Consider the following 122,465-nt stretch of genomic DNA (forward strand, 5'->3'; position numbering starts at 1 on the left):
TCTTGCAGACTGAATAGTGCTTATTTGCATCTGTGTCAAGAAAATCTGTATCAGCAGTGGACAGCCAACCCCTTCATGAAGTCTTGCAACCAAGGAAAGAAGGCAAGAGTCCACTCTCTTTATTTGTCCTGCCAGTAACTGGCATTACACAGGCAATCACTCTGAACCTAGGTTTTCTTTAGTTACCAACAGCCAATAGCTGTTGCTAGACCTTTCCTCTTTCGAAATTCTCTGATCATTTAGCAGGCTTCTGCAACCTTTACAGTTGTCTACCCCTTTTGAGATTGGATAAACAAAACTACTATATTCAGATTTATTGATTTAGGACACGAGCCAAAGTAGCTCATAAAAAATGACACACAGAAAAAATGCTTAGGTGTGTGCTTCCTTAAGTACATTAAGAATCAAGCCAAAGGCCCATCTACTTCTGCATCCTGTTCTCACAGTGGGCAGATGCCTGTGAGAAGTTCACAACCAGGACATGAGCACAACACTCCCCACTCCCCACCCTGGGACTCCCCTTCTTCTTCTTCTTCTTCTTCTTCTTCTTCTTCTTCTTCTTCTTCAATCACTCGTAGCTGAGTAAGATTGTCTTCCATGAACACGGTTTTAACTGTGAATCCATAAGTGACTGTGGAGGCCAATTCTGGATCCACATGTCCTTCCACAGTGGGGACATAGTTTTCCAGGCGGGAGTTGATCATGGTGAGGGTTTCCCAAGCGTGCCTTCCTCTTAGCACATTCTTCCTTTTCGTGCCGAGTTCAAGTGTCTTCAAAGCCCATGACATCTTTGGTAAAGGCTGTTCTCCAATTGGAACGCTCGCAGGCCAGTGTTTCCCCAGTTGTCGGCATAATGCTGGTGGCCACACAAAAGAGGTTTAAAGACCCTCTCAAGGCAAACTAAAAAAATGTAGTATAAACACCGACAACTGGGAAACACTGGCCTGCCAGTGCTCCAATTGGCTCCCCAGCAACTGGTATTCAGACACATAAATACTCTGATACTGGAGCTAACATATAGCCATCAGTTAATAGAAAAATTGTACAATGAGTTACATATCAGAAGTGTTCTTGTTTTGCTGCCCACTGTAGCTTCCTTGTGGTACACATGATGTTCCTTTTTTTTTTTTTTTTGCAAATGTGTTTTTATTTTCCATCAACAAACAAAATACATATACGTTCATCAAATAAAGTTTCACAATAATTACACAAACTCCGCCGAGTTTTCCTGACTTCCCTCCTTCCCTTCTCTGGTTTTCTAATATTCCAACTATTCCCTCGCTTTCTCTTCATTCCCACATGTTTTGTTATCATATTGTTATCATTTTTACTATACATTTCTGTCCTGTTACAAGAAATCTGTCAAACCTGTAAGTGCTTACATATCTTTACAATCTCTTATATAATCCAAAAATTTACCCCATTCCAATTGAAACCTTTGGTCTCTTTGCTCTCTTATTTTCCCAGTCAATTTCGCCAATTCAGAATATTCCATTAATTTCCTTTTCCACTCATTTACCGTTGGTACCTCTTTTAATTTCCAATTTTGCGCTATTAATATCCTTGCTGCTGTGGTGGCATATAAGAAGAATCTTTGATCTTTCTTTTCAATTTCCTCTCCAACTAAACCAATCAGGAAGGCTTCTGATTTTTTCGGAAATGTATATTTAAGGATTTTCTTTAATTCGTTATAAATTGCTTCCCAATAAGGTTTAATTCTGTCACATGTCCACCACATATGGTAAAACTCACCATCTTTCACTTCACACCTCCAACACTTCTTATCATATTTCTTATATATTTTTGCTAATTTTACTGGGGTTAGGTACATAAATACTCTGATACTGGAGCTAACATATAGCCATCAGTTAATAGAAAAATTGTACAATGAGTTACATATCAGAAGTGTTCTTGTTTTGCTGCCCACTGTAGCTTCCTTGTGGTACACATGGTGTTCCTATATAGAAATTAAGAAATAAATTAATGTGTGAAGCAACCTTCAACTTATTGCAAGTTTTCCAACTGACCCAAAGTTAATCGATATAGCAACTCAGTCTAGAGAGTAAGATGAACTTTGTAATCAAGTAGGGTTGGCAACCTTTTATTTTAAAAGAGTGAGATCCTACCTAGTTGGTGGGCTGCCAAAGCTAGCAGGTCAACACAAAGTTTATGTCTGGAATTCAACGGCTTTTCATACCCAGATACTGATTATTTGGCAAACATAGTCTTACTGACCAGCCAAGTGAAATACTGGCTGCTTTACAACCCTATATTTAACTCCACACGAGTTAACACATCTCTCATGTTTCCCTCTTTAGTGGCCATAAATTATGCTGCTAATATACAGAAACTAGTATTGTAACAAAATTATGTCTACTCAGAAGTATGCCCTATTCAATTCAATGGGACTTGCTCCCTGATTAATGGGGTTAGGATTGCGGATAAAGAGATTTAAGTGTATAGAAAATTGAAAATGCCCATGGATTGGAGCTGAAGATTTAAGGGAGAGTATTGGTTAACTTTTTAAAAACAGAAACGAAAAGAATTGCCAGTTTAAAATCTGTCACATGTAAATCTTATCAGCTAAACCCAGATGTCACAGAAAATGTAGCATGTGTGTACGAAGATTTCTTTTTCCTTCCAAAAAGGTGTGGTGTAAGAACAAATGACTCCTCGGGGGGACTCTCCTCATCCCTTGAGGACAGTGTTCAAAATTAGCCATGCACCAGGTACATTTTACACCTGGCTACCAGCCACTTGCAAAAAAGCAGGTGCCTGGGTGCCAGGATGGTGCCTGACATTTCCACCATCTGAAGGTGCATGCCTGTGGATCATTGGATCTGGACTGTTTTCACACACTAATACCACATCCTGTAGAATTCTACCAGTTATATTTTATCTACAAAATCAGAATGAAGTTCAGGAACCAAAATGCTTTTTCTGCACAGCCTGCGCCGGAGTGGTGAACAACATTATAGTTAATTGTTGTAGCTTGTCTTCACTCAACCCATCCCACTGCTTTCTCACAATTGTGAGGAATATTTTTACATTATGAATGGTCCATGTCACCTTTAAGAAAAAGAGGTAGGAATAGGCCAATATATATGTACAGTACTGTCCCTGAATAAAGTGGCTTTTCTTTTTTAAGTTCTCAAAGCTAGTTCAAGGTTGCCATCTGAATTTAGCCAGATGTTTAACTGATAATCAATCAGTCAGTCCATCATTTGAAAAATAAGACTTCAGATCCGTCTTGCCCCCAAATTAGACATTCTGTTTTGGCAGCCGCAACCTTGATTTAAGGAGCCAGTTGGCGCCTAGCCTATATATCTGAGTTTCTAACACTGCTGGACAGAGCCGTCTTAAGGGGATCTGCCGCCCTGGCGCGGCTATCCCTCCGGCGCCCCCGCCATGCCGCCTCTCCGCCGCCTCCCTCCCGCGCTTGCCGCCCCTTGGGAGGGGGGTGGGCAAGCGGGGGATAAGGGGCGTGGCGCTGGAGCGGCGCGGGGCTCTGCACGCCCTTCCAGCGCTTCCGGGACGGGAGGCGAGGGCGGCCGGCTCGCGCTTCCGCGCGCATCCGGATGGCGCGGCGCAGCCGGGCGGCGCGGCTGGGCAGCTTGTGCTTCATTGGGTGGGCGGCCGGCGGAGCGCGAGCTGCCCGGCTGCGCCGCGCCACCCGGCTGCGCGCGGGAGCGCGAGCCGGCCGCCCTCGCCTCCCGTCCCGGAAGCGCTGGAAGGGCGCGCAGATATGTGCTCCTGTGCTCTGCTGGGCAGCCAGAGGGCGTGGCGTGGCCGGCCAGCTCCCTTGCCGGGAGTCAGAGGGTGCTGCCGGCAGGCGCTGCCAGCGGGGCTGGAGGACGGAGGCGCCCTCCTGGCCATTGCGCCCTGGTGCGCTGCGCCAGCAGCCCCAATGGATGAGACGGCTCTGCTGCTGGAGGAGAGGAAAAAGCACCCTGCTGGAACAGACTACAAACGCCACCATAGCTCCAGCATCCTCATAAGTGAGCCAGGGCCAGCCCACCCATGAGGCAAGCTGCAGCGACTGCCTCAGGCAGCCAATTCAACAGGGCAGCAGATCCCAATGCTGATATTTCTTCCCACCTTGTTCCCAGTGTCAAAATTTCTTCACCCCTTCTTCCCTGGTGGGGAGGAACAGTTTTGAGGTCCCAACAGCAACAGACCCTCCAACTGTCCCTATTTCCCAAGGACAGTCCCAGATTTACAGAAGCTCCCAGGTTTCCCTTAGGATGTCCTTATTTTCATTGGAGAAATGTTGGAGGATATGGAGTTATGCAATCCCTGAGTCAAGGAGATAAGACATCTGAAGGCAGCCCTGGATAGGCAAGTTTCTTTAATGCTTAATGTTTTACAGTGGTACCTTGGTTCACGAATGGCTTAATTGTTGAACAAATCGGTTCCCAAACACCGCAAACCCAGAAGTGTTCTGATTTGTGAAAGTTTTTCGGAAGCCAAACGTCCGACGCGGCGTTTGCTTGACTTCAGGAAGCTCCTGCTACCAATCAGAAGCCGTGCCTTGGTTTTTAAACGGTTTCAGGAGTCGAATGGAACGGATTAAGTTCGAGAACCAAGGTACCACTGTATTATGTTTCTATATATGTCGGGAGCTGCCCAGAGAATAATAATAATAATAATAGAAGAGGGCGTCCCTACTTTCATCTGAGAAATGTTGGAGGGTATGCAGCAGCCCCTTCCTGTTTGGGGTTCCCAACCACTGAGAAAGAAGCGCTGAAAGAGCAAAAAAATTAAAGGAGTAAGAAATGAAAAACCCTGAAACCGCAAAAGGCTGACAACTTAGGGGGTTGTGTAGGAGGGGGAGTGAGGAATAAAAGCTACAGAGCCAGGAGGCTGGAGCGTCAACGAAGCCCTTTTATACTGTCCAACATTTCTCCAATGAAAACAGAGAGGTGTCCAATTCATTCATTTATCATTATCGTTATCATTACTACCCGCCCACCTAACTGGGCTTCCCCAGCCACTGTGGGCAGCTTCCAACATAGATAAAAAACATCATTAAACGTGTTCTACGTATAGTTAACTTATCCCGTTGGCAGGGCAAGAGGGGGGGAGGAGTTCCGTTCTTTCTCCAGAGCAGCAGAAGCGACCGTACCCGTCCCGGCGATGCCGCTCTGCGCATGCCTGCCTCCCTCCCTCCCCGCCCGCGCCTCCCCCTCCTCCCCCCGCCTCTCTCGGGGACGCGCCCGGAGCCCCGCCCTTCCTGCTCGAGCGAGGGGCGGAGGCGGGTAGAGAGCTGGGCCTTGGCTGCTGTCGCCGCTCTTCCTCTTCCTCCTCCTCCTCCTCCTCTTGCCGCTACTGCTGCTGCTGCGGATTCGGGTGCCGCCGCCGCATCTCCCTCTCCTCCTCCTCCTTCTCGTGGCCGGACAGGGGAGAAAACGAAGATGGCGGACCTAGAAGACCAGCTCTCCGAGGACGAGAAGGTGAGGCGGGTGTCGTCGCCCTGTTGGAGGTTGTGGGGGGGGGGGGAAGCGGGGCTGCGTCGCGAGGGGCGGCGGTTGCTGCGCCTCAACCTGAGGGGGGGGGGAATTCCATCCTTCCTTCCTTCCCCTCGGCCCCGTGAAGAGGAAGGAAATAGGGCCCTTGTCAACCGATGGCCCGGCAGCGAGGGGAGGAAGGCGGCGCTGCTTCTGCTGCTGTCCGAGGGCCCTTCCCGCCGCTCCTTGTACGGTGCGAGCGCTGAAAATAGGCTCCAGGCGCCGGGCAGGGGCTGCGGCAGCAGAAGCGAGGCAGGCGGGGCAGATCCGGTGTCTGCTGGGCGACACTCCCCTCCACTCGGCTGCTTTCTTCTTCTTCCTCCTCCTCCTCCTCCCGGCTCCCCCCCCCTTCTCTGAAGGCCCGAGCTGATGGATGGGCGGAAGGGTTGGGAGGGCTTAGGGGGCTCGCCTCCTCCTCCTCCTCCTCGGCGGCCGGCATTTCCCCCGCCGCCCGGCTCTTCCGGGTGCGAGTTGGGCAGGGCAAATCCCGCCACCACGCCGAGAGCTTTTGGGGTGGGGAAGAAGAGAAATACCCGGTAATCATAGGGTGTTTCTTCTTCTTCTTCTTCTTCTTCTTCTTCTTCTTCTTCTTCTTCTTGGAATTGTAGTAGAGTTGGAAGGGATCCTGAGGATCATCTAGTCCAGTGATTCCCAACCATTTTTTTTTGCCATGCCCCACCTAAGCATCTCTAAAATCCTGATGCCCCTCCCCCCCGTGACTTATAATTCTTATTATTCAAAAGGTGAACTATTCACGTGGAGGAAGCCTAAAAGGCCATTAACTCGGTCTAGACAAGCTTCCAAATTGTGCTCTACATTGGGAACCACGGATCTAGTCGCAACACTTGGGTGGGGGTAGGGAGGGAGGGAGGAAGGTAGGAAGGAAGGAAGGAAGGAAGGAAGAAAAATAGTCATAGGGTGTCCCCCCCCTGCAATTGTAGATTTGGAAGGGATCCTGAGGATCATCTAGTCGCAGCACTTGGGGTGGGAGGAAGAGAAATAATAGCAGCATCAGAGCAGATTGCACATGCAGGTTGCATGCTGTATTCAGTTGGAGCGGTATTTTTTATTATTATAAAGTGGGTGGGTCTTCTGCCCCTTCTCTTCCATGTTTAGTTCATCGGTAAATTCTGATGCATTTTATCTATAGTCCCTAAGAAGGATGGGTTATTTCTGATTCATTAATGCGTGATCAATTAATTTCATTTTGAGCGTGTGGTGTAACAGCTCTGCTTGAAGAAAGGGCGCCGTCTGTCGCCCCTGCCGCACATTCCAGGGCCTAGTCCTGTTAAATCGGGTTTTGAGGAAGGGTTGGTTGGAGTGGTTTGTGCTTCTTTATCCCAAGCACTGAGTAGCTGAAGGATTTGAAGCATCTGATTCTTCGTTCATGGGTTTCATTCTTTCAGCCTTGCCATACTTAAAGATGCTCTTTAGACTCTTAGATATGACTGCTCATTGTGACTTCGGGGAGGTGAGGTTCACATGTTACATGATAGCAAACTAATATTTGCCACCAAGCATACTTGTGGATCCATCTTTCTGGCAAGTGTACTTGTAGCATGTGCACATGTTTACAACAGGTGTCTGTCACTTGCTTCTACTGTACTTTTAGATTTCCATTTGAAGTTGCACCTTAAAATGGAAGATCCTCCACAGTATCTGGAAAGGGTAATTGTGAGTGTACTTTGCAATTGACATCTGTAAGAGGGAACTCCTTCATTTCTTTTAAATTAATATAAATTTTATTGAATTCCACTGCCCTATAGCAGGGATGTCCAACCGGTCGATCATGGGGCGTCCCTTGTCAATCCTGGTCGATCGCGTGATCCTGATTGATCTTCAAAAACACACACAAAAATAACTTTGGTTCACACACACCCCCAGAAAAGCTCAACAACTTTGGTCAATCCAATGGATAGATCACTGCCAGTTTGTTTATAGTGGGAGTAGATTGCAGTCTCTTGGAAGTTGGATGTCCCTGCCCTATTGTTTAAAAACGCATACCTTTATTTTCAAGAAAAAGTGCCAGGCTGAGGAACAGCGACACATAACATAAGTGGCAGTCTCTTGGAAGTCGGATGTCCCTGCCCTTTAGTTTAAAAATGCATACTTTTATTTTCAAGAGAAAGTGCCAGGCTGAGGAACAGCAACACATAACATAAGTGGCTTGTTCACTTTCATCTCTCCATTTGAGCTCATATTAACTGCAGTTGAAAATGCAAGAGATTTTAGAGCTATTGGATAGTGGTCTGAATAACAAGACAATGATGCACTGTTTACATTGTCTTTAGGTATTGCACTATCACTTTCCTATCATCAAGTTTTCCAGACAGAGCTAGCTACAGAAAAATGTGTAGGTGTTCATGAAAAGCTTTTTACAGCTTTGCATCTTAATACAAGAAAATTCTGATGTGCAAGGAGAAATTTTTTAAAAAGAAACTAAAAGTGACTCATTCTAGTTCCTGTGGGTAATTGTGTGCATACAGTTCAAACGAAATTTGTTCAGTCTTAAGTTCTGTTTTCAAGTCTTGTCAAGACATGCAAGGAGGTCTTCTCCCTTCTCTAACATGGTCTTCAATGGCAATCCTATGGCACCATATACTTCAGAGTTAGCCTTATTGAACTCAGATGGACTCATTATAAAAGTTGGCTGCGTAAAGTATTCTTTCATGTTGCCTTAAATTTCTAATAGTACAGTTGTGCTGTGTAGTTCCGTTTACATGCACCCCTGCCCTGAGTAAGGAGGCAATGCAATGCCTGCTTACAGAAATCACTTTCTTTCAGTAATTATTAGCTAGACACAACCTTCTTATTAGGTTGAATAGAATAAAATAAAAGGAAGTTGCCTCATAATTTCTTGCTTAATGCAATAGATTTATGACACGTTACATCTGTTACATCTTTAAGTGCCACAAGGTTGTTCTCGTTACAATGGTAATGCTTCTTATTCTCTTCTCTTATGTTCATTTTCATGTTGGTAGCCAGTGTAGCACCTTTAAGTCTTATTTAATACGATCCCTCCTTAGTGATTCAGTCAGGATTTTAGTGGCCACATTTTGCACCAGCTGTCATGCCTGGACCACCTTAAAGGATAGACCCTTGTAGAGTGGATTACAATAATATAACCAAAAGTCTACCAGAGAGTGGTTCACTGCCGGCAGGTTATTGCAGTCCATGAATGGCTATAGCTAGTGAACTAATTTATTGAAGGAAGGCACTGAAGTGACCTGAGCCTGCAATGGAAATGCTGGAACCATGAATGCCCCCAAGCTATGTACCTGATCTTTCAAGGAGAGTGCACCATGTCAAGAATAGGTAGTCTTCCCTATTGCCAGGTACAATAACCATTGGCCCACAGCACCTCTAACCTGATTCAGCTTAATTTATTTAGCCCTCCAGCCCATCACTTACCCTAGACAACGGTCCAGCACTTGTACAGCCTCACCTGATTCTTGGAGCATGGATGTAGAGCTAGGTGTCATTGTCATACCAATGGCAAATTCCCTCCTACAGCAGATTCATATATATGTTCAAAAGCGTGAGGGACCCCACATCAGAATTGCCAAAGGGTTGAGCAGAAGTCTACCAGCTATCTCAAAATGGCCTGGAAGGTAGGAGTGAATCACCACTGCACCGTGCTTTCCACTCCCAAATCACTGAGCATCTTGAGGAGGATACCCCATTGATGGTATCAAAAGCCACCTGAGAGATGGAGAACCAACAGGGTCACACTCCCTTAGTCTCTCCCAACACAGGTCATCTATTGGTGCCAAAAGTGGGCCTGAAGCTAGATTGGAATAGGCTCAGATGATAATACAGTTCCTCAAAGCACATCTGAAGTTACATGGTCACCACCATCTCACGCATCTTGCCCGAAATGTACTTCACCAAGAAGAAAGTGCACCCCAGAACAACAGAATTATCTCTCGTCTCTCTTAGTTCAATCTTGCTCTAGAAGATTGGACATTTGCTCTGGCATCACACGGTCCCTAGTGCCAACTAGTTTGCTTTTTTGTGTTCAGGGAAGTAGTACAAAAATAAATAAATGAACATGACCAGTTAGCGATTGCTTATTAACCTAAGATTCCAGTATATACATAAGCATGATGAGGGAAGTACTTGTATGTATAAATAGAAACAAAGAAAACACACACACATTAAACCCTGTATATTTTCGTTTGGAAACTGAATTATAAATTTCTCTGCTTGGCTGAAATGGAAATAAGATACTGATTAAGCGAAGCAGTATTTGACTTCTCTCCAAATTAGTAGAGATATACATTGTACAGGATATTCTCTGAAAACTGGGCTATGATAGCACTCAAAAGCTATATTGCTTGCTCTGGAGAACCCAGCTCCCTGGTACAAGGCAGTTTTCATTTGAGATACTGCTTTATTATGATTTTTCCTTTTCCTGGTTCTAGGCTAGTTCGCTTGTTCTTTTGCCTGCTACAACAAAATACTGTATTAGTTCAGAATTTAAAGTTCTGTGGCTGAGACAGAAGAACACCATTGAGGTGGATTTGTCTATCGGTGTAAAAATGTTGACTTAGATTCTAGGATAAATGAACAAAAGAAAATAGAAGGTTTCCTATACCTTTCTTTGGCCTACCTGCATCCCACTGAAAAGTCTCTTGGGTGGGGGCGGTCTTGAACAATACGGAATGAATGGGGCTCGGGGACTGCTGAGGAGTTGACCGAAGCTGAACTGCCTTTCACTCTCGCCCAGTGGTGTCGCTTCTTTGGGAAGGGCAGTAGATCAGCAGTAGAGCATCTGCTTTGCATTCAGAAAATCCCAGGTTCAGCTTCCAGTATCTCAAGTGACTGGTGAGAGAGACCCCCAGTCAGAAACACTGGAGAGCCACTGCCAGTCACTCTAGAAAATATTGAGCTAGGTGAACCAGTGCTCTAACTTGGTGGTCTGTTTGTATGACACATGGTTCTGGAAAGCCACTCCCATCACTCTCTGGGAGAGGCTATTCGGGAGGATAAAGGCAGCTGCAGAGGCAAGGAGACTGGAGACTTCTCTTCTGTGAACTTTCTTCCATTCATTTACCTTAGAATACCATAAGCTGTCTTCGCTGTACACTTCTTTAAAAGGGGAAATGCAGATGCATTGAGCAATAGTTAAGGGTGTGCTTGATGGAAAGAATTTGAGGAACTTCCTGTTTTTCCAAATTCGGGGCACGACTTTGATTGTATACTAAATTTTCCTGCCTCATCAGATTTCACTGGCTTGGTTCAGGCATAACCAAGATTTGTTTGGGAGGATCAGGAGCAAATCCTATATACCTTCTCTCCATTTTCACATTTGGCTTAATGAATAACTTCCTGGTTTTCAGAAATGATAGCTGTGTGATTACATCTGAACTGGAAGACCACACCTTGCTTGCGCCCTGTAAACCAGGATTAAATTGTGGAGGGCTTGTTTGTTTATTTGAGGGAATCAAAATAGTGCCCCTATAAATACTTTTCACGTAAGGGTTATTCACACAGGCACTTTGATTACAATCTCAGAATTCCATGTATTGGGACTACCATGTAGAGGCTGTACAAAATCCTTCTTGGAAGTCCAGTGGTACCTTGGGTGTCAGGGATCTGCCCTCCGCGGCCAGGCAAGGTCGCAGTGAGTACAGGCAGCCCCAGCCACTCCTATCTAGTGATACGTCTCCCAGCGGTTCGTCCAGCACCTCCCTGGGGAGGAGGAGTTATCCTCAGGCAGCCAGGTGGAGTGCAGGCTCCAGGATGTTGCTCAGAGACCCAGCACCATCCGGCAGACCTCCTCTGAGGGGGAAACGCCACTTCTGTTGCCTGAGCTGCGCAGAGGGGGCGGCACTTAAGGGTGCCAAAATTCCTATGGGGTCGTAGCAGAAAGCAGGCACTTCCGGATTCTTTGAGCGACTAGGCAGTCATGTTTTTAGGTAGCTCCGCACTGTAAATAGTTTTACACAATAAAACTGTTGAAAGACAAGGCAGACTTTGTCGTTACTCGTGAGCAACCCCCTTGCGGACCTGACATTGGGTTACAAACGCTTCGGGTTACAAACACTTTGGGTTACAAACTGCGCTAACCCGGAAGTAGTACCTCATGTTGAGAACTTTGCCCCAGGATGAGAATGCAAATCACGCGCCGGTGGCAGTTGGAGGCCCCATTAGCAAAAGCGCACCTCAGGTTAAGAACGGTTTCGGGTTAAGAACGGATCTCCGGAATGAATTAAATTCGTAACCCAAGGTACCACTGTATTTCTGTTCTTGAACACTTTTACACCTTAAATTGTAGAGTGCTCCTGAGTGAATCCAGCACCAGCCACTTCAGAGCTTCCGAATGGATATGATAACTACCAAAAGCAGCACATTTGGTGCCAAATCTAAATAGCACTAAAGGGAAATCATGCTTATAAATCATCAGGAGTGCATTCTAAGGCTTCTGATTGTTTATTCATAGTCATCCCCCACTTGACGTCTTTATGTCAGGCAATCAACAAGTGGGTATTGTGGAAGGAAAATGATTCTGCAGGCCAGATTGGGAGGCCTGGTGAGCCTAATGAGGTATGTGGGCTGGATGTTCTCCACTTGGGACTTCTTTCCTTCATGAGTTGTGCACCCTGTTGTAGGAAACTTGACAGTGACCAAAATCAAGGTGAAACATGCATACCATGTTTTTACTTGGCATGTTGCCAGTGCTATAGACTTAAAGAATCCTACACTTTGCAGATACCATAGTTAGGAACCTTTGCATATCTTCCATCAGCATATCCACTCAAGGGATATGAAGGGAAGGATTGGTCAGGATGGGCAAATTGCCTTCCAGGAAATCTCATTTTCCATAAATGATCTTACTGAGGAATCGCAGGGTTTCTTGGAAATGGATATAGTTTGAAAAACACTGCTTATTCAAAGACTGCAGCAATTACATTTTCTCAAGGTCTGTTCCATGATTCCCAGGAATTTATAAGTGTCTGTCATAGAGCATTCTTCCTTTGGAAACACCATTACACATTTTCTTGCAAGCACTGCTATTTGATCCTTTTCAGAATCCATTTCCAGATTGTTGACTGGAGCAAACTATTTGGTTACTAGGACAGGTACTATTTCAAGTCTTCTGTGTTTCGGTTTAAAGTATTATCTGAATAAATGGAACATGGCAAGCATGGCAGGGGGAGGAGAAGTGCTATAAAAAGGGGGCTGATAGAGATACAGTGGTACCTCGGGTTACATACGCTTCAGGTTACATACGCTTCAGGTTAAGAACTCCACTAACCCAGAAATAATGCTTCAGGATAAGAACAGAAATCATGCTCTGGTGGTGCAGCGGCAGTGGGAGGTCCCATTAGCTAAAGTGGTACTTCAGATTAAGAACAGTTTCAGGTTAAGAACGGACCTTCGGAGCGAATTAAGTTCTCAACCCGAGGTACCACTGTAAATGGTTAACTATATTGCTGGTTCTAGATTCAGGTAGGTAGCCGTGTTGTCAAAATATATTTTAAAAAAATTAAAATATTGTCCAGTAGCACCTTAGAGACCAACCAAGTTTGTTCTTGGTATAAGCTTTCATGTGCATGCACACTTCTTCAGATACGAAGAAGATTTATATTGCTGGTGTATTTGCTATGTAAGGTTGTCATATTTAATGTGAGATGGTCCATGTGCTTTTAGGAAGGGAGAATTTCTACCACTGTAGCACTCCAGAGCTATACTTGCTGAAATTCTGTGGGTTGTAACCCACCTGTCCCATGTTGAATCTGACAATTGTATGAGCTTGGAAGATATATAGGGTACCTTAACATAACTGAACAAACTGCAAATGTAAAATTTTAGTATAGTTTATTGTATCACTGACCCTCCAGTTCTTGACCATTGCTTTTTATTTTGTTGACGTATTTAATAATTTCTTCCATCACACATCTCAGGTCATGGTTCGGTAAAATTAAATTTAAAACAACAATACAATAAGGAAACTGAGCAGCTAAAACAATGGCTATATTACACTGCATATTGGATTTTTATTTAAGTCTGAGCTGAAAATTAATGACCCACAAATACCCAAGAAAATAACCATGTTTTAACTTGATATCAAAACATAAAAAATAGTTGGCAGCACCAGTGATATCTCAGAGGGGAGGACAGTCAGGGTACCACCATGAGAAAGTCCTTTCCTGCATCCCCACAAAATGAGTGACTCCTAGAAGTGGGACACAAAGAAGAGCCTCCCCAGATGATCTTCAAACGGGAAGGGAACTTCCAGTCCACAGGCCAATCTTGACCTGTCAAACCATTTCCCCTCACATCGCACCCACCTGTCAATCTGTTGGTGTAATTTATAATGGTGGGAGGCTGACGTTTAATTCTGTGTTGGGTGTGCACACCTTTTCCCAGCAAAGGAACAGCAGGATTTAACCCCAAGCGGGGTTAAATCCTGCTCAGTTTGGTTGTATGCACCTGTTCCCATTTTCTGAAGGCATCTGCTGTGCGAGGGACTTCTCCTTTGCATAGCTAGTGCTTGCAACATGCAGCTCCCCGCCAGCTGATGAGAAGGAAAGAAAGAAGCAGTTCCTGGCCCTATACTTAGTCCTTCTTAAAGCGCCATGGATAGGGCTGGCAGTGCCACTTGCACTGTGGTTCCCAGGCTGGCTGACATTTGGGAACACTGCACAAGGGATTTTGCCAGGTATGTGGGACAACCCACATGCCAATCGTGATGTCATAATAGGGTGGTTGACCTCCAGAGCCAAAAAGTCTTAAAATCTGGGAAGGACAATATAGTGAGACGTGCATCTTCATATATCTTGGTCTCAAGTGTTTAAGAGGTTTACAAGTCATTACTAACAGCTTGATCTCAGACCGGAAGTGTTGTGGCAGCGGTTACAAAACAGGTGTCTCATAGCTCTGACAAAAATGATGTTTTCAAACAGTGCCTTTTGGCTTTATTGGAAAATAACTTTAGTTCTGACAGGCTACATTTTGAAAAGATTTCCAAACAAGGTGGCACAAACTATGAGGATTACATTTTACTTTGTGTGACTCTTTGGGTTTTATTGTTACATGCACTTCACGACTAAATCCAGGATTTCTTAGATACTGAAGGCTACAGTTCTTAGTACAACCATATATAATGTAAGACATGGGCAAAAGATGCAGCATTTCACACGTTTTGCAGCCAATCAGCTCAAGATTGAATTTATTTCGTTGATGTAATCTGGCTGTTCTCTGAGTAGTTTGAGGAGGCAGCACCAAAAGGACTAATCCACTTTTCTTTCTGATATGGTATGAGTTGCTTAAGACAACTCAGTGAGCTTCATGACTGACTGGAAATTGTAAACCACCCACAAGTCAAATATTGTGTTTACCGCACTGCGTTGACTCTGGTGGCCTAGCTAGGTGTCATGAACTATATGTTAGCATGCATTTCATGTTGTTCAGTTGTAAAGCAGGGAATGGTTAGAATGCAGAGTATAATGCAAAGAATCAGAAGGCAAGAAGAGGATGCAACTTTTCTCCTAGCAGAGCCTCTTCTTGCTATGATCCTGGACAGAAGAATAGCAGGCCAGGGGCAATGGGTTGGAAGTTCTGCAGTTCGCATTATCCCTCACCCCATGTCCCAGTTTATATCTGGCCAACCCCTGTGCTTGAAATTGTTCTATTTTGTTTATATCTTCCTGAGATCTTTTCTTGCTGTCTTTTGATAGTCATGTATTTTGTTGATTCATATCTAAACTACTGTAGCTTGACTTCAAGAACTCACAATGGTGCTGATGTGCACATTGTCATTGCCTTATATAGGCATGTACATGCCAGGTTTTGTTTTGTTTTTTTGCCTTAAACCAAATCAATTTCCGTTGTGGTCATAGTCAGGAAGGCTAGTGGTAAGAAGAGCATTTCAGTTTATGTCATCTCACATATGTCTTGAAAACACACACACACACACACACACCCTACATGCCTGCTTTTAATATTCAAGAGGAGGTGGAATAGTATGTTTGTGACAAAGTCCAGATATCATTCTTGAAGAAACAACACAGGACTGACTTTTGGGTTTTTAGAAATGCCACCCCATTATCTTAACTATTTCTTTTTAAATGCAAAGTAATTACTATATATGAAAGAGCTGTTTGAACATAATTGTTTTTAACGTTTTCTTAATTAGAGCCATTTTATCATACATGTTAAAATGTCTTCTCAAAAGTGTATTTCATTTAAATGAGTGGGACTTGTTCCCAAGTAATGTTGAGGATTGCAGCCTTGGTTGTATAAAGCTGAAGTCAGTTGGGATTTTGACCTGTATAAATCCAAATCCAAATGAGTAACACCTTGTAATATCAATATACTATTATGCACTTGATGCATTTTTGTCCTTGTCTTCTGAGGAGCTTTGAGCGTTTCATAAAGCTCAGTAGTTCAGACATTCAGTATGGAAGAGATGACGAGTGGTAGCAGTGCAGGAAACCATTGGTTGAAGCAGCAAAAAGTCAGTCGCAACTATAGACCTGCCCATGCTACCTCGTCCCTTAAGCCAGAGTTGGCCAAGATTGAGTCAGGAGACAGAGCTTCACTACATCCCAGCAGAAAGCCAGTCTGCTTTGGAAGATGCCGTAGAGAGATTTTTGAAATATTAAGCTGTGTACAAATACTTTTAAATAAATATGTTGATGATGCTTCTGGCAGTTATTTAGGACATGCCTTTTAAACACACATGTAACCTTGTTTTGGTGAGACTTCACAGAACTATGTTGTGTTTCCTATTCCAGAAGATAGTCCTCCAGCTATGCCTCAGGGATTTTCATGCTCAGTGAAGTTCAGATTGTTACATTTTCTATTACAATTCTGTCTTTAGAGAATGTCCTTTGAGAATGTTTTGTGCTGGTTATTTTGTGTTGGAAATTCATTGGTCTGGTTTGACCGTAACAGGCAGTAGAAGTATTTCTTCACCTCGCAGAGCCATCTTGCGCCACCTCTTTTATGCTTCCTCTTCTAAATTAACTTAGCCAAACATCTCTCTTTAACACAAGACTTTGCATTCTCAGGTGGTATTAGGATGTACTGTAATTTGGAGTTCAGTTATTTTCCAGTTAACCTTTTTAAGTTATTATAGAATTAAATAGATTTCTCCCATTTAAAACTATCCTATGATTACTGTATGATATACTTCTTGTTTCCATTTTAGGTGCGCATAGCAGCGAAATTTATCATCCATGCTCCCCCGGGGGAATTCAATGAAGTCTTTAACGGTGAGTGTTCATGCTACTTTCTAGCTCTCATGTTGATGGTTTCAGTTACCCTTTATGGAGGATTTTTAAAACAAACTTTTGAAAAAACAAATCAAGATTACACTTAGGAACTTCACATTGCTTGCTCCCATGTTTCCCTTTCTGTGTCTATTAATATAATTTCAAGACTGTTAGAAGACAAGAGAGTTCCACTTCCTATTTTAAAACTTATCAGCACTTTTTGCTTAACTTTTGCCAAGTGATACCCCTGTTACATTACATAAAGTAGCTCTAACATCACTTGCTACTGCTAGAAATCTTTGCCAATTTGTTTCTTCTGTGGTTGGCATTGCAGAGTTGTAGCCAGTTTGGGGGAAATTCCAGGAGCATTATATGCCTACCAATTTAATGCTAGGGCCCAGGAAGTTGCTATTTTCCATCTCTGAATATAGCCGGTACCCTAAAACTGACAGTATTTTTCCACGCTTTATCATGACTGGCATACGTGGTGTCTTACTTCCTCTCATGGAAAACATGTATTTTCCGATTAGCATTTTCACCATGTACTAATGCTCAGTATTTTTCAGATGTCCGATTGCTGCTTAATAATGATAATCTTCTCAGGGAAGGAGCAGCTCAGTAAGTATTGCCACCATTTATTGCAGGCATCCCCAAACTTCGGCCCTCCATATGTTTGGACTACAATTCCCATCATCCCTGACCACTGGTCCTGTTAGCTAGGGATCATGGGAGTTGTAGGCCAAAACATCTGGAGAGCCGCAGTTTGAGGATGCCTGATTTATTGCTTCTTTCAATGTGTTAGTGCTGAATGGATGCGTTTGTGGGCAGCTTTTAATAGGTTGTGTGAGGATGGGATAGAACAGCCACACACACCCACTTTTTCATTGTGTTCTTTGCTGATTGGTGCTCTGAAAGATTCAAAACAGGCCTTCTCCCAGAAATAAGACATATCTACTCAATATTACTTTTTTGGGGAGGGGCAGTGATCCCAGCCCCTAGGCCAGCAGCAGCTGGACTTAAAAGGGCAGTGTAATCAATGCTACATCCATAACCCTGCGGCTCACACTGACATGGGTAGATAAGGGTGGAGAGGCAGGAAAAGTATGTGATTAGATTTTATTCTGCATATAATGTGTGAATGGTGTTAAAAATCAATGGGAATCCAAAGGTTTGTACACATGATGAGATTTCTCCACCAATAATCAACCTAGATATATCTATTAACCAAATAAAATTAACTTTGTCAAATCTTAGCACAGACTGTATTTATTTTAATAAAATTCATAGTTTTATTATACAGGAACACAAGCTCTGAGCCCCTTAACACAATTTGAAAATTTATTAAGCACAACGGGTAGAGGCGGAAAGGATTAGTTTCTAAATTGTACTCTATATTGCTTGATGTTTCTTAATGTTGCAAAAAAAATTTTTTACTTGAAGCCTATCTTTGTCTTTTCCAGTGCATTTGCACAGTATAACTTGGACCAGTTTACTCCAGTAAAACTAGAAGGCTATGATGATCAGGTATGACTGTGGTTGAATTTAAGTTTGGTGTAATGGTGGGTGGGCATGCTCAGTACTCATTGGGCTGTGTTTGGATGGACTCATTAGGGGGTTATTTTGTAATATATACATATACATATACGTGTGTGTGTGTGTGTGTGTGTGTGCGTACACACACACACACACAGAGAGAGAGAGAGAGAGAGAGAGAGAGAGAGAATATGTATAGTTCACTTTATAGCCCCAAGAGGCTCTCAGAGTAGCTTATGAACGATTCTCAAAATAAAATCACACTCAAACCTAATGCAACAGAAGTTACATGGTGTCTATATGAAATCAGTTCTTTGCTGGTGTCATTCCATGCAATAGCTCCCACCCAAATCCTTTGAGGCAAGGTTGAGCAGCTCAATCTTTCTTTTTACTACTACTACTACAAATCTTGAGTTTCCCTCTAGCCAACTAATGCCTCCCTTTTAAAAATATATATTTTTATTAAAGATTTCTTAGTTTACAAAAAATATGTGCATTGTCTCTTTTTTCAAGTTGTGTTTTCTACAGATCAGTTTCATTTGTTGTGAGACATCAGTGTTACTAATACCTCCCTTTTGTGTGTGTGGTGCTGTATTGGCTCATGAGGAGACACTTACCTCTGAACTTCAGAGATAGAGAGAATGATTTAATATATTAGTTTACTCTTTCTCAGTGCACTTTTGTAATGACAATCCCACAACTTTATCTTTGTTTTTAAAAGAACAATGTGTCTTTCTTTTCTAAAAGTACCACTTTATAAAATGAAATGTAGAATTTTTGAGTAACAGTTTTGAACTATTCTGGTTTCTCATAGAAACTAGAATTCCCAAAGTAGAATTTGAAAACCAATGTAATGTATAGAGCTGCTGTGCCATGTATTTAATTAAAAGGTGCCGTGGTACAATATTTTGCTACAGTTCCATTCTTTTATTTGATGGTGTGACCTGTGTTCTGTATAGTCTTTTTACAATTACCTTTAAACTCTCTGTACAGGTTTTAATAACAGAACATGGTGACTTGGGCAACGGAAAATTTTTGGACCCGAAAAACAAGATCTCTTTTAAATTTGATCATTTAAGGAAGGAGGCTACTGATCCAAAGCCTCATGAAGTTGAAAATGCAATTGAGTCATGGAGAAACTCCATAGAAACAGCAATGAGAGCCTATGTGAAAGAACACTATCCAAGTGGTGTTTGCACAGTAAGTGTGGCAGGATCTAGAAATTGCTTGGGTGGGTTAAACCCATTATTTGGTCTGTTGGCTTGAATTCAGATATACGGGTGGTATATAAACATAATAAATAAATGAATTTAGACCGTGGCATAACTGTCTTACATTTGTGTTACAAGGTGTATGGAAAAACAATTGATGGGCATCAAACAATTATTGCATGCATAGAAAGCCATCAGTTTCAAGCAAAAAACTTTTGGTAAGTATCATATCGGTAATCTGTAAATTGGTTTCTTTTCTATTTTATTTTGCTCACCCCATTAAAAGTTATATTGGACTTCCGTTTTCAGCGTATTCAGTGTTTAGAACCTATATTCATGGCACTAAGGTTATAGCAAGGGTTTGCAAACTCTGGTCTGCGGACAACCAGTAGTCTACAAGCTTCATTCAGGTGATCCACAGTATGCCTGCAAATATACTATCAAAAGTCATACAGCATTGAGCAAAAGTCATACAGCATTGCAGTTGCTATGACAGATAGAGAAACTATTAAGTAGTTCACCAACAAGACCCCCAGCAATTTTCAAGTGATCTACGAGGGAAAAAATGTTTTGGGAATTATGGAGCTATAGCAGTGTTTTTCAACCACTGTTCCGCGGCACACTAGTGTGCCGCGAGATGTTGCCTGGTGTGCCGTGGGAAAAATTGTGTTTATTTGATTCCTATTCAAGAGAATTATTTTATATATAGTCAATACAGGCACAGAGTTAATTTTTTTAACATTTTCTAATGGTGGTGTGCCTCGTGATTTTTTTCATAAAACAAGTGTGCCCTTGCCCAAAAAAGGTTGAAAAACACTGAGCTATAGTATTCAGATTTCAGCTTTTGAGCACAATTACACTCTGTAAAAATAAAGATGGGAATGTATTTGGAAAAATATTTTAGACAAACAGTGGGTTTGTGAAAAGTGTCGTAAGATACGTTTCCAAAATACACAGGTATGAGAAAATACCGGTATAAGAATTGCAGATTTGCAGTACTTATTTACTTAGATAAGAATCCATTTCCAAAATGTATTTTCAACATGTTGGTTTGTTTTATTGATTTCATCTCATGTGCATGGAAATTGTGTTGCAACTTTCTGCATATTGTTTACAAACAATTTAAATTTTGCAGTTTACAGAATTTGCTTTCAATATCTCATCAAAGCATCCTTTTTCAAAATAGTTTTTAAATCTAAAGGACGTGAAACTCAGTATTTTGATTCCCCACCACATGTTTGCTTACCTAAAGTTTTATTTCATTTAAGGAATGGTCGTTGGCGGTCAGAATGGAAGTTTACAATCACTCCTTCAACCACTCAGGTGGCTGGTATCTTGAAAATTCAGGTAGGCTGCCTCTAATTTATGGTGTCTGATTGATAAATCCCATGTAACTCGCAGAACACTTTCTTTTTTAAGGTTTATATTCCTCATTTCTACCATTGATGGTATTCAACACAGCTTACAAATGTATAACATAAATCAAAGAAATGATTACACAATAGCAAATCAAAATTATTAGTGGCTTCCTGGGATGGATTAAGTAAGAGAAATTATCAAATACTAAAGCATATTGCGTCAGAGCTATACAGTAAAACACAGCAAAAGCAGCAATAGATGCATTAGGAAACCACTAATTGCTGTCCAGAACTAAAAATAAACAAACCCAGCTTACGCTCAGTCAACCAAATTTCCTTGGTGTCAGCCAAACTTTCTAGGGATGGATTTCTATAAATAGGGTACAACCAAGGAAAATGTCCTCTTTGGTAGTCGTCCAATCACTGCCAAAGGCAAGAGTGCCCATAGAGAACATATAAGAGTAGTGACTAAGCTGTGATGCTCCAGGTATTTGTGGGCTCTTGATCATTGGCCATACTGGCTGGGGCTGATGTTTTTTGAAATATGAACAGCACCTGGAAGACCTGAAGTTGGATACATCTGGCCCACCGTGATAATTTCAGTAACTAGGCAGATTTATTTGGAAGAAGTTGTATTCTAATCCCAGTCTATTCAGGACTTTATGGTTGAGAACCAGTACTTTGAGTTCTGCTGAAACAAATTGTTACATAACCATTATAGTGATGATTTATTAGCGAAACGGTAATTAAAAGTCTACACCTTGAAGTTCTAGGTATTTATTCCGCTATACAGTTGGCTAAATCAATTGTTACTTTTTTAAGTATCTAAAGAAATAAAGGCAAAATAAGTAATTGTGGATATCAGGTTTTTTTTTTTTTTTTTAAATATTCCCTTTACACTCCCTCTCCGTACACTCTGAAAATATGTATTCTTGAGTTTCAAAACTCTCTCCTTACTTCCCTCATTCCCCTCTCCTCTCAAAAAGAAACGGGAAAAAACTAGAAGTGAAACAAAAGGAGCAAACATCTAAATCTGCAGTCTATATTATTCAAATAAAACATGCACTCTGTTCTGTGCAGAAACTAATGGGAAAAGAGACAAATGCAAACACCTCAGACTACTAAAGGTTGTATCCAGTTGTGTTGCTTTGTTGTCAGTAGAATGGGAAAGGGGCTTAGGCGATCTTATAGAGCAGACTTAGGAGATGCACGAGGGACTGCAGGGGAATGGGGGGATTACTGAAAGGGCTTCCCTGCCTGTTCTACTGACAGAAGTCTTCCATCAGCAGAATGACAATGTTGGATAGAACCGTAAGTGCTAGTTCTTACGCAACTGCATTTTGAATGGGTTGTAATATTGCTCACTCTTCCTAAAACAGTGCCTTTTTCCCTATGTGGTGATCTTTATCCTGTTACACTTTGTATATAGGTTCATTATTATGAAGATGGAAATGTTCAGCTAGTGAGTCATAAAGACATACAGGATTCTCTAACAGTGACTGTGAGTATCTTTCTTTTGTAGGAAACATTTTTAATTAGTCGCATAAGGTTGAATCCAGAGTTAAATGTGTGTGTGACAAGCCTAGTTTTCCCTGAAAATTTGCTCCCGGGGGCGGGGGCTCTGCTTGATAGGATAGACGGTGGTGCAGGTTGAAGGGAGGGGTCCTCAAAAAAACAGGTGATGGCACTTTCTATGTGTGCGAGTTATTCTTGTGGAAGGTGCCCCCACCTGGTTTTCAAGGATTCCCCTCGGCCCTCTGCACCAAATCGTAATGAGCAGCTGCACATTTGTTCAAAACATTGCACTTTTTAAAAATAGCATCAGACCCCAACACCCTATTACAACTGGTTTTGAAAGCCCCATTTTTTAAAATAGAAAACAACAACAGTTTGCCATGAAGAATGGGGTGCTCTGTTTGAGAAACGAAATATAATGCCCACTTCAGTATGCGGAACTAGATATATTAGTGTTTTTTGGTTCGTACCTGCACAATATTTGATGGAGCAACTATTTTCTGTACAGGAATTCATGTTCGGGAAATTAAATGGCTTCTCGGATGGCTTCATTTTGATGAAAAGCTAGGCCAAGTAACAAGACTTTGGTCTGTTAAGAATGCTGTGAATTGAAGACACAAATCAAATCCATTTGATTTGGAACCATGGCAATTAGAGGAGCAACGTTAGTGGAATTTACAGCTTTTAGAGCAGGCTTCCTCAGTCTCAGCCCTCCAGATGTTTTGAGACTACAATTCCCATCATCCCTGACCACTGGTCCTGCTAGCTAGGGATCATAGGAGTTGTATGCCAAAAACATCTGGAGGGCCGAGGTTGAGGAAGCTTGTTCTAGAGCCTTAGTATTGAGTTTAAGTCATAGCTGCTTCAGGAGCCTTGCTGGAAAACTGAGCAAATCTCTCAAACAGAGTGAGAGCTGTGCTAAAGTACCATGGTCAGCTGTGACACTTGTGTCAATACTCTTTCTGTATCTTTACTATTTTCCAGATAGTGCATGGTCCTATGTTGGTGCAAAGTACATAATCAGGCTCTTGCTTGGCAGATCAAAGAGTAGAATCTCAATACACAATCTGCCTAAACCCAGCTCTAGCCTTCTATGTTAAATGTATGCATTCTAATACGTAGTGCAGAAGGGGCAGTTGGCTTCTTGTTTATGAGCTCAAAAAATGGAGCTTTAATGAGTGTTGGATCCCTGAAACCTCAGTAAGAGAGTTGACAATCTGCATAGAGCTGTCCTCTGAGTGACAATAAGCTGGGGAACAGAAACCGTAGTTGACTTGAGCTTCCCTTCTCTTCTCTGATGTGTCTGAAAAAGATTCTTGACTCGCTTCCAGAAGGGAAGTTTAGAAACTGCAGAAAGTCCCGCAAGCTCCACTTCTGACAAGATGAGAAAGCATAGGAATTAGTACTGAGCTTGTAAGTCACCAGTAAAAAAAACTCAAGGGATGATGACACCTGTGTTTTGCAGATAATGCTGACAGGTTACAGGCTTGTTGCAAAGCTCACAGAGAATGTGTAAGCCTTTGAATAGTGGGGGGGGGACCTCTGTAATTGTTTATATTCATTATAATGTCTGAAATGACTGTCTTTGGGAGATGATTGTTTCAGTGCAATATTTAAAAATTTCTCCTTTACCCTAGAATGAAGCCCAAACAGCAAAGGAATTTGTAAAGATCGTAGAGGCTGCAGAAAATGAATACCAGGTATACAATAAGTCTGCAATATACAATATAGTTACTTTCCTGAATCTTTTTGACAATGTTCTCACTACAATATGTGTTCAGGAGCAGCCAGAAAATGGGTGGAAATATTCAGAATCTGAAATCCTTAGTGGCAGAGAAAGGGCAAAGCTTTGCTGGGTATGTACCTTTCTCTACCCACTTAATAAACGCATATACACCCTTTTCCCGAGGATTTCAGAATGTGAGTTCAAATACATAACATTCAAAAGGCCACTTACTTCAAGTAATGGGCGTTATTATGGGGCCTTCCTACTTTTTAAAGCCTAACTATGGATAAGGTTGTTTCTATTTTTAAATAAATATATGTGGTTGTAGAAGATGCTTATCTTAAATCAGACCTCTGAACTGAAAACATTGTATAGTCTGCCACTAATTTCAAAATTTACTTTTTGGCCATACCCATTTAGAATACAGCTAGTTTTGTTGAAGGGAAATGAACCTGTTCACCCCAGACATTGTGCTTCCTTTTCCTAGAATGGATTGAGGAGTTAAGAGTAAGGAATTGCTTGGATCTGTTCTCTTCCCCCTCCCTCTTTTATATGTGATGAAACCAATTCAGTTTAACACAGCAAGGGCATGTGTAATTAATTCATAAAAGCCAGTAAACGGGTGTGAATTTTTTAGGGGAATATGCTCCCCCTCTGTATTTTTTTTGGTGCCTTCCATAGTTGAAGGATGTCAAAAGTAAGATTTCTAGCTAATTATGTTATCCATATTTAATTACACCATCTGAAGCACACTTGTTTCTGATATTGACGTCGAAATAAGTTCCGTCAGATGTGGGCTGGTTTAGTTTTTGCAGGTTAGTTCTTGTTATATCTGTTTTCACATCAAACTGTGTATTTCTATAATCTACATGTTCTACCTTTTCCGTGAACAGACTGCTATCAGTGAAAATTATCAAACTATGTCGGACACTACTTTCAAGGCCTTACGACGACAACTGCCAGTTACTCGCACAAAGATTGACTGGAACAAGATCCTTAGCTACAAGATCGGGAAAGAAATGCAGAATGCCTAAAATGAAGGTTGCAAAGCTGGATCCTTTCGGTGTCCTTGTATACAAAATAAAAGTGATTGCAAAGGTATTCGGAATTGTTAAAGTCACCCAGTCAGCATGGGCATTTGCTGTTGAAAATCACTGTACGTAGTTTGATTAGAACACAGGCTTAGCTAATTGACCATTTTACTTTGTCCTTTTGTTTCTCCTTTAAAAGGTTACAAAAAAATCAGTGTAGCTGAAAATGTTGAGAGCTTCTGATATATTTAGACATATTTTTTTTATAATGATGACATGCCTATAGTTTTCAGTTCAATTAAAAACAATTTGAGAATTTTTTTTTTTGCATCCGGTGATCACGTGTTGCTTTGCTTTCGTGCAAAAGGGCAGCTTCTAGAACACAGTTCCCTAGAACAAGTTGTTACTGGACATCGCCTATTTCACATTCAACATGGATTTTAGCCATGTGTATTGTTGTAGGAATAATTATCCCTCTACTGTATGAAAGCCTGCAGAAAGCATTCTATATCCAAAACTTTTCAGTTACTTAGCTAGCTAGGTGTTAACTTTTTTTTTTTTAAAGAAAAAGGCCAAGGTCTAATGCTGTTTTTAAGGTGTTGAAATTAAATATTAGTGCTTATTTTGGAAATGCATTTAGTGCTCTGTTCCTGACAGCTGTTCAAATGAGATCGGATTCCATCAGTCCTCAAGTTAATTTTTACCATGCAGCCACAATTGTATTATAACAACGCATATTGTAATATATATATAATCCTGTACTCATTACTGTGTCTGTCAGTTTTTTCTCTCTTGGATTGAACTGTACTAAAATTCAATGTGACATTAAAAAATGCAAATTTTCTATTTACTTATGATTATTATTTTGAAACAAAAATGAGCTAAAGAGCATGGGGCAGAAGATGAAAATAAAGAAATCCTCAGATTTGGGGGAGGGGGCCTGTTGAAACAACAGTCTTCTGGCAATTATGAAAAATCATCAAGGTAGGATCCAGATGGATCTCCTGGGAATCCACCGCCCAATCTGGTGACTTCCAGATGTTTTGTGATGTAATCTGTCATCAGCCCTGGCTGGGGTTGATGAGATTTGTAGCCCAGCAACATTTATGATTTTCTCAACTTGCTATTTTATCTGTACACTTTTTATCCTCTGCTTCCTTAAAAGCACCTCAGAGTGAGAAATGGATAGGATCATTTTTTATTTTACTTTCTTTGACATATACATTTGGTCAGATACAGGGCACAATTTGGAAACAACTTGGGAATTCCCAAAAGCGGGAGGGAGTGGAAAGGAGGGGTGAAGGAAAGTTGAAATGAGGTGCAAAGGTATTCTGGAGCAAGTATGGCTGATTATGCCTCTTGGTCATCCACCTTCGGCATTATTTTCATATATAATGCCCAGGACTAAAATGTGCAGCAAGTTTTATGCACCAATGGGAGATTCAACCTTCTCTTAAATAATGATGTACTATATAGAAGCCTTTTTTGAAACACAATTTCTAAAACCTGTTTAGAATGTGTAGCATAGGATATGGTGTGGAAAAATTCCACCAGGTGTGTGTTTGAGCCCTTGGTTGAGCTCATGTAACGTAGCTCCAAGTTACCAGTGTCTAGGAGTATGCACTTTTCAATCCTCCCCCTTTTATTGCTGCAGGATAAGTTAATATTGAACTCACATGTTCCCAGGACAAGAGAATATAAGAGGCATGAGAATCTGTGTCTACATTTCCTCTCATCCTAGGTGACGTAAAACAAAGGAAACATTCCAATTTACAGATACTCTTAATACTGCATGGATGAATAAACTGCTGTTAGGTACCGCAATTAAAATTTTAGCAGAAGTGTTTCACACAACAGCAACGCAGCCCTGTATAGCATTATTGATTATGAGTTGTTAAGTGTTAGCACACTACTGGCAAACAGTGATCAGTAGTGAGTATGCCAGGTAGATTTTCTGCAGTTTTTGAGGAGGTGAACACTTGTTTCTTTCTCATGCTTACTGTAGGGAGTAGGTTACCTAAACAGAAAGATAATAGAAGAGGAAATACTTATCACAGTTGAGGTGAAGCAACCAATAACCACTATGCTCATGTATGCTGCAGCCTTAGTTAATTCTGCTTTACAACCTGTTTCTGGATTGACTCAGAATCTTTAGAATTCTTGGTGAAGTTCATTCAGTTGTCCAGAAACTTGGTTCAAACAGGAGGCAGTTACATCCTTCAGGGGTTTTTGCATGAATCCCTTTTGTCCAGGTCATGTTCACATGGCATTGAAGGTCCATCTGGCTAAGTTAGGAAACAGAAGGCAGGATATTGCATTAGTGATATTTTCTTCGGCTCTTCCTCGTCCTCTGACCTTTTTCTCCCATGCAAATTCCTTCATAGGAAGCCTACACACTATGGTTTTTTTTATTTCCAGTCCATGTAGTTATGTACAAGAGGAAGAAGAAAAAAAGATGAGCTCTGGTTTGGTTTCAGAATGTGTTACTGCTGGGCACTACCTATTGTGAGAATCTCTCTCGCACTCTCAGTGTAATAGCTCGCTCGCTGCTGCTCCTAAAACGTTTTCGTCAGGCTTCCTTAAATACATAGTGTTGCTTTGTAGGTAATGTGGCAAAATAAAACCTCAGGACTCCCTGGTCCTGAATGGGGCAACTGTGCCCCTGAAGGTTCAGGTGCGCAGCCTGGGAGTCATTTTGGACTCACAGCTGTCCATGGAGGCGCAGGTCAATTTTGTGTACAGGGCAGCTGTTGTACCAGCTCCATCTGGTATGCAGGCTGAGATCCTACCTGCCCGCGGACTTGTCTTGCAAGAGTGGTGCGTGCTCTGGTAATCTCCTGCTTGGACTACTGCAATGCGCTCTACATGGGGCTACCTTTGAAAGTGACTCAGAAACTACAACTAATCCAGAATGCGGCAGCTAGATTGGTGACTGGGAGTGGCCGCCGAGACCACATAACACTGGTCCTGAAACACCTACATTGGCTCCCAGTATGTTTCCGAGCACAATTCAAAGTGTTGGTGCTGACCTTTAAAGCCCTAAACAGCCTCGGCCTAGTATACCTGAAGTAGCATCTCCACCCTCATCGTTCACTGAGGTCCAGCGCTGAGGGCCTTCTGGTGGTTCCCTCACTGTGAGAATGAGGTTACAGGGAACCAGGCAGAGGGCCTTCTCGGTGGTGGCACCTGCCCTGTGGAACGCCCTCCCATCAGATGTCCTAAACCTGGATTTGCCATCCAGGGGATTCTCCTTTCTATATTTTGTTTTTTCCTTGTCCACGACATAAAATCCTTAGTGCTTTGTTCTGATAATCAACTCCTTGTATAGCTTATCTTAAACTGGGGGGTGCAGGTTTGTGTATATTGGACCAAAAGTAAAGCCCGCAAAGCAAACACAAAGTACAGCTTTTTAGATATAATTTATTCTTTATTGATTTTGGAAAGGATAGATATAACCTGAACACCAATAGATTTAAGAGTTTTTCTATTTTGGAATAGAAAATGGAACAGGAGATGCCAAGATTCAATCTGGTAATAAATTTATAAGGTTTTCATTCATTTCAAAACTCAGCTTACGTATTACAAAGGTGAGTACTTGGCATGCTCACCGATCAATGTTACTCAGAGCGCTCTGAGTGTTGTATTTACACTAGAAGGGAGGATTATAAATGTTCAGTAAATAAACAAATGGAGAACTCTTCCCATTTCACTTGCTGACTTGTGCCACCTCAGCCCCAGTACGTACCTTTCTGCTCCCAATCTTGTGTTGCTCTTTCTGTCTATATCTGTGAACCCCAGCCCCTCTGCAGCCTAACACTATTAATGTATGTCATTTTCTCTAAAACAAATAAAACCATATAGGGGAAACAGAGAGTTGTACAGCTAGGAAGCCACTGCCTCCATAAATTTCCTTCAATTTTCCATGAAAGAAGACTGGGGCTGAAAGACAAATGGAAAGTGTGCATGTTTATAGTCTTAAGCTATATGTGAATAAAAAGGTAAAGGTAAAGGGACCCCTGACCATTAGGTCCAGTCGTGTCCGACTCTGGGGTTGCGGTGAATGGTTGTTGTGAATACACTATGACTATGTTAATGGTTGTTTTACTGGTACATCATGATGGAATGTAGACCAGGTGCCTTGTAATTTCTAAGGTTTTTGGCCCATTAGCACACTTATCAGCATCTTCACACTTCTTTGAAATTCCTCTCTTCGTCTCTGAATTTCATTATTATAATTTTCCCCCAAAGGAAATTATATGAACCATCTTTGGGATGGTAAAGCTACAAAGTTTACCTTCGCTGAGGCCCTAAAACAGCTTTCTTGAAGAGCAGTGACCATCTTTGCTGTGGGAAGAAACAAAGGCACTGTGCACGAGTTGCAATATTTGCCCTTCCTATTTAAAGCAATGGGGAATGGGGAAATCAAATAACAACAGAAATGGAAAGGACAAGCAACCTGTGATTTCCTTGAATTCTTGTATGCATTAAAATGAGCAGAACAAACCAGAGGGATCTGTTTTACACATTACATGGCAGCAATTTTGTGTTTGTCAGTGGGTGAACTCGAGACAACCAAGTAGCGTTAAGCCAGTGATCAATCTCCACACGAGTTTTAAATTTTAAGATTTTTAAATGCATCCTTTCAATTCTTTTACAATTGGAGGGTACTAAGAAGAGGTAACATGTAATGAACGTTGAAGCTATTTCTTGTGCAAGACTAGTCTTGCTATCACTTCCTCCCTGTCTTCACCAGCCACTTCGTAAGTTTATGCAACAGGTGGCTTCTGGCTCTGCGTGTGCAAAGAAAAATAATAGGGGAGCTGCTAAATCTAAAGAACTGCTGGATTTTGTGTTTTCAGAAATGAGGTACCAGTCGTGTGAATCTATCCCAGTATTCCTGGGTATAACCTGAAACCCGCCTATTGCCTATGTGAGCCTATTCAAGGCAGGGGTGGAGAGCCTCAGGTGGAGGGGCTGGATGCAGTCCTATTTGGCCCACCAAACTATCCCTGTCCCTTACTGACCCTGTATTGCACTCCAGATATTTTTGCATGGTTGGAATATCTGCCTGAGCTCTGCTCATGCCTCTTGCTTGTCTGGATGAAGGATCCAGAAGGATGTATGATGCGTTATGTAGAAACGATTCATCGTTCTGCCCACTTTTGCCTTTGGCTGTGCCCACCACTGGTAATGGCTCTCAGAAGCCTCCCCATAACAGAATATGGCCCCAAGCTGAAGAGGGTTCCTTACCTCAGGCTAATCTGCTATATACTGCTCTCATAATGCATGAGAATGCAGACTTTTGGACTTTAACACTGAACCAGGATTCCCCCCCCCCCATTTTGCTTAACCCTCAGAGTTATGGAGAAGTGGAAAATCTGCAAACCCTCTAAGTGTGCCTATTTTCCAGGGACAGTCCTGGATTTACAGAAGCTGTCCCAGTTTCTGATTTGATCCCAAAATATCTTGCTTTTCCTTAGGATGTCCCTATTTTCATCAGAGAAATGTTGGGGGGGGGGTATGTTTATGTGACCCCCCCCCCCCAAGCCAAGGAGAGAAGTACCTATACAACCTTTAGAAGACATCTGAAGGCAGCCCTGTATAGGGAAGGTTTTTTTTAAGTATTTAATTTTTTATTATGTTTTTATCCTATGTTGGAAGCTGCTCAGAGTGGCTGGGGCAATTCAGATGGGCGGAGTATAGATAAAATACTACTACTACTACTAATTGCATACACACCAACATTTCTCCAATGAAAATAGGGAAGTCCTAAGGAAAAGTGGGTCATTCCAGGATCAAATCGGAAACAGGGACGGCTTCTGTAAATCTGGGTCCGCCACTGGAAAATAGGGAAACTTGGAGGGTCTGTAATTGAATAGGACTCCCTATTTTCATTGGAGAAATGCTGGAGAGCAGACCCTCCAAGTATGCCTATTTTCCAGGGACGTCACTGATTTAGAGAAGTCATCCTGGTTTCTGATTTGACCCCAGAATGTCCTGCTTTTCCTTAGGACATCCCTTTTTTTCACTGGAGAAATGTTGGAGGGTATGGAGTTATTTCACCCCAGGAGCTTTTTGAAGGCAATCTTGTCCCTCCCACTCCCCCCAAGCTCACAATTTTGAAGACATTGGCCCACTAAAGGCTAGTTGTGTTTCTTTAAAAAAAAAAAAAAAAAAAAAAAAAAAACGCCACCACGGCTTCCCCCTACTCCCCACCCCCAATCCCACGACTTAGGGGTCAACCCACAACCCACCTTCTCTTAGTCGCGTGTTGTGATGCCTGCTGCGTGTTTGTTTACAACTTAATTGGCGGCTTCCCCGGCCTGCATGGAAACGGTGCGCGAGGGGGCGGAGGAGGTGGAAAGCAGGGCGGGCGGGCGGCGGAGAGAGAGACGGGGGACGGAGAGAGAGAGAGAGAGAGAGACACGTTACTTCTCCGGGAGACATGAATCATCCCAGAAATAACACCGCGCGAGGTCGTGGCAGCAGAGAGCAAGGCCGGCGCTGGAGCGGCTGGGCGCGTTTGCTCGGTCTCTCCCTTTCTCTCTCCCTCGCGCGCCCTGCCTGCGAAAAGATGGCTGAAGCTGGCGGCGGCGGCGGCGGCGGCGCCGGCTTTCTGGAGCAGCTCAAGTCGTGCGTCGTCTGGTCGTGGACGTATCTGTGGTCGCTGTGGTTCTTCCTCATGCTCTTCCTCGTCTACGTCCTGAGGGTGCCTCTGAAGATCAACGACAACTTGAGCACAGGTAGGTAGCGAGCGAGGACGCCGCTTTTTTGCAAAAACAAAAAGACACAACCCCCCCCCCCCAAAAAAAATAACTTGCAACTTTGCGCAGGGGTGGGGGGGCCACGGCTGCGGAGGGAGAAGCAGCAGCCGCTCCGGCTGGGCGGGAAAAGGCGAAGGGGGCAACGGGGGAAAGAAGGCGTCGTGCTGCAAACTTTTCCTGCCTCTCCCGTTGCTCTCTCTCCCCCCCCCCCAAACAGGCTGGAAAACAGTAACAGCTGCGACACCCTTTCGTCATATTTCTTCACATAGGCATGCTTGGTTTTTGGGGGGAGGGTTGTGGTTGAGGGTATGCCTGCTGCCCCCCCCCTCCCCAAGTTTCAAAATCCTCCCCCTTTTTTTCAGTCTCATGCATGCGCCCGCCCCCCTTCTTGCAACCAGGCGCTTTGAGGGCGGGTCGAGGACAAGGGGCGTTTTTAGGGGGAGTTTTAATTTCCATGCTCGCCATATACCCGTCTTTCCTCCTCGCCGCAAATTGTTCAGCCCCGCTAATAAATGGTGGGTTGCTACAAAGAAAGGGGGAAAGGAAGAAAGACGTTTAGTTGGAAGAAGAAGCGATGCCTTCCTGCTCCTCGTCAGGGCTTGAGGCGGGGGGAACCTCACACGCAGAAGGCGGGAAGTAATTTGGGCAAGGCATCTCCGCCCTCTTTCTCAATGAAAGATGCACGTTATATAGAGGCCGGGTCCCAGCTGTGAGGAGGTGCTAGCAGACCACCTTAAAAAGAAGAAGAAATAAGCATTGTGTTTGCTGGGTCAGAACAGAAGGCTGGTCATCTATGGCTTCCCTCTGAAGGCTCTTGAGCGGAATGGGAAGGTGTGATGGTGAGATCCTGAACTCTCCTCTTCCGAAGTACCTGCAAGGTGTAGTGCCTTGCAGTTGTCGATAGGGCCTCAGATTGCTGGACCACAACTCTTCATTGCCCTTGGCTGTAGGTTAAGGCGTTTTTCAACCTTTTTTGGGCAAAGGCACACTTGTTTCATGAAAAAAATCACGAGGCACACCACCATTAGAAAATGTTAAAAAAATTAACTCTGTGCTTATATTGACTATATATAAAGTAATTTTTCAATTTTTCCCGCGGCACACCAGGCAACATCTCGCGGCACACTAGTGTGCCGCGGAACAGTGGTTGAAAAACACTGGGTTAAGCTGACAAATGAAAAGTGAAATGAAAATGAAATGTCTGGAGCTAATGGGACGGGAGCTGGAGTCCTGCCTGCAACATCAGAAGCACTTCAGGTTCCCCATCCCCCGCTCTGTGGATTTCGCCTGTCCTTTCTGAACGCTTTTCTAGCCTAAAGGTCATAATTGTGAATTTAATCACTTTCCACCTCGCCTGCTGTTTCGTTGCTTGTTTGGCCCCGGTGGTAGATTGGCCCCTTCAGAGCTTTTGACAGCTTGTTTGGTATTTTAACATTCTGAGTGATCTGGTGTCATTCACAAACTTGAGTCTCTCGCTAATTCATCCCAACTTTTTTCCATCTGCGTGTTTATTGATTCAATTTTAAAAAGATGGATTTGGCAAAAATTCCTTTTGCAGAAGCCACACTGGCTTTACCTCAGCAAAGCTTGTTCTTCTGTATGCTTGATAATTCTAGCCTTAATAATGCTTTCCACCAATTTACCGGTAACTAGGAAAGGCTATTAGAAATCAGTGTTAAGTTTCCCCCTACATCTGCTAGCAAGTCGGGTACTACCAGTACTTTGTGTCGCAGGGAGAAGCTAAAGAATCTCTTTGCCATTTCAGGTTGTTAGCACAAGTGACAATAAGAAATTAGCATGTTTGCATTTCCCAAGTTCTTTAATTCTAATATAATACCGATAATATTTGTTTGATGTGGGGGTAAAGGTAATTTTTAGGGGCGAATCAGTGGGGAAGAAGTAGGTTGCTAAACTGCAGCTTCGGACAGAATTATGGCTCCCCACAAACCAAGAATCAAAGCTTCTAAGCTCCATTCTAATGTCCAATGGAAAGAGAGGACAGAATGCACAAGTTTTGAGGCTGCTCATATTTGTTTTAATGGCAAAGAATGTTTGCTGTTGGTTTAGCTACTGTTTATATATGTGGCTTTTTGCATACTGTACTGGCCTTGCTGCTTATGCTTTTGGAGTGTTTACATTTCAAACTGATATTGCAGGTCAACCATCAAAAGTTATGTGAGGTAGGAGAGAATTGTAAATGTTTTGGGGGGCACACTCAAACGGAATGGGCCTAGAGATTTGCAGAAAGGTTCAGCTTATTTTGCCTGTTATAAATGAGTATTTTAATTGGAGGAGGGACGCATTTGTGTCTGAATAACCAACATGGGTGCATGCATTATGTAAAAATGGGTGCTGATTTTGTATTATGCTTTATGATGTCGTTTTGGGTATTTTTCATGAAATATAGGCAAAGAAATATGGATTTGAACTTGTAAGCTTTTGTATACAGGGATGGGAATGCTGAATGTAATGCTTTGTAGCTCAAGGAAAAATGCAACTAATCAATCCATAGTTCCTACAGAGAGTCCCCTGGACTCAGCTGTTGTTGTTTAGTCGTTTAGTTGTGTCCAACTCTTCGTGACCCCATGGACCAGAGCACGCCAGGCACGCCTGTCTTCCACTGCCTCCTGCAGTTTGGTCAAACTCATGTTAGTAACTTCGAGAACACTGTCCAATCATCTCGTCCTCTGTCGTCCCCTTGTCCTTGTGCCCTCAATCTTTCCCAACATCAGGGTCCTTCCAGGGAGTCTTCTCTTCTCATGAGGTGGCCAAAGTATTGGAGCCTCAGCTTCAGGATCTGTCCTTCCAGTGAGCACTCAGGGCTGATTTTCTTCAGAATGGACAGGTTTGATCTTCTTGCAGTCCATGGGACTCTCAAGAGACTCCTCCAGCACCATAATTCAAAACCATCAATTCTTTGGCGATCAGCCTTCTTTATGGTCTAGCTCTCACTTCCATACATCACTACTGGGAAAACCATAGCTTTAGCTATTCGGACCTTGGACTCAGCTATACAGCTGCAAATAAAACATTTTAACTGTGTTTTAAGTGCAATATACAATGTGATACTAGATGGTGATAGTGATCCGTATGGAAAATTCAATGTATTTTTAAAAACGTTTTTTTTAAAAGCATTTTCAGAATGTTTTTCATATGTGTGTAGATTCCGTCACGGGAGAATTTGAGGAACTTCCTTAAAATGGGTGTATGTTAAGATTTTTTAAATTAGATTATTCTGAAATTTGTGAAGGGCTCCCCAGGTAGGTCCTCCGTTGGGTGTAGCGCAACAGCATTGGAGGGTCTAGTCCCTGATTTATAATATTGGATGACTGTTTGGGCCTCCCCTGTTAGCTATGCAAGCACTATAACACTAACCACTAGTGTTGGGCTTTGGTTTTCAACAACAGTTGTGATTACGTTTTTTAAGCTACTTGATTGCAGGCCAATCAGGCCCAGTTCTCACTGAGATGATTTATGAAGAAGAAGAAGAGTTTGGATTTGATATCCCGCTTTTCACTACCCGTCGTGTAAATCCCTGATTGCACTGTGAAGCTTTCATTCAGACACAGATGTCCCATGTAGGGAAAATTATACCTTAGTTGCATCCATTTTATAAAGTTGATAATCATGGTGGGCCTGTCAGGAAGTTCTATTACCAGTTTCTTCCACACACTTCCCTTACTTTCAGTTTTTAAAATCAGAGGTCAGTTTTTACCAGTCTGGAATCTGTATTGCTCAGTTAAGCAATATCTATAGTATCCTGTATAAATAGGCCTCAGATAGTGATGGTAAGCAGAGGAGCCTTAAATCTATAACTTATCGTAAATTTCCGTAATGCAAATGTGATAATAAAATAGAAATTACAAAATGTATGATGCAGAATAAGCTTTGGAATATTGTAACTATTGCCAGCAAGGAAAGGAAAAACAGCATAGTCATTGTGTCATGCAAGAAACTAAAATAAGTACCCAAGATGAATGTGTCTTTGCCTTAGTCCAAAATAACCCCGTGTATGTTCTTAGCCGGGACACGGGTGGCGCTGTGGTCTAAACCACAGAGCCTAGGGCTTGCCGATCAGAAGGTGAGCTCCCATTGCTCGGTCCTAGCTCCTACTAACCTAGCAGTTCGAAAGCATGCCAGTGCAAGTAGATAAATAGGTACCGCTCCAGCGGGAAGGTAAATGACGTTTCCGTGTGCTGCTCTGGTTCGCCAGAAGCGGCTTAGTCATGCTGGCCACATGACACGGAAGCTGTACGCCGGCTCCCTCGGCCAATAAAGCGAGATGAGCGCCACAACCCCAGAGTTGTCCGCGATTGGACTAATGGTCAGGGGTCCCTTTACCTTTACCTTTATGTTCTTAGCCTTGATGATGTGCTATGAGGTACATATTTTTTTTTAAATCTGCTTAAATTCATCTTGGCCTTTTAAAACCCTGCTATTTTTATCCTGGCCTTTTATTCAGTCTCATGTCTTCTTTTGTTTACATGTAGTTAGAAATTAACAGAGCAATCCTAACTCTTAATCCGCACAGCTGGTGGGGTTTAAGATTCTGCAATGGTATCCCTCTGCTGAGTTGTGTGTGAATGTAGCTGTCCCACTGGCTATCATTGCGGTCAACAAAACTGCAATGGAGTACATGCTGCTGCTGCTGCTGCTGCTGCTGGCATAAGAACCTGAAATGTGTTTGAGGGTGCAGGAAGAACAAACCCATTTATGGATCCAGTTGATCCAACGCCAGTCAGTTACCTTTAGCCCCTGTGCTGTGCCAGCCTGGAGCTGTTCCACACAAACTCCCTCACTAACCTGGGAGTAAACCCCACTGAATTCTTTGAATTGAATAGGACATATTTAAGAGTAAACATGTCTGGGTTTATAATGTAAGAATGTGAAGTTACTGGCAGGATCCCCTAGAAATCAACAAGCTGAAGGCCAGTTGCGTTTGTGTTGGATTGTGGCCTTCCCTTCTTAAAGTCTATTAAAAATTTAAGGATGCAATTAGCCTTGCAGCAGAAAGGTTGTGAAAACCCAGACAAAGAGGCTCCTGAGAAGCTTTTGCTTCACAGGAAAGCCGATAAATCTAAAATGTGACTTCCCAAAAATAACCGTGATGGTTTCAGTTGGTTTTGTTCCTTCCCCTGCCCCCCACAAGACAATAGCACCTCCTTTCTCTCCTTTATGACCGAAAGTGAGATTGCATTCTGTGTTGTAGAATAACGAAGCTGCTTTTATTCAACATTTGTTTAGTGCTAATGCAGTAGGTGCTGACCACGAAAACAATGCAACGAAACAGACCGGGCACCTACATTAAGCAAGAAGGACCAGGGTGAATAGGAAATGGTTAGCTGGTAGGGGGGGGGGGAATGGAGAAAATGTCAGACTGTGGAGGGAAACTTTGCTGTGGGAGTTTCTTCGTGCATCTTTGGATTCATGTGTGCAGCAGAGTTGAGATTCCGACTCCTGAGCTAGTGCAGAATAAAATGACATTGAATAGCAGGTGCCTTGTAATAAAGTACCCGTGAAAACAAACAAACAAACAAAACAGAAACAAGGAACTGGGGATATGAAAGTAGAGATACACGAATTCAAAAAAGTGGAGAGGACCAAGAATTCTGACTGCACACACACAATACATTTAAAGCACCTCTAAAAGTAAATTTAAAAAATCATGGGAATTGTAGTGTACCCCTTACAGAGCTACAGTTTCCTGCACCCTTAGCAAACTACATCTCCCAGGATTATTGGGGGGTGCAATGTGCTTGAAATGTGTTGCTTTGAGTTTGGGGGTGCCGTACCTCTTTAATCCCTAGATCCAGCAAATGTTGAAAAATATAATCCAGGCTTAGTTTCTTAATGAGGTAGTTGCCTGGGGCAATGAAGGAAAGGTGATGGGCCATTAAGAAAGCAAATGGGTGGGACCCCTCCTCTAGCTTTTAGATAGTTAAAGGGCAAAAGCCAGAGTTTTAGAGTTGGCAGTAATGTGACCTAGAAGAAAAGCAGCAAGCTGGAAAGCCATAGAGGCAGTGATGATATCTGGTGTCTGAATCCAAGGCCATTGTTTTTTTTTTTGGAGAAACAACACCCTTTTGGGGTTGTAATGCTGTGTACCCCTCTGTCATAGGCTCAGGTTGTATATATATGAAAATAAACCATATATCATAAAGACACCACGGTATCCGCTGTGCCCCATTCCCAAAAGGAAACATGAACCCTGGATAAGCACCTGGGACCTATGAAATCTCACACTGCACAGAGATTGGAGTGGTGTACAACATTGCTTTTACCGGTAGTATATGCTGTGTATTGCAGAGCAACATGGAGTGAATGCAGACAATGAAGGGGTGTGTGGGTGTGGGTGTATGGGATTGAAGATGGGTGCCAGTGTTTTCAGTGGGGGTCAAAAGGGGGGGAAACCAGGAAAAAATAGTGACATTTGCTGCCTAGAGTATTTCTCAGATACCGTTGCCAAGCTGGAAAGTTTGGAAGCAACAGAAGCATTATTATCTTGGCCTATTTTTCTAACCAGTGAAGCTTAAGTGGCAAGCTACACATACTATGTATATGAGTTGTTTGGCCTTTCCCTCTCACACTCGGTTCCTAAATTACAAACACATGGAACTATTTTGGGCTGCAATCCATCCCTGCCTCCTGTCAGCTGTACACTGGTCAGTAACAAGCAGTAGGACTATGGATTCAGTGGTGGCTACATGGTTCCATTGAGCCCCACTGCTATGTTGGACAGTCATTTTAAAGTTCAGTTTAAAAAAAATAAGCGTTTATACCTGCATTTCTTAATTCAGAAATATCCTATGTCACATTTGCAGAATGCTGTGGGGATGTTTGCATAGGTTTGGAAGCATCCTTTGAAGAAGAAGAAAAAACCCTGGCTTTTATCCCATGATGTCCCTGCGTCCCTGTGAAGTGGCGACGTGATCAAATACAGGAGAAGTGTTGCTTTTTTCTGGGCAGGGGCACCAATGCAGCTCTTTGCCAAAGGTGTAAGGGACCTTGAGTATGCCTCTGCCAAGCCCCCCTCCCCAACAATTCGTATAAAGAGAGTTGCAGCTCCTGAAAAAAATGGAATTTTGGTTTTGTTGTCCCAGATAAAAGCTGTCTCTTGCCCTCCATGAATTTGTGTTTTTTCTTCTTGTTAGAGCAATCTAAGCCAATGGCTATCATTACCTTTTGTGGCAGTGTGTACAGTAAGCTAATATGAACTGTGAATAGCTGACAGTAAGAATGAATAGTTGAGCTGGGGTGAATGGGGCTGACATCAGTCTTAGCCCGAAATGCAGCAGGTAGTTAGGTAGCTCCTAGATATTTCCCCCCACTGAAGAAATACTTCCATGTATCACCCCCACCCCTTTGTCTGGTCCAGAAATAGGAAACCTGATGAAGTGTTTGGATCTTGAGGACAGGGAGAATTTATATTATTTTAATATATAGGCTGTCTCTTAGAGCAAATCTGTCTTACAAGGCTGCTTACTTAAAACAACCATAAAGTACAGTGTCACATTTCAATAAAAACAACTGGCAGCCTAAAACAATTCACGTCTTTATAATTAACTGAAACAACTTGAGCAGTTTCAGACGTAACACCATATAATTCCTTTACAGAGACGTAACCTGAACTAAGTGGAGTTTTAAAGCCTGTTTAAAAGTCTGTGCCAGTGGGGTCCATGTGCATAACACAATTATACTCTGGCGATTGTGCATAGGATTGTTGACTTAGTGTATTTAAGTATACACTATACAACAGGACAATAAGGAAAAATCTGATTGTTTATAAGTTATCATAATCAATACATTCATGTTCACAAACTTTCCGGAAATGAGCTTAGCTGCAAACCAGCCTCTAATGTTCTCTTGCTGTCTCAGCCAGTTTCAATCTCCAGCATCTTCATTTAGGGCTAGGAAAATCTGAAATCCTGGGCAGCCATTGCAAGTCAGTGTATATGAAAGACACTGTGCTAGATGGACAGTTGGTAGAGCTTGATGCAAGGCAGCTTCCTATGTTACTACCTTTTTGAATTATGTGCTTATTTTCTTCAGGACTTTTTTTGCAATAAAAGGTTCTGAATGCATTCTGCTTCCCATAAATAAAGCACAATCTCTGTTATGTTTCATGCTGAAGGCTAAAAGGCCTTTCAGGTTGGCTTGATTGCAGAAGCTTTCAAGGTGAAATGAAGCTCTGCTGCATTTGTATCATAATATTACTGTGATAATCCTAAAAACAAGAGATTTACAGCATATTTTAATGCTGCTACTAACTCCTGCTGCAATACCCGCCCACCATCTCACCTTCCTCAGTTTTTTCAAATTCTTCTTCACGACTCCCAAATCCTTTCTTGACTGTTAGAAAAATCCAGTTTTGCCATGTCTCTGTTTTCTGCTGCCAGTTAACCCAAATTTCTCTTTTGTCAAATGCAGTCCTCTCCCTTTGTCTTTCACCAAGTAACACCATAAATAAGTCATGTCGGAAAGTTAATTCCAGAAAGTGAAATCTTGTTGCTTTCAAAATACTGCAGTATGTCTTTGTGTTGGTCATGGGCTTTTGGCTTCAGATTAAAAAATGCCTAAAGGCTGCATCTTTAGCACCATATCTGTAAATCTTGTGTGCAGGGCCTGAGGTTGCCTCTCTTAGGTGCTCTTTGGATGTGAATGTGTAACGATAAAAGCAGCAGTTTTCCTAAGTATAACTGAGTATAAGCCATTGTTGTTGTTTAGTCATTTAGTCGTGTCCAACTCTTCGTGACCCCATGGACCAGAGCATGCCAGGCACTCCTGTCTTCCACTGCCTCCCGCAGTTTGGTCAAACTTATGTTAGTAGCTTTGAGAACACTGTCCAACCATCTTGTCCTCTGTCATCCCCTTTTCCTTGTGCCCTCCATCTTTCCCAACATCAGGGTCTTTTCCAGGGAGTCTTCTCTTCTCGTGAGGTGGCCAAAGTACTGGAGCCTCAGCTTCAGGATGTGTCCTTCTAGTGAGCACTTCTTTAAGAATGGATAGGTTTGATCTTCTTGCAGTCCATGGGACTCAAGAGTCTCCTCCAGCACCATAATTCAAAACCATCGATTCTTTGGCGATCAGCCTTCTTTATGGTCCAGCTCTCACTTCCATACATCACTATTGGGAAAAACCATAGCTTTAACTATACAGACCTTTGTCGGCAAGGTGGTGTCTCTGCTTTTTAATAAGCCATTAGTATAAGCTAATCTGCCTCCACTACTGGAAAAGTTTCACCTGTTCACCCGGGCTTCTTATTTTTCAGGTTTTACTAGTGCCTCTCAGGGGTGGGGAAGAGGAGAATGGTTATTGTGGAATTTGTTCCTTATTCATCTGTTTGGAAAGCCCTGGCTCTTGCGGGGAGGATGGGGACAGCAGGATGGGGGAAGACAAACAAACATGTAGGAAAATTCTATGTATAGGAATGTCAACATCCCTTTCATTCTCTGCTATCTTCTCTTTGTCAGTCCCAATGTGCGGTTAGGTTATCCTGTCTGCTTTCTTGGCTGTTGGAACCATCAGAGATTCACCTGACCTTTGTTGGATTATGGAGAGGAATTCCTTTTCCCCCTAGCCAAACATACTGGCTGTGTTGCTTTTTCCAGATTCCATAAGTTAGGTATCCCATCATCTCATTACATTATTATTTATTTAGATTTATTTCTTGCCATCTCTTGGGTTTCATTTCATTTTCATATTAAACCCTGTGGAGTCAGTTGTATTTGGCAAAGAGGAAAGGGGTACTCATAATTTCATAATTATTTAAATAAGTAATATGCTTACTGCCTTTATTTTTTTTAACCAGTTATATGCTTACTGGTTTAGGGAAATTAGCCACATAGCTTCTCAAAATGGAGTTTGCTAGAACAAAGCTAAGCACACAAGTTACGAGTTTTATGCTCCATAGACCTCCTGGGTTCTCATGAAAGGATTATTACAGGGAAATCATATATTTTACTCCACACTGTGTGGTACCATGCAGCATTGCTATGTAGGCTGAAATGGTATGTTTTTTCAAGGTGTTTTAAGTATCACTTTGGTACAGCTCAACTGCTTCAGTTTATGAGCACCACTATCTTTCACAAGTTATGATTTTTCCAGTTTCGGTACTTCTCATGGCAGATGGTATGAGACAAGACAGTCCTTAGATGGTGAGCCATTGTGTTCTGCGAATCCCCGCAGCTCAGTCCCAGCTCCTGCCCACCTAGCAGTTCGAAAGCACGTGAAAGTGCAAGTAGATAAATAGGTACCGCTCCAGCGGGAAGGTAAATGGTGTTTCCGTGCGCTGCTCTGGTTCTCCAGAAGTGGCTTAGTCATGCTGGCCACATGACCCGGAAGCTGTACGCCGGCTCCCTCGGCCAATAAAGCGAGATGAGCGCCGCAACCCCAGAGTCGTTCACGACTGGACCTAATGGTCAGGGGTCCCTTTACCTTTACTAGATGCCAGGTATGACCTGAAGTTACATGAGGCAACTTAATACCTTGCAGAAGATGAACAGATCTAGGTGTGGTTAGTGACTAGACAGGAGACATCTGTATGCTATGCCTTGGGCTCCAGGAAGGAAGAAGAGTGGACTATAAATATAGGAAATAAAATAAATTAAATAGATGTTACCCCGTGTTTCCATATGGCCTGCTACTAGCAGCACACAGCAATGGTTTTGTATACAAGTAAAGCATAATTGTTCATTTTTTCTTTTATACTGGTGTGTCAGATTCAGGGTAGATTTGATTTAAATCAAATTGATTTAAATCACGATTTAAATCACTAGGCAGTAAGATTTGATTTAAATCACTAGGCAGTAAGACTTTATTTAAATCTTTTTTTTTTTTAACTCATTCTTACTGGTATAATCTTAATATTTACAACCAGATGAAGGTTTCATTTTTGGAATAATAAATTTTCAGAGTAGTTTTTACAGTTATATCAAAAATTACTGATTTGGTTATACTATTGGAAATACATTGACTGATAATTATGAAATTATTGTGAGGTTTAATAAGTTAACTGTTTATATTTGGACAACTTTTCTGCTGTACTTTATTGGAAGGGGAAAAATAATCATTTCCTTAATAACAATTTGAACAATTTATTTAACTGAAACAATAACATTATAGCATTTGTATCCATGTTTGTTAACTGATGTGGTTAAACGATTAAAAACAACAACACCTTAGACTTAAAACAAATCCTTATTTCCTGATGAATAGTCTTTGGACTATAATGTAACTTAAATAGAAAACTATCTTTAGAAATATTTTCCCTCCAAAAGCATTTTATTTTAAAAATCCAATTTAAATAAAAATAAATAAATCCAATTTAAATTTAAAAAATAGTTTTTTTTAATCGTTGATTTTTATCTACCCTGGTCAGGTTATTATTTTGTAACTGAAATATTGTTTTCTGCTTCTGTGTTGGTGTATGTGCAAACCTGCCTTTAAAAACTAATAAGCAAAATACTGAAAGTGTTTGAAGGTAGGGGATTCACAACCTGTTAAATGCAATCCATATAATTTAGAAATTTTAAAATCTTGCAAATGCTTTTGCCAACTCTAAGGTTTGTTTTGCACTCCTTATGTTGCTCTCAAAATACAGTCACTGTTTACTGACTGAAATTTTAAACCCATCAGTGGTGTTTGAATTTAGAGGAGTAGCATGGGAATTTGATTTAAGAACAGCTATAAGCCCATTGTTTTTAACACATAGACATATGTTTGGATTACATTTTAGGAGCTCCAATTTTATTATTAAATTATGAGAGTGTATGGATAAGAAATGTCATAGTAATGAGAGAAGAATGGCCAAGCCTTATACCAAACACTAGAGGTCAGCATTCAAACACTATAAATGCTATAAAATTCAACTTCACTGACCTCTGGAGCTGAGAAAAGGTAATTGACAGTGAAGGATTATGGGAGATTTAGTACAAAAAATTGGTAGGGCATTTGTATTTGCAGTAGAAAGTGGAGGGAAATCAATGGAAGCAGACATTTTTTTCCTTTTAATTATCATAATAGCTTAAATGGGGATCCCAGACAACTGCTTATCAGGCACTGACCGGCCTATTGCCTGCTTCATTTTAGGACAGCAGTAGTCTCATGTACCCTCGGGTTGTGCCATTCTATCTTGTCATAATCCTACAGAATACAGATATTGATGGTATAACTAAGCACTGTAGTGACATTTCTCAATAAGGGAATGTCCAGACAGAAAATGGGGCAGGTGCAAGGAGAAGGATATCTGATATTCTAACTGTCCACCAGGCCTGGACAGAGCTTATCCGAGGGCCCAGGATGTGAGTCTTGTTAGAACAAAAAAGCAGCAGGTCCCTGGCAGGACCCCTTGGCCTGTTTGGCCCTCTGAGACCTGGGGTAAGTGTAAGGCCTCGGTCCAGTATACATGAAGGAGCATCTACACCCCCATCATTCGGCCCAGACACTGAGATCCAGCACCAAGGGCCTTCTGGCAGTTCCCTCACTGCGAGAGAAGAAGTTACACGAAACCAGGCAGAGGGCCTTCTCGGTAGTGGCACCTGCCCTGTGGAACGCCCTCCCACCCAGAGCTGTCAACCTTCCTTTTTTTTGCACTGTGAAACGGCCACAGCTCTCAACTTTCCCGTTTTTTGCAATGGGAAACGGCGCTGGAATAAGGGAATTTCCCACAAAAAGGGAAAGTTGACAGCTATGCTCCCACCTGATGTCAAAGGAAAAAGCAATTACCAGACTTTTAGGAGACATCTGAAGGCAGCACTGTTTAGGGAAGCTTTTAATATCTGGAGGACTATTGTATTTTAATATTGTTATTAAACTTCGTCTTTTCAGGTATCATTTCTTTATGGCTGAAATGATCAACATTTAAAATCAGTTTTGATCGTACGGGGGCGGGGGGGAGGAAAGCCAAAGCAAAGGCAAAAATATGTTTTGTTGTATTCATCTCATAGTTTCTGAGTCACTCTTCCTGTAGAAGAATTGGTGAATGGCGGAAAGGATGACTAAGCAAAGCCCATTGGTTTTGGAAATGAATCGTGCTGCATTCCCAGCCATTAAATTTTAAAATGTATGTGCAGTGAAAAGTGCAAGGCATGTTTAATTTCCAGGCTAACTCTGGAGGAGGGAAAGCTGTCACTTTAAACAGTTCTGAAAAGAGTTCCTAGGCAAAAAAGGGAAAGGCTCAGAGATGTGAAAATAAATAGTCTGTTGTGCTTGAGTCCTTTGCAAAATACTGTACTTAATATGTGCAATGGCAACATTTAACTTAATTCTATCAGTATGTTGCAAAGTTAACGAAAAGTTGTTGGGTTTGTTTGTTTTGTTTAGTTTTTTGCATGAATTACACCAGTTTTACGATCCTGGGGAGGAGAGGGGGGGAAGTCCTGTTACACAAGCGTAAATCCTTGCACTGAGGGGAGAATGCAAGGCATTGGTGCAGGATTGCTGTACCAATGTTCTGACTCTTTGGCCCCGCAAGCATTCTTAATGCTGCTTTCTTCGCCACTTCAAGTTTCCAGGTTGGCTTTAAAGGCAGCATCCTGGCACAGAGCACGTAAGAAATCAGATAGGTTTCCATGAAGGTCCTGACGACTTGCTCCTAGGAATTAAACTATAAGGGAAATGAAAGGTGTTTAACCAACTTATACTGCTGTTAAGCTTACCCACAAGTCTTTTTTAGTTCTGGTATTTTTCACAGCTTTGACAAGATGCATATCTAGTTTACTGTTGGATATGGGAAGCTAACTCTGCCATGTCAGGGTTACTGTGCTAAGAGATGGCTATTCACCTTCAGGTTTCTATGAGACAAACGATCCCAGGATTGGTGATCAAGCCCAGAGATAAGGATCAATATATGTTGCAAAACCTGTTTAGAATACACACATGGCGGTACTATTTTTGCTGAAGCTTCTTGGCGCTGTGGAAGCTCTGTGAGCAAACAGTACTGAATCTTCTTCGGAGCGGCCATGGACTGCCCAGGTAAAGATACCATTTATAATATACAGATTAACAATTTGCTTGATATATTATTAAAGCCCATATGCAAGACTTCATTTCAGAACAGAAGTGTAATTGATAACAATCAATAACCAGCCATTCCCTTCCCATGGCTTCTGCTTTCTGCTGATTTGAAAAGTGTATGTTTCATATGTCTTAGTCCTAGCTAATCTGTTGACCTTTTGCTATTTGGGAAACTTCTGTGTAGAATTTGAGCTTCAGTGAACATTACCCATAAAAAACGTAAGTTGTGCATGCCACCTAGCTCCCCTGCAGAGGATCAGTTTGGAGAGACAGCGAATGATATTTCTTTAATTTACACACAGACTAATACAAGTGCATTGTAAAGAAATATTGCAGTGCAACATTGCAAGGTTGGTCTGGAGGCATTTTTGTCCACCATTTAGAATGTTATCCTGACTATGAGGAATGTATTCAGAAATCCAGTTTGGGTTAGGGGATCCTATGCTGCTGAGATATGTTGGAAAATTTTGTGGCGTGGCAGTGAAAGAGATGGCAGACTGTAATGGGACCTGCTAAGTTCAATTAAAATGTTTCTAGAAACTTTCAGTGGGATGCTGGACTGGTGATGCAATCATATACATGTCTACACAAAAGTAAGCACCATTTATTTTAACGGGACTTATTCCCAGTTATTCCGGACTAATTCCGGGACGCGAGTGGCACTGTGGTTTAAACCACTGTGCTGCTTGGACTTGCCGACCGGAAAATCGGCGGTTCAAGGCCCTGCTACAGGGTGAGCTCCTGTTGTTCAGTCCCAGCTCCTGCCAACCTAGCAGTTCGAAAGCACACAGTGCAAGTAGATAAATAGGTACCTCTCTGGCGGGAAAGTAAACGGCGTTTCCGTGCGCTGCTCTGGCTTCACCAAAAGCAGCTTAGTCATGCTAGCTGCATGACCGGGAAAAACTGTCTGCGGAAGCAGACAAACGCCGGCTCCCTCGGCCCCAGTCGTTCACAACTGGACTTAACTGTCAGGGGTCCCTTTACCTTTTTATTCCCAGTTAAGTATAGGCTCAAGACTAAATCTGGCCTAAACATAGACCTAGAAGAAAGGCAGAGAAAAGTGTTTGAAAGTTTTGGGTTTCTGAATGCAGAGGGAGGAACACAGCAGCGGGGGAACTTAGATAAGAAGTTTCTGGGAGACCTTTTCCTGCACTAACATTTGATTGACTCTTCAGAAGCAAGAAGCAGCTGATCTGAAGCATTTGTCTGTTGGAAAGAATGTGACAAGATCAAAAAGACCAACTGCCCACTTTTCACATCTTAACTTTCATTTCTCCTTTATCTTGAAGGGAGATCCCTCACTCCTTCCTTTTAGCCCCTCCTGAAAAGCACTATTCATTCACAATACAATTCCGCAGATTAGTGAGATGAAAGGAATATATTTTGAAGTTCTAAATTGCAGGGTTTCATTAACAAACTTCATAACACTTACCTGTACTTAAATTCCTGTCCTCTGGGAGACCTGCCTCCCAAATGACACTGTTACAAACTGTAGAAATATGCTGACTGTAGTTACCACATTGGATAAAGTGTGTGTGTGTGTGTGTGTGTGTGTGTGTGTGAACCCCAGCAGAGTTTCAAAGGCACAAAATATTTAGCATTCGTCAGAAGTGGCTTAGTCATGCTGGCCACATGACCCGGAAGCTGTACGCCGGCTCCCTCAGCCAGTAAAGCGAGATGAGCGCCACAACCCCAGAGTCATCCACGACTGGACCTAACAGTCAGGGGTCCCTTTACCTTTACTTTTTTATGCCTTTAAAATATGCCGTCAAGTTAATGTGATGTACATCAGTCTGAAAAGTTGCACATGCAGTGGAACTTAGCTTATTTACAAAGTGGTTAAAGTTCCTAGATTGTTGGATGGATTGGTGAGAGCCATGCGACTGAACTGGAGCAATCGGCTTACACCTCCTCACATGCTGAGATTCTTTCAAAGGATGATGTAGACAGGGTTGTGGTGGTGAACAATAGATTTCCTATTTCCTCCCAGGGTAAGAGGAAGTGACATAACTAAGCCGAGCAGGACAGCTTACTCTATGACATTAACCCCTTCATGCATTAATTAGATGTAAGGATGTTGGTTATATGAAGCGGATGATCCTGCAACATATAGAAGTTCAGCCTGCACATTCACTACATGCTTAACAAGGATGAAAGGAATTAACATACAGTGGTACCTTGGTTTACGAACATAATCCGTTCTGGAAGTCCGTTCTTAAACCAAAACCATTCTTAAACCGAGGAGCGCTTTTCCTAATGAGGCCTCCCGCCATCGGTGCCCTTCCACCGTTCGGATTCCATTCTTAGACCAAGGTAAAGTTCTCAAACCAAGACACTATTTCCAGTTTTGCGGAGTTTGTAAACCAAATCTTTCTTAAACCGGACTGTTCTTAAACCAAGGTACCACTGTACTGCTGACCATTCGGGCTGAAGCCATTATCAGCTATTAGGCCTATGACTGTTCTAACTGGAACTAAAATCCTTGTACTTTCCACCACAACTCGCATGCCTCTTGTTTTGCATCTGTCAAACCGTCTTCTTCTTCCTACACATAGTCAAAGGATGCAAAAATATTCATGATAATGTTCAAAATGGCAGTGCTCTGCTTCAAGATGAAGGCACTGAATATCCTGTGAGGTTCAAGAGTTAGACATCCATTCCATTTGCACTAAATGAAGACACTGAAAAGTTTTCATCGACTCAGTATGCCAGCATCCTAATATATCCAGATCCAGTTCAATGTGCATATTTTGCATATTTTGTTTGATTATTGTTACATACGAGCCCTCTTGAGATCCAAGTGTGGGTTATTTTTTTAATTTTCATTATGAGTAAAACCATGAGCGCATGTTTTGCCACGCCTTGATCGAATATTTTGCAGGGCCAGCAGACAAAATTGGCTTGGCTTGGGGTCATATTCACAGTCAATTCACAGTGCTTGGTCAGTGGTGCACAAACCCACTTAGGAATATTCTCCCTCTCCCTCTTGTCAATTTATCAGAAAGGGTTTTGGTGTGAATCATAGATGCTGGGTTGCTCTTTGCTTGTTAAACAGCCATCTGCTCCAGGGCATACATTGAACATATGATAGCATATTGGGAGTAGATTTTATTTTTAATAATAATAATAATAATAATAATGTGGCTAATGCGTGATAAGGAAGGACTTGCTGCAGCTGAGGAAATGTATTTACCATTCACCCCAAGGACAATGTTGCTTGCTCCCCATCCTCTAGCATGCAGAAGGTGTCTTCTGTTTTAATCAGCAGGGAGGGGAAATATGTGTGGTTCTTTGTCTTCTGCATTTTGTGACAAAAGAATTCCCATTTGAATTGCAGTGCTTTATTCAGGCTCCCTCTGAGCCTGTGGTTAACAGCAGTCAGTCTTTGCAGTGTTCTGACGTCACCCAGTGTATGCATAAGCTATGCTATTGTCTTACTGAGAGCAGGGGCTGTGGATTGCAGTATCTGGTGTCTGCTACCTATTTCTGCCTCACTGCATCAGCAGAAGAGAGACTGGCCTTCCCTTTGCTGGATTTTTTAAAATAAGTGCTCCTGTTCCTTTGCTTTTTTTTTTTAAATTACAAAAAAAAATTGCTTCTGCGAAGAAGGACCTGTGTTTTGCTTTAAGAGCTGCAGAGAAAGGCAATCTGCAGAGTGCAGCTTGGGGAGGAAGAGAGGAAAATCTGGAGGCTGGCTAGCTGTGGGGACTGCGCTGTCTGGCTTCATGACCCCTGCTGTGTAGAAGCCTCATCCCTTCTCTGACACATTCCCCGCAGCTCTCTTTCTTTTCCCTTTTCACCCCTCTTTTGAGATTTGAGCATCTGGAGCCAGCCATGTTTGGCACAGAGTCGTCATGTAAGTAAACGTGTTCTCTCACTTGAATTTCTGTTTGTGGGGCAGGTCTGGCTGGCCGGATTTGTTCCATGCCCAGTAACTTCATTCTGCCTTGTCGAAGGGCTCAGAATAAAATAGTAATGGTAATAGTAATAATAATAGTAATAAAATATGTGGTTCCAGCTTGCTTGGTAAAGATGCTGGGGGTGGGGGTGGGTTTTCGATCGTCTCTCCTTCTGCGTGTCTTTGATTCTGGCAGCCAGACAGCCAAGAGCTGTCAGTGATTCCGAATCCAAGCCGCTTAAAAGATCGAAAATAAAATGTGGTTTTGCTTGAATATGTTCTTTGTGTGTGAGCAAGACTGAGAGAGCAGCGTGTGCATGTGTACACACACACACACACACACAATCAATATCTTGATGTTGCAGTAATTAAAGAGTTACCCATGTGATAATGAGGGTGGCAGGTTGCTACAGGATTATGTGCTGGGGAGCTAGAACCTATTTAACAATGGAGTGCCAGCTTGCTGCTATGTAATAAAACACAATTTTGTTTAAAGCTTCTAAAGTTTGGTTTGCTGGTGTGATGGACTGCAGCACTGGGGATACAGTGAAAGCAATAATAATAATAATAATCCTATATAATGTCAGTGGCTGGTTGCATATTGAAACTTACAAGATGGGTCTGGTGCAAAGGATGCAGCATAGATGCATGGCAGGTTTGTTTTCCATTTTAAAAAAACCATTGGGAAGATACCAAAGTGAGAGAGGATTGTGTATTGGACCTTAGTCCTGATAATATTAGCGACGACAGTGACACCACTGGGAATCCGTATTGCCCAGTAGGCTTATAAACAAAAAGGGAAATAAAAATTAAGATGTTGTGCTGACTTACAAGGGTATGGTATAACATGCACCAAAATAATTTGTGATCCGATTTTTGTAACGGTGGGAAGGAATTTATTCGCCATAGTGGTTAATCTAGGTTCCTGATTACAGAGGTCCCAGTTCTTTTAGAATGGCAATAGTGTGGGACAACAACTTCAGCCCTTAAAGCACTTGGATGTTTCCAAGGGTTAATTGGTTCTTTTAATTCAGCTTCCCACTCATCATAACACAATGCCTGTTCAAGGTCAAGGGAGAATAAAACGCATCACCATCTGTGCATTGTTTTAGTTTTCTTCCCTTTCCCAAGAAATGTTGCATTACTGGCCTCATCTCTTAACTTTGGGTTTGTTTGTTTGTTTTTTTGCATATACATATCCCAGTAGTTGGTACGGACAGTAGAATGCTGAACACACTTTCTAGCCTAGTGAAATGGCACTTGCAAATTACCTGGGGAATGCAACTTGCAAAGTGTCTACATGATCAAAAAGAAAAAGGAATAGCTGCTATTGCTTCAACACTTTTACCCAAGGGTGTACAGGGTAATGGCTAACGGTAAAAAAGCCATCTATATAAATAGTCCTGAAAATAAAGGACTTCCTTATTGTCTGCCGAACAGTACTCTTTCATAGAGTCGCCAATGTGGTAACTAACTGGCTGCCCTTCTGATAACAGCTGGGCAAGCTTTTGTTTCCATGACATCCTGATTAATGCAATTTCTGGTTTTTAAAAGGGTGCGTGGAATGAAAAAACCAAACAACAACCTGCTTATTTTATGAAATTTATTTTACTTCCTTTTCGTTAACAGCAAACTCCAAATGGTTATAAAGTTGAGAATTTCAGAGAATAACCTTAGCCAGGGCTTTGTGCAGCCCCACCCCAGTCCAAGACAGGTTAACTGCTTTTGCAAGCTTGACGGCTAGCAGTGCTGCAGCCAATCAGAGGAAGTGTTAGGAGGTGTTTTTTTTCTTCTTCTTCCCATTTTCCTCTTTGCAGAAGGCCATTATCTCTCCTTTGTCTTAGGGCGGCTTCAGATGTGCGCTAACCATGCTGAAAGTGTGAGAGGTCTGCAGTAGGCAAGGTGATTCTTCGCCTTGCATTCAAGCTTGCCTCTAGATGAACACCCATTTCTGGGAACAGGTTTAAAGGTAGCACACCACAGAACACCACCTCAGCAATTTCTTTTAAAGGTATTCTAGACATGTGCATTTCGGATGCATAGCAAGGTGCACTGTGCATGCCTGAAACTCTGTGTTCCAGGCTTGTTTAAATGCATATAAGACCCAAGTCTTTTCCCCCTTTGCTATTTGATTCTGTCCCTAGCACTTAAGACTGCCCCCCGCCCCCCGAAATGAGCTTTGGAGAGGCACATTAATTATTTAATTTTCTCTATAAAGACATGTGGGTGGCATTCAAGTATTGAGGCAATGCAGAATATTGGCATGTGTTTTTAACCTCTCCTAATGATAGTTTCATTGTTCATTTTTGTAGACCGCTCTGAGGTTTTATGATCATCGAGCAGTATATAAATCGTATGAAATAAACTAACTAACTAACTAACTAAGTTTTACTCAGACCAGACCCACTGAAATTAATGGACCTAACTTTTCTAGTGGGCCTAGTAAAATTTAGTTGCATACCACCCATGGTATCTGGTTGGCCACTGTAAGAACAGGATGCTAGACTAGATGGTCCTTTGGGCTGATGTGCTTATGTGTGTGCTTGTGGTTGTTCATCCTATCCCTGAAGCAGTATTTTGCACACTTTTTGAGCCTGAACCTCTTCTACCTTTTTGGCTTCTGCTCCACAACCCCACACCATTCGACAAGTGAGTATGGAGATTCTTATACAGGCATAGGCAAACTCAGCCCTCCAGATGTTTTTGGCCAACAACTCCCATGATCCCTAGCTAACAGGACCAGTGGTCAGGGATGATGGGAATTGTAGTCTCAAAACATCTGGAGGGCCGAGTTTGCCTATGCCTGTTCTTATGCATCAGTGCATGCAGTATCTGAATTTTGTGTTGGATTTGCACAACATTGGCATTAGAAGAGAAAAAATAACAGGAGATTTGACTGTTCAGAAACCATACATAGAGAACTCTGGCCATCGCTTTCTCTGTTTCCTTCATCACAAATCAGATGCAAGTCTATGAAGGCTCCCTTCCTGGAGGCATTCACCTATTTTTTTTTTGTCTGATGCAGCACAGAAGGGAATTTTCTACCTGGCTCAGGACCATCTCCCTTCCTGAAATTTCACACTCCCTTGCGGTACTCTAAACTCTAAAGCCCTTTCATGGTTTACAGAATGGAAGTTGCCTTTTTTGTTGTTGTTAACGGTATTAACAGCCAGTTAGAATAACGTTTACAAAACATTTTAAAGCTTTGTTTAGAATACACACACACACACATCACACCACTTCCTAAAACCTGCAAGAGATAGAGAAGTATGCCTGTTTTCTGGTGTTTTTTTTTCCCAGGAACATAACCTTAGCACCATGATGTTTACATTACCTGATCATAAAAAAGTGATCGGTTTAAAAGTTTGGTTTTTCTGGATTCTGCTTTTATCCTGTTACTCATTTTATTCTGTTTCAGATTTTTCTGCTTTATGCTTCTATCTTTCTGTTTTTAATTTTTACTGGTAAACTGCCCAGAGAACCTTTGCTATTGGGCGGTATGCTTATATAGTCAGCCAGCTGATTTTATTGTTCTTAGCCAATGGACATCACAGTAAAGTATGAGCACAAATCACACAACTACAAAATGAGAAACATTACATGAACCAGGACAAATCTACAATGGGCATATGAATATTGCAAATAAACAAATGGCATTCCTCGCTGGCTCAGCTAACAACAGATGCACATTATGCAGTTGCATAGGGTGGCATAATCCCAAACTTTGGAATCCATGCTTTCGTATTGCCTTTGGCTTGGCTGTGGGGAAAGATGCAGCAGTCCAGAACCTTCTGTAGTGTTGCATGCGTGTGGAAGTTGGGAGTAAACTCTTTAAGCATATTTCCGCCTGGAATGGCAGAAAATATTGTACCTGATAGCAGGACAAGAGACTTATCTATATATTTTTAATGTACTTGAAATGTTACCTTAAAATTAGGGTAGCCTCAGAGAGGATTCATGTTGCTTTTAAAAGGTGAATAGCAGTGCATAAACCTGTGTGTGCGTACTCAGAAGTAAAGCGGTGGGATATAGAAAAGAAGCCTTGAATTGTTCAGATGAAGTGATGTGTCAGGTTACCAGTAACCACAGTTGTTATGGGAAAGGGTAAGTTCAAGAGATGCTGGCTTCAGTTTATACAGAGAAAGGAAACCCTCAAGGTCACCGTCTCCAAGCTGCTTATGAGGGGAAGTACCAGATAAGGATGGTTGTAGTTATTAGCTTATCTAGACTTGATCGCCGTCCGGTACAGATCAAATGACAGTACAATCTGTTGTTCCCAAGGTGCAGCAAAGAACAGAAAAGTGAACTTTCCAATGGTCAGAGCCCCCATGATGTTGGGAATCAGGACTCTGTATAATATATAACCATAGTACTTTTCCTCCTGCAAGAAATTTTCTTCTTCTTTTTTTTAAATACAACAACAGTTTAAAACACTTCCCATATATAATATTGTGATTCTTACAGTGGCCCGTTTAAAGTAGGTCAGCATTATTACCCCCATATTGCAGGTTGTTGGACTGCGGCTGAGATAGATTTGCTTGGCAGGGCAAACCCACACCATCCACTGTAAGCATATCCAAGACACATCCCCCCCCCCGAATTCTGGAAACTGTAGTTTCTTAAGGGCAACTGGAGGGGAAACTGCAGTTTTCACACACTAATACTGCACCCTGTAGAATTCTGTCACTTACATCTTACCTGCACAATCAAAATGAAGTTCGGGAACCAAAGTGCTTTTTCTGTGGAGCCTGAGCAGGAGCAGTGAACAACGTTATTGTTAATTGTTGTAGCTTGTCTTCACTTTAACCCACCCCACAGCCCTGCTCACTGTTGTGAAGGATGTTCTTATGTTATGAATGGTCCATGTCACCATTAACAAAAAGAGGTGTGTGTGTATATATATATACACCTCTACTATTGTTACTGAGGCCTTCAGCTAAGTGGAATGTGCTTCGTTCCCATTACCGTGTTTCTAGAATGATGACAGGATTTGATAACTTTAAAATGTGCTGAGGGAAAATAAGGATAGGCTGTCCTCAATGAACAAGATCTGTTTAAATGGACTGAAATGACATGAGGTAAGATTTAGACTGGACATCAGAAGATCTTCTGAAGCGTGAATGTGGTTGAGCACGGAAGCAGGTTGTAGGTTGAGTTTTAGAGTCGGCGTGCCTCTTTGCATGTTGATGAGAAACCAAAACTACATGTGTGAATCTTAAGAGGTTAGCTGGAGAGGGTGTGAAGGTGCCAGTAAAGTGCTTTGATAGCCACTAGCTTATGTGTGGTGAATCAAAAAACAGTAGCCTTCCAACTAAACCAATCCGTCTAGTTTGGAAGCCGTAGTCTAGACCAAGTTTTGCCGAAATTGGGTCTCCAGCTGTTGTTGGGACTACAACTCCCATCACACCTTGCTAGCAGGACCAGTGGTCAGGGATGGTGGGAGGTGTAGTCCAAAAACAGCTGGAGGCTCAAGTTTGGTAAACCCTGGTCTAGATGGTGGTGTGGCCAATCAGTTGCTACAATCTGAGATTGCCCGGGCTGTTTGAAATGCTGAATGAAACAGACTTGCATTACTAAAAGAGTAGGGAAAGAGCAGGTTTGCGCCTGTCTTTGGGCACAGGTAGGGAATTCTCCTGCACAATTCCCAGTGGAATACCGGTAAATGAGTGTCACTCAGGAATCTCTATATCCGAAAGATTGCTATGGTGCTGCTGATGTTTATAGCAGTGTGCCCTTGCAATCCGACACCATTGTTTGTCCATGGGAACATGGAATACATTCTCTTCAGGACATGCCTATTAAGAGAAAAGGAGAGACAAAAAACAGTGATGCATCCACAGCTAAGGTTTGTTTGTCCTTTACATTTTGATCCAACCGCTGATCTCATTTGGTTTCCATGTTTTGTTCTCCTCTGCCCGTTCCATGGCATTCATTTTCCCATTTTCCACAGACCTTACAATCTTCAGGTGTCCTATTTACTTAACTGAAAGCCCCAATTACATATCCTAGCATATTCCTTCTGTTCCCAGATGGTCCCCTCGTTGCAAATTGGGAACAATCCTCTATTGGCAATCTGTTCAGGAAATGACTGGCATGAACCCAACACCATAGACTCTTGCACAATATGATCTGCATTGTATATTGCTTTAGACTAAATTAGTATCTGAATTTAAAAGAGTGGAACTGCCGAATCAGGGGCAAAATAAAAATAAGAACAATTGCTGGGTGACGTTTTTGTCTTAGTCTGGTTGGCACTTAATACTGATAGCCATTCAGCTGGGGTAGTAGCTATGAGCTTGAATACCAGCTGTGCTTCTCCATGTGCTGCTGTGCTATTCTCAGCCACTGTGAAAATGAGGCATTTCCATTTAATTTGCATCTCTCTCCCCCCCACTAAACAAAAAGAAAACAGCAAACAAATGAGCCACAGCTATTGCATTTATTCCCATTAAACACATTCAACTACATATACAGTAGACTCTCTTTCACACCTTACTAGTGTTATTTAAAATAAAATAAAAATTACCTTGCAGTTTAAGGAAAGGAAAGCTAATCCATTCTGCAGCTGGTGTATGTGACTTTGCAGAATATTACTAGATTCTGATTTTTTGTCAACTGCAACTACAGATAATCTAGTCCCCAAATTTCTGATGGTTTCAAATCTGTAATGATGATGGAATATAATATCGTTACCTTTTGGTTTCAAAGCATGTAATATAGATATATATTTATATGTATGTGTGTGTGTGTGAGAGAGAGAGAGAGAGAGAGATAGCAACCTGAATTTGAGCGGTCATGGATATAAAGGTAAAGGGACCCCTGACCATTAGGTCCAGTCGTATCTGACTCTGGGGTTGCAGCGCTCATCTCGCGTTACTGGCCAAGGGAGCCGGCGTACAGCTTCCGGGTCATGTGGCTAGCATGACAGAACCGCTTCTGGTGAACCACGGCAGCGCACAGAAACGCCGTTTACCTTCCCGCCAGAGCGGTACCTATTTATCTACTTGCACTTTGACGTGCTTTCGAACTGCTAGGTGGGCAGGAGCTGGGACCGAGCAACAGGAGCTCACCCCATCGCGGGGATTTGAACCGCCGACCTTCTGATCAGCAAGCCCTAGGCTCTGTGGTTTAACCGCGTCCTGGTCATGGATATAGCTGGCAGCAATTCATACTAAGTGAAAACAGGTGTAACTTTTGTAATAGAAGAAGAAGAGTTTGGATTTGATATCCCGCTTTTCACTACCCCAAGGAGTCTCAAAGTGGCTAACATTCTCCTTTCCCTTCCTCCTCCACAACAAACACTCTGTGAGGTGAGTGGGGCTGAGAGGCTTCAAAGAAGTGTGACTAGCCCAAGGTCACCCAGCAGCTGCATGTGGAGGAGCGGAGACGCGAACCCGGTTCCCCAGATTACGAGTCTGCCGCTCTTAACCACTACACCACCCTGGCTCTGGTGTAGTGACATCTGTTTCGGAATGGCTTTGCCACATTCAATTCAGGGCAAGACAGGCTTGGAAGAAAAAGACCTGTTCTCTAGCTTTTTCAGAGGAATTACTGGTAGTTTGGCGGAAAGTTGACTGATAAGTTGCTGTGTGACAACACAGCTCCAGCCTTCTCTTTCTTTCTTTCTTTCTTTCTTTCTTTCTTAGATTAAAAAAATAAATAGTGATGGATAAACATATGAGTAGGTAAATAAATATACATGCACCACTTTAAGAACATAGAAAAATACAAAGCCAAGATTTGTGGGTGGGAGAAAACTATATTATTCACTAGGGGTGAAGATGTGAGATAATCGGCCAGATCATTGTTCTCCATGTAGCTCAGTATGAATGACAGCTGCTCTCCGTGGTTTGTCAGGGAACATTCCCATCCCCACCTGAAGATAGCAGGGGTTATACTTTGAACCCTCTGCAGGTAAGCAGGTGCTCAACCATTGAGCTGTAGCCCTTCTTTAAAAAGAAACATGGGCAACCTGTCTGAATCTTGGGATGCAGAGGTAAGACTGATGGCTTTACCCAGGATTTGATTCTGATATATTTAGTAGCTTAATTTCTGTGATCTCCAATAACCAAAATTTGCTGGTGTGTCCACTCCGAGAGAAAGGCAGCCTTGTACCATTGGTAAAGAGCTGAGTGCACCTCTTCCTCAGTGTCATCTCTGCAACAAGCACTACAAATCTAGTGGGTTTTTTCTGTTGTTTTGTTTCTTAATGTTTGCCTAGTGCTACATAAACCAGGTTGAGAGGTCTGTCAGGGAGAAGTCTGGACAGGCTGCTATCACAATGCTGTGTGATCTATCTTGGAAGAGAAGGTTTTACTAGATTTCTCTATCCCAGAAGTAAGACTGGAATCCTAACTTCACCTACCTGCAAGTAGGCCGCACTGCATTCAGCAGGACTTGTTTCTGAGTAGACGTGCCCTGCAATTTCTCATTTGTTTTCAGGGCAATTTGTTGTGCAATGGTGAACTTGCACAAGTTAAGTTTAGAAATTAGTATTGGTTGCAGAATTCAACCTCCTTAGAATTTCAGCTTTGTTGGGGGGGGGGCATCCGGGTGACTATAACTTAAATGCTTTGAAGAACTCTGTTTGTCCTGTCCATCAGCTATTGGGAAATATGCAGCCTGGATTATCACATATCTACACTGCCTTTCCTCCAGCTATGCTTCAGTCCTCTGGGGCCCAAGGGAAATATAAGTGTTGTGTTTTTAAAGGCTTTAATGACTTGGTTGTGTGGAAGCAAGCAGCTTATTTACAAGCCTCATTTGTCCAGGTATGGCAGAATCCAGTCTTTCTTTGTGCAGAATGTGGACTCTCTTTCTACTGAAACTTTGCTCTGTTTTGTCAGTTCAAAGAGTATGAAATCCTGACTAGATTTGAACCTGTAGAAAAAATGGAAGCAATATTCTGTATCAACTAGTACGTAATTGCGGTGTGTGTGTGTGTGTGTGTGTTTGTGTGTGTTTTAACCAGGCAGTAAAGAAATAGAAGTGCCTTACGCTGTTTTACTTCTTACACAGACACTTGACATTTGTGGTGGGAATGTGATGGGATTCAAAATTATGGGAAAGAGGCAGCTATTTTTATAAGACAAATGTCATCGTGCATGACCTCACTTAAACTAATTAGTTAGATACCTTTTTGGATTTGTTGTAGGTATCCTCCAAGAAATAACTCTGAGATCGCACCTTTAATAAAAGCCAGTTTTGAGACTGTGGTTTACGGCCCAGATGGTCAGCACTACAATTATCTCTTGCTGTGATCTTTTGATATGCAGTTCTAAAATAGGTACACGGGGTGCGGGGGGCTGCATCCTGGAGATGACTCCAACTTCAGCCCTCAACATCTTCCATGTAAATAGTCCAAGCTAGGATAAGGCAGCATCCTACACACTATATGAGCCTAAGGACTGTTTCTGGAATACAATATTACCCTTGTCAAACAGCTGAACTAAGTGAAAGCCAATAGCCACTGAATAAAATTAACATGAGCTAATTTTATAGCTTCCTTGAAAGCTGTTAATGATGCAAGAAATATCTGCCATGCTTTCAGCGGATCATCATTTTTTATTTAGCAACATTGGGAGTTTGCAGAGAAGTGGCTGCAAGGTATAATTCTGGCCATCGGTGCTCTGCAGCTTTGAACATCAGTTCTACACGTTGCTTCTACGAACCCTTTGCTTAGGACTTCACTGTTGCGTTGGATACAGATTGTGGGAAGCTCCATTAGATGAACATCTTTTTATTATTAAAGGTTCTTAATATCAATGCAACAAGACATATTCTATGGGAAATTGCAGTGTAGACCCAGCCCATGATTCTGGTGTTAATCATAAACAGACAAACCAGGCAGGCCCCACAAATAACCCAGAGATGCATTTTAAATAAAAGGACGCATTCTACTCATGTAAAAACATGCTGATTCCTGGACCATCCACGGGCCAGATTTAGAAGGCGATTGGGCCGGATGCGGCCCCTGGGCCTTAGTTCGCCTACCCATGCCATAAAGAGTGTTCCACAACTGGGGTCCAACCACCCAAAAGGGACTTTCTCCTGTTGCCACCTCCAAATGTCTGACGGTGTGGACCACTGATGAAGGACCTCTGATAAAGACCTTAAAGGACAGGCTCATAAGGAAACAGGTGGTTGCCTTAATTGAGGCTGTGATGCATAATGCCTTTAGAAGTAATGTTTCACTCGGTTCTTCGGTTTCATATAATACTAAAGGAGGACTCTCCTTTGCTTTTGTTTTCCACCAAATATCCCAACATGGATTAAGCTCATCTCCTTCTCCCTCCCTCCCAACCTATGAATCGTAACGGTAAAGGTTTTAAAACGGTGAATTTCTGAGTGTTTTGAGACTTCAAAAGTCTCTGGTGATGGATACGATTTATTTGTTTCGAAAATGGCTACCCTGTTTTTCCACTGCATTTGCATCGCACAAGGTAGCATAAAACAAGTAAATGGCTACACTTAGCAGTGAGATAGGCACTCGGACTCAGGCCTTCTGTTCTTTATAGATTTTTGTCCCGGCCTTCTCATTCAGATTGGTTGTGGAACTAAGCCTTGGGAGATAAACTGGAGCTTCCTCCATTGTGAATGAAAGGCTAGCTAGAGAGAGAGATAACATTGCTATTCCTGCAAATGCGGGTGGGGGGAAGAGAGAGAGAGAGAATGTTTTTAGATGCTAATGCATGGGAGATCTTGGGTGAACAAAGACTTAGCTATGCCATATGACAGCAGTATGGGTGCTAGGTTTCTTCACAGCAGATCTCTCTCTCTCCTTGTGGTGAGTGGTGTGTGTACACCAGCTCACCACAGTCCTGTTCAGGAGCTGCTGTGTATACCCCCAATGTGTATACCAAAGACATGGATTTGGAAGCCAGACTGCACCCAGCGGCCCCGCCCCACCTTTTGTGTGCTCCTTTCCATAATGTTTGCACATTCAGTGTAATGTCCGAAAGGGATGCCATTGCACTGAATGGGGGGGATGCTCCTGGGACCAGCAGTTGTGTGAATGAATAGAAATAAAATTATCCCCCCCCCCCGTGCCACTGCCGAGCTTTCCTCCCTTCCTTAAACAGCATAATAATTCAGCACGCATCATGACCGTTCCTAAAAATCAGAGTTGTTTGTCTTGTACTGACCATCCAAAGAGGCTAGAAATACTTCCAGGAAGGTATTTTTTGTTGTTGTTACTTGCTGAACTTTCACATGATATATCTCTGCTAAAGTTAATATTTGACTTTTCCCGGTTGGTGATTTGCTTTGCAAATCCTATTTCTCCTCCTGTTTGCATAGTTTCGAATTGCAGCAAGTCTGTAATAAATGCATGGAGCTTTAGCAAATACCAGTTTCATGCTCACTATTCCCTACTGGCAAGGCGTGGGGGAGAACAGATTTGGTTTAGTAAGATAAGCACTTCTATAAATATGCTTGGAAAATCAGCATTTGCTCTTGAACTTAAGAGTTGGTTGTGCCATTAGAGTTTCAGAGAGTGACTTGACAAAGAATCGACCCTCCCCTTTTCATATTACAGGAGACGAATAAAATTATTGTGTAAGTAATATCAGGGTTGTTTCCCCCCCCCCTTGGTTGGTGTTTATGGTTTTACAAAGAGACACAGTGCCCTGCAAAAGGCCTGTTAAAAATCAACAGGTGAGTGTGGCTGGAAGTAAAACTGACAATGCTGTGAAATCCTTTAGTCATGTAGATAGGGATTAACTCAGGCCAAAGTTGACTTTATGTTACTGTTTTAAAAGTAAAAAGTGGCCATTTTCATTTTCAAGAGAAAGCAGCTGAAGAGCCCAAATTCAGAACGTACTGCTGCTGATCAGGGCAGGAACCCAACACAGCTTTCTTGCTGGTTGCTCCCAAAGGTGCTGTATGCAACAGGCAACACCTTTTAGAGGCAAACAACATTGGATAATGATAAATATTTATTGCTCGTAGCCATAGGCCATTGCAAAGTAAAATAGTGGTTGTGGGGAGCATGTTTTGGTGTGAAATCAGTTCATGTCCCCAGTCTGGATCTCAGATGTTAACTCTGAATTGGCATGTCCAACAGGTAGATCGTGACGTCTGTCGTAGATCACTGGCGCCCCCCAAAGAAGCTCAACAAGTTTGGCTCCCCTAAAAAAGAGCTCAACATTTTAGCCCTGCACCCCCCAAAAAACAGTGCTCTCCTCCTCCCTAAAAAAGCTCAACAACTATGACCTGAATCCCTAAAAAATGGGCCTTCCTCCTCCCTAAAAAAAGCTTTGAAACTTTGACCTGAACCCCCCAAAAAGGGGGTATATCACTGCCAGTTTTTAACTGTGTGAGTAGATCGCAGTCTCTTGGGAGTTGGCTACCCCTGCTGTGTTGTATTAAAGAGTGCAGAAGAATTTCTGACCTCTGATCCATTTTGTAATGTGGGGTGACATCCAAGGCACCTTACCAGTCTACATTTCCCAGGGCCCCCAGTATAGATTCTCCTCCTCCAGTGGAGAGTGATACCCACCCTTGTAGGTCCCACGGAAACGTCCGTCGTGAGCCCCCTTCTGCTTTCGATGTTCAGAATGGCACATGAGGGGGAGAAAGGTGGAATATCAAGGTAGCATCAGGGATGATCAAGGGTGGCCTTAGACTGGCTGCCCTGGACTGGCTGTTTTTAAAACAGACTCATGTTGAAATAGGTTGAATGCCATCATCCAGGCAAGGAGGGACTTGGTTGGCAGGCGTTAGAAAATTCCATCTCCTCTCATATGTTGCTATTTTTGTCTTGTGATCTTCGTATGAGAGATCTGCGTGCTCCAGTCCCAGGAAGCAAACAATGCATAATGTTTCCCATCAATATTTCACACAGCACAGTTTATCTTAGGAGGGAAAGAAAATCACAGAATAACCCTGTGGTTAGCTTTTGAAAAATTGGATATTGAATTGAATATGCGAAACCTTTTGCCAAACATGAGTAGCTTGGGTTCAGTATACCCAAGGGGCCGTTCCCAGCTCCTGCTCTGTGTCTTTATCCAAAACCACTGAAGGTTAGGTGGGTTTCCACGAGGCAAGACACAGTGATAACTGCAAGAGCCTTTATTGAACTAACAGAACTGGACAACAGGGGCAAAGCAACTGCTTATATACAGGTGAAACTCGAAAAATTAGAATATCGTGGAAAAGTCCATTTATGTAAGCAATTGTTTTCATTAGCTACTGGAGTTTAATATATGAGATAGACTCATGACATGCAAAGCGTGATATGTCAAGCCTTTGTTGAATTACTGAAAGAAATGAACCTTTCCACTATATTCTAATATTCTAGACCAGTGGTGGCGAACCTTTTAGAGACCGAGTGCCCAAATTGCAAACCAAAACCCACTTATTTATCGCAAAGTGCTCAGAGTCGTTGAGCTTTTCATTGAGGGTTTTTTGCGGGGGGGGGCTCCCCAAAATTGTTGAGCTCTTTTTGGGAGCTGCTGACCCCACAGACGAGGCAGCCTATGGGGAGGGTTTGGCCGAGGGAAAGAGGCGACCCCTTTCGCTCGCCCTTCTCCTCAGCTCAGTCTAACCGCCTTCCCCCCTCGACTCTTCTTGCTGGGGGACCCCGACAGTTTGGCCGCCTCCTCGCGCAGCAGCCTCGAAGCTCTCTCCCCACTGACCTCCATCCAGAATTTCTCCAGTTGCAGACTCTGGGATCTATCGACTAATGGCAGAGTCAGCCGGCATGATCCCGATCTCTCCTTCATAAGGTTATTCTACGCTGTGTTAGCTCAAAATCTCAGGGTTTGTTGCCGTAGGAGGCAACAAGGTATATGCAGATAAGAAGCCGAAAAGGACTTCTCTTTCAGTATGATTTAAGACATATCCTTTTATACTCCCAAATAAGTATTCTGTTTGCACATTGTTCGTTTGTGTTTGGTTCACGACACAACACTGTTGGGGGGGGGGAAGCTGTGCTAATTACTCAACAACCTAATCAGTGATGCTTTCCAGTGCTTTTTTCCCCTGGAAAAATAGGTGGGGGAACTCACCATGATGTTTCTTTGTTTATTGTGGGCCCAGTCGCAGTCCTGCCTGCCTCCTCCCCGCCGGGCAGTGGCTAAACGTAGGATGTGATTGATGAACTCAAGCATACAATGATCTGGATTAGAAATAGACACAACTTCCTTGATTACAGAGTTTGGCCAAACTGCGAGAGGCAGTGAAGGATAGGCGTGCCTGGTGTGCTCTGGTCCATGGGGTCACGAAGAGACTGAACGACTGGACAACAACATAGAATTGGAATTCAAAATGAAAATAATCTATTCCCCCCAAGAATCAGTGGAGGGCACCTAGCTCTTTGCCAATAGGACTGTCACAACTTAACTTCATCAGTATCCCATCTATCTGCTCTGGGTCTTTCTGCCAAGCAGTAAATACTCAACAACCAACCACTACAACCATTCCTTCCAAACCAAAAAAAGAGAGCAACAGATGGGTCAGGGACTAGTAAGGAGCAGGTGCTACAGCAGTGCTCTGTAAAGAAGTCTGTGGGCCAGGTGTTTCAAATTGAGCACAGCTGATTTTTAGCTCCTCACCCTGACTTGGTCAGCCACAAGAAGTGCCCAGGTCAACAGGGCTGCCTCTCTCCTTACTGCCCTGCAGCAATTAGACAGGTCAGTGTAAAATAGAATCTTTAAACTTGAAATGTTTTCTGTATGTGCATTGCCATTCCTTGAGAACCCTATGGCAGAAATGGCACCGTGTAGCAAATGTGTTAAGGGTCATTTACGAAACAGGGCTGCTTCAAATGCAGTTGTGTGTGTTCATTTTCTATTTTGATCCCAGTTATCAGATATATTCAAGAGTCATGCTGATGGTGGTAGAAGTACGTGTGAAGCCTTGTAAAAGTGGCAGAACTGGGTGCTTTTTATGAAAATTATGGGTATGGTTGCAATATCCACTCCAGTGAAGCTGGCAGTTTTTCGTTTTCACATGTAGGAAAATGCTGCTTAAAGAAATAGAAATTGATCTTATTTATCTTTGAAATTCAGTGTATTTTCACTTTAAAAGAATTAGCAAAAGAATGCCAGTATATATGAAGGTTTGTATAGAAACTGAGTGAAACTGGAAGTTCTGCGATTTCAAAATACAGCAGTGTTTCTTGGGTATTTTTAAAAAGCACCCTGAAATACCTGAGACTCGCTGACATAAGATTATAAAATGTCATTTTTACGAAGTATTTTGCAGCATTTCCTTGACTTGTAGCTTCCAGGTTAATTTACTGTTAATTTAATTGATATGGTTGGCACTGATTTTTCAGGAGCTCAGGCCTGTCCTGTTTAAATATTTTTTTCTTAACCTACTTATTCACTTTGATCATTATGTAGTAGATTTTTAAAAGCTGTGTTTGTTATGCACAGCAGTTCTTAACTTCCATGTTCCTCTTAATGATCAGCCTTCTTGAAATTTCACTGATTGAATGAGTCTGTAAGTGTGTGTGTGTGTGTGTGTGTATATGTTTGTGTGTTTGTTTGTTTGTTTGTGTGTTTGTGCACACACACAGTAAACCTGCAATGTACGCAGGAGTTACATTCAAGGGATTGTGGCTAAATCCCAATTTTCTATAGTCAAAATGCATTGGGTTCAATGGTCGGTGGAATTGCCAAAGTCTTTTCCCCCCGATGCCTGCCCCCTTTCTGTCCCCCACTCTCTTTTTTTGCTAAGCTTGGAAATCTTGAATGTTCACAAGTTAAACATGCATAGGTTGTGGAGATGAGTGAGATAGATACGTATCTTATTAGTTGCTTTTTATTTTTTATTTTAAAAAGTGATTCAAAGTGAATTACCACAATAATTAAAAAAACATTTACATTTAAACCAGCGTAAAACAAAACGGGGGGGGGGGGAATCTAAAACACATAAATATTTTTTAAATGCAGGTTTAAAACATCTCACCCACTAAAAGAGGCTACAGATAATGGAAAGCCAAAAGCTTAGCAGAAACTAAATGTTTTTTCTTGATGCCTAAAGCAGGGGTGGGGCGCCCCGAGTGTCACCACTGAGGGGGGGGGGGACAAAATGCCTGGCGGCACTCACTGCAGGGCCTGCAGCATGCCCAAGCCACATGTCTCTCCTGGGAGGGACACAGTAGCTTGGTCGCCCACAGGCTCCGCGCTGCCCCAAACAGTCCGCCCACTGGCTCCCCCCCCCCCAGCTATAGGGTGGCTGAGTGGGAGGAGGCAGGCAGACTCCTTGGAGGTCCCATAGCTTTCTTTCTTACTGTCAGAAAATCTTTCTGAATGTTTAGTCGGAATCTCCTTTCTTGCAACTTGAAGCCATTGGTTTGAGTCCTACTCTCCAGAGCATGAGAAAACAAGCATGCTCCCTCCTTCATGTGACAACCTTTAAGATATTTGAAGATGTCTATCATTTCTCCTCTCAGTCTCCTCTTCCACGAGAATATCATGCGGGGCTTTGTCAAAAGCCTTACTGAAATCAAGATACACTACGTCCACAGCATTTCCCTGATCCACCAAGTTTGTAATTCCTTAAAAAAAGATAAAATATTGGACTGGCATGACTTACTTTTGAGAAACCCATGCTGGGTCTTAGTAATCACAGCATCGTTTTCTTAATGCTCACAGACCGACTGTTGAATTATCTGTTCTAGGACCTTCTAGCTCACCAGTTGGTAGTCACCTGGGTCTTCCCTTATCCCATTTTTGAAATGGAGACAACACTTGCCCGCCTCCAGTCTGTAGGGACCTCACGTGTTCTCCAAGAATTCTTAAAGGCTCTAGAATTATATCCGCAGGCTCCTTTATGAGCTCCTTGGATGCAGCTCATCAGGCCCTGGAGATCTGAATTCATTTAAAGTAGCTAGGTAATCCCTTACTACCTCTTTTCCTATCTTGGGCTGCAGTTCCCTCCTTACATCATTTATTCTGTTATCACCAGGGCATTGCTTTCCTTTTGGGTGAAGACAGAGGCATCATCCGGAGCTTACAGTTCTTGTTGCAGCCAGGGGCGTAGCTAGGGAATTTGGTACCCGGGAGCAAAGAAATTTTTGTCACCCCCCCATTGAAATTATTAAAAGAAGGAACAATAATATACAGTTAAAATTTTTATTTTCTGGTTTATTTACCTACCGTATATCGCGGCGTATAAGGCGACTCGGCGTATAAGACGACCCCCCAACTTTTAATGTGAAAAAACAGAGTTTGGGGTATACTCACCCAGCCCGGGATCCATGGCTGCTGAGGCGGCGGTAGCGGCGGGGAGAGCGTCCCCCGCGCCACACAGGAGATTTCCGCGCTTGCCGCCCAAGCGCACAGCGGCCCCCATGGCTGCTGAGGCGGCGGCAGCGACGAGAAGCTCCCCGTCGGCGCAAAGGAGGCCTCCGCGCTTCCCGCTGAAGCGCAGGACGGCCTCCACGGCTGCTGAGGCGTCGGCAGCGACGCCTGGGGCAGCGGGGAGAAGCTCCCCGTCGCCGCAAAGGAGGCCTCCGCGCTTCCTGCTGAAGCGCAGGACGGCCTCCACGGCTGCTGAGGCGTCGGCAGCGACGCCTGGGGCAGCGGGGAGAAGCTCCCCGTCGCCGCAAAGGAGGCCTCCGCGCTTCCTGCTGAAGCGCAGGACGGCCTCCGCGGCTGCTGAGGCGTCGGCAGCGACGCCTGGGGCAGCGGGGAGAAGCTCCCCGTCGCTGCAAAGGAGGCCTCCGCGCTTCCTGCTGAAGCGCAGGACGGCCTCCGCGGCTGCTGAGGCGTCGGCAGCGACGCCTGGGGCAGTGGGGAGAACCTCCCCGTCGCCGCACAGGAAGCCTCCGCGCTTGCCGCCCACGCCCAGCCCGGGCTCCATGGCGGCTGAGGCAGCGGTTGCGGCTGGAGCGCCGGGGAGAGGCTCCATGCAGCCAGTGGCGGGGCGGAACTCCGGGTCATGATGTTGCCGGCGTACAAGACGACCCCCGACTTCAGAGAAGATTTTTCGGGCTTAAAAAGTCGTCTTATACGCCGCGATATACGGTACATTGGTTTATTTACATTGTGAGCAGGGGGAATGAAGGCAGGCAAGGGAGATTCCTCAAACCCTGCCTCGCTTCTCGGGCAGGGGAAGGCACCTGAAGGTGGTAGGGGAAGAGTGCTATTTGGTGACCCCTGCAATGAATTACCCTAGAGGGATATGGGTGTTTCCCCCAAATGTTGGCACTGAACTCCTGCACTGCAGAGGGTTGGGCTGGATGACCCTTGGGGGTCCCACACAACACTACAATTCTGTGGCTCAAAGCATATTTTTTGGTTCCCTGGGCCTGCCCCATGGGGAACCCCACTTTTGGCCCTAGGTGGGAACCTGCAGCACCCCTGTGGAGTTTTATTTATTGCACACACACACAAACATGCACAAAACCAAACAAACCTGAGAGCAATTGGTGAAGAGAGTCAGTCAATAAATCTATTGGTAAAAGCAACTCATCAGAACAATCAAAGAATAAAGCCAGCAATAAACTAAAAAAAAGATTAAGACATTGGCTTTCTAAGCATCTGGTCAGGCCTTAGAATCACAGAGTTGGAAGGGACCCCGAGGATCATCTAGTCCAACCCCCTGCAATGCAGGAATAGGCAACTATGCCATACAGGGATGGAACCTGCAACCTTGGCATTATCAGCACCATGGTCCAAGTCCAACCAGGCAGGCACACATTACCTCCACAGTCTTCGGCTGCTGGAAGGCTCAGGGGAAAGTGAAAGGGATGTGAGGATCGCTTGCTCGGCCATCGATTTGTTATTCCTGCAGCAGGAATAATAAATCGCCAGCCGAGCAAATGATCCTTGCTCTGCACGGCACGGCCTAATTTTTTTTAAAAAAAAAGTAAAAAAAAAAAATTTTAAGCCCCCGGTGTGTCGCCCCAGCAGGGGTGCTGCCCGGGGCCCCCCGCCCCCCCCCGCCCCTCCCCTGCGACGCCCCTGGTTGCAGCCGATAGCCTCCGTTTCGCACATCGCACATTGTAACAGAGGCAGGAAAAGCAGAAGCAAAGCACTTGGCAACTCTCCATGTGCAAAACTCCTGCAGCCTCTTCGCGGTTGCATGATTTTGTGGGTCCGACCTGCTCCATGTGGTGGCTCTAGTAGACTAAAGGGGCCATGGCAAGGCAGTCAGAAGCAGTCAGTTGTGTGTGACACTTAAACTGGAACAAATTTAGAATGTTGCTTCAGCAACCAATAACAACAGACAAGGTTGCAACCTGCCCTCACAAGTGAGAGAAGCTCTTCTGTTTAAAGCAGGGGTCAGCAACCTTTTCCAGCCATGGGCCGGTCCACCATCCCTCAGACCATGTGGTGAGCCGGACTATATTTTGGGGGGGAAATATGAACGAATTCCTATGCCCCACAAATAACCCAGAGATGCATTTTAAATAAAAGGACACACCCTACTCATGTAAAAACACCAGGCAAGCCCCACAAATAACCCAGAGATGCATTTTAAATAAAAGGACACATTCTACTCATGTAAAAACATGCTGATTCCCGGACTGTCCGTGGGCCGGATTGAGAAGGCGATTGGGCCGCCTCTGGCCCATGGGCCTTAGGTTGCCTACCCCTGGTTTAAAGGGACTTGTCCATTTCCACAACTTTAGATTCCTGTTGGACTAAAGTACTCTTGAATAAGAGGACAGTAATGTGATTTCTTTTCCATTGAAGCACTTGAGGACCAGCATTCTATCTGAAGCAAATAGAAGCTATCCTTCCATTTTATAGATTTTGTTGTTGGTGGTTGTTTAGTCGTGTCCGACTCTTGATCACAGAAATCTTGAGCTATGTTAATTGTGCAGCCTAATCTCTAGGGGTGGCCTGCCTGGTGATATTGATCTTGCATTGCTAGGTAGCTTTCTCTTGACTTTTGGTGGCGTTTACCTGTAAAAGGTGGCTTCCCCTTCTTCAGCCATGGGCCTTCCCCGACCATTTGCTAAACCATTTCCTGACAAAAGTAGTTAAAGGCATTGGATTGGTGTGGTTTTTTTTTTCTTTTTTCTTGGAGGTGGCAACAAGACAAAAAGTGGTAATATGAGATCAATTGGGCACCTTCACTGTACTCTTTTTTGTTGTTGTTGTTCAGTCGTCCAGTCATGTTCGACTCTTCATGACCCCATGGACCAGAGCACGCCAGGCACGCCTATCCTTCACTGCCTCTCGCAGTTTGGCCAAACTCATGTTAGTAGCTTCGAGGACACTGTCCAACCATCTCATCCTCTGTCGTCCCCTTCTCCTTGTGCCCTCCATCTTTCCCAACATCAGGGTCTTTTCTAGGGAGTCTTCTCTTCTCATGAGGTGGCCAAAGTACTGGAGCCTCAACTTCAGGATCTGTCCTTCCAGTGAGCACTCAGGGCTGATTTCTTTGAGAATAGATAGGTTTGATCTTCTTGCAGTCCATGGGACTCTCAAGAGTCTCCTCCAGCACCATAATTCAAAAGCATCAATTCAGTTGATGATTGAATTCTCTTTTTGATTGATTGTACTCTTTTTGGCGCCTGCTAAAAGTATTTCTGTTCAGACCAGCCTACCAGATGCTTTGAAAGTTGAGGCAATTTTAATTTGTTGTAGTATTTTAACTTTGGTGTGCTTTAAATTGGTTTTTAAAAAAATCTTCATTGTGAATCAAGTTGTAGATTTGTTTTGCTTTTACTGTTTTTTCTTTTGTAAACCATTTTGAGGTAATGTATACAATTTTTCGGGACGCAGGTGGCGCTGTGGGTTAAACCATAGAGCCTAGGGTTTGCTGATCAGAAGGTTGGCAGTTCGAATCCCTGCGGCGGGGTGAGCTCCCGTTGCTCGGACCCTGCTCCTGCCAACCTAGCAGTTCGAAAGCACGTCAAAGTGCAAGTAGATAAATAGGTACCGCTCTAGCGGGAAGGTAAACGGCGTTTCCGTGCGCTGCTCTGGTTTGCCAGAAGCGGCTTTGTCATGCTGGCCATGTGACCCGGAAGCTGTACACCGGCTCCCTCGGCCATTAACGCGAGATGGGTGCCGCAACCCCAGTGTCGGACACGACTGGACCTAATGGTCAGGGATCCCTTTACCTTTTAATACAATTTTTCACAATCAAGGGTGGGGTTCACATTTTATGAAATAAATAAAAACCCAGTGCCTATATTGACAGGTTATTGACCCCATTCTCAAAATCTCAAATTCTCTTGAGGTTTACCTGCTTACCTACAGAGTCGTCTTCTGGATTTACGCTTCAAATTAGCAACCAACATGAAATATTTATTTTTCATAGCTGCAACATTCCAAAAGGAAACTTGGTTGTTGTTTTGTGTTTCCATAATCTTTCCCCATTGCATCCCTTCCTCCCCAAGTAGCAGTCGTTAGCAGCTCTGGACATGAATCAGAACAGTATATTTAAAATCACAGGCAGCAAGATCATAGCGACGCTAATCTCTGTTAGCCTTCTGGCTGGGATTTGCAGAGCAATCTCTGAAGGGTTTTCCTAGACAAGACTATTAAATTAACCCAAGGAAGCTCCCAGGTGAAAAGCCTGCTATCAGCCTGCTTGAGGGAAGAGGTAATGACTCTCTGGGGCTTAGCTAATAATCCTCAGCATGCGTCCAGCAGCAGCAGCAAGACTGAAATAACCTGCTGGTTTTGCTTTCCTTAGTATTGTAGCTCCACACTTTTCAACGTGGACGTTTGAGACAGGTCCTGCAGGAATCCTTGATTCATACAGCGTTTTGATACAGCCTTCTGGAAATAAAACAAGGCACATTCCTTTCAGGCATCAGGGACCCCCTTGCTGGTCTTCAAGCGACTGCAGTGGCTCTCGGTTAAGTTCCAGGCATGGTTTAAAGTGCTGGTGTTGATCTTTTAAATCCATAAAGAGTTCATGACCAGGGTTGATCGAATTACTTCAATTCAGGTAGCTTGTGCATTGAGATCAGTGGCTCACCTCTGGATGCCTCTGCCAACTGAGGTATGGTGGGTAGCAACTTGGGAGAGGATATTTTTGATGGTGGTGCCCAGTTTGCAGGCTGTTCTCTCTCTCTCTCTCTCTCCAGAAAGGCTTTTTTACACTTTGGGGCATGCCAACTTGGACATGTAACACCCCCTCCCCCAGGGCTGAACATGGGTCAGAGCAAGCCTTGGCCTGTAATACGTTGGCCACGAGCACTTAGCCTAGTATTGTCTCCTGCAATTGACAGCAGCTTTCAAAGGATTCAGGTGGGGTTGTTCAGAAAAGGTTGCGAAAAACTAAAAACTAAAGCCAATAATGTGTTCTGCCACTGAGTTACAGACGCTTTCTTGAACTACCTGGAAGTATATCTAGGATAGGCTTAAGAGAATTAACAGTGTTGATTATCTTTGGTGGCGAATCTTGGAGAGAGACATTGCAAAATATGAAAAGGTCTTAATAATAATGTAATAATAATAATAATAAATACATTATTATTTGGAATACACATATGAATAGCTTTTCTCTTCTTGTCCACAGGCACTTGATAAGCTCTCCCCCCCCCCACTTCTGTGTGACAGTTAAATTTAATTCTAATATGTTATCAAAAGCAACCCTAACCCTTGATAAGATGAGACATTTTACACTTTCAGCAGAGTGATGCATTTGCACAAAGCACCCCTGAGGTTTTCAGTTGCACTTTTTCTCTGCCGAGTACACATCTCCGAGGCATTATCTCCATGTCTCATGCAGTCTCTAAAATCTGTCCAAGGGCATAACCGTTCTTTAAATCATCAGTATGCCCAGTCTGTATGAAAGAGGTGAATGTGTTGAGAGTCTAAATAAGGGATGGAGAACTTGTGTCCCTTCAGATGGACTCCAGATCCCACCATTCCTGACCATTGACCATGCTGGCTGGAGCTGGTGGGAGGACAACCACATCTGGCCACAGGTCCCCCATGCCGGATCTAGGTTGTCCCTTCTGCAAATTAAAGGCTCTTTTGGTGCATGCAAGAGGGTGAGATCCAGTGGAGTCTCTAGATCAGGGGTCAGCAAACTTTTTCAGCAGGGGGGCGGTCCACTGTCCCTCAGACCTTGTGGGGGGCTGGACTATATTATGGAAAAAAATATGAACAAATTCCTATGCCCCACAAATAACGCATAGATGCATTTTAAATAAAAGCACACATTCTACTCATGTAAAAACACGCTGATTCCTGGACCATCCACGGGCCGGATTTAGAATGTGATTGGGCCGCATCCACCCCCCCCCCCGGGCCTTAGTTTGGGGACCCCTGCTCTAGATTGAGGAAAGAGAACATATTCCCCTGTTCTCCCCTACAGCCTCCTGAACAAACTCCCACACTTACAGAGGGTCCCCCACACATCCAGGAGGAGCTTTTCATGGACTACAGAATCATGGAGAAGCTGTCTCTCCCTCTCCCTCCAGCTTCCTATGTGTGCAAATGCTGCTCAGAAGAACTAGGTGTCTAACCCAGTGGCTGCTCCTCACCTTTGGAACATCTGTTCCTTGACAGTTGCCCAAACCAAAATCTTTAAGAAGCTGGTGCAAAACTTCGCTATTTGGATTGTCTTTCACTTACAGGCATTAAGCTGTCATCGGTGCTATTCCCTTAACTGCCCGTGATGCTTAATAATGTATACAGCCGCTTCAGTTTCTGAGCCAAGTGCGCTCACTTGAAAACAAAACAGCCCCCTCCCAACAACTGTAAGTTTTATTTCCAAGCCTGTTTTCGTTTTGAGAAAGCTTTCCTTGGCTTTAAAACCAAACAACAACAGCAAAAGCTGAACTACTCTCCTATGTTGCAACATCTTTTTCTCGTGATAGCTTTGAAAGAGAGCTAATCCTGAAAATAATGTCTTCGTGAATTATTATTATTATTCCTAGAATCCCAACCAATCCCTCTTCCCAGGGAACTCTGGAAACTGTAGCTAAGGGAGGGGATAGGGTGTCCCTAGCAACTCCCAACACCCTTAACAAACTATAGCTCCCAGAATTCCTTGGGGGGAAGCCATGATTGTTTATCATAGTGCTTTCAGTTAATGTTGTGAATGTGACCTTGGAAATGTATACCTTAGTAAGTCTTGCACTGTTTTAGTTTAGATGAGGGCTTATCCACACTTCCTAGTGCTGCATTTATAGACACAGGGCTGGGATTTCCAGGTTTGTGTCTGAGCGGGTTTTTTTTTCTTCCTTCTGCTGCTTTCCCCCATGAAAATTCGTGTTTTACCGCTGAATCAGAGCAAACTGAAATTGGGGTTTCTGCAGATTGCTATTTGCTCTGCTTCAGTGGTAAACACAGACCACTATTGCTAAAGGATACCTTACGTTAGGATAGTGATTGTGGTGCCCTCCAAATATTGCTGGACTACGGTGCCCTGTGCCCATCATCTCTGATTGCTGGCCTTGTTGGTTGGTGCTGATGGGAGCTGTAGTCAATCAACATCTTTATGTTATTTCTGTTACTGAGATATCAAAGCAACTTGAAGGCACTAAAACTCATATTTAAGCTGTAGCTACTAAAAAAAAAGGAAGTTATTTTCTGGACTTGGGTTTGTACCCCCACTTCCCACATAGCTCACAAACAAACATCAAATACAGTAAAACAGAAATCGTAACAGATTTTCTTTTTAATTTAACAATGCATAGTACCAACAAGCATTAGAACTCTAAACAGGGAAACCCAAGAACAAATGCTAGCTCCAGGACCCTGTAAACCAGGCACCCCCAAACTCGGCCCTCCAGATGTTTTGGGACTACAACTCCCATCATTCCTAGCTAACAGGACCAATGGTCAGGGATGATGGGAATTGTAGTCCCAAAACATCTGGAGGGCTGAGTTTGGGGGTGCCTGCTGTAAACCCCTTGCTCAGAAAACAGGCCCTACTTGCGCACCCCCTAGGAAAGAGGGGGGAAATTACACAGCGGGGCAACAAAGTCAAGAAGACGTGAGAAACAGCAGCCAGTATGTTGCATTTCAATTAACGCAAGAGCCATTTGGAATGGACCCAGTCACAACTTGAAAACGTTGCAGATTTAAGAAGCGTGGCTTCTTCTTCTTTTACAAAATCACTCCCTAGCTTTTGACGGCGAGCAGTCATGGCTTTGATGGTAATTCTGTTTGCCAGAACGCATGACCGTTGAAGACACGTTTAACAGTTTTTAAAAGATCTAATGCAGCTTGAGCAGTCAAGCAGCTTGAAGTGTAACCTCCTACTTGTCGATAATTATAGCCTTGGTCTCCATGGAGCTTTGGGTGTTTTTGAGTCTGATTTTCAGCATGCTGCCTTCTTGATTTGAGCTCTTTCTTTCTTCCTTTCTGGGATTCAAGAGTTACCTTTGAACTGTTTTGCTGACTTCTTACCTCCATTAGAGGAACTTGGTGTGGAGAGTGTAGCTGTGACACCACAGCAGGGGTTTTTTTTCTTGCTCTCGGAAAGCCTGGGAAGATTTCCCTCGTTTCTACAGCAGTGTTTCCCCCCCCCCCCCTGCTGAGATGAAAACTGGACAGCTGAAGCTATCAAGGAGATTTTCCCCACCCCCCTAAGTTATATCACTGTGTGCAAATTTACGCTTATTAGAGTGTTAAAAAAAAAAAGTCTTCTCTGGGCTGTGTCATCAGAATACATTCAAGAAAGCTAATTGTGGGAGCTCTACTACCAGACCCATTCCTTCATTCTCAGTGTGTGTGGGTCTACCCAGTAGTTGCTTAATGTAGAAGGGAAGTCACTCTGTACATGGTCATAATGGGAGAGCTAAATGGGACAGAGGAAAGCAGGGTGGGGCTAAAACTTAATCATTGAATTCAAATAAAATAAAAAATTCCTTCCAGTAGCACCTTAGAGACCAACTAAGTTTGTTCTTGGTATGAGCTTTCGTGTGCATGCACACTTCTTCAGATACACTGAAACGGGAAGTCACCAGACCCTTAAATATAGTGAGGGAGTGGGGAGGGTGGTGGGAATGGGTGATCAGCTGATAGGTGTGGAAAATCTGTTGACAACTGTTAACTACTGCAATTGGTCTTACAGGGAAAGGCAAGGGGTGAGATGGCTAAAGATAGCTTTGTCATGTATAATGAGATAAGACCAATTTGTATCTGAAGAAGTGTGCATGCACACGAAAGCTCATACCAAGAACAAACTTAGTTGGTCTCTAAGGTGCTACTGGTAGGATTTTTTTATTTTATTTTGTGTTGACTATGGCAGACCAACACGGCTACCTACCTGTGATTGAATTCAAATGCGTGTTTTCTACTTAAGCTATGGATACATATGAAAGGATGATTGTATTAGGATTCAGCCTTTAATCCAAGATTCTTCATGTGAGACTTGGGGCACTTCCTGACTTTTTGCTATTTTCAGGTGGGATACATGCAGGCCAATTCAGGTCGTATTCCTACAGTTGATTGGAAAGCCTTGTGCAACAAACTCACCACCCAAAAAGTCTGGGCTTTTTGCAGTATGGAAAGTGATGGGGAAATGCCCTGGAAAGTGCGGGATTTCACTTACTTTGATGTAACAAAACTCTAACCTCTCAGTAAAAAAAATAAAAAAAATAGAAATACAGTTGTACCTTGGATCCCGAATGCCCTAGAACTCAGATGTTTTGGCTCCTGAACTCCATAAATCCGGAAGTGATTGTTCCGGTTTGCAAGCTTTTTTTGGAAGCCGAATGTCTTCCATGGCTTCCAATTGGCTGCAGGAGCTTCCTACAGCCAATCAGAAGCTGCGCTTTAGTTTCTGAATGTTTTGGAAGTCAAACGGACATTTGGAACGGACTCTGTTCGACTTCCAAGGTACAACTGTAATTCTCATTAACTAACCAATATCTTCTAATCTCCCTGCAAACAAATCAGGACGAATACTCTAAGTGAGTATTCTGGGAGAACCCTGAGGTGTCAATATGAGAGAGACCCTGCAGCTGGCAAAGATACTGTTTGCTGTCATTCTTTGGGCGAAGGAGTGTTTTTGCACTGACCATAGGTGATAATCAACCACCTTCCTTGTAAACACTGAAAGCACATAGAATCAGTGCAGCTGCAGTTGCTCTGCTTTTGTCAAGAGAAGAGGGAAATCCTCTGTACAACAAGAAGAGAGAAATGTGCTGACCAGGTGTTTGCAAAGAACCAAAGCCATTAATCACATTAAATGACTCCCGATAATGGGTTTTAGTTCGTTGGCTTTGCTCTCAATAAAGCTTAACCTCATAAACCTTTGTGCCATGTAAACAGGATACCTACCCATAGTGAGGAACTACCATAACTCTCTCCCACACAGGCACACACACACATACTCGTTGACAAAGTGCTTTTGACCGAAATCAAATCTGTATGACAACGAGGAAAATAATAATAATCATATGCTCTGGTCCATGGGGTCACGAAGAGTCGGACACGAATAAACGGCTAAACAACAACAAATTCATATTATTTAGATTATGGAAATATTGACAAAAAAATAAATGTTGGAGAGGGATTTGTGGCATTTCTAGACAAATACAACTTTTGCCATAACAGGATGCATATATTAAAATGGAGAAGAAGCCTGTTATCATATTTAGCACTCCCCACAAAGGTCTAGCAATTGAATGCTCCTCCTTGCTCGTTGAGACAGCCTCATATGCCAAGATACTGATCATTTTTATAGCTCTGTCAAATGTTTTATGGCAAGCAGCACTTATTTCCTTTGTTGCTCTCCATAGCACCGTCTCATCTAGTGAGCCTAATATGCAGTGAAATAAATTAGCGCAGCAGTTAGAGATGTAGCATAATTGCAGCTGCCTGGCAAGGGCCTGTTTAGCAAGCATTTAGATTCATGTGGTGCGTGGACTGTTCTGCAGCTGCATTTTATAGGAACTGGAGCCTGATATACTGTGCATTTTCGTCCTACAATGAGCATCGGGTGTAATACCTCCAAACACGGACACCCAGTACCCTCCAGAATGAATCAGGAATATTCAGCTAAAAATATTATTATACAATGGGGGGGGGTGTTCTTTCTGCCTCACACAGAATCCCAGCCAAACCTTGCAGTTAGAAAACTAACGAATTTGATAAAAGTTTTTATTAAATAAAACGTTCCTGTATTTGTACTGTGTGACAATAAATACAATACAATAAATCAATAAATCAGTTGATCAATAAATCAGGTAGAAGGGTTCGTGTGGTCTTTGGACGAAGGAAATGATGGGAAAGGAACATGGTCTTGAGTGGATCGGCCATGCTAGTGTCTCTTGTTTAAAATGTGTGTGAAGATGTTGTTTGACCCCGATTCCTCCACTCTCCTGCGGGTTAAGAAAGATTAAAAATCCCAGAGTGAGATAAGAACTGGACCGCTGAGGAACCCAAAGGTCAAAGAGAGACAAGTAACTCATGAGTTTAAATAGATTATGCATATTGGACTAGGATTTTGTGTGTCCCTGCAATAACTATTGTTGCTGCAACTTGAACTACCGGTATTCTCAAACCACGCACTCCTTGCCTCTGCAGGCCTTGGGGCCCACTTGAACTTCCAGAAGAGCTACAAAGAGCTTTGTATCTTGGGCTACGCAACAGTGTCCTCCTAGCTCCGGCGTGTTTCTGTGCACACCTCAGCTCTGACACCTAGATCTTGCATCCCGGCCCTCCTTGGGTGCCTGTTTATCCCTTGGCACTGGCGGCTTTTAGGCAGCTTTTGCCATCATCTTGGGAAGAGTCTGGGGAGAGCAAGCTCCCTCAAAATGTTTTTAATATGCTGTCTGAAGCAGGTTGTAGTTTATGCTTAGTAAAAGAAAATTAGATCTTTTTTTAAAAAGCATAACAACAACAACAACAACAATAATAATAAATTTAAAATTTATAACCCGCCCATCTGGCTGGGTTTCACTAGTCATTATGGGCGTCTCCCAGCAGAATATTAAAAATAAGATAAAACACCAGACATTAAAAACTTCCCTAAACAGGGTTGCCTTCAGATGTCTTCTAAAAGTCAGATAATTGTTTATTTCATTGACCTGTGATGGGAGGGCGTTCCACAGGGCGGGCGCCACTACTGAGAAGCCCCTCTGCCTGGTTCCCTGTAACCTCACTTCTCGCAGGAAGGGAACTGCCAGAAGGCCCTCGGAGCTGGACCTCAGTGTCTGGGCTGAACGATGGGGGTGGAGATGCTCCTTCAGGTATACTGTAGCATTGGGGGTGTACATTTCTAAATGAGTGAACAAAAAGAGATTGAATCTTTGAGGAAGGGGCTGAAAAAAAGACATGGCACTGGTGACTAAACCAACTTGCCCCTTTTCCTTGAAGTTGTTCTATTCCTGCTCAGGTAGCAGAAGCAGACAGTAAAGGGAGTCCAAGGTGGCATGGTGATTAGATTTTGGGGCTATTACTGGGAAAACACAAGTTCTAATTCCCATTTGGTCATGAGGCTTATGGGATGACCACCCCTATATTATGGATGTGGAAATTACTGGCATTGTGTACAGGTGAATTGGAAAATGTTCTCCCAAAGGTTTTTTGGTGTGTTCCCCCCCCCCTTGTGCTGTTTTTAAATTCCAATTTATGCAATAATTTCCTTCCCTCCCCAAAGACATGCAACTAAGGGGGTGGGGTTTTAAGGAACGGAAACAAGGGTTGACAAAAGAGGTGAAGTCTAGAAAGACGTGCAGCAGGCAGCTTCAGTTGTTAAAACAAGACCCATCTTTCAGTTCAAATGGCTTCATGCACGGTAAATTCTTAAGAACCCTTGATTGCGCTGGCATAAAGAATTGTGCTCCAGTGACATGTAGGAACAGTCACTCTCTGTAACGAAAGCATTTCTGCATGACGCTTGGCTCGGGTTGTGCTTTTGCCTTGCTACAGCATCCTGTAGCTGCTTAGCTACCGCAAGGGATCTGAAGGGGAAGTATTGACATGAAATCTTCCGTGCTTGCCTACTAGGTTTTGTTGACACTGAAATACAGAACAGCGCTCAGGAGACAGGTTGAGCAAGATACTAGCATAACTTTGCTGGCTCGCATCTATATGTTGGCAGAAGGATGCTGAATGTATTTGGCAGTCAACGTTAGGTTTTTCGTTAATCTCTGTCTTTCATGTCATTTCCAGAAGGTAGATTAAAGCTGGCTAGATAGATTGCAGAAACAAAGGCTTGAATGCTCTGCAATCTCTAGTCCAGCTTTGTGCTGGATATAGGAAGCGTCAAGGTTTCGTATAGAACACGACATGCTCTGGTTTCTGATGTTTTCAAAAAGCAAGAAATTTACTTTTAACTTGACTTGCAAATGTTGGAACTGCAAAAGGTTAGAAAATGTCCTGTACTAAGTGATTTTCCCTTTTTCTCTTTCAGTGAGTATGTTTTTGAACACATTGACGCCCAAGTTCTACGTTGCTCTCACAGGAACTTCTTCATTAATATCGGGGCTTATTTTGGTGAGTAAATTTTTTGCATTTTACTAGTTCAGATTCCACATGTAAAAAATTAATAAATCTGATCTTTGTTGTTATTTCTTCCCTACACACCTGCCTCCAACTTTGTGTCTCTGTGTACCTAAAAGAATTTGCATTTGCCATGGGCTGTGTGGTCTTCAGCATCTTCGAATCTAAAATTTCATTTTCGAAAGACAAAATTCTGGAACTGGGACAGATCGTGCCTTGCGTGCTTCCATTTTCAGCTGTAGAGAGCTTCACTTGCCAACCTGTTTCTGTCAATCTTCTCAAATTGGCCAATCCCATCTTTTAAATCCTTAGCCAATAGGAACCACCACAGTTTTTTTTTTCTGCAGCAGAGTCCAAAATCAGTACATTGTTTAAAATCCTGTTTATATTGTGCCATGCTACCCCAATCTCCAAGTGGTTTCAGGGGTTGCTTTAGCCCATAGTTGGTGTCTTCTGTTGGGCAATGAGACACAGTGGAGACTTTGGTGTCTTTATGATATATGGTTTATTTACGCATATATACAACCCGAGTCTACCAATCGGGAGCCCCGTTGAACGTTTGGGTTCCAAAAGAACATTCACAAACAATCACGTCCGGGTTTGCGGCGTTCGGGAGTCAAAACGCCCAAGTTCCAGGGTGTTCAACAACCAAGGTACGACTGTAGTGGGTTTTGTTAAAGGTCCTGGACCTCAATTCACTGAAGGTAACTCCACCCTGAGCATTATATTGGGTATCCTCCTGAGAAAGTTTAAAAAAATAATAATCTTAGTCACCTAAAACAGTCATCAGAAGAGCATCCTTATTGAGCTTGACTTCTGTCACTGGAACACTCTAGTAGACTGACTGCCAGCAGCTCTTCAGGGGTTCAAGAGAAGTTCAAGAGCCCTACCTGGAGATGCCAAGGACTGGACCTTAGACTTTTTGCCTGCTTTGGAGTGCATGCCTTCCACATGTTCCAGTGCATGCCGAAAGGACATGCAAACAATGTGTTCAACCAGAGCTGCAATCTCTCTTCAGTGCCTCTCGCTGCTACTTAAGGCTTATTCACAAAAGAAATCTCTGAGGAATAAAGACATTTGCCAAAGGGTTTAGAGACCTTCCTTGCCTTGTTGTTGTTGTTTTCAAGCAAGAGGGAGATCATTACTGATTTAATTAATGTATCCTGAGCATTCCTTGAACAGATAGCACCTCAAGGCATATGGTTAGCCTTCAGAGAAATTAAAACTTCCCTTGTAGGTGTGAACAAAAGAGGCTTGGAGAGTAGATGCTATAGTAAGAGGAGCTGTCTGCTGTTGTTTTTTAAAGAGACCCAACAATTAGGACAGTAAGATGAAGGCTTTCAAAGCACGACTTGGCCATTTTTGCAGGAATTCACAGAGACAAATTAGTGTTTGTCTGCCTTCCTTTTCATATGCAAATAACAATGATACTAATAACTTTAAACTTGAAGTGATTAGGAATATTCACGTTGTTTTAATTTATCAGCCGTGCATTACATTGCATTAAGATAATTCAATAGTGATGGGGAAGCAGTCCCTTACTATTTTATTTCTTGTACTGCTGGCTCAGGGATATTGGCAGTTATATTAATTTATATATATTATCATTTCATTATGCCTTTGTTTAGGAACAAAGTTGATAGATACTGAAATTGTTTAATATTTTGTTTTAACCACGCTGAATAATTATTTTAAGTAATAACTATAAACTGCTTTGGTTGCTGCCAAGCCAGGATATACCGTAAGTATGAAGGTGAGTGATAGCCAGTGCTAAAAAGTTACGCTTGGCCATAGTAGGTGGGCAGGATATGGCTTGGGCAAGTGATGTCTGAGGCATGTAACCCAACGTCATATGGAGAAAGCAGCTGGCTTACAGCTGTATCCTTTGCAAGCACAGTTTGGGGGCAGAAGGTCCCAAAACGTGTAGGAAAAGGTTGTCGGATGCTACCACTGCATTAGTGCTGCTGCTGTTTACACTACGGCATTACGATTTGCTTTGTGCTGTGATGTACGTTGTCACGTAAGGCTACTGAGAAGGGGTCGAGAAAGTGCCAGGGTCAGTTTGGGCTCCCCTCACATTCCTCTTTCTTCTCTCTCTTTGGCGATCACTCGTAGCCAAGTAAGATTTTCTTCCATAAACACAGTTTTAACAATGAGTCTGTAAGTGACTGTGGAGGCCAGTTCTGGATCCACACGTCCTTCCACAGGGGGGACATTGGTTTCCGGGCAGGAGTTGATCACGTTGTGGATTTGCCAAGCGTGCCTTCCTCCTATCACGTTTCTCCCTTGCGTCCTGAGTTCAAGTGTCTTCAAAGCCCATGGCACCTTTGGTAAAGGCTGTTCTGCAATTGGCAAGTGTTTCTCAAGTTGTTGGTGTTTATACTACATTTTTAAAGATTTGCCTTGAGACAGCATTTAAACCTCTTTTGTTGACTACCAGCATTACGCTTTCCATTTTTTAAGTTTGGAATAGAGTAGTTGCTTTGGAAGACGATAATCAGGCATCCGCACAACATGACCAGTCCAAGGAATTGATGTTGAAGAATCACCCCAAACATATATTCAATTCACATGACTCACCCCAAACAGATACTCAATGCAGATCCTATAAAGGACACATAAAAGAGCACTGTATGCAAACATTCTCCTTTTAATTCTGCAACCTATATCTATGAAAAGGACAGAAACCAGCAAAGAAGCCTCTTCATAATAACTGGCTAGGCATTTCCCTTTTAGCATATAAACGTTGACTTCTATGAATCGGACCATTAAGCCCAGTATTGTCTGCTCTGACTGGCAGCAGCACTTGAATATTTCAGGCCTTTCTTAGCTCTGCTACCTGAGCTGCTTTAACTGGAGATGCCAGGGATTGATCCTGTGGCTAATTAAGTACTCCAAATAGCTCCAGAACAGGGAGGTGAGACAGACCCAGGAATGGATAGATGGATATTTGCAGCTTTTTAAGGGAAATTATGAAAAATAGGTGAGAAATAGCTTCTCGGTTGCTTCTGTATCGAGCACAAACACCTGGACCTTCTGTTTAAAGCTCTCCATGGCTTTGCATTTATTTCCCATTATATGTTTGCCAATGATAGGTGGCCACTTATACATCACCAAAAGAAGAAATGCATCACTGAACAAAAGAGGTCACAGGTTTGCATATAAGTTGCATTTGCTAATTTATATTTAAAGATGCAAATTCAGAAATAAATACCATAATTTAAATAGAAATGCATTGCATCTCACCATAGCTGGGGGGAAGGAACTGGGTTCCTGCTCAGTCACCTAGAATCATAGAATCGTAGGGTTGGAAGGTTCCCTGAAGGTCATCCAGTCCAACCCCCTGCAATGCAGGAAAATTGAGCTGTTCCATGCAGGGATCGAACCTGCAACCTTGGCATTATCAGCACCACGCTCTAATCAGCTGAGCTAAGCTGTCCAGGTGCTAAATGTCAGTGGGCAACTTTGAGGCCCCTGTTCTGTCTTCTCATCGTTTTGTGTCTTTAAACTAAATTTGGAATAGGCAGCCTTTCAAATACTCTTTCAAACAGTTCCCCTTGTCTCTCTCCCACACTCCCTGTTTTCCATAAACCCTGTTTTAGTATGTTGGTTGCTTTTGGTGGAGCACCCTATCAGTCTCTGCAAGGTTATGATTTATAAAGCACCACCACATATACTGACGGCACTGTAAAGGGTAAAGGTAAAAAATTAGGTCCAGTCATGGACAACTCTGGGGTTGCGGCGCTCATCTTGCTTTACTGGCCGAGGGAGCCGGCGTACAGCTTCCGGGTCATGTGGCCAGCATGACTAAGCCGCTTCTAGCGAAACCAGAGCAGCGCACAGAAAGGCCGTTTACCTTCCCGCCGGAGCGGTACCTATTTATCTACTTGCACTTTGATGTGCTTTTGAACTGCTAGGTTGGCAGGAGCAGGGACCTAGCAACGGGAGCTCACCCCGTCGCGGGGATTCGAACCGCCGACCTTCCGATCTGCAAGCCCTAGGCTCTGAATAAATAAGGATAACAATTCATGCAAAAAATACCTTTAAATATAGAATCAGAGCTTAAAAGAAAACACAAGTGGCAGTGGAAGTTACTTTGGAGTTAAGGAAAGCAAACTAATGAATGCACATATTCGCTCCTTCTGCTTCTGTTTTTAGATATTTGAATGGTGGTATTTTCGCAAGTATGGGACCTCTTTCATTGAGCAAGTCTCGGTGAGTCACTTGCGCCCTCTGCTGGGAGGGGTGGACAACAGCTCTCCCAACAACTCAAATACAAGTAACGGGGATTCTGATGCAAATCGGCAGAGTGTCTCAGGTAAGACAATTCCGATTGTCCTGCGCAGATTGTTAACTATAATAGTATGTCCTTTTAAAATGCAAGAACGATCATGGGTTATGTTTATTACTATTGACAGCAAACCTGTAATGTCCTGGATTCCTTTTTTCTTTTCTTATTTAAGTGTTCTATTATTGCTCACATTCCAGCCTTCAGGTATGGATGCTGATCTCAGGGGCATCCTGGGGTCCTTCAGCCAGTGGCTCCCTAGGGGAAGTGACGTTACTGCCGCCAATCTATTTGCAGCTTGTTTTGTTCTGGCAGAGGAAGCGGAACAAACTTTGCAAGAACTTGAATAGCATATCACTTCGGAAGCCACCTAGAGCAAACGATTAGCTGCATATCTTCTCACCTGCAAGCTTCCATTTTTGACTTTGAAATGGAACAGTGTTAGCACTTGACTTGAAAAGAAATTGAAATGTGAGTGGTTTTAGAAACGAATTTATTCACCAAGTCGAGCTTTTCCCAGTTGAATCTGCTCCTAGTGTTCCTTCATCCTGGTGTCAGACTTTAGAATATATTTTAGCTGTTCTGGCTAATAATATGTATTCCCCACCCCACCCCCACAAAAAAGTGCCAGCATAACAAAAGATATCCATGCTTTTTCCACTAGTGCATTTGCAACAACAAATAAGCTGCAACAACACCAGTGGTGGGAGGTCAGGTAAGCGTTGTCCCCCTGCCACTGGCTATAGTGCCATATGTTTTTATCTATAATACAATATAAATAGCATCTACACATATATCACTCCCCAAAGTCTTATTTAACTGCCATGAGTCCCAGTCAAAAACTCTGTTGTTGTTGTTGTTGTTTAGTCATTTAGTCGTGTCCGACTCTTCGTGACCCCATGGATCAGAGCACGCCAGGCACGCCTGTCTTCCACTGCCTCCCACAGTTTGGTCAGACTCATGTTGGTAGCCTCGAGAACACTGTCCAACCATCTCATCCTCTGCCGTCTCCTTCTCCTTGTGCCCTCCATCTTTCCCAACACCAGGGTCTTTTCCAGGGAGTCTTCTCTTCTCATGAGGTGGCCAAAGTATTGGAACCTCAGCTTCAGGATCTGTCCTTCCAGCTGATTTCCTTCAGAATGGATAGGTTTGATCTTCTTGCAGTCCATGGGACTCTCAAGAGTCTCCTCCAGCACCATAATTCAAAACCATCAATTCTTTGGCCTTCTTTATGGTCCAGTTCTCACTTCCATATGTCACTACTGGGAAAACCATAGCCTTAACTATACGGACCTTTGTTGGCAAGGTGATGTCTCTGCTTTTTAAGATGCTGTCTATGTTTGTCATTGCTTTTCTCCCAAGAAGCAGGTGTCTTTTAATTTCGTGACTGCTGTCACCATCTGCAGTGATCATGGAACCCAAGAAAGAAAACTCTGGGAACTCTAATAATTCTCATGATTCTTGTAAATTTGCATGCTAATTAATTTACACAAACTTTCTGCTAAAGGTGGATGAATTTCCAGCACCTGCTACTTCCCTCTTCTAGGTAATACTACTTGTATTGGGCAGGTTATTCAGACATACAAATGTACATGTCCCACAACATAGTCTTCAGTTTTTGGAGCAGAACTTTGCTGGCAACTACTAACTTCCGGGCCATTTTACACTTAGAAATAGGAGGGCTGTGAACAATCTCTTTCTGAAATCTTGGAGGACTGTCGCCATCAAAGCAGACAATACAAGGACTGATGGAACAGTGGTCTGATTCAGCAAGCCAGCTTCATTTGTTCATATATGTACTAATAATTCATTGGCTCACAGAAGCACTCCAGATGTATATACTGTGGGCAAATCGCAGGCCCCCAATGGTTCCCATCTGTTAGATACCACCTGTATATTTGCCTGCTTTTTTTTTTAGATGCTTGGAATGCACCTGGAATGACTTAATTTGAAGGCAATTTTGTTTTCAAATAAACAGTAGCATCAACTGGTAATTAGAAGGCGTATATATTTTTCCATTGTTACAGAATGCAAAGTCTGGCGAAATCCACTAAACCTGTTTAGAGGAGCTGAATATAACCGGTAAGTGCTGCACATAATTGTCATTCGAGCACAGTAGCCCCCTTTAAAAGTTATGTTTGAGCACTCGCTCATTGTCACAGAAGAACTTGGGGCCTTATCCGAGCAACACAGTGGACAGGTTTCATATATGCATTCACACTTAACACTAAACCATGTCTTACTACAGGGCCAGGAAACCCCCCCCCCCTTTTTTTTTTTAGCCTGAAAGCTGCATTTCCCCCAGAACAGGGATGGAGAGCACCAGGCCTAGTGGGTCAAAAGTGCAACCACTCCAGACCTCTTTGTCCAGTCCATGGGACCCCCCCCCCAAGCTCCTTCCATAGCCACTCCCTCTTTTCCAAGACCACATCCCTCACCCACCTTGCTTCACATGAAGGGCAGACCTTGGTAATATGGCGCACTGCGCAAGGCCAAAATTTGACACCACCCAGTCAGGTCCTCGCACCGTCTTCCCAAATCCAGATAAGTGAGATGCTGGGCTTCGGGAAGTAGGCATATGAGGGTTCTGACAGGCTCCTAGAGGCCTCCTACCTCCTTCCCGAAGCTGGGAAAGCACTAACTAGGCTTTGGAAGGAAGTGGGAGGACTTGGGGACCTTGTCAGAATCCTCATGCCTTTGGGAAGAAGGCACCTGCTGAGCTGGGTGCCCTGTGCGGGGGGGGGGGGGGCATTGCCCTAAATCTGCCTCCTTGAGTATTTTTGTCTGGCTGGAATGCATCCTTGAATCTGCCACAGGCATGTGACCCCTTCCCTCTGAAGGTTGCCCAGAAGGAAATGCAAAGATTCTCTCTCTCTCTCTCTCTCTCTCACACACACACACACACACACACACACACACACACACGTGTTCTCCATCCAGGTAAACAGGAGGCAATATCTGTGGTTCAAGGACAAATTCCAGCCTAGAAAGAGCCTTTGGGAGCAGCGCTGTGAGAAGCATGGGGAGAGGTCTGGTGGGCCCCCATTTCAGTAGGATGAAGAGGGTATGAGAAGATTCTTAGAATTTGGAATGGCCCATGGAGAAGATCGTCCGATGAGTTTGCGATGGCGGCTGCTGCTATTTCTTGTACTCTCTTTGGTGCCTCTCCAGGTATACCTGGGTGACGGGAAGGGAACCTCTGACATACTACGATATGAATCTTTCGGCGCAAGATCATCAGACATTCTTCACGTGCGATACGGACCACTTAAGGCCTGCAGATGCCAGTAAGGAGTTTACTAACAAGTGTGCTTGGAAACATATGACTTGGAGTGAATAGCAAAGTTTACTTCAAGAAAATAGGAACAAGGTGTCTCGGATCACCAAACTGTTCTCTTTGCTTGTGTCTAAACCTCTTGATTGGAGTGCTTGTCTAAATTACGGTTCCCAGCACTTCAGATTTGAAGTGTGAGTGCTGCTGCTTATCTAGCTGAAATGGTACCACCCATGTCAGTAGGGTTGGGGTTAGTTGTGTGTATGGCGGAAAGCTCAGAAAACAGCCTGATAATGTCTGGGCATAGTCAGTGACCATGAAATGCTGACACTATGGGAGGAAACAGAAAACCAAATGGGAGCGGGAATGGCCTGGAAAAGCTGAAGCCCTCCACGCTGCAACACTTTGTTGCACGTACCACTAGTATGTATTCTTGCCCTTTCTCCAAAAATCTTCTTTTTAGGATAGCGCTTCTTGTGTGGCGATTTCTTCTCACGTTGCTCTAGCGCAGGGTGTCCTCCCAAACTTGGGTCTCTAGCTGTATTTGGACTACAATTCCCATCATCCCTGACCACTGGTCTTGCTAGTTAGGAGTGATGGGAGTTGTAGTCCAAAAACAGCTGGAGATGCAAGTTTGGGAAACCCTGCTGTAGTACAAGTGACGGGGGCTTGTGGTGTGTGGGCCAGATTTGGACCAGCACAGGTCCCAATATGGCCTGCGAGGCCATTTCCCCCAAACCACACCCACTTTCCCCATATATCCAGCGTGACATCAGGAAGTGGAGATGTAGCTGGATCAGACATGCTACCGAGTTCTCTGTGGGAGGAGCTCAGCCACACAGCCAATCACTGGAGAAAGGAGCTGAGCACAGGACAAATCGTTGTGCAAGGGGCTTTGGCTGAGATAAGTTGATTGACAGATGGGTTGTCCTGCCCACTTGCCAAATCTGGTTTCCATTGTTGATTTCTGAGCAAACCATTCTTGGCACGTTTTCCTGTAGTTTCCTCTAACATTGACTGCACAAATGTAGGGTTCCTCTTTCTCTGAACACTTTAAAAGAGTAAACCTGAGGTTTGAAGAGAAAGTGCGTTGAGACATTTGCCTGATAAAATGCCCCAACGGAATGCTCGACTACAGTTGCGTCCTGTCAAATCACCCCCTCTTATTTTTTATTTATTTTTAAATAACCTTGCTCAACAGTAATGCAAAAAGCGTGGAGGGAGAGAAATCCGCAGGCTAGAATTTCTGCAGCGCACGAAGCCTTAGAGCTAAATGAGTAAGTATATCAGCAGTCATTTGAAAATGTTTTTTCTTGATCGTGATCAGGGGTGGGAAACTTACGGCTTTGGGGACCAAATGTGGCCCTCCAAGCCTCTTATTTGGCCCCCAGAACTCTTCCCCAACCATGCACTTGAATGGCCATGTTCCACGCTCTCCTTGGGTACCTTAATGTCTTATTGAACTGTGATACTGCCTCTTGTTTGTTGAAAAGGATGGAGGACGGTGTAGCAACCTCTGGCTTTTGTTAGTGGCTGCGATGCAGCCTACTGTAAAAAAGAGAGTGAAAACCACCCTCTTTTTGCCTCTGGCCTCAGCCTCCATTGGCTTGTGGCCCCCCAGAAGATTCCCTAATAAGGAAACACGGCCATCAGATTGAAAGATTGTCCCCACCCCTGATCTAGACTGTTCATGCTAATTTCTTATCTTTGGGGGGATGAGGCACAAAGTGAGGTAGTTCTCCAAATTTGCAAATGGTGGGCAATAGGGAAGTACCTATAATTCTTTTTTTCCTCCCTCCTTCTGTTGGTGCTAACTGCTGGTGTTTGCATGGCAAAGTAGCTTTTAGTAGAGAGATGAGAGCAGGGGAAATTCTGCTAATACAGAGGGCCTATTTATTTATTTCAAACATGGACTTTGTTATTCCTTTTAAAAAAAACACGCATTCAATTGTATTTGTATTTTCTGGGCTCCATTCCGAATGTTTCAAGTTAAAAATAGTGCTCTACTCTGATCCAGCGATGTATTGCCAGTTATTTATTTGGAACACAATCCTGCACAGAATTTTGCTGTACAGAACTTTGCATGTGCTATGTGTCTGGACAGTGGGCTCCTTGCCTCCTTACTGGGGCTTTGCATACCAGCTGCTCTGCACTGAGTGCCAGTGGACTGCTGAGTCACAGAACAAATGGAGCTTCAGGTAGACACTATTTTTGGCCGGGACCTATTGCAACGGACCTGACTGGCCACAACAGTTATTGCAAATGCTGCATAGAAGAAGAAGAGTTTGGATTTGATATCCCGCTTTTCACTACCCGAAGGAGTCTCAAAGCGGCTAACATTCTCCTTTCCCTTCCTCCCCCACAACAAACACTCTGTGAGGTGAGTGGGGCTGAGAGACTTCAAAGAAGTGTGACTAGCCCAAGGTCACCCAGCAGCTGCATGTGGAGGAGTGGAGACACGAACCCGGTTCCCCAGATTACGAGTCTACCACTCTTAACCACTACACCACACCATAGCTTACTGGACTGTGCCATATCCCGAGTCCCGGCTTTGTATGCCTGGGATTTCTGACCTGGTGGTACTGTAGTGTGGTTTGCATAAACATAGTGTGGATCACACCCTTATTTGTGTCACATAGAACCTTAATTTCAGACAGCTACTTGTGGTAAGATCTCTATATGGGAGAAGAAGCAATAGGTCCAGGTCCTGCCCAGTTCAAATGAAACTTTCAGGCTGCAGTCTTCATTATCGGGAACAGGAGTCCCTTGTTTATGTAGAGGTCTGGGTTGCAGCCTGTTGCTGCTCCTGCCATTGGCTTCAGTGGCTGGGTGGTTTCGTACATACGTTGCAGAATTGTTCTCCTCCAGTGAAGTGAATGGAGTAGCACTAATAGACCGCAGCATAGCAGATGCTTCAGGGAGCCTCCATGAACACACCGAATTGCAGGCGTGTTTCCTATCGCAATGAGACAGGCAAAAGCTACGTGTTAATTGGATATAGCCTAGAAAATTCATTTCCCTTTCCTAGTTTGTCTTACTCATGATTGTTTCTGTTGTTTCACCGACAGGTGTGCCACTGCCTATATTCTGTTGGCAGAAGAGGAAGCAACAACTATTGTGGAAGCAGAGAAGTTGTTCAAACAGGCTCTGAAGGCTGGCGAAGGATGCTACAGGCGTAGCCAACAGCTGCAGCATCATGGTGCCCAGTACGAAGCTCAACACAGTAAGCCAGCCTCTTCTCTCCTCGACTAAAAGTCCCGAGACCTTTCAAGAGACAAATAGTTGCTAGTAGTGGGGTAGGAGAACTGAAAATAACGTCGATATATTTCACATCTGGCAACCGTTGCCTATGGAAGGGTATACTTGATTCTAGGAGGCTTTTTGGTCAGAATTGAGTACAGTGGCTTAGTTGTCGAACGAATCGGCTGTGGAACACCGCAAACCCGGAAGTAAGTGTTCCAGTTTGCGAACGTTTTACGGAAGCCGAACGTCTGATGCAGCTTCCGCTTGAGTGCAGGAAGCTCCTGCAGCCAATCGGAAGCTGCGTCTTGGTTTCGGGAGTCAGGTGGACCCCTGGAACGGATTAAGTTCGAGAACCAAGGTACCACTGTATACACTTTCAGAGTGAATGCTAAATACATTACTCCTGTATACCTGAAGGAGCGTCTCCACCCCCATCATTCAGCCCGGACACTGAGATCCAGTGCTGAGGGCCTTCTGGCGGTTCCCTCACTGCGAGAAGCAAAACTACAGGGAACCAGGTAGAGGGCCTTCTCGGTAGTGGCGCCCGCCCTGTGGAACGCTCTCCCATCACAGGTCAAGGGACTAAACAACTACCTGACATTCAGAAAATACCTGAAGGCAGCCCTTTTTAGGGAAGTTTTTAATGTGTGATATTTTTGTATTTGATTTGTGTTGGAAGCCGCCCAGAGTGGCTGGGGAAATCCAGCCAGATGGGCGGGGTACAAATAATAAATATTATTATATTATTATTATTCTGGTAAATGAGACACCATAGCCGCTAGAGGGCCATGAAAATTTGTGCCCTTGGCTTTTTAGGCTCCTCTATCCATGTACTATCTGAAACCAAAGAAACGTATTGGTTTGCAACATGTGAAATATATCAGCATTTTTTTTCTAGCTCTCCTAACACACCTAGTTACTCCTCTCAAACTTGCGTTTCAGGTAAAAGATTTACATGTCATTTGTACACCATTCCTCCTCCAGCGATTTCTGAGTGTTCTATGGGGTCAGAGGACTGTCCTCATTCTTACCATGTGATGTTAGGGTTAGGTTTCTCAGTGAGTTTGATGACTGAGCGGTATTTCAATCCCAAATCTTCTTTATTTGCAAGTGGCACGTTGGTTGCCAGATGTGAATTACTGTTACTTTTTAGCTCTCCTACCCCACTATAGGAGTAGCACTTGTTCACAGGGCTGTGTGTTATATATATACCACGATTCTCCCCAGAAACAGCACTGGACACAGTATCCCTGTTCTTGAGAATTTTAGCTTTAATTAAAAATAATTGAAAAGGTTTGTTTCTTGTCCTCCGTAAAAGGGGGCTCCCTGTAACTGCTGATCAGAGGTTGCAGCAAACCCCTTTGAAGGTGTAGCAATCAACTGATTATGTCATTACGACATCAGGTTATTGACAGGTGTCAGCTTTCAGAGTTGGCCTGCAAGGTGAGAGGGAGTTAGGGATCTATTTCCCCACTGCTGCGCTCCATAAATGTGAGGCATCTGCTACTGATGAAAATGCAGTTATTGGAATTCAACAGTGTAATAAATATTGAAGTGATGTAAGGTAGGAAAATGGAATTAGATGAATATATCAAAATATGCAGGAATGGTGGGGAAGTTAAATGAACCTTGGAAGGGGAGGGAGGAAAGTCAATAAATGTATGGTATAATAAAGATGTTTAGTGTGTGTGTGTGTGTGTGTGTGTGTGTAGGGACGCAGGTGGGGCTGTGGTCTAAACCACAGAGCCTAGGGCTTGCTGATCAGAAGGTCGGCGGTTCGAATCCCCACAATAGAGTGAGCTCCCGTTGTTTGGTCCCAGCTCCTGCCCACCTAGCAGTTCGAAAGCATGTCAAAGTGCAAGTAGATAAATAAGTACCGCTCCAGCGGGAAAGTAAACGGCGTTTCCGTTCGCTGCTCAGGTTCGCCAGAAGCGGCTTAGTCATGCTGGCCACATGGCCCGGAAGCTGTCTGCGGACAAACGCCAGCTTCCTCAGCCAGTAAAGTGAGATTAACACCTCAACCCCAGAGTCGTTCGCGACTGGACTTAATGGTCAGGGGTCCCTTTACATATATATATATATATATATAGAGAGAGAGAGAGAGAGAGAGAGAGAGAGAGAGAGAGAGTGTGTGTTATTGGGAGTACTGTGTACACAACCATACATTTGATGCACCTGACTTTCCCCATAGAATCGTGGGAACCGTAGCTCTGTAAAGGGTAAACTGCAGTTTTCAGGATTCTTTGGGGAAAATCCAATGTATGGGCTGTACAAAGCCTTTTATCTTGGGGTGGCCAAGAAGTACCAGGAAGCATTAGTACCATTGATCAAAAACATGTGTGTCGTCCAGTTGCGACCATTTGTGTTCGAAAGGATACTTTTAAACAAGCGCAACAAGTTACCTGGAATAATCATTGCCAAATTTGGAAAGAAGCTGCAAGAGATCAGCTTATTTAACCTGCTGAGTTAAATAACAGGAGCCTGAAATATGGCAACAATTTTGAAGTCACTTTTCCACTTAGTGTGGGAAAGAAGTGTGAAAGTGCCCCCCCCCCATGTAAGATTTGACGTTTCTGCATTTCCACAAGTTGTTTGCCTAGCTAGCGTGTTCCAGGAAATGTTTGTTCACAATATATTCCCCAAAATGAAATGTGTTTTTAGAGTGAGGCGCCTCCCATTGGGGCACATGGAAATAACAGTGTAGAGGATTGATTCAAGCAATCAGCAGCATGTCTATAAAACAGAATGCTCAAATTTGACAAAATGTGGGTGGTGACCCTATTGGGATCACTGATAAGGATGGCTTTTCATTTCAGGCACAGTGATCTCAGGCAGAAAATGAAATGGAATGTGTGTATTGAGTGCAGATGAAAATGTTAGGAGTTGGACAGGGAGAGAAGTTCTACAATGGGCCTGGAAGCCAAGCGAGTTTACCCCATGATAATTCCAGATATGTTGGGTGGTATAAAAAATCTTACAGTGGAAGATTTTAGGATTAAAAAGTCCAGGAGACATCTGAGGGCCTCTTTGCATGTGGCATCTGTGAGGCAGAGAGAGAGAGAAAGAGAGAAATCTCTTCCCCAGAAGTGATTGTCATGACAAATCTAGCCAGATGTTGGTAAAATTACTATTGAACTGCTATTTGTTCCTTACCTGCTTTTGAGGCACTCAACATGCTAGATGATCTTCCTTAGATTATCAGCCCATTAAATGGATCCTGCAGAGGATCTTGTTTTAGAATATCCCTTTTACACCTCCCAACCTTGTGTTTCTATCTATTCCATGCAAATTGTTCCCGATAACACAGAGACCGGCAGGATGAAAGGAAAGGAAGCACAAGTGTTTGTAACTTGGCTTTCTTCAATTCAACCAAGGGAAATGATTTTGTATTCCAGAAAATGCTGAAAAGCCTCAAGTTCTGTAAATAACAGTGTAATCCTATGCATGTCTACTCAGAAGTAAGTGCCATTGAATTCAGTGGGACCTACTCTCAGGTAAATGTAGATAGGATTACAGCCCAAGACCATTTTGGAATAGAAGCTTTTATTGACTTCATGTTGACCATTCCTTGAGTCACTATAACACAGCTTGGAGGACAAACCAATCTAATTGTTATATAATATAACCACATTGAAAACAGATGTGGCTAATGAGCCCTTTATTAAATACTGAGAAACCATTTTAGAGATAAGTGGTTACTTAATATGAATTACATCTGAAGGAATTCCCCTCTCCTGCCTTAAATATTTTCTCTTTGAAAGTCAAGCCTGTTGCTTAATCTGTCTGAAAAGTATAATCGTGGCTTTGGGATAATTTGTACGTATTCTGAATGCTTTCGGCTTATATCTTGTTGTGATTAGAAGAGACTTCAAAACGTGAGGACCATAATCTGCAAATAATTGATTGACACGTAGGATACATAAGGCCAATGTAAGGCAACACAACAGGTGTGTTGTCTTAATATTGTAACTTCATTATCTACATGAACATTAAAAGAGGGCATATTACAACTAAAGAAAGGGTATGATGCCTCATTCTAAAAAAAAAAGCCTTTGAAAAGAGAAAAAAATCCTGATGTGTTCTTGGTTAAACGGTCAGTGCTGAAATTTGTTTCTATTAATGTTTGTGGTTAACTATAATATCACAAGGAACTGGGTAAATTCAGTGTGAAGGAAGAGTTCAGTGTGTTTATATTCACACAACTCTACCAGAGGCAGAAAATCTTGCTGCTTAATCTACGGTATATACATCGTGTGCTTGTGTGTGTGTGTGTGTGTGTGTGTGTGTATGTGTGTATGAATTTGACTGCTTGGAGTACCTGAAGCAAGGAAAGGACTTTCAGTCGCAGAGGCACCCTTTGGAGGCAGGCAGAACTTGACACTTCATGCTGCACCTGGTCTACCGAGGCTGCAGAGTCCAATCTATACACCATAGTTTCCATGGTTTCTCCACCGCTGCCCCTTTTCATCCTCTAGGCCGGCTGAAGGAGGATGGCTGGGATGGGAAAAGATCGTAACTTTCTTGGTACCCCCTGTGTAGTGTTGAATAACAAGTGTCTCTTCCTAAGTCCCACGAGAAAAGACCTCGCATCATGTCTGTTGCTGATGCTCAAGCTGTGAGTGCTGTCAGTCATGTAGCCAAAATCCTTTCACATGTGTGGTATTGGCAGGCTTGGAGGGACCCCAAAGCTTGCTTGCTTGCATGCATGCATGCATGCATGCATGCATGAATAAATAAATAAATAAATAAATAAATAAATAAATAAATAAATAAGGCTATCATTTTTACAAGAAAAACTGTACTGGGGACCCCCCCCTTTCCCCCCCTCCCCAAACCCAAAATGAGTGTTATCAATGACTATGGAATGTTGACCAACTTTGGGGGTGGGAGATGGTCAACAGGAAAACCTGGAGGGGGCTGGAATGGAATAGTTTTGGTCCTGAGCAGCAGCAATCCTGCTTGCATGTCCCATTTGCCCTCCTCCTTCTTGCAGTTTTGTGCAACAAGCCAGCCCCATAGAGACACCAGGTGTTTTTCGTTGCTGAAATCATTTGTCGGCGTGGCCTTATTTCATATTAGGCACTCACTGCATGGTTCATCCTTCAGTGGGGCTTGTTCTCATGACCACGAGGTAGGCTGCAGGCCATCGGTTGTGATCATTGCACCACTGTCTTGCTGTAAGCTAGTAGTGTGCAAGCCCTGGTGCTCACATAATCAGTTTTTACATGCTACTGCTTCTGAAAGTGTGGTATTAACAGTGTGCACAGAGAGAGAGAGAGATGGGATTCTCTCCATGGTGCTGAACAGGCTCAGCTTGTGATGCATAGAATGCCATTGCACAGAAAGCAAATTCAAATGGCTTTTCCAATGCTGCTATGTATGGCTGAACTCTTAAGAGCGGCAAACGGCTGTTTACAGTGTACAAAGAATGCCCTGGAGGGATGACTGACTTGAAACTAGTAGCTGAAAGCATCTCTCATCTTACCAGAACTCTTTAAATTGCATGGTGATGTTGATAGCCCTGGACTCCTTTGGGAGGAAGGGCAGCATAACAGAATCAATCAATAAATAAATTTGGATTCAGCTGTACAGAAAGCAACCTGCAACAGCAATAGGGTTGTTCACACTGCAATCATTTGTAGCTAAACTTCATCAGAAATGGAAACCTTTTCAAAGGGTCTGGATGATAAACACTTGCCTAAGTGAGGCAAGGTATAGAAGTTTGCATAATTTTGGTGCGCATGTGAGTTCTTGTATTGGTGATTAGAATTGTTAACAGTATGCTGTAGAACTGAGGGCTAAAGAAAAATCCTTGCAATTTTTTATTTTTTTTTATAAGTGTACTTCTTGACTAATTGACGGGCAGGTTCCAACTCTAGATCTTTGTAACTTAACAGCAAGGGTTGTTGGTCTATGTACTTTTTATTGCTTCCTTCCACATATCTTTGGTATTCAGCAATAAGAATTCAAAGGAAAGGTTATACCTTACACTTTGAAGATGTTAAATGGAACCTTTGTTCTGTCTGTTTCTGCAAACACTCATCCTCTTAAAACCTCCCCCCTCCTTTCTTTCTCTCTCTCTCCTTCTCTCTCCTTCTCTCTCCCCAGGACGGGACACTAATGTATTAGTCTACATTAAGAGGAGGCTGGCAATGTGTACAAGAAAGCTGGGGAGGACCAGGGAAGCTGTGAAAATGATGAGAGATGTGAGTTTGGATTTGTGTTCATATTTGTCTTATTACCATGCGCAGTCAAAAAGCATAGATAGGATGCTCATTATGCCTGCCCTTTGAGCATAACCATGACACATAAAATACCTATTCCAGCATTGATTCTTTGTCCTTTCCAACATTATCCCCAGCTTCATAGTTTTCTGAATGATGAGAGTGGAAGACCTTCTTGAGCTCATGTGAAATGCAGAAGTAGCTGCATTGGCCCCTAAGAAAATATCCCAACAATGCCTCTCTTGGACTTGCTGTTTATTCCCTCTTCTCACTTTCTGCTCCTCTCCTACTGCCCCACTACATGTAAAGGGTCTGACCTGGGAGATCCCCACTCCCTTACCCTGAATATTGAAAGTCTTCTAGTGAGTTCGATACCATGGTTTTTTCAGTTTGGGCCTTGCCCGCAAAGATGGCTCTTTTATTCAAGACCTCTGGGTAAACGTTGGCCTTTAGTTCTTTCCCACTAATTGGAAGATGATCTCATGGCATGTCATTTGACAGCGCTGCATCTTCAAGACCACAATAGTGGCTTGTTAATTGGAAGGGATGACTCAGCTATGAGAAGGGGTGGTCACGCTTAGGTTTTGGAAATTCACAACCTGGGAGTCTTCTGATTGGCTAGGAAGACTTGGTTCAGCTGCTAGGCCATATTGTATGGAGTTACCCTATTCCCTTGTCTGCTGCCGTACACCTTTTCCGACATCTGTGGGGTCCATTGATCCTTTGCTATGTATTAGAACTTGACTAAATGAACTTGCTACTTTTCTTTTGTTTTCCAATTGTGTTCTCTTGCATTCTTAGCAATATTCTCCAATTGTATTTTTTAAATTGGCCTATGAGTTCTCTTTATGTTGCTATTTTTACAGCAATTATTTTGAACAAATCTACGTCTTCAGTCTTCATATGGTTTCTGGGGAAAGTCCTTGGTACTGGATCCTGTTTCTTGGCCAAACTGCTACTGAGTAATTTTTGTGGGCATGAGTCTGGTTTCCAGCTCTTGCTCCTGTGAATCTCAAGGGGTATCTGGTAAGGTTCTGGGAGTCTCCTGGCCCAGACTGGTGGGACCATAGCAGCGATGGCTGCTGTACTACCTTGCAGGTTTGGGTTTCAACTCTGGTCATTTGGCGCCTGCTAGACCAACAAGGGATGGTTCCCAGGGTTTGGGGACTTCAGTCCTCTTACAACCAGGGTAAGGGAGACCCTGCTTTCAAATAAGTGCAGGGTTTCCTGATTCGAATGTTGCCTTTTATTGTCAATGGGGAAGGAAGTACATAAGCCCAATACTCCCAGATTTCACCCATACGTGTAAGGGAGGCATAACCACCGGACAAATGCTATTATTTATTTTAAAAGGATCAGCATGTAATGGGACGATTCCCTTATCAAGAGTAAATGTGGCAAAACCAGAAACTGATGCAAATACTTTATGATTTGGAAAGAGGCAAGTGTGGTACTGGATGCAACAAAAATGGTGTCATAATATATATGAAGAGAGATTTTTAATTAGGAATCCTAAAATGAGCATTGTTCCTTATTGGGGGGTGGGGAGAGAGAGGCTATATTAGGCTGATGACATTGCTGGTGCTTTGACCTCCCTTCCTGAGCTCATTCCTGCGATACAGTTTTCTACTTATCTCAGTTGCTGTCAGCACTCTAGTTCATTTGCCCAATACCTAAGTGCATGCATATTAGCCCCAAGGGAAATAAGCGCCAGTAGTAAAATGGACAGACTGTATCAGGAAGTGGGCTGCCCCTCTTTGCAGTCTAATTCCATTTTCCTGGATTTTACAAGTGTTGCATCATTGTGAAGCTGTCAGACGTTCCACCGCTCTTGAGCTCTAGCTAAATGTAGCCGCATTCTTAGGACCATGAACTTGACAGGTGGCCGTTAATGGTGAGGATTTCTCCATCTTGAGAAAGGATTTCTCCTTCTACGCAAAGGAATCTTGGGGCAGCCATTTGAGCCTTCTAACTTCTTCAGCTGTTTGTTCCCACGGAGCCAATAAAAGATTTTCTACTTTTGAAAAAAAGATGAATTTTATCTTGCCATTTCTGTGTCCCAAGGAAAAAAGTATAAAATACTCAGCTGTGACAATCCCTAAAACGAGGTGAAGATGTAGTAAAGATATAACCCAAACTTAACTAAACGCAACTCCAAAAAATTGGGGTGAGGGCCCCTAAACAACTAAGTGGAATTAGACAAAAATATATACAACTCAAATGAAAACCCTCATAACAAAAACCCTAACGAGATGCCGGCTCTTCCTCGTTTCACTGGATAGAGTCTGTTTCCTCAGAGGGAAATTAATTATAGAAACTACAGAAAGCTACGAAAGTCAAACCAAAAGAATAAAGAGCAGTAGGGGGAGAATCCTCCCAAACTATTTCATGTTAGTTGAACTCAGGTTAACTAACCTAAACAATTTTGATAACAAAACTCATTACTTTGAAAAAAACGAAGCCGCACGGGCTTCTGTGACCAGATGCTACAAAAACATGAGCAGTCTTAATCATGTGCGGCTTCTGCCATTAAAATCCAAGATGTCCGGAAAATTCTGGATATATGGCAACCCTAATGAATGTACTTTCATTCTCTTACCTTTCTGCCTATATTGTGTGTAGAGGGGATGTGCAAACCTATTGATCCAGTCCAGGCATCCTGGGGCTACTAATGGCCCTAATGAGACTGAATTATGTGTCCTGTTATAACCGTGTTGCAATCACTAGGTTCCTCCTGTTACCTTAATGCAGTGATGGCCAAACTTGGCCCTCAAGCTGTTTTTGGACTACAACGCCCATCATCCCTAGCTAACAGGACCAGTGGTCAGGGATGATGGGAATTGTAGTCCCAAAACAGCTGATGGCAGCTTTCACAACCCAAAACGATTTAGCCGTAAGACTTTTCTGATGGGACTGCTGTTGATTTGCATTGTCTCGCAGTCCAGGCTCGCTGCTGTTGTCTGATGTCCAAGCCTATCACCCCGAAACTGTGTTACAGGGGCGAGTGGAAATTGTATTTGGTTAGAAAGCAAAAAAAAAAAAAAAACCCAAACAAACCCAAACTAGATAAAGGTCAACATGTAATGTGTTTCTTATGTGTTGTCAATCTTCCGTTTTGTTGGCTCAGAAACAAATAGCCCACTAGTAGTTATTTATGCTCTGGTCCATGGGGTCACGAAGAGTCGGACACGACTGAACAACAACAAGTTATTTATTTGCATGATGCTAGAGTGAACACTTATTTCCAACATTGTGTGTATGTGCTCTAGATTCAATTCCTGTTCTAATAGTGAACCACCTTACAATGCAATGCTATTATTAATAGATGTAAAATGATTGCTAGGTAAAGTGTAATGGAAAAATAAGTATGCATTTGCAAGCCAAGTTCTGCTGACTTGTTATCAAAGGTGTTTGCACCAAAAGTTTTTTTTTTAAGTTAACCCTTTAATTTGGGGGGGGGTGTAAATTGGTTTATAAAACCAGTGTAATTTTGATAACCATCTAACTTGGTTATTTGGAGGAAATAATTACTGAACCATGATTAAGCTAGTTTATATGAAGCATGTTTCCTGTTCCAGCTTCTACATTGAGTGATTACATACTTCCCAGACCAATATGTGTTTGCTTAAAATGAAGTGCTAGAGAGAGGGAATGGACTCTCCTGAACTGAAAGCAGAAATTTTTCTTCCTTTCCCTGACAGTTACTGCATCTGCAACAAAGCAATTTGTGCCATGCTGTTGTCTTACCTTTTTTTTTTTTTTTTTTTGAGGATGTTGCGGGGTAGTTTGGTGTCCCCCTCCCCCCAGATTTTGGGAGGCACCCTCTCACAGAATATGATTGTACACAAGAATTAAACACAAGAAGGAGATAACATGGTTCTCCATGGCTCAGATTCACTACTTGTATCCACCAGGAACTGTACATTCAGTACAGTGGCTCAGTTTTATTGAAATCCCAGTCGAAATCAGACAGGACCCCACCCTGGTGGATGTCTTGACACCTACTGCAGATTTGTTTTGTTATTTCTCTAGGCATTTTAAGTACTTTTATAGTTTTAACTTACTTTTATCTCTATTGTATTGTTGAATTTGTTTTCCTTAGAGCAGTCGTTTACACTTGCTTTCACATCAGTGTTGCAGGATTCTGTGCTAAATCTAAACCTATTCTCTTATTGTTATTTTTAATTACAGTTAATGAAGGAATTCCCTCTTCTCAGCATGTTCAACATCCACGAAAATTTGTTGGAAGCTCTGTTGGAGTTACAAGCATATGCAGATGTTCAGGCAGTTTTAGCAAAATATGATGGTAAGTAGAAGTACCTCTTTACATAGCGAGTGTGTGTGTGTGTGTGTGTGTGTGTGTGTGTGTGTGTGTGTGTAAATTGAGAGGAAGAGAGAGCAGCTTCCAGTGACAGAATCACTTTAAAGGGCGAAAATCCCAGCTTCTTTCAAATGCCGGCTTCTGTAGTTCTGAAACAATTCTACATAAGTTGAACCTTTTTTAAGCTTCTCCATCATTCCATGTGTTCCGGACCATTCATTTATTTCATGAAATTTATACATCTCTTGGTTGTAAAACAAACAAACAAACAAAACAACTAAAATGGTTTACAAAAAGGTAAAATAATAAAATCAAGAAAAAATTACAACCCTCCTTAAAGACATACAAAAGTTAAAAACTAAAACAGATTAAAGCTACCTCAACTTTCTAAGCATCTGTGTAGGCTTGTCTAACCCAGGGACAGCTGTGGGCAGGATTCCTGCAGCAGGTTGGACTAAATGACCCCCAGGGTCCCTTCAGTGACTCTTGGGTGAACTTAGAGATGCAAAATATTCCCAATGAATCATCTCTACTTCTCTGTGTCTTGTGGCCTTACAGAAATATTGTCTTCTGGCACAATTAAGACATCTATAAAGTTTCTGCACAAAGTGCATCTTCTGCCTCTATTTTGCTGTTGGCAGCAATGCTCTTGCTAGAAGAGGGGCGCCTGGGAGGGCATGCAATTTCGGAGGAAGATCTTTCCCTCCCATGAGTAGAGGGTTATAGCGTTTGCAGCCCTGGAAACTGCTCACCATGGAAACTGCAGGCAGACAAAGAACATAAAATGTTTCAAGCTTCTTCTGCTTCTGCCTCTTGACTTGACTTGTTTTAAGAGATGCTCCACTATTATTCTCTTCTAATGTCTTAAACTGCAGATTCTTCCTCTCTGACACGGTTTTTGTGAGGATTCTGTATGCAAGCTTGCTAAATAAAAAGATGTGCGAGAGGTTTGGGGGGTAAGGGTTGATGGCTTAAGTGCTGCAGAATTCTGGGTTAAATATGCATCTGTTGTTGCCGCTGAATGGCTTTGCTCAGAGGAAATAAGCTATTTGCAGGATTCATAGCAAATGAAAACCTCCCTGACCCTCAGGCAACACTGGATTATTTGCCATTAAAGCAGCTATTTTTAATGGCATTGAGAGCAAGTTATTCATTAACCTCAAAGCGGGAGTGTGTTCTGACAGTGAGTGCCAATAATTGACTTCTGACCTTAATAGCGCAGAGAAAATTGAAATATTAGGGAGGATTTTTGGCTTTTCAAATGATTCCTTTTTATTCAAAAAAATAGAGGGTGTGTGTAACAGTTTCCTAGGGAGCTGTTGATTAAACATTTTGGGTCATATGCAGTTGTGCCTCTGTTTGAAGTCTTTGATATGGTTGATGCTTCTTCTAATGGATTTTCTTCTTCTTTTGGCAGAGAGGGAGAGGTGATTTTTGCTAATGCACTGTGCAGTTTCTCATAACAATATTCATGCTGTTTTGGAGGCTCTCACTATCTTCCAAACCGTCTTGGGGGATATGGTGGAGATTGCTTCTCCACCACTTTTGTTAGTGGAGGTATCTATCTGAACTTTTGGTCACATTACAAGATTTCACCTCTTGCTTTTATGGTACAGTGAAGCTGAGCAAAGTGGACTAGCCCAATGTTTCCCAAACTTGGTCCTTCAGCCGTTTTTAAACTTCAGTTCCCATCACAACTGACCTGCTAGCAAGGAATGATGGGAGTTGTAGTCCAAAAACAGCTGGAGACCCAATTTGTGAAATACTGCACTAGCCAGTGGAATACTGATCCATATAAACACTACCTGCAAGTAGAACACTAGCTTATTGGGTGAAAATGTTCTCTCTCACCCTGCTGTGTTAGTTTTATGCTTGCAGGGAGTATTGATGTAAGTTATAACCTGTACATGCCATGCACAGGTAAAAATGTGGCATGTTTTAGCCATGTCTAGCCACGGCAAGAAGCCAGGCCTTCTCCAACGAAGACAGAAGGCTTTCATGTCTTCGGGGCCAGATCTCACAGACCAGTTCCCTAAGGAGTGGACAGCCTTAAAGAGGGAAGGCTCTGGCTTAGAACATAGCACTTCACATCTCTTTAATTTCCCCCTCTAGGCTCACTGCCTGTGCTGAAGGGTTGACATAGAAATTTGAGCTCTGGCGTGGAGGTTCCTTGGGGACTGCAGGTTCCACGAGTACATACTCTTAATTTCAGGAGTCCCTGGCTGAAGGATCCGAATGTGATGGGACTCTGGCTCAGACCTGTTCATAATGCTAGGAGCTGGGTCAGTTTCCAGCATCTCTACTTCCAGTACCACTAGTCTGGTGGACTGGGGCTCAGGAGTCCCAACCAGACTTCTAAAGTTGAGAGCTGGTGGTAACTGTTAATCTCTGCCAATTATTTGAGAGTTGAAATCTTGGCACACTTACGTATTGTGTTTAGTATCAGAGACCCAAGTACTGAATTTGGCAGCTGCTTGTTTCTCTCTAGCTATTGACATGTTTTGTTCCTTTTCTCTGTATATCTGATTTTTAGCTAGGTTTTCCCTATTTCTTTAAGGGTCTTGATACTGTTAGTCATTTTACTTGGTTAGTTGTCCTGGGTTTGAGAAGGGCAGGATATCCATTGGTCATAAATAAAGACAGACAGACCCAAGTTCTAGGGTTCTGGAATTGGCCAAAGCAATCTTTGGCATGTGGCAGTAAGCATATATTCATAACTGCGTAATGTGTGAAATGAATATTTGTATGATTCAAAGACTAATTCTTCCAGCCATTAATGGTCTCTGTTTGGCTAAGCATATTCTATTTTGGTAAATCTGAGAAAAGGTCAGTCAGTAGATCTCTCCCTTTTGTCTCTCTGGGGACAACTGAATACTTCAGACTTGAACCCATTTAACAGTAATTCTCTCCTGTTGAACTCCAAGGAACCTTGAGAATACTTTCTCCAGGAGACTAGCTAGGGATCTCTTGATTGGCACTTCTCAGTATCCTCATGAGAATACAATTCCCAGGGCCATTAGAGCTGAGCAAGGAGGATATAGCTGCAAGTTTGTAATGTAGCTTGGCTCTCTTTCTCCATGGCTTTGCATTTGAGTTGAAAGCAGTCTTGAGACACAGAACAAGGATGATGCAATGGGGCAGCCATGCTTTTTTATTCAAGTGTTTCCCCCAGTCAACATGAGAGTGGCAAGAGTGTGTGCCTCTTTCTAACATGCCTGCATGAAGGAAGCAAAACTGTTACCCATGATACCTCTGCCTATTCTGTTGCTTCAGCCTGGCTTACCAATCCTCAGGGCATTGCTGGGACGATGGACCACAAAGAGGGTAGAAAAGGAGATTCAGTTTCCCTCACTTGGTTGCCCCTTTAGCTACTAAAACTTGTTTTCATACATGTTTTAATATATTGTTTATATGCTTTTAAATAAAATAGTATACATTTTGTGTGTTTTTATTGTTGGTGTTTTAAATTGACTCTTATTGTTAATTCCTTTGGGATGTCTCCCAGGATGCAATTACGAAATGAAATAAAGTAGACCTTGACATCACTTCATACATGAATGTGACAGACACATGAATGAACATCACACATGTTCATCATAGCTGTATCGGCCTTAGTTAAGTTCAGGTACAGCCCTGGATATTTCTTCATTGCTTGGCATTATTGCTCGATCCTATTTCCTAAAAATACTGCACATTAGTTGTGTTTAAAAACTCTTCCTCACTACGCTGCCGCCTCTCAGAGATGATCTGAGAAGTGCATCTCCCAAGCAGTAAATGTTTGTCAGAGGGTTAAAATCATTAACACTAAGAGATACAGCTTCGACTTTCTTCTACCAAGCATTCCAATTTAGAGGAGATAATTGGTTCCAATCCTCACTTAATGTGGTTCTAGATAGGTTTCCACATTTCACAAAACGTATTGAAAATGTATTCATAGATTCCCCTTTTACCACCACCATGGCAGTTTTTAAACGTAAAGAATCTTACGCTTTTTCGTTTTTGTTTTCTTCCCTACAGATATAAGTTTGCCAAAATCAGCCACAATATGCTACACGGCTGCCCTGCTGAAAGCCAGAGCTGTCTCTGACAAGTAAGTCCAGAAGAACGCCTGTCCACCAGAATTCTACTCTGCAAACTTGGCAGACATTTAACATTTTTCATTACTGAAGGACCATTCATACTAGCAGGAAAATGTTTTATCATGCCATGTGGTGCTTATTTGATGTTGTATAATGGAGGCCACTTGAACATCACATTTGTATACTGCATGGATAGCATAAACAATGGTTACCTACATATTACTGCTGTCGTTTGTTGGTTTTTTTAAAAAATAGCTGGTGTTCTCTTGGCCATCTTCTTGTATACAAAATGTGACAATTTTATAAACGTAATTTATCCTTACCAGCAGAATAATTGTGCGCAGGGCACATTATTTATTTGAGACAAGTATTGTGAATGTTTTGAGTATTTCTGGCAGGCAAATAGTGGATTATCTCAGTCTGCAACATAAAAGCTTTCTTAGGAGTATCTTTCTAGGGTGCTTAGCAACTCACACTCTGCTTCTTCAGCTGCTATAAAAGATATTTGTCAGAGATGCTGTTTGTGGTGGTGCTTGGCACCTTACGGGATGAGCTCCTAAAAGCTAGATTCTGCTCAGAGGTGGAAGCGCACAAATCCCGAGCAGAAGGCGTCACGTCATGCACATGCTACCTGGGTTCAGAGCACAGCCCAAAGGGTGGGAAGGAAGCAGCATGGGAAAGACCACTTTCCTTCCTGCTTTTTTATTTTTTTGCAGAGACTTTGCAATTATAGTGTATTTGCACTTCGAGACCTAAGTAATTTTTGTTCCCTTTCGTTCTTTTTTTTTTTTTTTTTTTGTCCTGTAGATCGCCAGTACCATCTGCAACATCTTTCCTCCCTACACAGCGACTCCAGCTTGGGAGGGCAGGGCTAGGTTTGTCACAGCTTTCCCTGTGGTGTCTGCCTGCCAAGTTCAGCTCCATGGAGTTAGCCATGGGGTGTGAGGTGAGAAAGAGATTGCATGGTCTGGGTATTCCCCACCCCCCGCCTTCCATTTACTGGGGCAGATGATATTTGCCCACAGTACGGGCACACCACTAGGAACGGGTACGGCTGAAAGTAGATTACCTACTACTGTCGCTGTCCCAGTGGCATCGAGAACTCTAAAGCCTTCCCAAAATGTATTTTTCAATTAAAAAGGAAAAAAACCCTTTGGAACAATTTACTGGCATTTTTTTTTTTTTCACCCCTCCCTTGAGGGGTTTTGGTCCCGATTTTAAAAACAAAGCAAATTTAGATTAGCACACAGAGAGAAAAGAAATTTGACGTGCTTTCGACTTCTGCTGGGATTTTTAGTCAGTAGCCTGTGTCATTTGGTTGCTCAGCTTTTCCATTGGAGAGCTCTAAGGCCCCTGCTACATCAATGCTCCTCTGATGCTTTTCCTTGTGCCGAAGTTGACCTCCATGCTTTCCGTTTTCTTTGTTCCGTGTAGATTTTCTCCAGAGGCAGCTTCAAGACGAGGGCTAAGTACGGCAGAGATGAATGCAGTAGAAGCTATTCACAGAGCAGTAGAATTTAATCCACATGTGCCAAAAGTGAGTTTTATAATGAATTACTGTGGCTGTTTGAAACAAAAGCCAAAATGAACTTGAATGGGAGGTGAACAAGGAAGGGTTGGGGATTTAATATAGGACAACAGGGCAGCCAATTTTATGGGCAGGGTGTACAGTCTGCCTTTGTCACTGCTGCAACAAGTACAGTTGTTGAAACCTTGAAATCAACCTCTTTTTAAACCTCAGGATTTCTCCTTTTTTGATCTTGTATAGTAGTTCTCCAGTGTGTTTCATACTCTTGCTCTTTGAAGACCTTTTGGAGTGTCTTCTTACGCCTTTAGCCATTTTCACAAGTGATGGGTAAATTTCCTTTAGCATTTTGCACATTTACATCAGCTAGAATCAAGCTCTTGAGTTGAATACTTCCCTTCCGCTTTTTCTCCCATGTTATCAACAGTCAGAATTTCAGACTAAGCATAGCTCTCAGCTTCACTTGTGCAATTGCCCTTAACACTATATTCTTAGCACACCTGTTTTGTGTGTGCCTTCTTAGCTATTTTAAAACTGGCCTGCATATATACAACGTAGAACAGCTCTGCTGTTCCTAACCTGTAGCGTTTCATACTGCAGATAGTAGATTTCACATTTGCCTCTCACTAATCTGGAGAAAGAAACTAAGCATACTGTGGCAACTTGGTTAGAGCAATACTCTAATCTGCTCTTTCCCCAGAAATAGAGCCGTTTACAATGCAAGAGGCAATCTAATATAAGATCGCACTTGCAGTGTCAAATGGAAGTGAGGTACCATTTTGTTTCAGTAGGGAATGCAAGATCAAGTGCTTAAGACTCATGCTTCAACATATCCAGGAAAATATTGCCCCACAAATAAGAAAAGGGAGCGGAGGGTTTATTTTTGAAGAAACTATGCTGAGGTTATATTTTAGCATCTCATTCGAACTGCAGCAATGTATTTTCAACATTGGCCTTTGGCATGCATAGCTAATAGAAAAGTCTGTTTAATTATTTGTAACAGTAGCTAAGGCTGCAATCCTTGCATGAGGGTTAGTCCCACTGAACTAAAGATGTCTTACTTCTGAGTAGACATGTATAAGATTGCTCTGCCAGTTGTAGAACTGGCCCAGAGATAAAGTTGCTTCTGAAGAGTAAATCCATGTGGTCTCCATAACTCAGGAAATCAGCCTCTGCTGTCCTCCTTGTTTAAGTAATTGGTTTTCCACTAAGCTTGAGGTGCTCCTGCAATTAAAAAAAGCATTGTAGTCAAAATGCAGCTTAATTGGTTTATTCTTTCAACCTCTTTTATACTAAGAGATAACAGCTCCCACTTCCCACTTTGGGGATGTAAGTTTGTTGTTGTTTGCATGAATAGTATTTAATCAAGATTTCAAGAAATTGCTGCTTGATTTGCTTTCTGAAACTTCTATCATTGGTTGGTGGGAGGAAGAGGAGAAATAAGGGTAATCTGCTCTTTTCTCATATTTTTATTCAAATGTCTTGCAACTTCTTTCTTCAAACAAAATGGCAAATTCTAGCATATGACTGAAAGGCTCCAGATTTTAATCAGAGCAATATTCTTTCAGTGGATTTTCCCTGTGCATTTAGTTTCTGTGGAGCATGAGTTACTGAGTGCATGACACTAGTCTGTGTTCCCAAGGCATTCCTTGTAATGTGTGAGAGATCGTTTTAATCATGTACACGCAACATGTTCATCAATATAGGCACCCTAGACTATTCTGATAACATCTGCAAAGAGCACACACACCTGGCCTCGGGGACACCCAGCATGAGCACTATGCTCATACAGTACACAGCAAAGATTAGTGTATCTCTTGAGTAGTTTTAGGCTCACCCTAGCTATAGGCAAGGACGCGGGTGGCGCTGTGGTCTAAACCACTGAGCCTAGGGCTTGCCGATCAGATGGTCGGCGGTTCAAATCCCCGCGACGGGGTGAGCTCCCATTGCTCGGTCCTAGCTCCTGCCCACCTAGCAGTTCGAAAGCACATCAAAGTGCAAGTAGATAAATAGGTACCGCTCTGGCGGGAAGGTAAACGGCATTTCTGTGCGCTGCTCTGGTTCGCCAGAAGCGGCTTAGTCATGCTGGCCACATGACCCGGAAGCTGTCTGCGGACAAATGCCAGCTCCCTTGGTCCATAGAGCAAGATGAGCGCCGCAACCCGAGTCGTCTGTGACTGGACCTAATGGTCAGGGGTACCTTTACCTTTAGGCAGTGAAGCAGTATCCTAAATTATTAAACCTCCCAGATAGTGAATATCTATATAAACGTGAATTTTAAAGACTCTTCCTATTACAGTAGCATAAATTAACAATTAGAACCATAATCAGAAAATTATATCTATAATTTATGGTATAGTAAATTTTGTTTGGGATTCTGAAAAGTAAGCAACTCATGTCTGTCTCTCGCTCTCTATTTATATACTGCTCTTCCCCAGAATTGGTTCCAGGATGGCTTGTCCATTACAGTAAAATAAAAGTGCTTGATACAGAACTATATATACAAACTTCAAAGACCACTACTGTATAAATTAGGATTTTTCTTTAAGCTGTTACAAAACTTAAGTGGATTACTAGAAATTGGCAGAATTGATATTCAGAATAGCATGATCCTGAAGAAGCAACTTGGTAGAAATTCATGTGCATGAATTGTATTAGTGTGGTACCTCGGGTTACAAACTTAATTCGTTCCGAAGGTCCGTTCTTAACTCGAGGCACACTTTTGCTAATGGGGCTTCCTGCTGCCACCGGCGCGCAATTTCAGTTCTCATCCTGGGGCAAAGTTCTCAACCCAAGGTACCACTGTACTTACGGTGCAGTCCTATAGATGTGAGTGAAGCAAGTCTCACTACATTCAGTGGGTCTTACTTCCAGGTAAGTGTGCAGAAGGTGCCAGTCCTATACCTGGAAGGAAGTTCCATTCAATTCAGAGGCTTACTTCTGCAACAAAACAAAAAACAAAAAAAGGTAGGGAATTGCACTGTCAAGACCCTTATAGTGAGCCTTCCAACTCTATACCACTCTTTCATTATCTATGAATTAAGATTAAATACTACCTCAATTAGAGCTACCCTAATTAGATAATGGTTTTTGTTTGTTTGTTTTGCTGTTTTCATAGTTAGCATTTGTCTTCACAAGAGTAAGGTGAAGGGACCCCTTTATTAGGTCCAGTTGCAGACTCTGAGGTTGCGGCACTCATCTTGCTTTACTGGCCGGGGGAGCCAGTGTACAGCTTCCGGGCCATGTGGCCAGCATGACTAAGCCGCTTCTGGCGAACCAGAGCAGCGCACGGAAACGCCCTTTACCTTCCTGCCAGAGCGGTACCTATTTATCTATTTGCACTTTGACATGCTTTCAAACTGCTAGGTTGGCAGGAGCAGGGACCAAGTAATGGGAGCTCACCCCATTGTGGGGATATGAACCAACGACCTTCTGATTGGCAAGCCCTAGGCTGTGGCTTAACCCACAGTGCCACCTGCGTAAGAGAAAGGTTTTACTTAATAGTTCTCTCCAGTTGGCAGGGGATGCTTCAGTATACTTGGCATGCTGAAGAACTTGGGATACTTCAGTAATGCATCAAGTGCAGTTTGTGGTGTCACATTTTGTGTCTTTAACTCCAAACCCCCTTTCTCCCTTGTGTGTGTGAGACATTCACAGTTAATGAATCATGTGTAACTATGGAGATCAAATGTAGGCATTATGTTCATTGGCTCAGCCGAGACTCCAGTGGTTGCCATGAGTTGACTGCAGTGCCCTATCCTGTTGTTGTTTCTGATACGTTGAATAAAAAATGTACCACGTTTCCTCAAAATGGTTATGGTTTGCTGTATTTTTAAGAGCCTCCAGTTGCTCATTTTCCCACAAGTGCAGCATTCCAGTTTTTTGCCATACTATGTCTCCATTGTCAAATTAGCAACAGTCTTCCAATTTTGACCTAAACTTGTCTGGCAGCCACTACAAAAGGGTTACAAATTCTTTAAACAATATGGCCTTTAAATGCTATATCATGTTTGATAAAACACTCGCAGTACCACACAGGGAGCAGGTGCATCCTGGCCCAGTGCAAAATTTGAGGTAGTGACTTTATTCCTTTGCGACTGTGTGTTGTCTTTCTGTTGCAGTATCTCCTAGAAATGAAAAGCTTGATATTGCCTCCTGAACATATTTTGAAGAGAGGCGACAGTGAAGCAATAGCTTATGCTTTCTTTCACCTTCAGCACTGGAAAAGGGTCGAGGGGGCACTAAATCTCTTACATTGTACGTGGGAAGGCAGTAAGTAACTCACTTTCTTAGAAGCATCTGGCAGGTGAATGCCAAATGATGCAATAGCTCATTTTCTTTTGATATGGAAAGCCCTTGCAGGCTACAGAATTGATTGATTCATGCTAGTACCTGATCTAGCCACCTTCTTGCAGAAATGGGGGCTCCAGTGCATCGAGTGTCTCTTACGTACATAAGGTTATCCTGCTTGCCAAAATACATAGGGAAGCATGTGCACAGGAGTTCTGTGGCAGGGGAGGAATGTGGTATCGTATCACATCATTTTTTTTAATTTGCATACTATGAATAGATTATCTTTTCAAAATGAGAGCAAGAGCATCAAATGATACTGAGAACAATCCTAGTTGTTTTTAGCATGTTTTTATTCTGAAAAGTGTGGCCCAGAGAACAAAGTTTGAGAACCACTGCTATAGACACTTACCTGGGAGTAAGTCCCATTGAACTCAATAGGGTTTCCTTTGGAGTAGAGATGTATAAATTGCACTGTTAATATTGATGATACAGCACCTCGGTATTCCTTTAAAGCAGTGCTTGGCTTCTTTCATTTACATCTCAATTCCTCCTAAAGTTGCAGGGATACCGAGGTTCTGAAATAGGCATACTGTTTTGTATTATATTTATTTGAATAGGAATATAATAGTAGATGCATGGAGAATTCAATAATTTGGCTAAGTGGCTGGAAACTATGTACATCATTGAGAGAAGGGATTATATGAATTGCAAATTTAAATAACAAGGAGCTTAACTTGATGTTTATATGATTGTCTTTTATTATTGTGGGAGCCTACATCAGAGGTTCCCAAACTGTGGTCTGTAAAGCACAAAGTGGTTTGCAAACTTCATTCAGGTAGTCCATGGCATGTCTGCGGTAAATATTCCTATTGAGTTTAAATTGTATTTTTATTGCTTCTTCTATTGCTCTTGTTGTATAACAGTAAGATGAATACTATGGGAGACAAACTGTAATACAACACAACACAAGAAACACAATAAAAAAAATCATATAGTCCCTAGAACAGTGCATTACAATTACTACAACAGGCATAAATATCATTAAGCAGTCCACCAAGACCACTAGCAATTTGTGTGTGCATGTGGGAAGTTTGGGAACCATTGCCCTACATGACTATTTTAGCAACTGAAAAATTTATTGATCTTGTATCTAAAGTGCATTACAATGTATGGCTCTGTCACATTCAAACTGTGACTGTTCCTCCCTTTCCTTTATAGCTTTCAGAATGATCCCTTATCCTTTGGAAAAAGGGCACCTTTTCTACCCTTACCCCATCTGTACAGAAACAGCAGACAGAGAACTTCTTCCATGTAAGAGTGAAACTTTTTTCCCCCTTGTTTAATTTGTAAGTAACTAAAAAAACAGGCTGTTTCTCCAAGTGCCCTTCCCATGCAAAAAACTGGAGGTTGGGAAATGCTTTACCCCACTGTTGTTATTCTTAAGGAAATTTATACATAACTGAAAAATAAGCAATGTTCATCATAGCCATTATAATACGTAATCTTGTATGAGAGTTTTGACATGGTTTAGCTAGAGAAGAAAAGGAGGAACTAGAGGAGTGTGTTAGAGCAACAGAGGTCAAGCTCAACAAACATGCTCTTTTGGTGAACATCAAGTTTTTTAAAAAGGAACCTCCTTAGGAATACTTAAGTGAACTGAGAACCACGTTTCAAATAATGTATTTTGCTTACCCTAGCTTTGTTTGTTCTTTCCTAATATTTTCCATGCAGCATTTCATGAAGTCTCTGTTTACCCCAAGAAAGAACTTCCTTTCTTTATTCTCTTCACTGCCGGATTATGTTCCTTCACAGCTATGCTGGCACTTTTGACACATCAGTTCCCAGAGCTTATGGGAGTCTTCGCTAAAGCAGTGAGTAATATTTACTCATGCCCCTTTTCTGGGTGGATCAAGAGTGTTTGTGTTGACTGGATAAATAAAATAGGACTGTATGAAATTTGGTGACAATTGTGTTCTGGCTGTACATTCGGTCTGAAGGGCTATTATTCTAAGGGTGGTATAACTACCGTATTTTTTGGACTATACGACGCACTGGACCATAAGATGCACCTATTTTTAAAGGGGGGAAACCAGGAAAAAATATTTTTTCTGGTTTTCCTCCTCTAAAAGGCTGGGAAGGGGGCGCTGGAGGGGGAGCGGAGGAGGCAGGCTACCGGGCTTCCCCTGCCTCCCCCGTCCTGCCAACACTGGCAAAAGTGGGGCGGAGAAAGAGGAAGCCCGGTAGCGCCGCACGCCCCTTCAAAGCGGCTCATCCCCACTTTCTTTAAAGGGACCTGGTGGAGAAAGCAGTGGGGATGCTGCTGCTTTCTCCACGCCCCGCCGTCGATCCCAAAAGCCTGCTCTTCGTTCCTCCCCACTGCTTCCCAGTCGCAAAAGCCTGCTTTTGGGAGCGGGGCGGCAGGGAGGAACAAAGAGCAGGCTTTTGGGATCGACGGCGGGGCGTGGGGTGGTGGAGAAAGCAGCAGCATCCTCGCTGCTTTCTCCACCCCCCCCCCCCCCCCGCACCTGGCACCGATCCCAAAAGCCTGCTTTTGGGATTGGCGGGCGGCGTGGAAGATCCAGCAACACCTCCGCTGCCGCCTGTACAGGAAAACAGGTTTTAATGCAGTCTATTTTTGCAATACATTGTATTTTATAGCCTGAACCATTAGGGCATCATAAAGGTGCAAACCATGCACTCTTAGTTTGTCCCTAAGCAAAATGCATTAGCTGTCTGGTAAACTCTTGCCCCCTGTGCTGCAGTTGCCCTTGTTGTTGAGACCCCAGTATAATGTCGCCAGTTATAAGACTCATCTATCCAACAGCATGATTGATCATGACAAGTTGTGGTAGATCCTCATAGTATGGTTGCCACAACATACATTCTAGGTTACATGATGGCAATTATGAAAGATGGAATGGAAGCTTCATTCCTTTTATCAAGGAGCTGAGAACAAGCAAAGTAATGAAACGCCATACAAACCAGCAGTGGTTCAAATTACTGACTAAATGGAATAGGTTCCTGTTTGATTTAACTACCTGTTTGAACTATTCTTTTCAGGAAAAGCTACGCTATGGAATAGAAGTGTGAGAGTATTTTTTATTACAATGTACTAAAAGGAAGATATGCATTTCATATTACATGCCAAAATACAGTCACATTTATGGCAGTCATCTCTGTTTCATGTGACATGTGTGTCAGCAGCAAACTATTACTTTTCTTAACATGGTGCAAGCAGCCAGTCTTCCCTTAAACTGATATTGTAAGTTGTAGCTATTAGTATGACCACTATGGCTGCTGCTGTTACAGGTCCCATTTGCCTTCTCAAAAAAAATTGGTTATAAAGGGTAATGAGACATTTTTGACAGCTGTCCTGGTTTCTAAATAGTCCTGTCGATAGAAGGGCCAGTTCAAAACATTTTTAGAATTCCGTATCTTAACATACTAATTCACTGGCTTCTGATCATAAAGAGTTACTGGGCAATAAAATCACAAAATTTTCTAAAACCGGTATAGTGTTCTGATTACAATACCGGTTCAGACTTTTTGAGCTGCTGATACATCACACCTCCCTCCCTGTGATGTATTGGCAGTTCAAAAATTCCACCCGTGCAAAGGCTGCACACCTGCCGCCTCTCAACATGGGGAGCCTCCCTTAAACTGCTCTGCTGGGGGTGGGTGGGAAGCTGCATGCCCCTCAGCAGATCAGTTTAAGGAAGCCACACACAACCCCTGTGCCTCTGGCTCAAGGGAGCTGGAGGTGTATGGAAGGGTTGATAAGCTAAGAGGCAGTGGGTGCGCAGGCTCTTCCTCCCGGCCAGTCACTATTGGAGCAACTGACCGGGAGGAAGAGGCAGCCTGCTCAAATAGCTGCCTCCACCTTCCCCATGCCCCTCTGGCTCCCAGAGCTGAGGGGCAGGACACTTCCCGCTAGGTCTGGACAATGTCAGCTTTTCAACATTGTGATCTGGTGATACACCGTGATGTTGAAACAGAGGAGGAACAAGCTGCATTGGCCCCAGTCCCACAAGTCGCTGAGCTGAAATTGCTGTCACTCCCACTGAGGAAACTGAGGTGGTTTTACCCCCGGCACCTGCTGGGGCCGATGCAGCTTGTTCCTCTCGCTGGGCATTGGGGAAATGAGCAGCTAGAGGGGTGGGCTCCCTCAAAGGTGCCTGCTTGCTTTTGCCCAAGCGGGCACACTGCACCTTTACCCCCAGGGTGGCCCACCTTCTCAGGTAAAAGCACTGCTAAGTGCACAGCCTGTCAGGCTCCATTCACTGGAAGGAAGAGGTATCCTGCCTGACCCCCTCTCCGAAAGCAGCAGATGAGAGGCACATATGGGCCTGCCTCAGCCGTATTTGGGGGGCAGCCTAACTTCCCCTTAGTGGAGAAGTCTAACTGAACCCACACCCCCAGTTCGAGGGGGGGACTTCATTAGACTTCTCCGCTAAGGGGTAGGCAGCTGTGCACCCCTCGAGAAGTTTAAACGAGCTGCCTGCCCAGGCAGACAAGGAAGGAACCAACTACTGGTCCCTGTTGTATGGTGCCCACGATGGCAGTTGCACCAGGGGGTATATTGGGAGTGAAACAGCTGCCTCTACCACCAGTGCCCAGCTGCAGCTTGTTTCTCCTTCAGTATGCTGGGTGCTGGTTGTAGAGGGACTCAGGAGCAGCAGCAGTTTCACATGCAATATACCCCCAAGCGAAGCCACCATTGTGCTCTGGCCCTCCTACTGGTCCTGGACAGTGTATTGATACATCGCCCAGGCCTCCTTTCCAACACATCAGCTGAGTGGTTTAAGGGCCTCTCTGGCTTGTACAAGCCAGGGCAGGGGGCTTGATGTTGAGGCGTGCACAAAGCTGATCAAGCCTGCATACCACTCTTGTTTGCACAAGCCAGAGCACTATGGGGTTGGGTGATGTATCTTGGCTGCCTCACCTAAGGTGAGAAGGAAGCAGCGGCTGAGATACATTTCAGACAATGTGCTACAGCAACAGCTAAATACCAAGATTTACTGATATATCACAATGTTAAAAACCAGATACTAACTACTGTGACTTTCCCAGTACAAGACAGAGGCAAGAATGACTGAAATATAAAAATATATCCATACATAATTAAAATGGAAAGCTATTTTACCAGGCATGCTTCATTGTACAAGTAGAGATCAGGATGAGAACAGTAACGGGGCAGAAAGAGAGGGAAGTGAAGTCCATCAGTGTAAGTGAGACAACATAGCGTGAAAGAGGCTATGAGAATAGGACAAAACCAGAATCCTGGGGAAACAATGAGAAAGCAAACAAAAATCCAGGTTAGAACAAGGACAGACAGTATCAAAACCAGCGACTAAAATAGAAAGCAGAAAAAGGATATTTGCATACAAATCAGAAAGCTAATCATGGCCCACATAGTATTTAATACAAAGGTTGATGTATATACAAACTATTTGCAAAAGCAAGAGGTGCATAAAGAAAACTACTTTATCTTCTCCTTGACAAATGATCGTTCTTTTTTGCTTTGCAGTTTCTTAGCACTCTCTTTGCCCCCTTGAATTTTGTGATGGAAAAAGTGGAAAGCATCCTGCCCTCCAGTCTCTGGCATCAGCTGACAAGGATCTGAAGGGAAATAGTCCGAAATGACTGCCATGACATTTTCTGTGCCAACTTACTGTTGCTGACCAGAAAGCATGATTTCTTTTTTTAAAAAAGGGAAGCAGTTTTCAGTTCTTCATGGGTTGTCTGTTATAATTTTTGTTGCTGTACAAAACACATTGATGTTTGGTTCTATTCTATTTTGCTTTCAGAAAACAAAAGTGAAAAAAATCTTTGGGGGGGGGGGAATAAATTTTGTGTATTGCAGCAATATAGTCTTAATACTGTTTTGTTCACATTTCCTACCACTAAGCTCCTTGAACCAGGCAGAGGGCCTTCTCAGTAGTGGCGCCTGCCCATTAGATGTCAAAGAGATAAACACTTACCTGACATTTAGAAAACATATGAAGGCAGCCCTGTTTAGGGAAGTTTTTAATGTGTGACATTTTAATGTATTTTAATCTTTGTTGGAAGCCGCCCAGAGTGGCTGGGCCCTAGGGAAACCTAGCCGGATGGGCGGGGTACATTATTTATGTGCTTCCATTTTAATCCTGAGTGGAACAACCTGCTCCCCTCCTCTTTTTTATATTTTAAAGCACTATTAGGCTCAGTCGATGAGGAAGTGCTAATTAACCATATTGATTCAGTGCATTAGACCCCTGTGCTGCTAGTAATTACGGGTATTTGAAAGCAAGGCAAAGGATCAATATTTGTACACCTGCATTACAGCAATACACTCTTCTATTGCAATGCCCAGGAAATATTAGTAAAAACTGTAACCAGGTAGTCAAGCTGGGGGTGGGGGTCAAATAGTCTCATTCCACTTTTGGAAATAGCAGGCATAGTAGCATTGAGAGGAAAATGGCATGGGTGGAGAGGGTCCAATTCTGCTCCCTCATACCTACAGTACTAATCCATCTCAGCCCTTAGTGACAACAATTTCTGAAAGGGAAACAAGCCTGGGATAGACAATCACTTGGCAACTGCAATCTCAACTCAACATTCAATAGAGTTTTTGGAAATATGAATGAGTTAGGGCCATTGTAAAGAATTTCTCACAGCAGAACTCTTTACTTATTGCCTTATCTGCGTGGCTCCCATGCTGCTGAGATATTTAAATAACCTAAACTTGTGGCAGGGTCTGACCAGGTAAGTCCCAACTATGCCATTCCATTAAGGAGAGTAATTCTGCCCCAGTTGGCATAATTGGATCATGTAAATGCTACCTCAGGAGCAGAGGAGACAGAAAAGTGGGTCCTGCCTGGTTAGGGGTATCCTTTTATTTAATCAATTTGTTTCTTAAGACATTTTTATGTCATTTTAAAAAATCTAACCAGTTTACAGCAATAAAACACAAAACTGTACAATAAAAAAACACATGAAGTTAAAACGACAACAGTTAACTATTTACCAAACATATTTCTAAAATATTTTGGGTGTTTGTGTGCATAATTACATACAAAATATTAATATGTGCAACAAGAGCGAATGTTTAGTCTCCATTTTTAATGTGGCAATTCTGTACTCACTTACCTGGGAGCAAGTACCATTCAACTCCATGGAGCTATCTTCTAAGTAGACATGCATAAGGCTACACCGTACCTATAGGGATAGATTCAGACTGTTAGTTGAACTTTAGACCTATTGATTTCTGGATCCAACCCACCATTTTCAAAGATAATTTGGACTTAAAAGTCTTGTTCCACATCTCTGCTAGACAATGTTAAATTTGTCCTATTTAAATGTATATCACATCCCATAACTTGAAAGGGCTTTCGGGGTGGGTGACAAAATAAAGCGTCTGCAAAATATTACAAATATTAACACATTAAAAAGGAAAAAAAGAAACACCAACTGCAGGACAAAAGGTGCAGTTAATTAAATATCCTGCTGAAATAAGGTCACAACTATCTGAAAGATATGAGCAGAGGAACTCTTGTCAGGCATTGCTGAGAAGGCCCTGCTACATGTCCTCACTTATCTTTAACGATATATCCATGCTGGTAAAGGAGAACATGAGGTCTGTCAAAGCAGTGCAAGGTTCCAAAATCTACAGGTGATGGACTTTATTTTTGTGGCAGGTTTGCTTCCTTTAATGAGCACCACTTCCATCCCTAGAATGTTGCGATTTTTGTTTATCTTCAGGAAGTGGCTGAGGGTTGATTCACAGACCAGATAAACTGCAAGGAAATCCAAAATGCCTTGATGTAATTAACATAAAAGGCATTGCTCTACACACTACTTGAAGCACATAATGCACTTGAGAAGAAAAACGTTTCATTAAAATGCACTTATGGCAATTAGCCTCAGTACGACAGATACCCAAGGAGTTCGCAGATAGCTGCCCAACTTGCGTTAACAGATTTCATACAACTATGAAGAGCTGGTTGTCTCAGTTCTGCCAAAGTGAAATGCATTCCGCCTACCTCTTTTGAGGAGGGTATGTTTTACCATCTCAGCATTTCTTAGCATATAATAGGACTTGTAAGAGTGTTGTCAATGCAGCATGACAACAGACCAGGCAGGTGGCCCAGGCACGTGACTGAACAGCTCAGGCACCTGGCGTGGGTAGTGGCCAGCCCGGGCAAGCAGCAGAGAACAGCCAGGACAGGCTTGGAAACCTCCCAGCAACCACCCTGCACCACTGTTGCTGTGCACCTCAACCTGCCACAATTTCAGCCTCAACATTTTAAATGGTGTATTTCTCTCTCTCTCTCTCTCTCTCTCTCTCTCCTTCCTACATCAGCAAGGGGTGGGTGGGTGATGAGAAACTGGCGAACTGCAAGCAGAGGGGTGGTTTTGGTGAGTTGTGAGGGGAAGAGAGATTTGGGCAAAGCTGTAAGGGGAACCAGGGATTAGGCCAAAATGTGAATGAAGATGAAATGGAATAAAACAAGCACCTTGGAGAAAAAAAGGCACAAGTGAGATGCCTATAATTAAAGGCAGCTCCCATGAGAAATTAATAATTATGTATGTGATATCCACATTCACTGTGAAATATTTCTTTCAGCAAGAGGACTGAAAGACGGGTAAAGGTAAAGGGATCCCTGACCATTAGGTCCAGTAGTGGCCGACTCTGGGGTTGCGGCACTCATCTCGCATTACTGGCAGAGGGAGCGGGCGTACAGCTTCCGGGTCATGTGGCCAGCATGACACAGCCACTTCTGGAGAACCAGAGCAGCGCACAGAAACGCTGTTTACCTTCCCGCTGGAGCGGTACCTATTTATCTACTTGCACTTTTGACGTGCTTTCGAACTGCTAAGTGGGCAGGAGTTTGGACCGAGCAACGGGAGCTCACCCCGTTGCAGGGATTCGAACCGCCAACCTTCTGATCAGCAAGCCCTAGGCTCTGTGGTTTTAACCCACAGTGTTGACGCTTTCTAACCACTCCATTTGCAATGGTGTTTATTTGAAGGAGACAAACACCAAAGGTAGTCTCAAAGTGACAAACTCACATGATGAGGCACAGGCCTCTTTTTGTATACCAGTCCCTTGGGCACAGCTGCAGCACATTCTTTTCTTTAATTGAGGCGGATTTAGTAATTTCTAAATGCCATTTTATTTTATGGCACTTTCTTTTTAAATAGAAAAGCAAGGTTTATAAAGATACATAAGCTAAAGCTAAACTAAATCTGTCATAGTTTTACTTACACATAAAAAATATGTTTGCATACTTCATTTTAGTGAAACAAGGCAGCTCCATAATTATGTAAAAAAAGCACATCACACCAGTCATGAGACTGGGTAACAGACACATTGGGAAGTTTTTCATACCGGAGGCTTAAACCAGCTTTTCTCTCAAATGGCCTCTATTACAAATGTAAAACATACCTTGTTTATTTTGTACACTTGCACACGGCAGAAACATAAGAGAGGATCATAAAAAGGGAAGGCTTTCGCTGCCCATATGAAGGCATCTGTTTCCCCAAGTCTGTTGCTTGAAGAAGTTTGGATTCCTTCTTACGTGCATTAAATGTCAGGAACCTCATAAAGTGGAGATGAAAGAAAGGGTTTCTGACACTAAAAGCATTTTATGGGGATCAAACTGAAAACCAATCCCTAAAGCTTTTGGGAGCACTTCAGTCCACATCTGTCCTAGAGCAGAGATGGAGATGAAAGTCCATCAGATGAGGCAAGGCAGTATTTGGCTCCACTTTCACATTTCGTGGTTGCCTCTGGCCAGTTACTGCACAGCATTTCTCACATTCCTGACCATCAGTTGGCTGGGCACAGGGCCAGCAAAGCTGCATTCTCAATCAAATGGCTGCACAATAGGAGCTCCCCATGGGGGAACTAAGTTTTGTAGTTGGACCAGCAAACTTTAACTCACCACCACCCCTGGTTTCTGCAGGGAAAGCTGAGCAATCCAATTCCCAGTGGCAAACTCAAGTTATGCAGCCAAACCAGCTGTGTCCCTACCTGCCACACAGCTATCATCATATAAGGTGTGGTTTTCTTGGGGGTTGGGGGGGTTGGCAGGTGGTGGTGAGGGCCAAGTTGTGACTTGTGCAGGGTCAAATTTTGCCATGGGCTGGAGGTTCCCCATCATCCAGGATAACATCGCTGGATGTTTCAAGTACAGCCCAACTGAGATTTTGCCCTGTGCACATTTGTCACAAGGGCTCAATACTACCGTATTTTTCCTGTGTATAAGACTAGGTTTCTTTCCCTAAAAAATAATGTCAAAAATTTGGAGGCGTCTTATACATGGATAGATCTCCCCCCCCCCATTTTCTCAAATTGGAGTCCCCCAAAATAGGGGGTGTCTTATACATGGGGGCATCTTACAGACGGAAAAATGCGGTATATCTTTTTGAAGATGATCCTACTAGCTCCTTCATCACCCTGTAAAACTGTTTTAGGACAAAAGGCATGATACTGTGTTCTTACCTGCTTTCTGTTGTATTCTGCATGAGACTGCATTCTAGTTGTCACTGGGCCTACTTTAGCCAGTAGGAGTTCTTCCATGAACCACAAGGCTGAGGTCGACTGCTCCAGAGAAGGTATTCAGGAGCGACTGTGCAGGTAGCCTTCTTTATCTCACTGTTCCCCAGCAGGACCAGGGCTCCAAGACAAGCAGCAGCCACGTCAGTCGGAAGATGCCACATAGCATTCATTAATTCATCAGATGCCCTAAGTCCCAAGGGCTCAAGAGTACTATGCTGCTGCCGGTGGCACTGTCATCAGCATTTCAAACCTTGCTCATGGTCTGCCCATGACAGACAACAGGATATTTTCCACTACAACCTCCTACTGAACCATCAACCAGTTGAAAAAAGCAGATCTAAGGTATAACCTGATATGTATGTTGGGCTCTGTGACTGCTGAGACAGCCCCATGACTTTCATGACAACCAGGAAATCCCAAGCAGGTCCAATCAAGGCAGTTTCTACATGGGAAATGACATCCCAAAGAGGGAATGTCCTGAGGTTTTCCATACCATGATGGAGACTGCCTTCTTTGTGATGGCACCAAGGGCTACCAGCAGAATCTCCAGTCTCTCTGACCTAGC

The 122,465-nt window shown here is 43.0% G+C and overlaps 2 protein-coding genes across 7 annotated transcripts; both read left to right on the forward strand.

Moving 5' to 3' along the window:
* Nucleotides 1-5,345: 5,345 nt before the first annotated feature.
* Nucleotides 5,346-25,956, forward strand: CAPZA2 (capping actin protein of muscle Z-line subunit alpha 2). Its single transcript, XM_033161841.1, has 10 exons — nt 5,346-5,453; nt 16,669-16,732; nt 17,299-17,350; nt 18,193-18,256; nt 19,259-19,465; nt 19,615-19,694; nt 20,745-20,823; nt 22,264-22,335; nt 23,987-24,049; nt 24,969-25,956. The coding sequence occupies exons 1-10, from the start codon at nt 5,415-5,417 to the stop codon at nt 25,107-25,109; spliced, it is 861 nt and encodes a 286-aa protein (XP_033017732.1). The 5' UTR covers nt 5,346-5,414; the 3' UTR covers nt 25,110-25,956.
* Nucleotides 25,957-31,504: 5,548 nt separating this feature from the next.
* On the forward strand, nt 31,505-117,058 carry ST7 (suppression of tumorigenicity 7). 6 transcript variants are annotated; one of them, XM_033161835.1, is made up of 15 exons: nt 31,505-31,849; nt 80,022-80,104; nt 84,269-84,428; nt 86,426-86,480; nt 87,570-87,685; nt 88,874-88,949; nt 90,741-90,895; nt 97,024-97,121; nt 101,331-101,445; nt 105,478-105,550; nt 106,974-107,076; nt 111,186-111,321; nt 112,576-112,668; nt 113,089-113,228; nt 116,885-117,058. In XM_033161835.1, exons 1-15 carry the CDS (start codon nt 31,552-31,554, stop codon nt 116,978-116,980), a joined length of 1,797 nt encoding a protein of 598 aa, XP_033017726.1. In that variant the 5' UTR covers nt 31,505-31,551; the 3' UTR covers nt 116,981-117,058. The 6 variants fall into 6 exon arrangements, with proteins under 6 accessions (XP_033017726.1, XP_033017731.1, XP_033017725.1 ...); XM_033161834.1 differs by having other exon boundaries at nt 31,506-31,849; nt 111,186-111,336; XM_033161838.1 differs by lacking the exon at nt 31,505-31,849 and adding an exon at nt 49,471-49,739 and having other exon boundaries at nt 111,186-111,336.
* Nucleotides 117,059-122,465: the final 5,407 nt, after the last annotated feature.

This window comes from Lacerta agilis, chromosome 10 (genome assembly GCF_009819535.1).
Source record: "Lacerta agilis isolate rLacAgi1 chromosome 10, rLacAgi1.pri, whole genome shotgun sequence".
NCBI lineage: Eukaryota > Metazoa > Chordata > Lepidosauria > Squamata > Lacertidae > Lacerta > Lacerta agilis.

Bases quoted from the DNA above. Each gene is read 5' to 3' on its own strand.
- CAPZA2 (XM_033161841.1), top strand. From the start codon at position 5,415: ATGGCGGACCTAGAAGACCAGCTCTCCGAGGACGAGAAG. The intron at 18,257-19,258 runs GTATGACTGTGG...CTCTCTGTACAG, and splicing joins TAGAAGGCTATGATGATCAG to GTTTTAATAACAGAACATGG. The intron at 19,466-19,614 runs GTAAGTGTGGCA...TTGTGTTACAAG, and splicing joins ATCCAAGTGGTGTTTGCACA to GTGTATGGAAAAACAATTGA.
- ST7 (XM_033161834.1), top strand. From the start codon at position 31,552: ATGAATCATCCCAGAAATAACACCGCGCGAGGTCGTGGCAGCAGAGAG. The intron at 31,850-80,021 runs GTAGGTAGCGAG...TTTCTCTTTCAG, and splicing joins CAACGACAACTTGAGCACAG to TGAGTATGTTTTTGAACACA. The intron at 87,686-88,873 runs GTAAGGAGTTTA...CTTGCTCAACAG, and splicing joins CTTAAGGCCTGCAGATGCCA to TAATGCAAAAAGCGTGGAGG.